The 144,179-nt window shown below is 37.7% G+C and overlaps 1 protein-coding gene across 1 annotated transcript; it reads right to left on the minus strand.

The window, feature by feature from the left end:
* Positions 1 to 54,055: 54,055 nt before the first annotated feature.
* Positions 54,056 to 113,951, minus strand: PRKX (protein kinase cAMP-dependent X-linked catalytic subunit). The gene is made up of 9 exons (XM_082333010.1): positions 113,485 to 113,951; positions 83,400 to 83,568; positions 78,985 to 79,248; positions 72,328 to 72,447; positions 66,320 to 66,415; positions 62,292 to 62,349; positions 60,138 to 60,215; positions 56,899 to 57,047; positions 54,056 to 56,379 (listed from the first exon to the last, which is right to left on the minus strand). Exons 1-8 carry the CDS (start codon positions 113,666 to 113,668, stop codon positions 56,922 to 56,924), a joined length of 1,095 nt encoding a protein of 364 aa, XP_082189136.1. The 5' UTR covers positions 113,669 to 113,951; the 3' UTR covers positions 54,056 to 56,379; positions 56,899 to 56,921.
* Between the last annotated feature and the right edge of the window lie 30,228 nt (positions 113,952 to 144,179).

Here is a 144,179-nt window from a genome sequence, read left to right on the forward strand (position 1 = left end):
ACTGATCTAATGAAAGACAAGTGTGCAAGCTTAGCCTGCAGAGCTCCACGAGGCCTTTCCCATACGGTTTCTGATGCTTCTGAATAGCTGCAGGCTGTGATGCTGGAATAAAGTTTGGGAGAACCCTATTCCACTTCTTTGTAAGGCTGATGTGCATATCCCATTTCCAATGTATTATGCCCAAAATGATCTGGTAGCCCTGTAACTCATATTAGCAGTCACTGTCAAGCTGCAGACGAGTTAGTTAATCTCTTCAGACTCCTATTTCATTGCATTTAAGACTGCCAAAAGGAAAAAAGACATTCCTATAAACACTTACAGGCTGATGATGAGCCACACTGAACAGGACTGATTTGCTAGTTTTATGACAGGCTTTGGACTAGATTTCCATTGGAGGAAAAGCAATATTATGCATAAAACAGCATCTGGAAGGGAGAGATGAGTGGAAATGACCTCCAAGTCATCTTTGAGAAAATGTGGATGGAGAAGTCATCTCTCATTTCTACAAAGGCAAGCGAGCAAAATGCGTGCGGTCCCTACATGATCTCATTCTGCCTCCATGTCAAAGCTTTTACCCTGGTATTGTAGACTGGAATATTATGAGATTGAACATTATTTCACAGACATTTGTCCACAAGGTAGCAACTGTTCCTCAGCAGATTGCAAGACACTGCTATGACCAGCCTGTGGCTGAATGGCCCAAGAGGTTTCAATAGCAAAGTGGTTCGGAAGGATGAATCCTGAATCCCCAAACAGCTCCTGTGTGGCATAGCTAGAGTATATATACCCATGCCAGGCTTGAGTCAACTATCCTGATGCATCACTGCCTTCTTTAATCATAAGGATGACAAACACTAAATATTGAAGATGAATATTACTGAAGAATATCAGTCTTACTTCATACATATAATTAGTATTGTTGCCACCAACTTAAACAATGATAATTTGATGAAGTACTTGAATTTGATTCAAGTACCACTAATCATGTTTAACAAGAAAGACCAGATGTTTTCAGAGATAAATTGCAGCAAACAGATTTCTACTTATTTTGCAATCTTTTCCATGCAAGTTCTATAAAGTTTCAGTTGGTTTATTCCAGTTTCTAAGGAAACAAGGTCACATCCTTTCAGTGGATTTTGTAGATTTTTTTTCTCTGATCAGCTTTTCCTGTATTCAACTGAAATAAAGGTGGTTATTTGAAAGTTAGTTATATTTTCTGACAAAAGAGCTATTGTGATTAAGTGTAATAACCTTTTGTAATGCCACAACTCTTCAACAAATACTTGCATGTGCCTTCAAGTCCTGTAGGTCCAACGCAGTATTTAATTTATTTTTTTTTAGTTCTAGGACACATTTAGTGACCAAGTTACAAACTCTTTCCTCAGGCATCCTCTGAAGAAGATTGTCTTTGCAGTCTGTGTATTACCCTGGAAAAGAAACACGGCAGTTACAGAATAGCTTAATTACTTAAGCATTTCAAGGCCTTTTCTATCATAGTACTATAATCGTAAAGCTGCTTAAGTGAGTAAAGTTGCCCAAGTGGATGAATATTTTCCGTTTCAGGCTCTAGTGTAATACCACAAATGCACAACACATTTTACGAGCCCTGCCCCCACAAGAAAAAAACACTTATTTTTCCATCGTAGCTGAGTGAAAGCTATAATAATCAAGATGAGTAAATTATATGATACTCATTAACATTTAACACATGGTTGCCACTTGAATTCACTGGTAGACAATGAATATCCAGTGAAACTGCGTGTTAATGCTCCCATAGAATAGATAATTAAACATTGGTTTTGTTGGCCAATGTTGTGGTCCTGATGTGAAACGGTAGTCAAGACTGATAAAATGGCAACATAGTGCCAAACTAAGGTCAGTAAACAGTACATTTTATTCCTTCATACAGTTTGCGGTTTAGCTTGAGATTGTTTTCCAAGGCATTAAGCTAATATGGATATGTAGTAACAGTAAAAAACAAGAGTGCTCCATATATTGGATAATATGACCCACCATGCAACAATAAAACAGATTTTGGCTGTGTGACCTGTGGCATTGTACAAAGCCTGATCATGCCAGTGATCCTCCCATATGCTTACGCAGGGATTTATATGAGAGAGTGTGAAACCTTTGAGCAAACTGTATTTCCTCATCATCACAGGACATTTTAGGGCAGAATTAATTTGCATCCTATTTTCACTCTTCATTCACAGCTCCTGCTAAATTTCATACAATTTAACTTTGTCTTTAACATCTTTTCCCTAAGCCTGTCCGGCAGAGTCCACAATACCTCTTACTAAAAAACATTTTTAAAATAAAAATAAAGCTAAACTGCCTTTCATTTTCCAATAGTAGAGTGTCTTGGATGTGTTTCTTTTGTTAAACATCCAAATAAATAATAGAAATATTTTTAGATGGAGCAGCATTAATAATTGCACTGTGTGGTGGCTCAGCACTTCATTATTAAAAGTCAAGTTCCAGACCATGTATACACATAAATGCTATTTATATGAACTACAACTGCTTCAAAGTCTTATATGTTTTCATGCATGATTCAGAAGTGACTGTTACCTTCATCTCCATGAAGACACTGTGTCAACTACACTTCATCCATTGAACAATGGAAAAGTCTGACTTTTCTCTGCTTCAGCCTGCCTACACCTCCTCCAGTAAGACATGGGAAGTAACAGCCTGCCAACTGTTTCCAAGTGAATTGCTTTTTATTAGCCTAGTAGAATATCCCACTGATTTTCTTGTATTTGTTTTGATTCATTTGGTATTTTAGAAAGGAAATCACCAGAACAGTACATTGGAACTGAACAAATATTTCCCACTTTTAAAAATAAGCAGTTATTTAAAAATAACTTCACATACACAGAGGCAAAACCCTTCACATATGATGAAAACTGAGGTATATTGGTATCAAGTGGAAAGGCAGCTCACAGAATGAAATGTGCTAATTTCCATAGCATCAACAGTCCTGGTGGACCCAGAACTTAACAGTCCTGCTAGCTTAGTTGATGTTTTAGACTGATTTTATGCTGTGTAATACTGAAATGATCCTTAATTCGGACAAACATAAGGTGCTGACTCAGTAGTTCTACTTTTTAGCTTAAGTTTCGGCTAGATTGAGGTGCTTGTCAGCTGAACATTGAAGAATGTGCCAGTTTATTTATGTTAACGGCCAATGTGTCATTTGAGATCCTAAAAGAAGGAAAGTTTAAGCAAGGCTTCAAGTAGGAACAGTATTTTACAATGGGACCAGTTTTCTTGATCTCACTTCTTGGGCTGATACATGCTTTCTATCCAACCACCTCAGTTTGTCCACCTCCTGCCTGTGGAAGTGTTAAGGGCTATGCATATCCTATAACTTCATAACTGAAAATCATGCAATTACAAATAGCAATTTGCGTAAGCTCCTGGGGGGATGCACACTCCTATTGATCTCCCAAAACACTTGTAAGTTTATTTCACTTACTATTGCTTTCTCGAGTCTCCAGACACCAGCACAACCACAGTGGATTTGATCAAAGCTCCATCTTGTACTGTATGACGTTTCCAACTAAATGCTTCAAGAAGAGCGAACAAGCATGTTGTGATACTTACTGTGTGATTCTTGTCCTCCCAGCTTGCAGTTACCTTTTTCTCTGGGCTGTAGGCACAACTAGACTTCTCTGACCATCATTTGCAGCTTCCTCTGGACACTGTAGCAGCACATTTATGAATTGTTTTCCACTTCAGCTGCTTCCAAATTTAAATGTTGACAAACAGTTGCATTTCTCATCCCTTTCTGCCCTGGTTACCAAATTCTGTTATTATTTGACAACTGCTAACAAGGATAATTATTCCTTATGCATCTTCTCCATTTTATATATGATTTTACTCAGCTCCGCAGCACCCTGTCCCCCAATTGCCTATGTCCCAGCCTGCACGGTTATTTAACTTCCTTTCTTATGGAGAAGTCTATTTCTTACCACTGATTACAGAGGGAGCCTAGGCATCTAGCTTAGAAGATATAATTCACTTTTTAGACTACTGAAGAAAGATGAGATGACTACCACTCAGGGTTTCTATGCAGTTTTTCTTCGCTGTGTTCTGCACTGTCATACTCCACTCACCTCTTTACTCTGTCTTGTGAATTTTTCTAAAGTGGTTACATTTCTCAGTGTTCTTACAGTGTTTTCCAAATTCTGGACATCATTTGAGCCTGTATATTCTCATCTCTCGTGCACTTTGTTTTTGCGACTTCTTACTGTTTGATCTGAGTATTTCTACTCTAAAGAATCTTTTTACCAGCTGCCTGTTCCACCACTCAATTGCCTCGTGTACCCACATCTTGCTTTCCTTCTCGTACTTGCAGCCTCTCTTAAGTGGTTTCTGCAGATTAATGCAGACTGACATAAACCTTGCCTGTGCTTAAGTCTACATCTTCCAGAAGTCCTATCTGTAGTTTTGGATCTTTAATTCCAATTACTATCTGATCTGTGATAATTAAATCTGGCAAAGTGCCACAGTTAACATGGTTCTCATTAATTTAGGGTCAGACAGGAATTCCTCAGAGAACTCTCCCTGCTTCTGCAATTTCAAATGAAGTCTGACTTTCCAGAGATTTCATTTTTTCCTGGGCACGCAATATACCTCAAGCCTCCTCACTTTTAGATTTCAAGCTATCATTTTAGTTTGTCATTTTACTATTAATAAATATCATTAACTTCAAGTCCAGTAAAATAGAAGGGTATATAATATATAATGGTTTGTTTCTGGTTCTAGTCCTCTTTAATATTTCTTTGGGAACCTAGGTGATATACAAAAGAAAGGCTTGTAAAATTTACAGACTATTCAAAGAGAGAGTGGGATGATAAAATAACCAGAAGCCAAGATTAGGAATTTATTTTGACAGACTGGAGAAATAGTCTGAAAAAATGGGGCACAATAAGAACAAATACAAGATTTTACACTCATGAAGGAATAATCAACAGCAGAAACACAGCTGTAAAACAAGCTGTTAGCAGTTTTTTGTGAAAGAATCTTGACATATATGTGGAGCTAACACAAGTCAACCATATCATGCTGTTGTAAGAGAGGCACACGGGATGTTGAGATATATAAACAAAAATAAGAAATGTTAATTCTTCAGTCAATTCAGCATTGCTACAGCCTTAGCTAGAATAATGTGTCCCGTTTTAGACACAACACTTGAGGAAGACAAAAGAGACTGATCTGAGAATTAGAAAATCTGATTTAGAGCAAGAAGATTGAAAATGGGCTTGTTTTGACTAGAGAACAGAAAACTGAGGGAGGACATCATAATAGTCCCTAAGAAAGTAAAAACTGTTTCACATTACTCTGTAAAGAAGCAAGGAAAAAAATCTGTTTTCTGGGCTCATGGACAAAAGCAAGATGACATGGATTTCAGCTACAAAGAGATTCAGGTTAGCCGCTAGGAAGAAATTCCTAGAAATAAGGAGAGATAAAAAGAATAAAATGTATGAGGGGTTGTATTGTTTCAATTACTCGATGCCTTTACAAGCAGATTAGACAAGCATATGTACAGATTCTTCTGAGGGATAAGAGGAAAAAATTAGACTTACCATACAATCTCTGCAAGTCTTGTCCAACCTTATTCTTCTATAATGCTGGGATAATAGTCAAGATCAAACAATCAGTTTTTGGGGCTCTTTTTCATGTCATTAAATCTAACTGTTAATGTGCATGTTTTAGTTCTTGCCAGGATCTTCTTCCAAGGCTCTGCAGCAATGCTGGAAAGCTTCAGTTCTCTATGCCCCTTCTTGCCTGAGAGTCACTCTCTCTCTGCCTAGCCAGATCAGGTTGCCCACCTTTTTCCTAGTTACATTAGTCTTAAGGGCTTACTCATTCCTACCAGCCTGACACTGGCTTTTAGGTGGCTTGACACCACTCTGAAGTGACAACTCAGAATTAAACCTTGAGGATTCATAAAGGATAAGACTTATAGTAGCAGCTCCACAAAACAAAAGTGGATAGGGGACTACGTACACCTCTTGACAAACACTGTGCAGAAGATAGGACTGAAATCATATCCTTCTCCAGTGTTTGAATGTGTGACTCGAGGACCAAGAGAGGCTATTCTGCCTAATCAGGATTTAGAAACTTTGAGCGCAGACACCTATAAAATATTAGTTGAAAGAGCTGGTGATCTCTTTTCTAAGATACTGATGCTAAAGCAATAGGAAGTGTTGCCCTCCACCTTTAATAACAGCCCCTTGGTGAGAGCACTTATTTATAAAGTGGTGAGCCAGGATTCAATCCCCTCCTCAGCTAAAGAAATGACAAATTCACATTTTGCTTCTTTTAGGAAAGAAGACCTAACCACTGGGATCTAAGTCTGGGGATCAGAAAATGGAAAAAAAAATTGTTTTATTCCAATGTCTATTCAATGTAAAAATGTGTGAATGGTTCTGGGAGTAGCGACAGAATCCAGGCATGAGTTGGAAACAGACAAGAAGCGAACAGAAATAGTACTGAGGTCAAGGACCGGGTCCCAAGGTTTCCCTTTCTTCTCTGTGTGCTTGAACTGCCAGGCGCTGCACAGAAGGTCAGGGGCAGCTCTGTCACCTTTCCTGATCCCCATATGGTGCAGAGGGGAAGTGGACATCTGGGTGCTCAGGCTGGGACAGTCCTGAGTAACTGCATCAGCAGAAATACAGCTACAAGGGAATTTTTAGGCCAAAGAGGAAGACGCTTAATGATTTCAGGTGACTTCTGTGCTAGGTGGATGTGGATCGTGTTTTTCTTGCATTACCATCTCAGTCTTTAGTGCCTAAAATTTAATTAGCTGGGACCTGAAACAAAGTCCTCTTAAGAATTTGAATCCCCAGATAAGGACACGATCATGTTACATCTTGATTTACAATTTTAATTTGTTCTCATCAAATCAGTGGGGTTGCACAACTGCAATGAAAACAGTATTTTGCTTGCTTGTGCTACTGACCTGGCATTTGGACTTCCTTCTCATTGTCCCTCCATATGTAAAACTGGAATAACGATCCTTTTCCTAAAGAAAAATTGAAGATATGAGGGCTTTGCATTATTGTTGTTATGAGAACAATTACAGAAGCCAAATAGTAAATTAGTAGAAAAGAAGTTGCATTGATTTGGAAGAGTTCACCCATAAAGATATTTCCACATCAAACGGAATAAGAGCGGTAGCTCATGCTTCCAAAGTGTAGCCTGAAAACAGGAGGTCATGCAGTATTCCTTTGCTTTCTATATCACCATATTTTCTCAATGCTCTTTTTGTGCAGTGACTTGCAGTATCCCAGAACTTTTGAAAGATGCAGTCAGTAAGGTTATATCAGCAACTGAAAACAGCAACAACCCTTGAAATTTTAAATGTGAAATAAGGCTTATGACATCTATTGAAGTGTTCCTCCTGTTATGATAAGTATGTTTATATCTGTTATGCATACAAAGGGATGTTGTCCCATATGTGCCACAAATCTGCTACGTGTAAAAAAAGAATAGCTGATTCTGGATATGCAATGTTCTATGAAATGTCTTTTGCCATCCCAGGCACATTTACTCCCAGTTTTCAATCCTATTAGTGGAAATTTTAACTGTTATAGCCTTTTTTCTTCTCTTCCTGTTTATCCCACACCCACAGTTAGATGTTTTCCAATTGTGGAAAGTCCTCAAATGTACTGGAAATAGCTCAGGTTCTGGCAAACAAAAAGTAATCCTTAGAGACTGAATTTTCATGCACAGCGTGCGTAGTCCAATAAATTTGTTCATTGTCTGTGCAAAGTAGTTTAACAATGGCAGAATTGTTTTATGAAGCACATACCACATGTGAAGCTCATAACCATGGAGGTGTCAGAACTAGGGCAACAAGTCTAGGATTACTGCAGCCCTTGCCAATCATACACATGCACCATGTTTTTTATACATGGATCAAATGGAGAATCTCAGGGTCTAATTCTTTCCCCTGTGCACTACCTGTGTTTTCCTGCTTCAATATAGTTTAAGGCAGAACATGGTCCCGTTTAAGGAGTTTGCATTCATGTATGGGTAGTCTTTAAGTAATATGGACACCCTCTGCATAATGCTAGTAACTGGTGCTGTTAAATACATAGAAATAGAAAATGTTACTCTAACCCAGGGAAAATAAACACTAATTAGGTACAACATGCAATGTGTGAAATTCGTTAGTGTAAAATCCTCTCCAGAGCAAAACTAACGTTGGGAACACCTTTTTATTTAATCTCTAACCACACACCAAACTTAATCGAGGAGGAAAGTTTCATGTCACTCTATCGTATTAAAATTAACCAGGTGTAAACAGTCTGGTATAAATGGGTGTAATCCTTCAGCACTGATGAATGTACATAGCTTGACATAATTCATCCTGTTTGCCGATAAAATGCATAGGAATCACACTTCTCTCCCCAAGTGATAACAAGATTATGCTATCTCAACAGTTTGTTATGTGAACATGGTGTTCAACGGCATAATTTCATTAGTTCAGCACTCTTCAAAGCAGCAACCTTCATTTTCAATTTGGGGTGTCAAGATCTAAGACATGGGTGAATGGAGTTATTTGTCAGTGTGCCATTTTTTCTGTCCTTTGTATTTTTATTTATTCAATGCTATTGAAATATACAATATCTTAGTGCTAATTTTAAATGGTTCTTTCTGACATAAGCTTTCATTCAATGTAAAGCAGATGCTGTAAGCAATCATCATAGCCACGATGACTATAACCTCTGCTGGTCAGATATACTTGCAGGTGGTTTTTCTAGAAAGGAGTCTAGAATCAAAACCCATGCAGATAGGCATAGTAGGGGGAAAAAAGAAAATAAAAGAGCATTACTGTGTTACTTTGTCTCACTGTCCTACCTTCATGCTTTTTGCATTAGGATATTTAATCTTTTCTTTGTCTATCTGATAACTTCTTTTTCAGAGAACTGCAGACATTTGAAAGAACCCCACGATTTATTTCTTTTGTAATGCAGAAACAGCCAAAGCAGTCTTGGCCTCCTGAATCAAATAACACTACAGTACCTATTTCTCCTGGGAGAGGTCATGTTACTGGCTGCTTGGACGTGACAGCAGTACCTGATGGGTCCCAGCTGCCCATCCTCTGTCAGCAGGCTCTCTGACAGGGGGTACACCATTTGCAGTGCAGTAGGTGTAAATAACAGCATGCCGCTCTGACAGCCATTGAATAAACCTGGCTCCAAGGCTGTCCATAGTGATACATAACTGATAAATTAAAGTTTTGATCTGTGCAGGGCTGAATGGAAAAAGAGAGAAAAATGCTGAACTTTTTACCTTACTAAATGGGAGGACACGGCTGATTTACATCTCAGATTCATCTGCCCTACAAAATATAAAGCAAAACAGTTACCTTTCAGGGCCTCATCCCTGTCTAAAATTGGGAAGTGATGTTCATACAGAGATGAAACTCCATGTCTAATTGTTACAGTAAGACATCCTGTTAGCACTTACCTGTAGCACACACGTCACTACTCAGCTTTCTTTTGCTTTGAGTACTATAAATGTCCACCCATATGGGCCTAGAAACAGCGTTACCAGCTCGTTAATGGTCCTCTGAGCTCATTAATGGCAAAATACAGAGGCCTCCCGAGGGGCTAAGGAGCGCTGGTCTCTGAAGAAGACCCTAGTGCCCTGTAGCCCTTCCGTGGCAGCCGGGAGTCCGGGGCAGCCCCAGGGCCAGCGGCCCCAGCCTGGCTGTCGGGGTCAGGGCTGGGGCCAGGGGGGAGCCGGCTGGGTGAGGCTCTCAGAGTCGCATGGTTCCCTGCTTCCGATGGGGAAAGGCGTCTGGGCAGACTGCAGGCAACCTGCGAGAGGGGAGAAGCGATGGCAGCATGCCCCCCGCACTGCAGAGACCCTGCGTATGTGTTTGAGATGCAGTTGCAAGCAAAACAGGTAACTGACCCGCAGAAAGATCAGTGTGCATTTTATTCTAGTCCAAAGCACAACCTTAACCCCCAAATGAAGGCAGATTTTGTTAATTGGTTTCTGAGCCCAGAGGACCAGTGAGACAGCTTGTCTCTCATATCTGTAAACACGGAAATAAAAAATTAAATTGTTTACCCTCCTCCTGTTTTGAGATCTCAGAATAGCACAGCATCCTTTCCCAATAATACAGTAACCCTGCTCCTTGCAACCAAAATATCCAGAGGTGGAAACAACCGGCAGCTTTTTCTCCCTTCCCTCCATTATTATAACTCATTCACTTCCTCTGGGAATGACGAAAGAGGAATGTTTTGCTAGGATTGTGAAAAAGGGAGTTCCAGCTTGCTGCACGTGGGTCAGGGGGTCATCTTGCCCATCAGGAGCAGCCCTGACAGTGGAGGGGGAAGGGAGGGGGCCGAGAGGGGAGGCGGGGAGGCGGTGCACGGTGAAACACTGTGCCGAAGAGTTAGTTACTGGGGGCACAGATGCAAAACGATGGATTGATCCTCACACCAAATCTGGGCGAGTTGTTGGGATAAGAAAGAGCAAAACTAACAGAAACATATAACGGTGGTTCAGAAGAACTGAAGGAGGTAAAAGCAGACAGGTAAATTAAAGGGTCAGTCTAGGAAAAGGGGGTATAACAAGGAAGTAAATGAGCTGAGCGGTTTCTGGAAAGTAGAGGGGAGAGAAAGAAAAAGGCCTGCTGACTTCAACAGAAGTTATATATTCATGTGAAGGAGAAATGAAAGATTCACTGAGAAATGATATCGTGAGGAGAGGTCTTCTCAAAAAGCAGTCTGCAAGTAGCTGAGTCAAAAAACCAAGAGAAGGAAGGTGCCATTGGAAAAGTTACAAATAAAACTATGGTAGTGAGAACATTTTCACTTACCTTCTTAACTGGGGAGTGGGAGGGACCCCTACTTTAACATCATACAAAATCTGTGTGTGTCTTTCCCTTTGAACAATGAAAAACAAACAAACATGTCAGCTTAATTTAGCTTAATTTCAGATTCAAGTTTGATTTTTTTAAAATGCTTCAAAAACTTTCTAAAATTATAGATTCATTATTTTTAAACACAAATACTATGAATAAATCATGGAAACACTGCAAGAGGTCTAAAAACTGTAGATATGCTATGAGGTCTGAAATGAAATCTTTTGATTTTCTGACTCACCTCCAGAAGAAAACTTGTTGCTGAAATTTCACTAAATTCTGTAATAATTTTAGGCCTCAGAAAATGGCATCTTTGTGTAAGTAAGCAGTTGTCTGAAACAAAAATTAAAAATACATTTTCCAAAGCTAAACCATGAGGAGACAAAACATTTTTCATCCCTACTGTTTATTATGTGAACTGTGACACACATTATCTAATCCATTTAAAAAAAAAAAAAAAGTTGGATATGGATTTATGATCAAAGCTATTTGCACTGAAAACAAAAACACCAGCAAAAAGCAAACAAAATGAGTTTTAGATGTGGCCACTGTGTCCTGGAGCCACTGACATTCCCTTCCCAATGGGCCCATAAATTAGCAGCATTTTTCTTCTGAAGAAGACATAAAACACGAGTCATAATTGTTGCTCAAGGCAGTATCCCCTTGACAGCGAGATACTGCTCAGCTTGAAATTTGGCACCACCATGGCGGTTATGTGTTGCTGATTATCATTTACGGTTTAGTAATTAGGGAAAACACTCAGCAGCAAAATTTCTAGTATGCGCTATGTTTGAGAGCAAAGGAATGAGAATGCAGCTCCACATGTGTGAATGGAATAACTGATACTGAACTCTTTCCCCACATCTTTTCCCTCATGCATATTCACTTTCCAATATGCAAGCAATATTTAGCTCTTAAGGGAGTACAATCATCAAATCCTGCTGAATGCTCTCAAGAAGTTGATGCCTAATATCCAGGCGATCCTTTGAAAATCCAGGACACCATTTGTGACAGATGGTACTATCCCACTGAAGAGCAGGGTTTACTCTGTAATAAATCAAAAATGCTTCTGCTACCCCCACTTATGATTTATGTCTTGATCAGTATCTTATGCCGGGATTCGCCAGTCTCTAATTGTCCTGGGGTATCACACTTGGCAACAGTTTAATACTTCTTATGCTGATGCTATCGTCTTACACTAAGCTTCTGACTTTTCAGAAAATAAAGAACATGCAGGAATAACATTTGATCACTATCCTTCTCATGAATCACCCCCTCTTCTTAGAGGCAGTCTGTTTTCATTATATTTGACCATTGAATTTTACCTGCAAGAGCACAGATCATGAACATGAGGATGCTGCATTACAGCGATCATCAGTGACTTAACAAAGCCTCAATGGCTAAGAACTTCAATACAAGATTAAATTTCTCAATAACTTCATGCTTTAAATTATTCTCAAATGAAGACAAAAGCAATAAATATTAAACAAAATTTAACACCTTCTTTGACTGTCTTGCATTGTCAAAGGAGTTGCCCACAGGTTTGAAACTGATATGCACTGCAAGGATGAATATAGCATAACAGCACGTTTTAGCCTCCTCAATAAACTCTTCTTTGTGTGAGGCTGCTCCAGAAAGGCAATGGCAGCTGAAGGCCGTTAGGTTCTGCAAAGCAGCAGAAGCTCTTCAGCTGGCTGAACACAGAGATCCAGGAATAACTAGAAGGAGGAAAGGCTGCTTTCAGCTAAAGAACTATTTTTGCGTATAAAAGGGAAGAAATGTAAAAGTGCAAGATTCACCCTCATTTTAATAGGAATCTCATTATGACTCCAGTGAATGCCATATGATCTTAATTGAGAAATATTAATGGGTATAAATTGGTACTTTTAATCCTTCCACTGTGGCTAAGAACTTGCCCTAAATGTAAGCATTTTGAGAAGGGAAAACCCAGTATTCTCTACAGAATATCCCAAATGGAAACAAGAAAAATAAAAAAAGATTGTTGTTGGAATCAGAATTCTAGTAGTTTATATTAGAAACTTGCTAATATAGCTTTAAATTTCTCACATGAATCATGTAAACAAATGTCAAGGTAACCATGATTACTGGCTAGGTTGTGGGAATCTATACAGACAGTTTTGCTGTGTCCAGCGGAATCATATCATCAACACACATATGGACTGAACATCTGCCCAAGTATCCAGATAGCTGTGTATATCTATCTATCTATCTATCTATCTATCTATCTATCTATCTAAAAATATATATATACATATAATATATCTAAATGGTCTACTGGTTAAAACAAACTCTTTCCACGCAGGATTTCAGGGTTCTCCTGTTTCTAACACTAACAAAGGACTCAGTCTTACAGGATGCTCTGTATTGTCAATTACTATTCAACTGGGATTAATGTGTGGATAAAGAGAAGGGGTGTAAGTGGAAAATTATGTATATGCAGTCTCTGCCAAAGAAACAAGATAACTTTTCTAAATGCTATTTTTACTGTGATTCCTGCAGAAGTTGTATGTATTATAAGTAGTTAGCTGAGTGACTGAACAGAACATTTTCCTTGAAAATCCTAAAGACCTCAAGTGAAGAACTAGCTCCAATGAAGGTAAATGCAATGCATTGTAACTTCAATTACAGTTTTGGCATAAATGATTCCTTGTTAAATTTTATGGTCTTGTCTCAAAAGCACCTATTTGAAAACACAAAGCAGACGACTTTTTGGTAGTTTCATAATTTTTAAATCTAATGTTGAACACAGTTCATTTTGTCCAGGAGTAATTCACAGAGAAAACACCTTTCCTGAAGTGAGATGGTCACTTAGTGCTTCCCAACCTACAGTCTGTTGTCATGAACATGTGCACAACTGTGCCACTGGGAATGAATGAGCCAGAAAGGAAAACTTAGTTATAGGAAAACCCTTTCTTTGCAAATTTCGCAAATAAATTTCATGGGAAAGGTGAAGTCAGTTATGTACAAGTGGAATGTGTTTTACGATTTTCCCCTGGGAAAGAAAGCTCATTTTTCTGAGGTGTATGGTGGCCTCTAGTGGCTCCTGTCCTCAGACAAAAATATGACAGCTGCCATATTTTAAAAAATACTTCTTGGGATGGTTTATTTCAAACATATTATGTTAGGCTAAATGACATATTTATTAGCTTTGTATATTTGTAACTGTACGTAAGTGCCAGACATAGTTAATCTTCTGGAAGGAAAGCTGCCAATAATAGAAATATAATCTTACCAAAGATAAACTCTTTGGTAACTGTGGGAAGTCAAAGAAGCAGGTGGGAGACTGAGCGTCACCTTCCCCCTCTGCCTGAAAGGATTCAGACTGACTTTTCTCAGCTCCCATGAGTGGGACCAAAAGCCCAGACTATCTTCTGTGGGAGTGTGGGAGTGTTCCCCGTCCTTTCTGATGAACCTGATAGTTACTGAAATTCACCCTGGATGCCAGAATTGGTGTCAGAAAGGCAGCCAAAGCAACGCTGACTCTCATAGCCCCTGCAGTCCACTGTGGAGTTAGGACACGACGTCAGTCATGGATTTCTAAAGCCATATCATCACTGTAACACAACTAGGTGAAAGTGCCTGAATCACAGCACCACTAACCTTTTTAGTGTTGTTGGAATATAAATGTTCCCCTAAAACTGGGATAAAACCTTACTGTGTGAAAGTGTAATTTACCTTGGCCCGTTTAAGACATCTACAGAAGAGTCTTTTATAGAGGAGCCAGTCACTTGGGGAAACCACGGATATCGACAGAGGGAAATGGGTGCTCCTAGGGAAGGGTTCATCTGACCAGTTAGAGAGATCTTCTTAGGGATAAGCTGAACAGTACATCAGTGAAAGTGTTCAAAAATTTGCCTATTATTCAGCAATTTTGAGCATTCACAAGCAAACAGGATTTGAACCCTACAGGAGTAGACTACAGAGGCAGTTAGTCTATGGACATATTAATAAATACCCACAAACCTGTTACTTGCATGAAGCTGACACCCTGGTAGGCTGAAAAGTAATTGATATTTTATTGATGCATCACTGTGTAATCTTAGTTTAGCTAATGAAAAACAAGTAATTAATTTGACATAAAGATTTTCAGTTTTCTCCTTCTGGGTGTAAATTATTCTTTCTTTTTAAATTTGATAATACTGAAGCATACAAGGCTCTCCTTTACCTCTTCTGCCAGGCTAAGTAGGATTTTTATGCTGTTCTGTGTGGATGAGCACTGCTGGACATGTTACAGCACATCTCCTCAAATGAAGGTTTTGGTCTCAAAAGCAGAGGCAACAAAAACTATCATTCTCATGATTGAGCACACTTGAGCATTCATCTTGTGTTTCACTCATGCTATCATATTGGCTATACCACTCTGTCTACAACACAGGTCTTTTGCATTTTATGCACCCTGAACTAAAAAAAATCATAGAATACCTCTTAGGGCTACAAGGCATCACACAGGGCTGAGTCTCAAGCCAAGTCATATGCTGGGTGGATGTGAACTCTCTGCTGCAGAAGCAGAGTGCCTAGCAGTGCCCTCTGCATCATTATGCTGGGCAGTGGTCTCTGGCTGGAGAGTAACTAACTATGAGGATTTAAGCTGTGCTTTGGTCTGGACTTAACTCTGCTCAGGGCTAATTATCAGCAACTGCAGAAAGCCACTTTCCTTTCCCCTAATGCTGAATACTTCATGTGTCAGGGATCTCCATAGAAAGAACACACACATGCAGATTACATTACAAGATCTCTCTTTTTTTTTTTTTTTTTTTTTTAAGGATGACTGACAATAATTTTTGTTTAGAAGTTCTTGAGAGATTCCCAAGAAGATAATAAACAACATAACTGAACTGTATGATCATTATAACACTGGACAGCAAAACAGTGAAACAAATACAACTGGCTGACCTATGGGAACATTTTTGTCCAAATTGAACACTTTTGTTGAACATTATTATTGCAAATAACAATTTGAAAATGTCCTGCTTCCTAGGCTTTGAAAGAGATTCCTTATTGCTTCCTGCAGCTTGATGAAAACCAATTAACTCTCTGAAAATAATGTGGTATGTCCTGAATTGACAGAGTTACAATGCTTTACAAGTAAGTAGGCATTTAATATATTCAGAAAATTCCATCATTTGTCTAAAATACTGGTGTTTTTGTAGTTGACTATATATAAAATGGGTTGGTATATGCTGTGGTATGTCAGAAATGCTTTCTTACTGAATATTTAGCAGGTAAAATCATCTTTGGTTATCTTGCTAGTTCCAGTAACCGTTACCACAACTTCAGAGTGCCAGCATGGAAATAACTAAATATTTAATTTCATGGTAGAATGATTTCAGTGACATTTAACATATTACAAATAATCGTGAAACAACAAACAAGGAAATGAGGTGCTTCCACTGGGAAAGTCTCATTTGCAGAGACACTGATGGACGGTCACTCTTAGTGCTTGCTACATGGCAAATCCTTTTACTGTCTTTTTACTGAACCCTGATCTACTGGGAATGGGCAATCTCACATATTTCTGAAAGCTGGTGTTATCAGCAGACAGTTGCTAATGGCAATAGCATATAAGTCAGAGGGATGGAGCACCTCTGCTATGAGGAAAGGCTGAGAGAGTTGGGGTTGTTCAGCCTGGAGAAGAGAAGGCTCCGGGGAGACTTTATTGCAGCCTTTCAATACTTAAAGGGGGCCTACAAGAAAGATGGGGACAAACTTTTTAGCAGGACCTGTTGCAGTAGGACAACAGGTAATGTTTTTAAACTAAAAGAGGGTAGATTTAGACTAGATATAAGGAAGAAATTTTTTACAATGAGGGTGGTGAAACACTGGAACAGGTTGCCCAGAGAGGTGGTAGATGCCCCATCCTTGGAAACATTCAAGGTCAGGCTGGATGGAGCTCTGAGCAACCTGATCTAGTTGAAGATGTCCCTGCTCATTGCAGGGGGGGTTGGACTGGATGATCTTTAAAGGTCCCTTCCAACCCAAACCATTCTATGATTCTATAATAAATCCTAGAACACAATCAGAATAATCCCAGAAAGTTGCATGCTGGCCCTCAGTAATTTCTCCTTCCAGGTTTCATACCATTGTGGTCTACAGACATCCCAGATCTGGATTCATACCCTAAACCTTGTGGATCCTTCATACCCGGACAGGCTGAGCTTCCTCTCTTCCTTCTTTTCTTTACTTTCAGTCTTAACAATTTGGTCTTCCATGCATGGAGCCCTCTCCTATTGATCTTGTGCCAAACACTCCTCCAAGTTCTTCCTTGAAAAAAGGGCCCTTCTGTTATCTGCTGCTAACTTCCTCTTCCACGTATATCTCTCCTACAGTATGTTTGACCTTGCTATATCAGTATATACAGAAAGACAGGAAATTTAAACGTTTTACAAACAAGGTTAACAATTCATATATTTTTCCCACTATAAATAAACCAGATGATCTGACTTTTTAATATAAAAAGCTGTTGTCTGTATGACCTCTAAGGCAAGGCTTTAATTCATCAAGGTCCCTACTTCTAGATTTGGATCTTCTTAAGGGGGTGGAGAGCTTGATTAACTGGGATTAGTCAACAGAAATCACAAACCAAGTTCTACTTCTGTCTTACCCGACTATGTTGTATTCTGCTTATCTAAGAGCTGATGAAAATTTATTATTACTACTTACTCTCTCCAGATTTGGAGACATGAATGCTACTACAGACCAGCAAGGCTCCATTGGTCACAGTCCTCCTAACAGGTCCACTAATCAAAGTTTAATGCTCTCCAAAGCTGTAAAATTGCATCATACAAATTTCTAGTAACTACACTTGGTAATTTTATGTGGAATAAGATTCTGAAGAATCATTTAATCATTTTAGCCTTAAACTACCAGAAGCTTTCTCTTGTTCAAATGAAATAAGCTGCCTGGTTCTTGGTTCCTGGTAAAACACATCATACTTCTGAGGCATGATTTGCCACTTTTTTGTGCTACGTACTTACAAATAATTATGTTTGTGTCACTAAAGATGTCCCATTCATTTCAGGCCCTGAAATATGTCATTTTTTCCCAGGGGCTTCTGGTTTGATTTGGTTTGGTTTTCCTTGGTAAACTCTGAGAAAAGGTGAAGAAGGAGTGGGTTTGTTTAGCCCAAAAAGAAAACAGAAAAGAGAATGAACAGGGATCTTCGGTAGAAAATATTTGGACCTTTACCTTTAGAAAACAAAAGATAAAACAAATGGCAACTCATGAATCTTAGAACTTCAACAGACCTTGCCAAGGTGACAAAAATTAGCCCCTAGTAAGTGTGTGAGGGCTGTGTCTTTCACAGTGACTGCACGGCTGTTGGAACTCTTTACTTCAAGACACAAGTGCCCTGATTTTGCCTCTGGAAGCCCACCAGTGGCCATGGTAGTGCCGTACCAGGCAGCTGCTTTGTTTGCTGCTGGTCCGAGAGCATAAGAGAGCTCCCAGTGCCATGATGTGGGCCTGGCTGCCCACAGAGTCCCATGTGGAGCACATCTGCTGCCACATCTCTCCTGCCATCCCCCACTCTCCTTCCCACCTCCCACTTGCACAAGTGGGCAAATGGGTCTTGAATTTTTGGAGAAAAGAAACTTGAGAAGTCTGTTTATATCTGCTCAGTTACATCACTTAAAAGATAAAATCTCTTCCCCTCTGAGATTTGCTTGGTATATATACAATCAATTATCTTTGTAGATGAATATTCTCCTAGAATCAGCCCTAATGTCTGTCCATAGTCTGTATCAATTTCTCCGTAAAAACATCTTCCCAAAGAAACTCATGGTCAAATTCCTAAGCCCTGGACACTCCGGTGATCATCAGTTGGCTGTTACAACAGAGAAATTCTCTAGTTATTCTGAAATATATGCCTTTTCTGGATATAAACATATTTCAGATTTTTACATACACTATGTCACCCTGTACCTCATCATGAGGAAAGTCAGTAAATTACATAACAATTTCAAAAAACTAGTGGTATCACCACAGTCCCTGGTGTAGCTACCTAGAATTATTTGCAGAAACAGTGCCAGGGATGGTATCCAAACTTTTTTAAGGAACACAAGAAGTCAGGTTTTGGACATACCTTGCATGAAATTAACACTGCTTATTGCACTACAACTTCATATCTTCCAAATAAAAGATTGAAATTGATTCAGAAAGTTACTGGCAAAATATATTTCTATTGCATACTGAGGCATATAACTCAAAACTGGTCTCTTACAGTATTTAGGAAAAGCAGAAAGTGTTTCTGGCATCCCTGAATGGAAATTCAATCATTTCTAGTGAGCTTGCTCAGAAAATAGCTTGCTCCAAAGTGTCTGGGTGTGCCTGCTCGTACATGAATTCTGTATTTGCAAGCGTCCACATATAAGTGTCCAATAACACAGACCTATAAATCCTGAAACACTGAACAATTCTATGCAAATCAAGTTTCCACTGTTCTTACATGTTTAAAAAGGTAAACGTTAGAAAGTACTTATCAAAAAAAACCTTTGTTGACCAATTTACCCAGTTTCTGTGAGCAAATCCATGACCAGGCTTTGTAACTTCCACAACCTGTCCTCTATTGTTTGCCCTACAACTGAAAATACAAAAACAATGGCTTAAAAACAGGAAAAAAAGGCAAATATCACTTAAACAAACATATATGTTGAGATTGTGATGGTTTATATCTATTCTAGTGGAGATGGTTTGGTTTGGATTTTTTTCCTTGAAAATACTGTTAAGTCTTCCATAACACTAGTCGTAAATGAAACACGAAGCCTGTTTCTTCCCTGCCTTCCACCTTATGGAACCGTGACATAAAATGACAAGCAGAAGGTGTCAGACACCACTTAATCACAATGGGAGCACAGTGAACTTCCTGCTGAGTAGTGTAATGACTATTCCAGGTGTGCATTAATGGAGAATCATATGAACATCAATCCAACATGCTTATTTGAAATATGTCTGGAGGGATTTTCTATTAGCTATTTCTTTGTCATTTTCTCCAAGTATCATTAACACCTATGCTGTATTAGACTACAGTTTATACATATAAATCTTTATCAGGCATTTTAAGAGAATTAGTGCCAGATAGATACATTTCTGAGACAATGTCATTTTTACTAATTTTAACAGAAGGACATTGCCTCAGGTAGCTGTGGGCCATAGCCCACCCAGATAGCACCAAATCACAGTCTGTGTTAAATAGTTTGTAATACGAATGATGTTGGGAAGAAAATTGTAATCGCTATCGTCCACCACAAGTTGGAGTGCAAGGAAAATGCTATGGACCCCACTCTTACCTATGCTGGATATATCACCTTCACAATTACTGAAGTAGTAAAATGGACTACTGTTGCATATAGTCAGCTTCACCAGTTCTGAAAACTACGTGCTGGCCAAGACCACAGTAGCTGCTGCTACAGGCAAGCAACATCTGTGGCAAACAGTTCTTGTGTATTACAATACTTCTCATCCAAAGATCTCACTTCATAAACAGTGAACCCCCAAAATACGATATGCTTTTGCAGAGTTGCCAGTGCAGGCTTGGGAGGATTGTGCTGATGAAAATTCAAATTCAGCATCTTCAGAATGAAACTGGAATTTCTGAATTTAACGTAAGGGGAAAGTCTGAATTGGCATTATTTAATTTAAGTTCAGTAGAATCCAATTTGGGAAGAAAGCACGTAGATTACGTTTTTAGACAGGTATATACATATGCGTGTGTATGTAGATATATGCCATTTACACGTACATATAAAATTACATTAATCCAACATCTGCCTCTGCTATAACAAATGCATACAGTTGGGGTTTCAAACATGCTGATAGATAAAACACACCTGTTTTACTATATGGCTTAACTGCTCAAAATATATCTTTGTTTTTACACTGTGTTCATCATTATGCAACCTAAGCAACTATATGTTTCATTTACATATGACATTTTTGAGTGTTAATATTCACAAGAACAGAATAAACACGTTATTTCTTCTCAAAAAAACCTTTTTATGACCTTTAGGGAGCATAGGTCCCTCTCTCATTCTTGCCCCTAGCTCTTAGCAGTGCAGGGTTTCTTAAAAATCAAAAATGAAGACAAAACCTCTCCTGAGATATTAGTCTGAAAGCTGCAAATGATTTTATGAGCCTTGTGTATTGATATGCCACAATTGGTGCTACACAGCACCTCCGCAGAGTAGTAATAACTTCTTTCTATCACTCTGTGGGACTGAACAATGAACAATGAAAATCACTTTCTTCTCAAAAAACACCACAAAATATTTCTGAAATATTTTCTATTAAAAATACGTATATTTAACATCTACTCTTTTCGAAGGTAATCTCATTATTTCTGATTAGTTGATTTTTTATTGCGCAGTCTGTAAGGTGTAATATGCCAAATATGTCAGGTGGTCCTATAACAACACAGAAGATGTTTGAAAACAGAAGCCAGTTCTGAAGAAGTGACACCATCTTTCTAAGCTTTCTTCTAGGTTAAATCTCATCCAAGTGCTGCCTAGGCCTAATCTAGCTTAACTCATGAGTTTGTACAACGTGCAACTCCGGCTTTTCCTGACAGATACTCTTATCTGTAGGGAACTGGAATTCCTAGGGTCTGCTTACAGGGATTTTTTTTGTTAAATTTAATCCAGGTTCATCAAGTTCACCGCTTGGTGAACTGACAGCCTACCCTAAAAACGCGCTTTGTCCTCCTTGCAGAAGCCAGGCTCCAATACATCTAGCATGCCGTCATACAGCCAGACGTATCATGAAAGAATAATAGGCAGTGCTGGAGAGAGCTTCAGGTGATACTGAGATCCATCTGCCTCCTCAAGCTGCTACTTCACTCTTATCATACCTAACTTGTTCTTAAAAGCTACAAATTCCTTAGCCTCCCTCAGTGATCTACTCCAAAAGCTCACTATATTATTCATGTGGCCTGTAGAGGCATGGGAGTGATCTGCAATAATCGTTGGCAGATACAAAAAGTAGCAGGGAAACTGAGATGCAGCTACGGCCAAGTGCTCAGCAATAGTATGCGCAAGGTTTGGAAATTGCACGCCTGTTCTCAGACCCTCTCCTTTGCCTTTCTGTATAGACACAGTTAAAAAAGCCAGCTGGAACAGCTTGCGATTTTATGTAAAAGATCGTCTTACAAAATACTGATCTGTCAGACCTCTGCCAGCAAGACAGACCTCTGCTGGGTCCCCTTGTTCCAAGCCATCATCGCATAACAGACTTCAGAGAAAACTGTGGTTTGTAAGAAGTAAATGCATTTTTCTTTGTTCCAGAAACATACAGATTAAAAATAATAAAATAATTAATTATAATTAACTGTCAGAGTCTGAGGCAAAACTAACTTGAGGCTTCTGAAGTAGAAAGTAAAAACAACAACTAGAAAGTTCATAAATAAAGCAAGACTTAGGAAAAAAAAAGGTTAATCAAGTCAAGTAATCTATTTGCCCATTTGAAACAATTAACTCTGCACTTAAAACTGCAGTAGGGAGAGGAAGGGACAAGGAATGATCACAAATAAAGAGGAACAAGAAAGAAAACATAAATGAACAACTGCTGCTGCTGCAATTTTCCTCAGTCCAGGCACTGAATCCAAACCTGAATCCAGATTGGAAAAGAAATCAGTAAGCCAACATGTCATTAAAAGACAAGGAAGATACTTTAAATTCATGCTGCTCATTAGAGGTTTACTTTAACTGTTTCACACTCACACTAGATACAGTCTGAGCTGGGAAAGTAACCCTGCTGTTCATGGATGGAGATCTGCACCAATCAACTCTGCAAAGGGTGTTTACTGAACAAGTTCTTTAACAGATTTGGACTTGGTCCTGAGACTGAAGGAGAAAAGTATTGGAAAAGACAGTGTGACTGCTGGCTTCTGGTGTTTTCTTTTTCTTTGCTTCTATTTCTTTCTTTTGCAAGGTATTGAAGAGTTTCTGAGTTTCCATATTTCTGCTGTTTATGTCCATGGAGTTTCTATTCAGAAGTTTAGTAAAGGGACAGCATGTGACTGAAAAATCCATTCTGTGGTCTGAGGTGGGCTTTTTTTTTTTCTCTTTTCTTTTTTTCCTTTTTTTTTTTTTTTTAATAAAGAAATAAAAGGTTGTCCCTGTAGTTTATCCCAGGAAAAAAAAAAAAAAAATCACTCATAATTCTGTAATCTCACCTCTTTTTTTTTTCAAAGTAAAACCTGAAACATTTACTATCCTAAAAACAAATTGACATTTTTTTCACAAGTCAAGTTCATGACATCGCCTTGTCATAGAAATGGGCCTGAGTTGCAAACATAAGCACAGACCCCAGATTTCTGGAAGTGTATTTTTTGCCTTTTTTTTTTTTTGTTTTATACTTTTTTTCATATAGAGGCAAAATTCATATGGAAATCTTTCCAGAGGTTCCCCCACTAAATGCAAAGCTGTCGAAGTCTTTCAATTCCTTGCTGTGTTTTGGGTGTTAGTGATGTCTTCATTTACTACAGGAGAACCCAAGAATCCTAAGCTCAAATCTTAGCCAAGTAAAAAGACAACAATATCATTTTAATATATCGTCTTGTAGATCATCCTTTTACATCTGTAGATACAGTCACGTGAATTTAGGTTTGAAAAAACCTGTCCCGTTTCTATCTTTTGCTTTTCAGTAAAAATAAAAAAAAAAAAAAAAAATCATCTCACTCCCGTTCTTTATTAGAAGGGGAAGAAGTAGGATTTAGTAGAAAACAAAGAGTGGAAAAATGCATTATAAAACTATAAAAGAAACATGAAAGCAAGCAACAGAGAATTAGTATCTTGATCATTTAGAATTTGTGGAGGAAAGTTGCTAGAAAGATGTGGTGCATCTAATAAGACTTTGGCCTCGGCACTGGTGGTGCAATAAGGAAATCAGTTTATATCTTAGTAGCTTTCTCTTACTTCCCAGACAAATTCCAGGTCCCTGGAAGTGTAGACTCACACAAAGAACTGTTGAAACAGGCCAACCTCACTAAGAAAAATGATCTGTGTGAGTTCTCTGTGTTTTTGTAAGAGGATTTGGTATGGGCACATGATTTTCATATATCAGCTGTGTATATGGATAGGGGTTCCCATAGTTTTAAGGCTCAACCCACTTGGCAAAACTTGTAGTCACTGGTTAAGTGGGTATTGCCATTTCTCCATATTTAACAGACCATTTCATGTGAAAATATTCAAAACTGTAAAAAGAAAGACTGCTTAATTTTTATAAGAATCAATGCTGATATCTTTTCCAGACAGATAATTCATCAGCGGGCCTAAGTCTTCCAGGAAAACTTATACTGTCCAGTTTAAGATCAAACCAGCTGCCTTCAGTTTTTCCAGAAGCTTCAGGGTGTTTTTAAACACCTTTTCAAGAGATAACACATCATCTACTTTCACTGCACTCACTGTATTTGTCAAGAAACAATTACAGTAGTCATGCATTTACAGGATACAGGAAAAGAGAAAAAAGACAGTCTACAAGTCAGTCAGGAGAAGACAATGCCATATTAAAAGAGGTTAAAACTATCATTTGGCAATGAAAGATTTATTTTTTCAAATACTAAAACAAACAGAACAACCACATTGTATGGAAACCAAGAAGGTTTAGACATATACATCTGTAGGAAGCTTGCTTCTGCATCCTTAATGAAATTATTGTGTCCAAAGATCTTTTTAATAAAATACCTCATACAAACTTCAATTGTGTTTTAAAGATTTTAGCTTATGTGTATGTAATACTTCACACAGCTCTACCCAGAACAGATGAAAACAGATAACTTTTAGATTGCTAAAATGTTCGAAAAAGGTTCTAGGATGGAAAAAGGCTTTTTGCTTTTATATCCTCAATTTTCAGGAAAGGAAGACTACTGAAATCCAGTTATGTATAGCTGTGTCCCTGGGATGAATGCCAACCAGTGTCTCTCTCTCTCTTGTCTTCTGCTTGACTTTTGGGGCTTTGGAATTATGTCTGTGAAGAATTAGTGAGAAACCTAGCAATATCGGTTGTATGCTTTAATCTAGTCTTCTATTTATTGTCCGTCCAAAATGCTACCTCTGAATCACACCTGTTTTCTCACACTGCTGTGGTGGTCCTGGGCTGGTAGAAAAAATGGTAAGCTCTGTTCTCATTTTATTTTGGCCTACTTCCCTAAACTTAGCAATAAGTTAAGCAAAAACTCCAACATCCATATCCTTTATCCTTTCTCCCATATACTTTCTGAGATATTGATCCTTTTAAAAACAAAGAAAGAGAAAAGAAAAACATCAGTTTAAAATTTTCAGAATCAAAAAAATATCTCTGTCTCCTGAAATAAATCATTTGAAAACAAAACACTACTTCAGGGTATCAAAGCATGTGATGCTGAAGAAAGTCATTATATAAACATCCTAAGAAACAGTCTATAAAACAAGATATTCTGTTCACTGATCATCACTGTCAGTAAAAATAATTTTAAAATAAGTCAGTACCAAATGACAAAACTGGCATAAAGTCTGTCTAGCCACACACTTTTTTAACCTGGAATACAAAACTTCAGTTTTCCCCAAAGAATAAAAACATCAGTACAATTCTATTTAATCTGTTATCAGTAGAGATGCTGTTGGCCCCTAACCACACGCATAGTAAGAGCAGCTGAAACTGCAATACAGCTTTTCAAAGAAAAGCACTAGTGTTTCTGTGTTTCTACAAACATCTGCCCTGAGTCCTACCAAATGCAGGCCTATAGAGCTGGCAGTGGCCTATATTTTTGGGAAAACAGTTGTTCTGCCTGTGCTATAGGAACATGGTGTGCTTTCAGGAGAAACTAAGGTAGACATGGGATTGCTAGAGACTATCTGCTCAAATATCCTAATATCCCATTGCCACAGGTAACCTGGATAATACAAACCCACAAGTAATACAAAGCAAATATAATCTGACCTAGAAGAACAGGGAAAGAGACAAGACATAGGTGGTTGCATCAGCTGTGGCGTGAAGAAGCTCTGAACTGGAGCTGGCCTGAGCTGGGGAATCCACACACCACAGCAGTGCTTTGGAAGCTGTGTTCTTTCGTGTAGGCATGTGAAGTGAAGGGTCTCTGCATGGATAATCCAAAACCCATATGATCCCACCCTAAGTAATGCAGACGTGACTATAATTTTCCCAATAATCACGGGCTTAATGATGGATTTCCTTCAGAGTATCTCAGGAAGGCCAAAGAAAGCTCTCAAGTCGAATCAGCCTTGACCAGTGCTCTTGATTTTATTTCCATCCTTAAAGATGTGAGTTTCAGGAAAGGTTAATTTTGAGTAATTTTAACTGGGAGCACTTCAGTGTCTTCAGTGAAGTTCAGCACATTTACAAGAGCAGAGAACTTGGTCATTGAACACAGATCAACAACTCTTGTGCAAATGGAAAATAGTCTTCACTAACATTTATTTTTAATATAGCAGCCTTCCCCACCCCTTATTTCTGTAGTTGTAACTGAATTCACAAGGAGTAATTTTTCTTAAAAAAAAACCAAGACAATTAGAAAATGAAGACTTCTTTTCCAGAAAGATGGTCATAAATAAAAGAGGAGAATTACTGCAGCATGACAGTTCAGAGATCCTGGGTGGAAGCTCTTAGAGCAACTCCCCAGGGAACTCTCTCAGAAAATCAACAAAACCCTTAATCCTCAGAGGCAACTGTATGAAAATCACTGGATTTTGAAGATTGTAAAGGTTCTCACTCCATTTGTTATTCTTTTGAAGGCCTTGTTTCCTCACTTTCCCATTTCCCAAGTTTCAAGGAAGGGACATCAGAAGGTAAAGCAGTACATTGCATTCTACTAAAATACTGTTTTCTGGAAGGCTTCATATAAAACAGGCAAGAACATATTGTTAGCAACAACATCCTAACAACGGACACTGTTATACGTTCATTCCCCTAGTTTTCCCCTTTACGTAGCCATGTTCATCTGCCAACCGGTTATTCAAAAGGGAAAATTCATTAGAATATGCTTTATAATGCATCCACTGAGATCACATTCATTACTATTCTTGGTAGCTATTTCAGCAATATAAAGCAGACATCATGCTGAGTTACCCTTCTCAATTATGCTTGGGGGTCTATTGTATTATTAAAGCAGTGGAAAGTAGTAAAACCACACCTATTTTAATGTTCATATAAAATATTGATCTCTGTTGGATAAAGGTTTTCATTTTTAATGCATTACATAACATTCCTGACTTTAGTGGCGGAGGTTACAATTTGGGTTATTTGAATTTATTTATATTTTTCATGTGAAAAGAGACTTTCTCTTTGGTTTCTGTAAAAACAAGTAAAACTGTTGAGACATCTACATCTTCTGGGCTCAATAAAGAACCAAAATGTTTTTTTAATAATAAATGCAGTTTTCATTTCTTAACTGGTATAATGGTAAGTACAGTTCTCCTCAATTCTCAGGTATGGGGAGGTACCTTAGCTCCATTCTGGAAAAAGATACAGTTGTGCACCATTTCCCAGGAGTCTGATTTCTGTAGGAAAGTACATCAACATCTCCAAGAGATCCCCAGGATCAGGGGACCAAGCCTATGAAGCATGCCAATGAGGTCACAGCCTCACTCAGGAATAATTCTCATAAAAAGTATATCCTGGGGCTGGGAGACTTCAGCCCTTCTTTCTGACTCTTTTTCCTTCTCTGATTTTTCTGACTTTTTTTCCCTTTCATGTTTGATCTTTTGATTTAGAGTGGGTATTTGATACATGTTAAGGACAGACCTCTCTAAAAAAAGGCAAAGGCAGGAAAAAACGGAAGGGAAGGGAAGGGAAGGGAAGGGAAGGGAAGGGAAGGGAAGGGAAGGGAAGGGAAGGGAAGGGAAGGGAAGGGAAGGGAAGGGAAGGGAAGGGAAGGGAAGGAAAAAGTGTTTGAGGAAGTGCTGTACCCTGCTGCAGTTCTCACATGCAATTTATGCACACAAGGTTTCAAAGGGTGACAGTGCATTTTTTTAAAGAACTGGACAGCAATTCAGAAGGGAATTGAAAAAAAAGTAAAGTTACTAGTGATTTTTGTTAATATTGTCAGCAGTCCTTGAGTCAAGGCACAATAAATCAGGTTATTTGCTAATCACAAATTTTACTAAAAGATTCTTTACTCCTCTTTGATTTTGTTTTTGTCTTTTGCTCGACCCTTTCTTCCTCACAATCCTAAACAACTGTTTTTTACCAGGCATTCTCCTTCTTTTCTATTCCTGTATTCCCAAAACTTCCTTTTTTTACCTCTTATGTTGCCTAAAGCAGGCACTAGTGGGAGAACTATTCAATAAATTAAGTGAAATATCTGTAGATGTGGACTACCTGAAACAGCATAAAACAAATTATCAGAGGCAGCAATGTACAGAAGAAATACAAACTAGATCAAGAGGGAACTCCGCACAACTTCTGTAGAAAAACAGTACACAATGCTGCAGTTAATGGCTTTTTTGGAGTGGGTGGGATTATGAGAGGCACATGACTTTATGTGCTCTAAAATTCAAATTGTTAGAAAGCCTATGCAAAGTTTTCTCCAATTCAGAAATGCTTTTAAAAGAGAGGAATTTGTGTAAGACAGTATTGCATCTTCGCACAAATGCTTGGTGGCTGTGTGTACAGAAACCTGGTGAAGTACTATGAGTGACAGGTAATCTGTGTAATAATGTCATATGTTTGACTAAACTAGAAATTCAGCCTTTGGTCAGGGCCAGAGCCTAGCTTTTCTGAACACCATGGAAGTCCCTAGGCAAGAAGCCCTTGCTTCTCTCAGACAGTTTAAGCTTGGAATGAGTTAAATAATCCCACTTGGCAACTGAACCACAGATGCAGAGAATCTAGTGAAGGCAATAATAAAAATCCTCATACTGTAATGTGCCCCTTGTAAGCTTTTGGAGACTTTTGGAGCCTTTATGCATTACAGGCTCCCATTCAGCCAACATCAGACAAACGTCAGGTATCAAATTATAAAGATGTCAAAACAAATTACTGGTCTGTAACCCATGATTGAATCTATCAATAATACATAATGACAAGAAAGGACTTAAAGCTAATGCTTGTGGAGAATTGGCCTCCTCTGTGTATGCTGTTTGTTTTCTCCATTAATTTTTCCATATTTACATGCTCCCTTTATGTGGCTTGCTCATCTGTGCATTATGAGTGTAGGCTGTGGGGTCTCTAGGGTGAGGCTACCTTTATATGAAACATAGCAGAGTAGGGTCTAACCAGGATTTGTAGCTGTACTGCAAGGAAAATAAACATGATTAATAAAAAGATTTAATTTTATTGAACTTTTCCAACTTAAGAACCAAGAAAATGATTTAATAGGCTATTCTGTTTACCAAATGTAGTATAACCACAGATACATTTTTTTCTCCTTTGACAAGTATATTCCTGCATATGCCAGGATTCTAGAAATACTACAATAAAGGACAGGTATTTTGGATTTCTTCATGTTATTTAATGTGTTCAACCCAATGGGATAAAAGGAATTTTTAAATCCTGCAATATATGTCTGGTTCTTTACATAAAACTAAACATCATATAACTGCATCTAAGGAATTTACAAGGTAAGTGGGAGTTTCAGAAACTTGTTCTGAGATAAAGCTGTCATGTTAGGAGAGAAAGATAGTTCAGTGCACACATATGTGGTGGAAATGGGACGGTACATCTGGAATATATCCTCAATATTACAATCTGAAATAACACTTCTGTATTCACTGTGCGAAAAGTCCTATAACATCAAAGTATGCTTTGGAAGAAGATCATCACTCGAAAAGAATAGCTTACTGAATATGGAGTTTAAGTCCCAGAAGAAAATGGCAAGATGAGAAAGGAAATTCACAATAACCTGTAATGTACACAGATCACCTAAACATCCCTTCTGTTCAGAAATAACCCCTTTTGAATAGGCTTGATTTGCCTATACTGACTACCTTTATTCCCTTTCACTGTATATTCATCATAGTGATCATTTCTATTTTTAAAAAAATGATATGGAAGAGTCTGGTAATGATATCTTTAATTTGCATTTCATATTTTTTACAGTGCCCTTCTTGCAGAACATGATTTTGGAAAAAAGGTTGGTGGAACAGGTCACAAGTGCTCTGGGACAGGCCTGAGCAACTCCAGCGCAATGGAGTGCTGGGGGCACTTGGGGGCAATGGTAATATAAATAATAATAAAATGCTAACAATTCTGCCTGCCAGGCTTCCTTCTTCAGGATATTACTGCAGTGCATCTGAATGTGCTTTGACCTGGCCAATGCTTTTTGCTTCCCTATTCTGGGAACTATTTGTTCCTTCCTACACATTTGTGACTTTCCATTAAAAGAGACATTAAATGATTGAACAGATTTAACCTTATTTTTGGTCAGCAAAAGTCAATGAATTGCTAAAGATTTCTTTTTAATTCTTCGTTTCACAGAAGCTTCAAATCTGCCAAAAGAAAATACTATACCAAACTTTCCTTCTGAAATCTTGGGAAAGCCATACCTTTAGTCATTTGCCTAAGTGTTAAGAAACCAGCCAGATGTGGTTGCCATAAAATTTATAACCAGAACCTACCTTTAATTAAAACCTTACTGCAACAACAGAGAAACAGTGGGCTTTTCCATCCAGCCAAGTGGAATCTGCACATTCTGGTTTATAATTCAATTCTTATAGTGCCCTTTTCAGAGGAGACTCTCTTCTCTTTCCTGTCTGTCTTCGATTATTGCTGGGCTGGTGCCACTATCATGGTCTGCGGGCTGCAAGACCAAATCTGCATTTACGCAACACAAAAGAGCTGGTCCAGCTCCTCAGTCACTCCAGACTTGCATCTGACAGCACTCTGGAAGCACAGACCTTGCACAAACTGCCAATAAAAGCCAACCTTCCCAACTGCATTCCTTTAAAAGCCACTATTGTTCTCATTCATGACTGAACAGCTCAGCCTTCGTTTCAAATGAAAAAAAGAAGTCCAGGCTGCATTGAACAACTTCCAGACGTTTCCTCCACCCTCAGAGCATTTCAATCCTATCACAAGGCTTTTGTGTGTAGTACCCTTGAAATGGGTATGGTTGTTATTATTCTCTCCAATAGGACAAAATCTCTCCAATTAATGCAAGCTCAACATTTCTTTAATCTTTTAAAAGAAAGTTTCTGTATGTATTAAGATGCAGAATTGGAAGGGCAGAGTGGTAAATAGATGCAAGGCATAATTTTACTGGCAGGCTGGTGGTGGATTAAGCCTGGTGATACTTCAGCTTCTTCAGTAATAAGCCATTTTCATTGTGATCCCACATTGTTTTTCTAAGTCACATTCTGGGCTTTAAAACAATGCAAGTGGTTATAATTTATTTTCATTTTACTCAGTGTTATGCTAGAAAAACAATCAGCTCCAGGAAGATGTCATGAATGGAAATGTTTTTAAAACAAAGACATCTAGATAGCCCTTTTCACCTATTTCTTGATTATGTTTCTTAATTTATCCCTTTACTATAATTACTATTTAAAAATATGCTACCAACTTCCAGTGTGCTAGAAACCAAAAAGAAGGCATGGTCCTTACCAAGGACACAGTGATCTAAAATAAGGGCAACTGGACAGGTAAATTGGTGAGCTATGAAACAAACATCTGCCAAAATATATATTAAAAAAATAAAGTTTTATTTAACTTCAGCTGCTTTCATTTTTTACACATTTATATCAGGAAAACAAAAATAGGGATATAGATTATTTATACTCCTTGACATAAATTTAGATTTGATACATATAAAATAAAACTGGGTTCTCTACGGTGAACCAGCAGAGATGGAAATGCCCAATATCCATGGGCAGGTCAGATAGTCTTTGGTACTTTGCTTCACATTGGAACAGGGAACAAAGCACTGAGGCCTCCCTCAGCTCAAGGGAAAAATTAGATAGATTCAAATACAATTATTTAAAAAATCCAATCCTATGAGTAGGAAAGCATTTACAGGAAAATGCTAAGTAGAAGGGCATCTTCAATCCTGCTTTCTGATACTTAAGCGCATTTTACTATGAGGAAAACCCCTCAATAATGAGAAGCCTCTGCTAAAGGTGAGTCCAGGCACAGTTTTTCATTAAGCATGGCCCATGGAGGATATAAAGAAAGAAAGCTTCTGTTGCGCAAGTTCCTGGACAGAATTAATCTCTCAGTATGGAAGCATTGAAAGTCTCCTTCTACCTGGAGGGACTCAGACCCAAAGTTCCCATGAAGCTAGGGTGGGAGCATGCCTCAGGCTCCCCAGTGAAGCTGTGCATAAAAATCACTTAAAACTTACTCTAAGAGGAAGCGTGGAGAGATACAGTAAAACTGTTAATCTATACCACACTGATTAGGATGTTCAACTGGGAGACAGGAGAGCAGTTATTGATTTATTTTTTGGATCAGGTTGCAAAGTCAAAATCCATATCCCCAGCAAAGAGCACTCCTATGAAATGCACAGACACCTAAGCAGGACATCTATACAGCCCTGGATGGTGAGCTACCTGAGCCACCTAATAGTAAATACCAACACTAAAGAGTTGGCCCATTGGGACATCATGTTCTCCCAAACAATCAATGTTTGTTCCAATGAATAGGGCACCTCTCCCAGCTATCTCTGGGATCTCTTTTTTTGGAATTAGCTTCCTGAAATAAACCCTTTTTACACAAAATGAAGGAACTAGCATCCCTGACATCTAATGGTCTAGTGGTTCAGCATTTACATGGGAAGTCATAAAGAAGGACAACCTTACGGACCAGCTTTCTCCCATAAAAGCAGATAAGCTGGGTTCCATTCCCCATATGCTTGAGTATTAAAGCATTTTATACATAGTGTAAGTAGCATTAATTAGTCAGCAGGAGAGGACTTTCCTCAGTGGTACATCCACTGGAGAGGAGGTGATGTTGGTTTAAATCTTGACAAGCAAATAAGAAACTGAACTGGATCCTGCACAAACTGGGTGAATTTTCTCTCCACTGAAATATTGGGAAAGTGAGGAGCCACTACTTCAGGCACAGCCTTATTTAGTCTAGATACTCAGAACACAGCTGTAAAACCAGTCCCTTGGACAACAATACCTGGGAGTGTTGATGGACAGCCAGCTGAACATGAGCCAGCAGTGTGCCCAGGTGGCCAAGAAGGCCAATGGCACCCTGGCTTGTATCAGAAATAGTGTGGCCAGCAGGACCAGGGAAGTGATAGTGCCCCTGTACTCGGCACTGGTGAGGCCGCACCTCGAGTACTGTGTTCAGTTTTGGGCCCCTCACTACATGAAGGACATTGAGGTGCTGGAGCGTGTCCAAAGAAGGGCAAGGAAGTTGGTGAAGGGTTTAGAGCACAAGTCTTATGAGGAGAGGCTGAGGCAACTGGGGTTGTTTAGCCTGGAGAAGAGGAGGCTGAGAGGAGACCTTATTGGTCTCTACAACTACCTGAAAGGAGGTTGTAGTGAGGTGGGGGTTGGTCTCTTTTGCCAAGTAACAAGCAATAGGACAAGAAGAAATGTCCTCAAGTTGTGCCAGGGGAGGTTTAGATTGGATATTAGGAAAAAATTTCTTCACTGAAAGGGTTATCAAGCACTGGAGCAGGCTGCCCAGGGAAGTGGTTGAGTCCCCATCCCTGGAGGTATTTAAAAGACATGTAGATGTGGTGCTTAGGGACATGGTTTAGTGGTGGACTTGGCAGTGTTAGGTTTACGGTTGGACTTGATCTTAAGGGTCTTTTCAAACCTAAATGATTCTGTGATTCAATGATTCTAAAACCATACTGATTACTGTGTCCTACTGGGACAGTCATGGACTAAATGTACCTACATTGGTTTGGCAGTGGAAGTTACATGCCTACAAGATAAGGTTGCAGCTGAAGGAGAGTTTTGCGCATGTCACAAGTACATGGTGCTGATGTAAATTCCTTCATGGTAAGGAGATGCAAGTTGGCTAGGAAAATGTGTACGTAATGGGATGAATAAGTTCTGCTATCCTAATCTCTCCAAAAGAATAATATAGTAAAGCATTGTCTATCTCCATCTAAATTTAGCATGAGGGATCCTTATTGTTTTTCTTTAGTGGATTAATAGTTACCTTATCCAAACATCCTCTTCCCTCTCACTGTTTCCGTACCTATTACCTGTTTCTCCTCCAGAGCTGGGAGGAAGAACCCCTTGGTCCCACAGGACTGTCCACCAGGTCACATTGCACTCGGCCAGTGCCCCTCACCCGAATTCAAGCTGAACACACATATCTTTGAGGTGCCGGAAGCCTAAAATGTATGGGCAATGGTAAACAAAGATTAGGCACCAGGAAGGGGGAAGAGAGGGAGGAAGTGTGTCATGAAATAGTGAGCTGAGAAGTTATTCCTTCTGTTCCTCTCCCTGCTGTCAGGAAGAAGGAGAGATGCTCAGACTGGTTTCTCATTCAATACAAGGTTCTCATCTCTTGTATTGCTAGAAATGTGTATCTGATAAACACAGAGCTGCCACCTGTGCCCAGGCTCTTCTCTAGGTGACAGAAGGGAATAAAGTCCCTCTTTCTCTTTCTCCCTGCTCCCCTTCCTTCCCAGACAGATGTCCCCTGGTCACTCTCCCGTTGGAGCGCCCTTCAGCAGCTCTGACTAAGGCTCCCAGGTCACCAGCACGTGCATGGGACTGGCTTCTTCCAGAAAAACCTGGTGACAGAGGGCCAGCCATTCTGCACACAAAACCTTGGAAGGTCCTAATGTGTTCAGCATGTGCAAGCTGATTAAGCTCTGACTACAGGGAAACGTATAATCGTTTGCATATAGTTGGAGGTAGTAAGAAGAGAAGTTATTAAACACGTTATGAGGGAGTTTATTAGGAGTAATAGGATGGAATTGAGAAAGCAAACACTTGAACATATGGAAAAACTGCCTGACAATGAGATCAACTCTAAGTACAAAAGGCTAGCATAAGGAAGTGGTAGAAACCACATTTAAAATTAGACTTAACACTAGAAAATGTGCTGCGGGGAACATGCCTGCCCTGGCAGAGAGATGTGCAGCCTGATCCAGTAAATCTTTTCTCTCTGCACCTAGCATTCCTGGATCTGAAAACAGGTCCAACCACAACAGACCCAGACTCCATGTTTTGAGGCTTCTCTGCTATGATCAGCAGAAAAATGTTATCTTTTAAGTATACGTTACCTGCTACTAGAAATTGTTGCTGAGCTGAAAGTCACGGGCAAGGTGGGGAAAACTCCCCTTGAGATGAGGCTGTCTTTGCAGTGATAAAGGCCAAAGAGCACTTTACTAGGACTGCAATAGTTATTTAATTCCAGACTTGCCATCACCTGTGGCTTTGTCTACAGATTTTACTATGCATCTAGCATTTTCTGGATGGAGAGGGAGGGTGAAAGGAAACTAAGATGTGTGAGATTAAAAAAGAAAGTCCTTAAAAGAAAGTCCTTAAAATTATGTTCAGGGTGTAGGAAGTGCAGGCAATATGTTTTGCCTTTCTTGCCTCCAGCATAAGGGGAAGAGAGCTGTCGGGAAAGTCTGGCTTGGTTATTTTTACAGCTACGAAAATTGCTAAACACCATGTGTAGACGCCGCCGACTGGAAATACCCACCCACCACCTACGTATTTATTGTGAAACCAAGGCAATAGCAGAAGGCACCAGTGCTGCTGTTATCAAGTCAGCTGGGAATACCAGCAATCCTCACGTCCTCTCAGCAGCCAGGAGATTCTGCAGCTCCAGCTAGGCAGCGAAATCTTGGTTCTCAGATGATACAGCAGTGCATATATGGGTCTAAGAATGCCTGAATTAACTGTCAGACGTTGCCTCAGGACGCAAAGATGCATAGATTTTTCCATTCTCCTTTGCTGAAATCTCTCTGCTTAGTCCCACACAGCAGTTTCAGTGAAACCTGATAGTTCATGAGTGGGTTGCTTCCTACAACTCCTGTTTTCTTCCTATGCAGACAGTCTCAAATGAAGCAGCTAAATCAGGTTTAAGTGTCTGGCATGCAAATACCAGAAAAGAGCAGAGGTTTGTGTGGATATATTAATTGGCATATTGATTTTAATGACTGAATAGTGCTTTTTAGGAGGTAAACAGGGAAATGGCTAAAGCTATTGTTGCAATTTGGTATTTTTGGAAGGTATTCTGGTTTTAGGACTAGGGATTTATATTTTTGGAAAAAATCTCTCTCTTGCTCTATTTTATGCTATGTTGCAGTTCTACACCCTCATATATGGACTCTGGGGGTGTCTTTGGCCTCTTGTACAATTTTTATGTAAAATTCAAGAGTAGTTCACTGTGTAAACACACACCCCAATGAGGCAAGTTGAAACATTTCTGTTCTCAGCCACCTGCTCTATCTCAGAGTCCCTACAAAGCAATTACACAGCTGAATATATTGTCTGTGGAAATTGATGCTTTTTCCTTCGAAAATCTTGGCTAAGAAATTCTGAGTTTATATTTATCATTGTTACTTTTACGGACTTTGGCAGCATTATACAAGGAAATCAAGTAAGGTCAGTTTCATTATTTCATCCAAATGATACGCTTTTTCATCATGTGGTTTGTAGAAAATACTGTAAGTAAAATGCCGTGGGGAGTTGATGGAGTACTCACTAATCAATATATCCAAAAAACAATGGCAGGTGGATGCTAAAAAACATTCAGAAAATGGTCTTAAGAATTCTGAAGCTGTGTAACTTCACTGCTGTTAAAAAAAACAATCATATTTGCATTAAACTCAAATGTTGTTCTTGATAAAACTTCTACTAAAATACATACATAGTCAAAAGAAAATTACGAAATACTACAGGTTTGTGTTTGCTCTTCTGTGAGTGAGAAAAGACCAGTGTGCGTTTACCTCATTCTTTTGAGTTATGTTTTCAGACAGCCTGTAAATGCAATGAATTTGTCTTCACTACCATGCAATCTGCAACACTTTTCTTCATCCACGTTCCAGATCTGGCCTTTGATGTAGGTCACAGGATGTGAAATGAGTTCCTCTTAACCACTGCAGAATGCATTCTTAGAAGGTTGTCAAGAGTTATCCCAGCTGTCCTGAAGTCTTTGGTGACTGAACTCCATCATATTTCTTGCTTTTCATTTTAACGTAGATGTATGTGAACAGAAGCTGCCTTTTTTTCTGCTGTGTTCCTGTGTCATGTGGTATTACCAAGGGATCAGTTAGAGAAGAAAAAGGCTTTGGAGGTCAGGAGTCTTGGATGGCAGGCTTAAATTAAACATTTAATTGAGTGACCCTCGGCAAGCAATTTCATTCTGCACATCAGTTTTCCCTCATGACTGTCATTTGTAATATCCAGGACACTGAGATTTCTGGGTGGGTGGCACTGTTATTAATTATTCGCATGACTCACATCCAAGAGCCCTGCTCACAGAGTCAACCCATCTGCATTGAACACAGCACAAAACTGACAAACACACATATACAGATTGTAAAACTGTGTGTTAGGGACAAAGTAACAATAACCCATAATGCAAACAACATTAACATTAGCTGTCTTTCATGACTCTTGCACTAGAAAATCCTGACGGAAGCAGAGCTTTGAAAATGAGACAAATAGATGAAACATCCACTAAAGATGACTTAGTCACAACAAGTTCCCTGTTCACCAGCAGATTGTTTTGAGAAGCTGCTATCTGGAATATTTGAGGCAAAGCAGCTGTTTCCAGCTGCCCCCCTCCACAGCAAGCTCTGCATAGAAAGCATACGGTGAGGATACGTGGAAGCAGCTAGCGCCTATATGATGTCACCCTGAAGTAATCAAACATCTGAGTTTTGTTTTATTTCATAAGGCTTTTTTCATTAACAAAGCCAAATGTCATATTCTGTTATCCTAGTCCTTTCCACAAAAGGATTATAGCTGTTTATAGTTTATGACCATTCATTTTTTTGCTAACAATGGCCACATTGCCTTCTCTTTACAGTATGATAAGACACTAATCTTGATTTTTTACTAATCAGTCTGAGAGTTTTAACACTTAATACTTTATGTGTGGAAAGCAAAAGAACTGTCAGCATGATATAGTTAAATTCCCTCTCATTGACCCTTAAAATCTTTAACAGCACCTCCTGCAGTCACATTATTACAGTAAATTGCAAGGAAGTGTCCAAATTCAGTCAGATCTCCTGAATAATAACTGCATTCTGCATTCCTGAACCCACAGCTGTTAGCATTGCTGTCGAGAAGTATTTAAAGAACCTTGAAAGAGTAACAACTGTATAACCATAGCAATACTAGGCAGGAAATCCTACTTACATCATTGGTGATTTGTTAGATATTGGAGACCTCACTGCAAAATGCTTTGATTTTCCGTTCAGAACACAGTATCTAGGATTTAATCAAAATAATTTACTAAATATTGTCTCTCTGATCTACTTTCTCAGTAACCAAATCTACATAAACAGATATCAGTTCCGAATGTTTCTGATTAGAGATATTCGAGGAAGTATCAAAGTCCTGGACCACAAGTTTCAGAAAAATGAATACCATTTCAGGCTATTTAGAGGTAAGATTCAGGAACAGAGGTATGAAAAATTAAATATCAAAGCCAGCTTTAAGACTGTCTGCCATTTTCACATGCATGCAAAGGATATCATGGTACTGATTGTCTCAGTCCTGAGACAGTCCACCGATGATGTCTGAGATAGTGCCACCTGATAGTACAGTCGCAGACATCCTAAATTAAGATTTTTCTTTTTTGGTATTTGTTTAAGATAACTAACTCCCAGTTTGAATCCCTATATATATATATATATATATATAGGATTGCACGGACAATTTTGTATGGAAAAAACAAGGGTTTTGTTTAGTCAAATGTTCTCTTTTACAATGCAGAACTCCCACGCAGTGACAGCCAGGATCACCATACACACCAGTCCCACCCCACCCCAAAACTGTTATTTAAAATAACTCTGAGAAGACATTGGTTTGCCAGCTGCATCCTCTGCTGGTCCATTTCCTGGCTATTGATTTACCAGAAATTCCTTCCCACTCCAAGTCCTCTGTGCAGGACTGACCATGCACAACTAATTCACTGAGCAAGTGAAGGGGAGGACCTGCATTTCAAGGGACCTCACTGCTGAGCGAGAGCAGCCACCCTTCTGATTCACACCAGCAAAGCTCTGTTCTCCATAAATCTGATTTCCCTAGACTTTTCCTGCTGATCAAAGCATCGCCCAGTGATAATACAGAGCAGAAATGGAGGTTTCTTGGCTGCTGGATGGAGACATGACAGCACTCAAGGTTAACAGATGTTTTTGCTTTATCAGAAAATGATCTCAGCTTCCACCCCCTAAATTTCTCATGCTAGAGGAAAATCAGACCAAATCAATGGAGCAGATATTTGAGGAGTGGGAGGAGAGCTACATTTCCTTTAACCTAGGCACCATCAGGAGCCCCAGCCAGCTCTGGCACGTCCATCTCCTTACTGCTGTGAGTGTTTAGGACGGGCAAAAGCCATTTTCCTCTCTGTCTTACTCCACAGCGTGTTCAGGGCAGTTTTCAAGGCGGTTATATGCTTCCCCAGCCAGACATAGCAGCTGGGCCTGGGGCCAGGAGTCCGCCTCATTGTCCAGAAATTTGATTCTGATTTGGACTTTGTGATGGGTGAGGGAGCTGCTCTGAGCTTCTTCGGGGAAGAAAGGAGTTTGGCCAAAGCCTTTGTAACACAATGCAAGTGTAAACCCCAGAGCTGGAGAACATATAGCGATAGGAGCTTTGGCCAGCCTCATTTATACCACTTGCAGCACTGCTATGACTTGCAGCTGTACCACGACTGTATTGCATGTAAATGCTAATAGATCATCACTGTGTTCACAACCATGAAAGGACATAGGAACCCTTCGACATATGACCTAGAGTAAATGGTTCGCACTGACCTCACAGCTGTTTGCCTCTGCTTTGGAACAGAATTAAAAATATATGGAGAGCAAGGAAAGGGGCTCCGTGCTGGTATCCTGCTTCTGTGGAGCCCTCCCCCTTGGAAGCTAACCATGGAAGAGCAGAGAGGCAGGGAAGCTCCCCTTCCCTGAGCACTGGCTCTTTGCAGACTCAGTGGGATCTTGGGTCGATGGGAACAGTGAAACTCAGTAAGCCAGGCTGCCAAGGCTTAGCAGCTTTAATTATTCGAGCTGTTAGCATGTTGTTTATTTTCTTATATAAATAATCTGTTTTTAATTATTTATTCCTTATCCTTTCAACTTCCTCAGGAAAGAAAGGAACAAAAGAAATTTAATAAGCAAAGAAAGGAACCTGAAGTGTTTTCAAGGTCTTCTGCCTACAGGCTCAGGACTAGAAAGAGATTAAGTTACAAAGAGCAGGAATTCACAAAGGTAGTTAGGATGCTGAGAAAGCAGGGATATGTGTTTCTGAGTTAGACGGGTTTACATTGCGTAGAAATAATCTCTGGTGCAGGCGTGGAGCCCAAGACTCCCTACCAGGCTCCAAAACCCTGAGCTTTTACTCTTTCTCATCTATTCGTACTAGATTCTTGCCCCTGTATCACATGACTTCAAGATGAACCGTGGTCAGGTGCTCTGTGAAATCAAAGCTGAGAAAGTAAACCGTGGTCTCTGAACTTCTGTTTTAATTTTTTGGGTAAGTAATCACTCTATTTTACAAAAGATAACAGTAGCACCATTTCACTGGGAGTCTGTGCTTTCATGGTTACCTGTACCAATCTGTAAAAGAGGATTTGAGGCTTTCACTCCCAATCAGACTGAGACATCTTGTGAACGTGTCTGTGTGTGCCTGTTTAAGCTCAAGAAAGGAGAGGAAATTCAGCCCAATGACGGCAATATGCCTACTATTTCTAGCAGGAGCACTTATTTGCTTTTTCAGATACACACCTAATTTTTGCCAGTTTGACAATCTTCCAGTAATTCTTACTATGTGAGTAACTGCGTGCCCCATTTTGGCACTTCTCCTAAGGCCAAGAAACAATAGTTTAACTGGGCTGGCCCTGCAAGCAGCCAGAACAGCATTTTGGAGAATCAGGGCTCCTTCCTCAGTCACAGAAATCTCTAGGAAATTCACAACTCCACGTCTGCAGGTTGAGTCTTTTATCAGAGATATCCTCTCAGGAATCATACTTATCTCTTCTCATGCTAGTGGGATCTTCTTTGACTTTGTAAGGTCCTAAAAAAATGGATCTTTCTTTTTAATTTGCCAAGATCATAGAGGATTTGGATACAGCTCTAGGTAGGATATGACATTTTATGCTAGAAAAAAAAAAGACCTTTATGTAGAGCAAGTACAAGGTCTGGGTTCATTTATACAGTAAGACTCTAGAATACTCTTTTTCTAAGCATATCCCATTGGATTTTTGAATCTCATTTTAAAATTTTTCAAATAATTGCCTTATAATTTATGCTGATCTTTGCTTCGCTCCTCCTGACCTGTACTGCTGCCACCAGACTGTCATTCTGCAAACAAGCAGGCACAGCAGTTCTTCTGTAGGCTGGGATCGGTCGGCGGGTGGTGAGCAATTGCATCATGCATCACTTGCTTTGTATATTCTATTATTATAATTATTATTACTACTATGACTTTATTTAAATTATTAAACTATTCTTCTCTCAACCTACAAATTTTCTCACTTTCACCCTTCTGATTCTCTTCCCCCAATCCTGCTGGGGGGGGGGAGCGAGCAAGCAGCTGCATGGTGTTTAGTTGCTGGCTGGGGTTAAACCATGACAGAAGGCCAGAAAAGGGATACAGAGAGACAGCAGGTAAGAAACAGAGCAGAAACTAAGGACTCTCAGAGGGTTTTTGTTCAGCTAACAGCAAAAGCTAGTTATTAGTAATTAGCCTGCAAAACCAGTTGGCTGCTTACCCCCTACTATAATTTTTCTCGTGTTTTCTCCATCTCTGGCTAGAAAAAAAGATTCGTCACCCCTAGCTCTAAATAATTTTCTCTTCCCTCCCACTACAGTATTTCTACATAATTTTATCCCAAGAGTACTGAAAAACATAAATTCTCACATGGCAATCAAGGCGCTTAAGTACAGGAATGTACTGCTACGCAAAGGTACCAGGCAGACACATTTACCCATAGGGGACACTGCACAGGTAGCAATAATATAGGGTATCAGTATAAAAAATTACTACAGCTAATGAGATTAAGCTATCTATTTATACTAGAAAACAAACTCAAACTTACAGTTCTGGTGCTGCACAATGGATAACTGATACCTAATAAGTAGGCTTGGTTTTCACAAGAAAATCTGTGAGAGTGAAGGAGAGAAGGCTATATTATTACATACGTAACTACAGTAATATATATGTTTATTTGTTATCCACAACATAATAAAATAGTATCCATTAAAAGTGACCAAAAGACAGAGGACTGCAAGGAGAGAACAAACAACAGCACACTGGCAGCCTCTAAAGTTAAAGAAGCCTGGGGTTCCCAGTGAGGCAATTAACTTTGCTAAACTTATATAAGCACCCACCAGAAACAGGAGCCCTACCTGCTGAAGTGAACAGGATTACACCACTGAGAAGCGTGGTGGGGTGAGATGGGTCTGTCCTCACTCCCCAGCTCCCCTCAGAAGCAGGGGATTTGTCTGAAGACTGACCTATGCCGTAAGAACAGGCCTACTCCTAGGGAGCAACATGCTAAAAACACTTAAAAATATTTTTCCTTTCTAAGGAGGTTGCTTCTTCATCCCTGAAGAGGCAAATGAAATCTCTCCATTTGAGTCCTTTCAGCCTCACTCCTTTTTAATTCATTTTGGCTTTGTGACAGCTTCCCTTTCCTACCCCGTTGCTCTTTCAGATCTTGCTCCTTCCCCAAGCTAGCTGTCAAAGCTCTGCTTTCTCTCTCTGGCTGCTATTTAACATCTTTGTGCAAACCCCAGACCACAGGTCTTTTTTTTTTTTCCCCTTTTTTTTCCCCTTGGATCATGCTTACAGACTCTCTTACTAAAATACAATGGAAAAAGACCTCTCCCTATTTTGGCTCCCATATTTATGCTACTGTTATAGGTCTGCTGAAAGACAGAAGAGACACGTGGGTGTTTGGGTTTGCGCCTTGCACAGCAGGATGCTTCTACACCTCCACCACAAACGTACCTACTAAAAATGCCCTCTTGGGCTGTGCGCTTGCAGTTAGCACAGGTTGATTCAGGTTTGGATTTTTTTTTTTCTTCACAGCACTCTGATGCTAGCCTAAATACCATACATTTTCTCTTCAAAATGCCCAATTTATACATTCAAAGCTATTAATCGTTGTTTCATTCAGTTAAAACAGAAACTTTATGACATTAACCCAGTATGACCGGCTTAAGGGAGATGGACTCGCAGACATGGGAAGAAATTTATTATCTTTTTTTTTGTGAAGGGCTTTGAAACTCCTGAACTATTACAGAATTAATAATCTTTTCAATCTCATTACCACATACAAGTATAAGCCAAGTTTACAGGTGCTGTTAATGTGATGACAAATCTATTTTTCAGTGAGTAACGGCCACCTAAATGGATAGCAGAGCATGTCAACATCACAGCCTTCTTAAATAAGATGTCAGAGCTACTTGTATGACCTTGACTTACCTGAATAGGGACTCTTTAATGATTACTCAGTTAACAAACAGCTGCATAGTTTTCATCTGAATAAACCTATGATTGCCACTCTAGGTTAGAAATTCTTAGAAAATACCAGAAAAAAAATGAAAAAGAAAATTACCTTTGTTTTGGAAAATGCTCCCATTAGATGCCTTCCACTTAAATGGACTATGTTTTGTGAGTGATGTCTACCATGCTCACTGACGCTAATGATGCTGCCACTTTCAGAATCACTAATATTTGCAGACATAAATACCACAAAATACGTACTTCAATTATAAAATATTAGGTTTGGTAGACTCACAAGGATACAATACAAAATCTCATGACCGAAGTCTCAAACCCCTTGAGCCTCCTTATACTCTAAGTCCACACCTAATGTCTCAAAGAAATCCTTGATGCCTCACACGAGTGGAGACACAGTCCCTCCAGAGGTCCATGCAATCTCCTTTCATCTAAGGACATTTTGAAGCTCCTTGGCTTAATTCTTAATTTCTTGGTGCAGAGTCTCCATCTCCCGATTCATTTATATCACTCCTTTTTGATTCAGGACCATCAGGAGGAATCGGAGCACTTGGTGCATGCCAGTTGATGTCCTTGTTATCTCACTGTGCCTTGCTGTGCTTTTATTGCTATGTATTATACTTCTAAGATTGCAATCAGCAGTATTAGAAGGCAATATATAATGTATTCAAAACACAGCAAGCTGAAAGTGGAATCACTTCTGTACACAGTAGTATAAAGCCATTAAAATGCTTTTAATAGCGCTGTGGCTCATTTTTAAAGAAAAAAACCCCTTTTTTACAACACACACTGGATTATAAATTCATGCTTTTCATATGAGAAGAGGACATTCTCCGATCCTTGACTAAAAAGACAGTTCATGGGGGAGTAATGCTTGCCAAGTTAACTAAAGAGGAGCCCGAATTCCCATCAATTCAAACAGGAAACGAGAGAGGAAGAGTGTTTTGTTTTCCTGTACATCTTCTCAAGATCAATTCTTTAACTCCAAATTTAGAACTGTTTGGAAATAAGCCTGGCTGAAACAATTGAATGATTTACTATTGTTTAAAAATAAATACTATGACTCTAGAGTATACTATAAAAGTACTTCTGTGGTTATTTTATTCCTTAACACATTTTATTTTTTTTTTTAGAGGGAGAACAATTCTTCCTCTATCCTCCTGTCACCAAAAGGACAAGAACAATTCACGTTCTATTAATTAACAGTGGTCAAACGCTTCTTGATTTTGTCTAGAATGTTTTTCTTTACGGTATTTCAATAGAGAGGAATTAAAAAAATAGATGGTATTACTACCGTATGTACATAAAATGATTGCTAAGTAAATGAGGAGTATATCATAAGAAAGGCATTACTTGGAAATGGCATCAGTCTTCCTCTGTTTTCAATTAAACATATTCCAGGCCAATTCCCATAGCACGATCCTCAGTGGAGGAGGAAGTAGATGTACTCTCTGTATTAGTAAAAGCCAAAATATTAGAGCAAATTATTTTGTTGACATGAGGAGCCCTGCATGAGCAATATGGTGGTTGTACATTTCGGGTGCCTGAACAAAGCTTGGTGGGTGCAGACAGTAGACCTACTTTAGTCTACTACCTAGACTTTAGACCTATTGTACAACTGTCACCCAGCCCAAGGAACAGACACGTAGCTGCTCCAGCCTTTGCCTTGAATGCCTTTCCTGCTTGAGGTAACATCTTCGTTTCCGAGAGGTCTTGCTATGCTCCATTCCTCCCTGCTTGTGATGAAAGAGCTGGCTGGCAAGTCAAACACCATCATGCTTGGGCTCATGGTTCCTGGAAGGGCTTTTTTGTGGTGACGTATTCTCTTTCCATGCTCCAGCTAGCCATACGGGAGCTCCTCAGTGTTTATGAATCATCCAGACAACCACGTCCGGTGGAAATGCAAGCACAATGTCACAGGACTTCATTATTTCCCAGCTTGTCGCATCACCATACCAAGAGCTAGGTGAAACTAAGTTTCTGGTGAAACTTCTTTATCTGACAGAGGCATATTTTGAGCAGCATCCAGTATTCTTTGGATGTAGTGCACATCCAGCAACATGTGAGCACACCAGTCTTCTGTCCCTCAGTTTGCAAAGAGCTGGGTCCTACACTGATTTCAACCCCCCTCCATGAGCCACAGAAAGGCCACACGAGCTTTCTAGACTTGAGAGAAATGAGGTTGAATGGCACGGCCATTTAAAACACTTCTGAGGTAAACAAGTTTATGAACTGCTGGAAACTTCTACACATGGAAGTCAATGAGGTAACATTTCTTCCTTCATGAGCTGGTAGACATACAAATCAGTTTTCTTCCAAATGAAAATCCAAAGCTGTTTATAGAGACAGCAAATCAGCACCACCTTCAAACAGAAGAACTTCCTTGTCATAAGCAACCAGCGTGCAGCAGTTGACATCAACACATAGTCCATTTCACAACTTCAGACCTCCATTAAGTCCGGAGAGGTTAAACAGTCCTTCCACAGCATTTGAGAAGACAAGGAACTGAACAAATTCCTTAGCTCGTTATTTCAATTCTACTGAAGTTAAAGTTCTGAGAATAATGAATTTATTAGTTTGGTGGATGTTTAGAAAACTTTAAAATGGAAAAAAACTTTATAAATAAATGCTTTATTTTTTAGTAAAATAAAAAAAAAAAAAAAACAAACCAAGCATTGTATATTGTATTTTCTTAACTTTGGGGGACAGTTCCTAAAATGTCACTTGGGATGAATGAAAAATACAGTTTTATTGTTTTGGCTCTAGGTGGCCATGCATGAGCAGGGGGATTGGACCAGGTGACCTTTGGAGGTCACTTCCAACCTCAACCATCCTGTGATTCTGTGAAATGGTCAAGTGAAAGTCAAAACTCTTCCTAAGTATTTCCTTCCCTCCCTCAAATTAATTTACCTAATTTGATCTTTGAAGTCGTGAGTCCCTCTGGTGTAACATAAGGCACCAAGTATGAGATTCAGATAGAAAACTTTTAAAACCAAGGAAGTAACACTTCCTCTCCCATTCCTGAGATGTTTCTATTCTTTAGTTTCAAGTACTCTCGCCACCCCTAGAAGCTGCAACTGCCTTAAATCAACTACTTCATGGGTGGTGGAATTTTTTTAGTTGGTTTTGATTTTATTCTTACAGAAGTAAGAGGATACAGTATCAAAGGAAATAGGCATTGAAGATTTTTATTTTGCATAGTCCCTTTTCCAATTTGAAAAAAATTAAGACCCCAATCAAAGAAAGGAACACTGCCTAAATGTGCTATGGCGATACCATGAAACAAATGCAACACAGTTGGGTTTTTTTCCCCTTCTTGCCACAGGTAAACATTTGTTATGCAGTGTTACATTTCTATTAGAGAAGTTTATGGAAAATATTGTTTTCACTTATTCCCTTACCCAGAGACCCTCTTTTTCCAGCCAATTACATACACCCCTGCTTACTGACTTCCCCCTATTCAAAACATGCAAAATGAAGATAGATTGGGTAGATAGAACAAGTGACATTAATAGGAGAAATTGTCTTTGATCCTCAAGCTTTGTATTTTAAGACCTTGTTTTAAAGCGTTTTAACTTAATCGTGTTACTGGAAATCCTTTTAAAGACTCTAGCATGATAGGGCTTTTTCTCTCCTTTGTTTGTCTGCTTCTCATTCACAGTCTTTTATGTGACTCACAATAATGCATTGTTTCAATCTGTAATTTATTGCTGCTATCTCCCATAACACCTTGAGAAGAAACAGAATCAGAGATTTTTTTTCGATAGAATAAACAGAAGTGAACTCCACTGAACGTCACCCTCAGGGCAACAGGGAAACAAGCTTGAACACGAAGCAAGCACTTCCAAAACAATACAGGAAAAACCAGCTATGGATGTCTTTAAAGGGAACTAGCTAAAAGAAGCCAGTAAATGCAACAACTTTTTGGCAATATATGAAACTATACTGTAACTCAAACCTGATTTTCAAGGTGGCTTGCATTTTTCCTTCCAATACATCATACGCTGTGGTCCTATGCAGAGAAAATAAAACCCAAACTTTTGGACAACATATGTTCTAGAAGTCATTGACTGTTTCTATAATCTTCTTGCAGCTTTTGTCTTTTTAGCTGCTTGAAGCTATGCCAGTCTAAGATTAAGCATGGAGATTTAGAGAGAAAAAAGTTATGGACTGAATTATTTCAACTAGGATGAAATCTCCACTCAGTGTACAGAATACATTAGAAGCTTAAAGATATTACGAGGTCAACGTCTCCTCATTTGCATTTTTATTGTATTAATTACTCTTATTGTTGACAGTTTGAAATCAGAAAACCCTAGAACACAGAGACTCATAACAAAGTTAAATAAGGAGGATACATTTCTGTACTGTTCTTGATTTTGGCCCTGGCATGATAAGAAAGTCTATTTGTTTTTATTTTTGAATTGCAATGACAAAAATCATCACTCCACTGTTTGATCATTGAATCTTCTTATTTTATACTTGCAAATTGGAAAAATCTTTCGCAACTGTTGTCTACCACCACAAGCCTAATGGGAGTTTTTTTCCTAGGCTGACAGGTTATCCTTAATGGAGGCTATTTTACTGCACGAATCCCATCCTCTGGTAAACTTATTACCTACTAAAAGGTATCTACTCTGCAGAAAACGCAGAAGCTGAAAACTTGCTTGTATTGGCATCTTCCCTCTTCCTTTGACATCTTCCTTGCTTAATACACAAACAGGAACAAAACCAGTGAAAAAGCCCCATATTTTAAAGCTTTAATGCCTCCTTTGCTTAAAAACTGTGACGTCACATGTTGAACTTCAAGCCATTTAATGTTTCATATAGATAATTACTAATTGTGAATGTAAACAAACAAAAAAAAAGACGACACAGTTAACACTATTAACTCAGCTGCTCCTTTTCCATCCAGGTAAACACTGCGTTGGGGGTAATAAACTAGATTTTACACTTCTATCAAAGACTTACACTTTAAAGTCATACAAAAGGCATTTAGAGTATCAATGAATGACAACAGCCAACAATTTGTTTTCAGGAGGTAAGTGACCCCCAACATACCTCATCTCGTCAATTTTTTAATGAAAGCACCCTAGTAAAATCTAGCACCCTAGTAAAAGCTTTGATATATTTAAATATCTCATTCTTAAATTGAATTAATGGATTTCTTTATTTGACTGCGAAGTCAGTGTTAAAATTTTAAACAAATGAACGTATTAATTTCAAACCTATCATATTCCGCATGTAAATAATCATGAGCTGTATAAACAAAATTTAAAATTGTTAATTACTGGCAGAATCTACAAAGCCTCCAAACAGACTTCACAGACATTTTCACAATCCAAAAAGTCATTATCTCAAAACCAAGGGTCAACAAGAAAACCTGACTGAAGAGTAATGGCCACTCATGTACTGGTGGCCTGCCTAGGAAAAAAAAAATTACAAATCTCCCTTTCCTCAATGGCCAGATAGTGAAATTAAAGAACAGAATCTGTCTCTAACAACGCTTACTTAAATGATCCACCACCACACTTCCATTCTTGCATCTTCAAATTTTTGCTGGGGATTACATGAGTCACAGGAGCTTTATGTAAAGATTTTAAAATGAGTTCAAAATGTGCTGTTTGAATTTTGTGTTACTTTATGGCATATTGCAATAGTCTTGCTCCCCAGTGGCAAATACCTGCAGAGAGAATAGAAGGACTTGAGCTACACTCAGTTATTGCAAATTCCTTTTCAGATCAACTAAGTAGAAATAGTGCTTTTGATTCAAAGTTCAGTCCGCAGCAGGGAAACACTGCTCATAGATCAGCTGAGTTCACGATGATGGCGGCTAACTGGTAGGAGGAAGCAAGTGTCATGGCACAGGACTGCAATGCTGCTTTAAGAGAGAGGCCAGTAAGAAGAATCCTAAATCTGAATACGCTCAAACCATGAATGCGTTAATCTGGAACAAAAACTTTGCTGTTCCTCAATAATGCATTTACATATGTACTCACAGCTCAGTTTTATTAACACAAAGACGAAATAATTTACCTACTTCTGTTTACTTACCTGTGCTTATTTTTTGCAAAATGTGTTACCAGAATGGGTAAAAGTTTGACCAAAAACTAAGCACAGAATGTTAAGTAATTTTGTCAGCGTGCTTCAAAGGAAACTGTTAATCAGTAGAAATGAAAAGACATGCCACATGTGAAGGTTTTAACATAGTAACACAGTCTAGCAGCCCTGGTTCAGTTAAATACTTTTGCAAGCACCTTGATTAGAAGAGGGTCCTAAATTAATTCAAAATTTCTTTTTAATTGAGAAACTAAAATCAGGTCAGAGAAAGTACTACATATTACGCACACAATTTGAAACACTCCATATTTATGACATTTGTTCACCAAACTTCAGAAGCACTGAACAGCTGATAATCTTTTCTTTTTGTATCCTAAATAAAAAACTGAGCTGTCTAATGCTTAACTTCTGAAGAAATGTGGACTTAAAGAAAGCTGCCATTGAAAAGCTCAGAGTTTTTCTAAGGCTCAGCCTTAATATTTGCTAAACTGTTCAGTTACACTCTCACAAAGCTGCTGAAAGAAAAAAAGACCTGGTCCTTCAGGGTAAGAAGACTTGAGTTTAGGCTCTGAAGGAAGCCTGACACACTGCATGCCTAAGCAAGCTGCTGTCTTCTTCATGTGATTTACCATAGGAGCAGCATTCAAAGCACAACCATCTCCTCTGCACAGCTTACACTTGTGCAGAACAGAAAATTAAGATGATGACTGTAAAGCACTTTTCTCCTTCCCTAACCAAGCGGTTTTAGTCTCAACAATTCTCTAAACTAGACTAATGACTGACTAAAGTTGAAATAAACTCTGGCTCCTACAACTATCTCTTTTTATACAATATTGGGAAGGAGAGCAGTTTATCGCTTAGCAGCCACCATAAAGCTAGAACAGGCACAATTTTCTTGACAGCCTTTAGTGAAGAGCAAGTACATGTACAAGTACATACTGTTCAGGCATACTAAGTAATTTCTTGGATTAAAGTCCCATTCAAGCTTATTTGGCTTCCCAAAATAGTTTTTTTCTCTTCTATTTGGCTTCTTTATTACCACAGTCCAGAATATGAACAATATGCTGGAGACAGGAAGGAACAAATATAATAAAAAATCAATCTCAAGTTGGTTAATTGTTTAAGCTGAAACAGACTACACTTTTCAAGGTATTTGTGATATACTCTTGTAAACTGAGTAAATCACTGCAGTAGAGACAGCACCTGTACAGCACCTTAGAGTTTCAAATACTAGAAGTAAGACAGGCCTACATTTTTGTGCTTCAGGTTACTTATCAGTTTTGGGATTTCCCTCAGAGACTTCAGTGACCAGTGTCCTAAGTTACAGATGCAGTAAGAGATGCTTGGCTCTCAACTGCCCCAACAACTCATTCTTATTAGCACTGAAACAAATGCAGCAAATCAGATAAAACCATACCATAAGTGAAAGCTGGTATAATAGCCCTACTTACCACTGAAATTTTCTGTTGTCACACTTTGGAATATTCTTCCATAAGACTCTCAAAAATATTTTGATACCTTGAAAGAAATTCTTACAATTCAGCTTGGTAAAATTTTACAATATTCCTGGTTTCAAGGATAAATATGAAGCTTGACATACATTAATGCGTGGCATTTTTTTGAAGGGTAGACGGAAAGGAGGAATGGAAGAGAGAAAGGAAAGCTAGACTCTTCCACTGGGACAGTAGAAGAGCCTGTGAAAAGCTGTCTAAATTCTGAAGCTGAGATTGTAGCAGCTAGCAGGAGTTCACACAAGGAAGAGCTCGATAGGTGAATTACATACCAATTCACAAAGCACTGGGCAAGATCCAGAGTTGCAACAGGGCCAGTTGCTTTCAACCATTTCGTATAATATCACACTGTTACTGGTTAAGAGTAGGTCACAGAAGGGTGGGTTCTTGTCAAATGCTGTTTTAACAATGTTTCGCAGTAAAAAGAGCTAATGAACCATGGAAGTGAGGCAGATTTGGGAGTAGCGAGTAATGCTATATGAGTATGGTCCAGGCAAAGTTACACACCAGCAAAACTTACCTGCCTTGCATGAGTGAAAAAGCACATTTAAAATGGCCTTTGTTGGATAAGATCCAGAGCTATATGTGCAGTCAGAAAATATGTAGTATTCAGGCTAGAACAAATGAACAAAAACTCTACCACATGGCAAAAGGCTGGGGTAAGAACAAGATGCCAAACCAAATTCTTTACAAACACCCTGGACCCTCGCTAACATTCAAAAATTTGTTATGTTTTAACTGAACAGTTCTTTTGATTCATGTCAAAGACATGACTAAAAGCTTGCCAGGGCTCACTGCAGTGTTCCTTCACTTCCATTAGCAGTTTCCTGAAGGACATGACATAATGGTTTACAAGAGAAAAACGTCAATGCACAAAATTTAGAATTCATCCAGGCAGAAAGCAAGCACAAAGTTCTGTGTTAAAAAAACAGCCCTTAACTAATCCAAACTGTATCCAGTTGGTTCTATGCCTACATAATTATCTCTGCAAGATTAAGCTATCCAGTGGGTATGAAATAAAATACGATTGACCCAGGAGAAGTAATTTAACACTAACAGCTAATCAAATTTTGTTAAAAACAGACTTTGAAGTTCTTGATAGAAGATGAAATGAAGATTTAGTTAGGTGTGCCTGACATCACAAGAATATTTTTTGATGCCTAAAGAAACATATTGAAATGAGCGTTCCAGACAGTGTTCAGGTCATTAAGTTGTGAAAATGTCGAAGCAATTAGTATCATAAAATCAAAGTTTAATGAGAAGTCTGAATTAACACTTTTCATTATCAGTACACTATCTGAAATGAATTTGAAAATATACTTTTTGGTGCTTCTTCCATGCCAATTGAAATATGTTCCACCACTTGTGTCTTGCTCTGGAAAGACTTAACTCCTGAAAAGAAGGAACAGTTGTTTTTCTACTCCTCTCCCCTTCATCATTTTTTTGGATGAAGAACGTCTACTTCCTCCCAACACAAATGGAAGCAAACTAGCTTTAAACATTTAAAAAGATATAAAGGTTTATTAAATGAATCTGGATTTGACAGCTATTACATAAATTAAACAGCAATAAAATTTTACTAGGGTTTATGTACAGATCACAGTGATTTTCATTGTGCAATGAGGGCTGACTTTGTAACTTTGAACAGTACTTATACATGTGAGCTACAACAAGCAATCAGCAACATACAACGTTAGTTGAAGCTAACCTCGCAAGTCTAGCAGTTCAAGCTGATTATGCAGTACACAAATGTCTGCTACCACTATCACTACTTACTACACAACAGAGTATTTATAAAGCAGTCAAGGTTTGCCATAGAAAAGTGCAAAACATGGGAAGTCTGTACACAGTACAGTACAAAAAGGAATCATGCTACAGTCATTGAAAGCTGAAAAATAATTCTACAGCATAGGAAGCACTGCATCACAACTCTTCTGAATGGCAAGCAGATGGGCTGAGGAACAGCCATATCTTAATTGCTTTCAAAACTGCAAAATCCCTGTTCATCCATTTAAACATAGTTTAGTACCTATATTTTGATCAATTAACAATGACTTTCTACAGTGGAAGATCACATTAGTTAAAGCTCAGTAGCACACATATTCATTGATCAAGCTAATTTACAGGAAAATCTACAGCATGTTCTCCATTGAAATCATGAAGCTTTTATATCATTTGGTTACAAGGCAATTGAGTTTACAATGCACGTTTATCACTTAAAACCTCAAATTGGGCAATTAAAAATATATATATATAAAAAAACTCAAAAATAAAGGTTGTTTTTTAATGTTTAACATTCTTGTTCACCGAAGCAGAATACCAAAGGCCTATGGGCTCTTGCAAGAAAACAGTCCTTAAGCAACAGTCTATATGCAAAAACACATGTTAACAGAAGCAACCATAATAAAATGAACTTCAGAGAATACCATACTTGAATAGAAAATAAAAAAGTGTTCTAGTCCGCTTAAAAAAAAAACCATAAATCCAGAGTCCTTAGTGCAGTGTGTACCCGGGGACTTCTCCGTAAGCACTCAGACAGAACTACATTAGTGGGCCATGAAGTCCCAGCAGACTTAAGATAAAACAGACTCACTTGTGCAAATAAATAAAATGGGCAGGTAATAACAGCTCATTAAGTCCAAGACTGTAGAGAAAATAACTGATCACTTAAAATAATGCTTCAAAAATGTTTGTGGTTTTTTGATTTTTTTTTTTTTTTAGTTAAGGACTTTAATTAAAAAAAATTTGACAGTAGTTTTGTACTAGAAAGTATGTTGACGAGGTCAGTAGTTAGGCATATGTACACATGGCTCTGGAAACAATGTAAAGTCAATGGATTAGCATTATTAATAAGACTGTATTTGTTTCTTTACTCTCTATCATGAATGTCAGTGCATCCACTGCCAGCAATGGATAAAATCCGTAAAAAGAAAATCCACTATCTCCTGTTGTTCAAGCATTCAAAACTTCTAACCACCAATGTGGCACAATAGTCAAATGCAACTTCATTTCCTCAGCTTTGAAGACTTCAACACAGTGCAGTTTTTAAATTTGAAAAAAAAAAAAAAAAAAAAAAAAAAAAAAAAAAATTTAGCACACTCAGCTTGTTGCAGTATGTACATTTTTAAATAAGAAACTGGTTTTGTAGTACTCAGATTCCATAAAATACTGTAAGCTTACACATTAAAAAAAACCCCTGAACTGTGCTTGCTCCCCTTAGACAAAGTAAGCTGTGTTTTATGTGCTTCAGTTAGTCCGATTCATTTGGAATAACTAATACCACAGATACAAATACAGTGGGCCAGATCAATTTTTTCAAGAGAATAAGGTATTTTATCAGGTTAATTATCATTTTCTAAGGATTTCCCTATATTTCATTATACATTCCTACACAGCATTTATTGAGTGGCAGCTGGGGCCATCAACTTGTGGCACTTGCATAACATCAAGATGACTTTGTGATATTCCAGAATTACCACTTTGAAGTACCCTGCTTTTGTTCCACATTGTGCATTTTTGCAAAAAGTTATGCAGTCTCTTAAAGTTAGACTTGCTTTATGAAGAAATAGATCTAATACCCTAGAAATTGCAAGTTCTCAACAGCACTTCTGTACTGTTAGAGCTAAACAAAAGAAAATGGAGGTCACTTTTCCATGGGGAGACTCCACCTGCAGGTCTGTCATAAAATTATAAACATGGTAATTTCATTAGCAATTACTAGAATGTCTACTTCATAAGCACTCAGGATTTAGTTCAGAAAAATGAATCTTTGGCCTACATTTCTCATGGCATTTCAGATCAAAAATGTGGAGAGCAGTTCATTGGAGAAACTGTCTCTATGATCTACTTCAACAGTTCTATGTAGAGCCATCAGTCATAGTAGTGGAAACTCCAGTGAGCTGATGTGCTTTCAAAAAAAAATATTTTTGGTCTAAATATCATAATTTCACTAAAAGTTATCTAAAACCACAACATCTGGAAGAATGTATTTACTTTTTGAAATCAAAGCACTTCAAAAATCATTTCTGCTACATTAACACAAGTATCATAATATGGAACATAAAAAAAAAACTAAAAAAAGATCCTGGCTTGTCTACAATCTACCTTCATGTTTACGTGTATTCATATATATAGATACATACATATGCACATACTGATATTCAGTGCTACTTAAAATGAAGCAGTATTGCAAATACTTCCTAAATACAGTGTACTCAAGCTGCTAGAAAGATGTTAGTACAGAAAACAAAAAAAAAAAAGAGACTCCTTACATCTAAGGTTTGAACTCTGTACATATGGAATTCCTGGCAGCAAAGACTTTAGGACATTTCCAAAAGCAGAAGCAGAAAAATTAGGCTCCAATATATATTCAGTCTTCCCTCTGATATTCTGAAGTGCCAGGCATTCAACAACAACTATTTCAATAATCAAAAAAGTCTGTTATGGCTCATGCTTTACATTTGGAGAAGACAGCAAGCTCGAGAGAGAACAACTCCTGGAAGAGCCAGTTAGTGCCCTTTTATCAGTATGCACTGAATTGCATGTTTACAGAGAGTCTTCATGTGAGGAATCTAATTTCAGACAGTGTATAATCACTCAATATCCTGGTTTGTGAAGAGACATCACTGTAGCAGAACTTCATAAATTAGACATTAAGATGCATCTTAATCAATAATAAAACATGCCCTTGTCTTTCTGCTTTCAAGTACTATGGTTGCAAGTGTGAGGCATTGGAAATTTTAGGTACAAATATTTTTTAAAACTCAATTATTTTTATTTTTTACAAAGAATTATAAAATGTATATAAGATGATGAAAAACTCATTTATCCTTTTAAGATTTTTATTCCTAGAGAACTTCTTGAAAAAACATTATTTGAAAAATAAAAATCATAGACTCTGCAAAATACAAAAATTTACATCTTTGCACAGTTCCTGTGCTTTAGTTGTATTGTTTTCATTATATACATATATACTAATTTGTGCTTTTAATTACACAAGTTTAGTATAAACTTATAAAATTAAGTCTATGAGTTAACTATGCAAAAAGGATCTGGGAATAGCAGGAAACTTAACTAAACCATAAGTTAAAAAAAAAAATCCCAAAATATACCATTTTAGTGAGTCTACTTCAGAGTAGACTATCAATATTACAATTTACTAAACTAATGTCAAATGTTTACAGCAAAAAATTATTCTTGCCTGCCTCCAACTCTTTAGATATTTACCATATACTAATACACGTATCTGAATGCAGTATCATTCTTATCCACAAAGAAAGTCTTCATTTACGTATGAACTCCATTTTTCTTCAGACTTGCTCTTAGCAATTCAATTTCCTTCCAGTTTCTAAGACAAAAAATAATGAAAAAAGAACACAAAATACAATGTGGAGCATGTGAATTGAGTAACAAGTATCAACCTATCACAGTTACAAGACAGAATCCAGGGTACAGAATTAATCTGACAATCTTATTCCTCTAACCCAAGTCTTCATTATGAATGTAAGTCTTGCATTCAAGAACAATCACATTTCCTTATCTGTCAAATCAATCTAGATATTTCCTTTAACACGCTATTTAAAAGTTTTAAGGACAGAAGGACTTAAATATCTGTATGCGAATAACTTCATCACTGTAAAACACCAAGGCCTCTGAGATAAATGATCTTTGTCACTCCGTAAGCCTGCTTTACAATATTTTATTTCAACAGTTTAATTATACTATCTATTACTGTGATTCATATTGTTTTTACAAGTTGTAAGGAAGTATTAATAACTGTTATGAAGCAGAAGATGTAATTTCTGCATACGGCTCTCGCTCACAGACATGCAATATTTTGAAGAGGACTCCTGACATTTGGACATACCTCATCTGGTGTAGATGTCGCATTCAGAAGTTCTTGAAAATTTCTAGATCTTTAGGAGGTACCGGAGGCGTCTTGTTCCAGTCATCTTCAGGATAAGCTTCAAAATTGGAAGTATCCCCATCGTTGGATACTTTTGGTACTATGGGAGGCTAGTCAGAACAAGCACAACAGAAATGTTAGTACCGTTTCCTCAATGAGCTCCTCTCCACTGTATTAACACAGAAATTCTGTAAAAGACTCATTAAACAGAAGCAGTACATATTTATAAAAGTTCACCTTTTTCACCAATAATGAATGGCTTGAGAGAGAAAAGCTTGCAGCACCATAGACATGTTCCAATGTTTTGTCTATATTGCAGTTAAATACTGTGGTTAAAAGACACTTACTATACAGGTACCTATTTTATTTTGCACTCAAGTTCTCGCTGCTTTGCACACTGAAGGTAACTACTGCAAAAGATTACTACAGCTAAGCTTCCAGGCACATGCCGTTCCAGCATAATCTGTCACTCTCCTTCCTTACTCCTCCCCTCTTCTGTGGCCTATGAGCAAAAAGGAGTGTAATCACATTAGGTTGCTTTCAACTAAGAAAGAGTCTTGATAGCAATGTGGGTAACTGCTTTCTAATTGAAGGAAAAAAGCCTCCTCTTCATTGCTTTCAAGTAGATTGATTGTTTTTAAGGAGGTTGAAATGACTAATGTGTATGCCTCACGCTACCTACAATGCTTTTTCCTAGCCTAGCAATAAATTCAAGCAGGTAAAGAAATTGCTGCACTGTAAAAACTCATTTCACAAGGATGTCTGTAAAAGCATCTTAATACAAATGGATCTTTTTAAGGAAACTTTGAGGTGCCAAGAGAAATATCTGTTTTCTATTTCTTTCCTCAAAGGATCCTTTGGATTTCTAGGACTGCCCACCAGCTTCACAGTACCTATAGCTTTTCCTTGTCTTATATCTAGCATCGAGATTACTCTGCCCTTCTGGCTACAGGCTATAAGATAAAGCTCCTTTCTGGAACATTTAACTAATTGCAGGGGTTAACATAGGGCAAAACCCTTGTCTTCTCTCAAGGGACATTCACCTCTCTATCCCCTTCTCAGTAACAGAGAACTTAACTATCGTCATGAGTCCAACAAAACACTTTAGGATGAGAAAGCCTTACGGACAATCACCAAACTGGCTAGTAAAAGTCATACCACAGACAGAACTATAAGGTACAGCAAAATGTTATTCTACATCTCCTCAAAAAGATAAAAATCTGGCTTCTGCTAGCTCTGAGATCTTATCTGATCTTTTGGGCTTCTCAGTTTGAAACAACGCTGTCAGTAGGTTTTCAATGGGAAAGAAAGGGTCCTGAGGGATGGTACTTCTAAGCTTCAGCCAAAAGCAAAGTCCTGCTTTTGCAATGTGGCAGTCACAGCATACTGCCCAGATGCTTAAGAAAACGTGCAGAATCTGCTCTGCTCTGGAGAACTATCTGCTCCGCTGTGCGCAGTACCTGGTACCCCCACCCCCCTGTAAACATTTTGGCAGGAAAACCAGTTTTGTGAAGTGACACATAAAGAGAGAAAAATTAAGAAAGAGAGAAAGGAAAATCCTCTATTTTAGATTAACAAAATTATTTTCTCTCAGCCATTATTATTATTTGCATAATACTGATATTTAAGAACTTTTCAGGGCTGTGAGCCAATGCTTCATTTGTACAATAGGCCAATTCACACTTTTTACAGGAAAAATGCAGCACTGTATCCATTATTCCATATTTTCAATCTCTTCATCAGTATGAAATAGAGTGAGACTGTAAAAACTAATTCTGAAGAGTATGGCTGCCTCTAGAAATAACAAAGTAAATTTCTGATCCAATTCACATCCTTGCTCTGAAGTATAATTAAGCAGCATCTCATCTTCTAAGAGCTTAATGTAACCAGAACACAGATTAAGAAACAAGTTTTGGATTCATAATAATCTGAATGCCACAGTGACTTTTTTTTTTTTTTTATAAAAATGCAACATAAAGGATGTTTGGACCTAGGACTTTTGATTTGTACCTTTAACATTCAGTTTTTAATACTATTTGTTTGTTATTTATTTGGTAATACAGTAGGTTGTCATAAACTTCAGGAGTTGAAATAGTTATAAAACATATTATCAACCAGTTTGTGTTCTTTGCAGATTTGTGTGACCAGAATTTACTGTAAATAATTTGAAAAATGTGACTTCATTACAACAGATCTACATAAAACATCAACTGTGTGTAGTAATCCTTAAAAAAAAAAAAAAAAAAAAGCAGAAAAATCCCAAACCCCACATATTTAAAACAATGTAAACTTTTTTTTTAAAGAAAGAAGTCACCTACAGCTTTGTACTAGGATGTTGTCTACAAGAAAACATCAAGAACATTTTCATCTCTTATCTATTCTGCAAGAACTCAATTTAGGATGTCTAGCCAGAAATTCATTGTAAGAAACTAATGCAAAGAAAACAAAATCCAAACATTTAATCGGTACTTGATTGACTGCGTATAGCAACCTATGTTACTGAAAATCACTGCTGTAAGAAACCGTACTAGTTAGAACTTTGAAAAAGGAAAGAAGGGAGTTTTACTTCCAAAAGGACTTTAAAAAGCATTTTGCAGTGTTGATAGCTTTTGCAAACATCTGCCCTCATATAATACTAGAATTCAGTGCTCTTAAAAAGTATGTTAGAATTACATTCATAAATCCTTCTCTCTCACCTTTCCTATTCCTCCTGCCCCCATATGCTTTACATTTTATGAAAGCATTTACCTGAATTGAACTTGGCACAAAAATTTAAAGCCCAGAGTAAAATACTTCCACGGATATAAGGGCAAGGGCGGGGGGCACGGAATCAAACCAACAAACCACCAATCCTCCACATCCCTCCAAGGAAAAAAAAAACACCTACAACAAGTAGTTACTTATAAAACTCTAAAACTGAAAATAAAATGTTGTATTAACTAATCAAATTCAGCAAAACAAAGCAGGGATTTTTTTTAGATATTTTGTATATAGACAAAAATGCTAGTAGACATTCATATAATTAATTCTGCAGTGTAAAAGAGCAAAAATACATGCGGTTATTGATGTGTTCATATATACACATGCTCTTACACACATATGAATACACAGACGCAACAGGCAACAAACCTCAACAGATCAGCTTAAATGAACAATGATCTCTTGTTGTGATGTCCTATATAGTATTTTGCAGAATATACCTTTAATCTCCTTTGAGGTACAGCGTCCCAATCTATAGACCTGAACCATCGATGTCTCTTCACATCATCCGCTCCATTCTTTAAAGAAAAAAATTAAAAAAAATATTTAGTAAGCTATATGTATGCCAAACCACGTATTTCATAATAAGAACTGTGCTATCAAGGCAGACTAACGGTCTGTCAAACCTTTTTCCTTTTCTCAGGTGATAATCATTAAAAGATTCTACAGGATAAAGTCGTAGTGTTATTTCCCTAGCAGATCCTGAGTTCCAGCAATAAGATCCAATTTTTTTTTGCAGCAGCATTCTTCTCACTTAAGCAAGATCAAGAATAGGCTTTAAAATACCCACAAAACCATTCACTGCAGTTCTATTCACTTGTTTTCTCCAACATTTTAGAGAATGCCTCTTATTCAGATGTACTTTCTAATTCTTAACCTAATAAAAAAAATAACTGAGGGTTGATGGTGTCTTAAATAAAAATGTCTAGGAAGCACGTAATTCTATCAAATATTACAAATGTTTAGTGCCAACAACAAGAGGTTCTCAGCACTGTTACAAAAGTGTGTGTGTGTATATATATATACAGACACACACTATATTACTATATATATATAAATAAATATAAAGCCACTTGTTTTCATTTTAGATATATGGTTAAAGGTATATTTGTCTTATAATGATTATTCTCTCTGGGCTGACTTGTTTGATTATGTACATAAAGAATGAAAATGTCTTTTTCTTTTTTTTTTTTTTTTTTTTTTTTCTTCTTTCTTTCCCCCCTCCCCCAGGATGAAGTTTGGTTCAAGCACAGGCTCATGCTCAAGGCATTAAGCACTGGGGAAAAGCAGCTGGTTCTCTGTCTCAGGCCTGATCACAACACAGTTTTAATGCACAGCACTCAAGCTCATACCACATGCACCTCCATGGAATGAAGCATACCACACATTTGTTTTTTTCAGATCTATATGGAGTGGGACTATCCATGCTCATATCCAAAGAGGCAACAAGGAGAGAGCAGTTTATTACCTAGTTCCCTCAAAAACAGATCTGATTGAATGCTTCATCAGAAAATGCCCAAAGGGATTTAAATCTTTTTAAACCAACTATGATTATGGAAAAGGATCAGACTTAAGACTGACCTACCGCCAACCACCCCAAATCCCGCTTCTGATTAGAACTATTTTTGATTTTGACATTTTAGCCAACTGTAGGGAAAAACTCCAAAACAAACCTAAACAACCACAGACTAAAAAAAATGAAAGCCAGCCGAACACATTTTCCAAAACCCAGGTTTGAATAAACCAAGGTTTGCTTCTGGTTTTGTTTTCCTTCAAAAGACATAAAAGTTTTCACTGGTCAATAACCTTCTAAATTTTAAGCTTACGAAAGTTTGGTTTTAATCCTCCTGCTGCCCCCCCCCCCCCCCAAACAAAAACAAAAACAAAAACAATCCAAAAACCAACTGCTGCAAAGAATTCTGAAGTATTAGGAAAACTTTTATTTCCTAGCTTTTCTTACCATCCTAAGTTTGTGCCATAAAAGGTTCTGAAAATGAACTTTGGACAGCAGGTTCTAGCATCTATACTTACATCAATATGTTCTGTTCAAGGAACCTGGATTACTGTACATCTTTTACCTTCTTCATCTATGTGCAACATAAATTGTGCTTTGTACACAAAAGCAAACCTCTAACCTCCCCTGCCCAGGGAAATGGAAATTTTAGCTGTTTCTAAAAAACTAAAAGATTGCACAGCTAATTTAGGTATCTGCAACACTGTAGCAACAATAACAAGTCAATGAATATAGGATTAATTTACTCTGCCAGAACGGTAAATTAACCTATACCAAATTTTGTGTGGTGCTTTGGCTAGCTTGTTAAAGTACCTGAGTTAGTTCACATGCAGCTAACTTCTCACTGCACTACCGACCATAGCTACATTGCACAGTTGCAGAATCAAATAAGGAGTATGATTTCCAGAAATACACAGTTAAACTTTGCATTTAGGACTGCACAACCAAAGTAATGTATGGGAAAATATATCTCAATTTCATGCTTATAAAAACAAAAGCCACAGAAGAGCTGTTCTTCATCTTTCCTACAGATTTCAACCTTGTGCTATGTTCTGCATTACACCTAACATTGTACACTGACCTTCATATTTCCTAATCGTCTTGTCCTGTCAACCACAAGCAGCTTCTTAATAAGGTCTCTGCAGTAAAGAAAACATGTTCTCTGTTAAACAAAAGAAATTTATATTTGACTGTCATACAAATGTTACAGAATATGAGCATACTTCCCTTTGACGAGCTAATACTGTGTATAATTTACCTATTCATTTCCTTCATATTTTAGGACACTTAAGAGTGAATGATGAAAAAGAACAACCTGTTCTAAAAGGAACTTGCAGATTTCCTGCAAGTTCCTTTTAGACTCTTTCAAGAAACAAAGGAGAAAAAACTTTCTCTCTCTGTCCTCCCCTGCCCCACAAGTACTACCATATCTTTCTTTGTATTTTTGTATTTTGCTGGGCATTCCAAATCTCAAAATGGATCTCAAACCTATTTGGAAGAACACAACTCTAATATATAAAAAATACTGATAAAGCTGCACCCTCAACTTTATACATTGACATTTAAATTCTGTGGCAGCTAAACATTCAGAGAAAACATGGAAGAGCTAGTCATCTGCCTAAAACTAGTAGGATCTATAAGCTTTAATTTCATTGAAAATGAAAAGCCTCCCCTGAGATTCTAGTTCATTGAACAGTTCTACATAAAGCTTAATCAACATTTTAAGAGATGAATATAAGTTTAGAGACATAAAGTACTTTAAGTATTAAGCACCAAAAAACTCCAACATAAGTCAAAGTGAGTGTCACAATTTATTGAGTTAGCTTGATTACTTATGAGTTGAGAGAAAAATCCGGCTTCACATTTCTATAAGCAGCTACTTTCAACCTCAAAGATTATTTTACTATTTATTTTCAGAATAATAGCATTCTGGTCTCATTCCATAAAGTACCAATGACAGGAAAGAACAAAAGCTTAGCCACCTTTCTTGTTTCTACAGCCTCAAATAGACCTGAGAGATGCAATGCTGCATGAAATGCTGGGTATTTACAGAGTATGGCTAATTCCAATTTTTAAATTTGCAGAAGGTTTAAAACAACAACAACAACAACCACCAACTTTATTTACAGAAAAGAATGCAAACATATTAATTACACACCTGCCCCTCTCCACCCCTAAAACTCTAACACCTACTACCCCAAAACAAAAAAAACAGTATTCTGTCACCTATCTTTGAAATCACAAAAGCATATGCACAAAGAATATATGAGCAGAGAGTGAATGTGCTAGACTGTTTGAAAAGCTGTTGTATTTGGCAGGAATCTAGTTCTAAATTTCAATTGGAAAAATATTCAATTGCCAGATAAAAGGAGAATAAAAAAGTCAAGGTAGAAAGCAATTTTAAATCTCTCATGATCATTCCAGCCAATCAATGTTTGTATTAGACTAAATCATGTGACTGACTCCTCTTACAGTCCCCTTCTGGTCTATAATTAGACTTTAAAACAGAAGTGGGACTGAAAAGAAATCCAGAAACCCAGAACTAGATTCACAGGCTATATGGCCAAACCAGAAAACATTCAATGGATCATTCTTCGCTTGCTTCAAAAATTCATCTTAGAAAAGCACAGTTAAGGGATGAGCTTGCTCAGTGATACTGTGTTGTCACTAAAGATGAAGACATTTGCTGCATTCAATAGAACAAATATCCATTAAATTGAATCCAGTAGTAGATAGTTTAGTGCTTCTTTACTACATAGTTTCTAAAGAATGATTTAGAAATAATCATGTTAAATTCAATCCAATAGATATGTTGCTGCATTTGGGGAATGAAATTCTAGACCAAGGTCTTCCAGATCAATAATCATTAAACTGCTGTAGCACTGATGTTTTGCTTGGTATTTTCCAAAACTGTCTTTGCAAAGGAAAGTTTACAAAAGAAAAAAAAAAAAAAAAAAAGAAAAATATAAAGAAATAACTTATAAACTCATTAGTGGCCAAAGAAATAGGTGGAGTGTAATTAATACTTATGTTTTATCAGAAATGAAGTAACACAAAACTGTGCTGACAGTCTTATTTTGGAATTTCTAGTTGGTTAATTTATCACCATCATGGCAGAAGCTGCTCTTCAGAAGAGATCTGAACTAATGGTCAAATGTGTCAAGGACTTCATGTACACAGGACAAAGGACTTGGAGAAAACATCTGATCAAATTGCAAGGCGGCTAACAAAAGGGATACAGTAGAGAGCAATGTGAAGAGATGCTAGTTCAGGCCAGAAGGAACAGCACAAGACACACAGTAGTTATACAGCACAGTAAGAGACAGTGAACATCATGCAGCAGGAGGAAAAGCAAACATGGTATAAATTCAAAAGGTAAAAAGTGCAGGAGAGTGATCGGGGGTAGGCAGGTAGAGAAATGTCAACCAGTAAGGTTATGTAGTATATCTAGGTAGAAAAGTTTTCTCAGAGTTCAAAAAGGAAAACAGTTTTCTGCCTAAGAGCAGAGAGTTGAAGTTCAATTGTTATAAACACTGTACGCACTAATACTTCAGACATAACCTGGATGTGACAGGATCGAAGATAGTGTTCATGCTTGCTGAGATATCAACTGATAAGGAAGAAGAGAGAGAAAGCAAATGGGATACAAATAAGGTTAAGAAGTAGACTGTCTTCTTAGGACAAAACAATCTTGGCACTTGCTTTAAGCTAATGGTGCAGAGATGTCAAAGACTATCCAGTTCTGCATATTGTGGTTTAAAAAAAGGAAGAGGGGTTGATGGAACAAGAGAGAGACATTATGCTAACAACTCACTGCAGAAAGCAGGTGAAGCCACGCAAATGAATGAGATCACCCAAAATGAAGGTGTGAAAGGAGGAAAGCCCAAGCTAGAATTCCATAATACCCCTTAAAGGCAGGAGTGTAATGGTAATGAGCTGCCAAGCACACACTGAAAGAACATCTGGATAAGAAAAAGTGAGAAAGAGACGTATCAACAACTATGTTGATTAATGTATCCTATAATTCATTGACAGTCACGTCTAGACTGAAGAGCAAAACCTGCATACGCATGCTTACTACCATAACTAGGAAACTTCACAGCATCAGGTGTCTTCTGGATAGTAGAAATCAGTGTTGGTCTGTGAATTTCGTGCACAAACAGAAGCTAACAGCATCTCTACTTTTAAATGCTTTCACCATGTTAGACAGGTTGCTAGTGATAATAACCTAATTTGAGCTGTTCATCTTCTGGTCACACTCTTATACTTTAGTGCACACAATACTATGTGAGAAACTAATTTTATCTATTTACCTAGTGGTGACAGTAAGCAAGTGCCATCTCTAAGGTGGCACCTTCAAAAACACTTCTTCAAAACACCTTGAATGATTAACCTGGGCATGTAAGAACAGCTTCCTGTCCTCACTCACTGATTCACTCATCTCTGCTTCTGAGGAGAAACTTCATGTTTAAAAATGCACTTCCTCTGTTCTAATATTTACTTACAATTATTTCAATTATGGAATTTCTGAATAGGGAAAAAAGCATTTCATCTGCAACATACCTGTAACAATATGAACTATGACTAAAACCCACACATGCATATATAAGACTGCATATTGAACTGGGGTGCAGCTATCAGGGAAGTCGATTTTACACTGAAACTTATCAGAAAGTTCATTCAAGTAGTTATGTTGAGAGTGACTTAACTGGTACATATGCATACAAAGGAACAGTTTAGTGTTCACTTCCTGCTCTCCTAATTTTTATTCATCTTAAATTATTTTCTCATATTTCTCCTCTTTTCTTTCCTCCACACACCAACCTGGTACTAATGAGCTTTGTACAAGGTGGAAAAGCATTTAATATTCCAAAATATGTAGGAAAGTAAGAGAGGCAGATACTGTCTTACAACTGTATCTCCAGCTTGAAGTCTACCAAAACCATAATTTTACTTGGACTGCAAGAATAAACTTAATTTAAAATATTTTCCAACATAGTGTTTTAGAAAATCAGAAGCTGGTATCTGGTGTTCCGTGAAGATCCTTTAGAATCCGTGCTCAGGAGATGTTTAGCATATAAAAGACAATGTTTGGAGTCATGGACTTACTTTACGTATAAATCCAAATGCCTCGGGAAATCTATTTTGCCAGCAAGAATCTTCTGATATATACCAAATGGATTGTCATCAAAAAATGGAGGAAACCTATTGTAATACAGCAAATTTTTAGAAGTTAGAAAAAGGATTTCTAAAAATCTTATAAACAATATTATGCTATAGTAATTCCCCTCAGAAATCATTGATTATATAGTTATTTTTGGTAGGGCATCATCAATCAAATACTAACTTAAGGCTGAAGTATAACTTAAGGCTGCTATTGCAAAACAGAAAACATTTTTATACGCAACACACTGAACATAGAATTAAAACTGAAGTATCACAATAGAGATTTCTGTTACATTAATATAGTAAAAATATCAATTATGAGACAAATTTGCAGTGTTAAAGTAAAAAACGCTTTGCCTTTATCTATAAAACCCAAGGGTGTGCTTTCTGAAACAGCATTACCATTATTGATCTTGTCCTGTAACTGCAGGCATACCCTTACTCACTAGTTTCTATCTAAAGTGTAAAAGGACCCTCATATGAATAGATTGTCCAGTTCAGTTATTTATTATATTTCTTGAATTCAAGTGTATGTTTTGTTAGAGAAGGTTTGAAAGAGACAGACTGTTCAGAACCTGAAATTCTCTCAAAGTGGAACTGTCTTTCTGTGTTGGACAGATGAAGTACTTATTTCATCATCTTCCCAAGATGATCAGTAAATCAAGATGCAATTAAAATTCTACATTTACTATTTTCTAAAAAAATTTTCATGAAGTTATGAGCTAACAAAGAGACTACTTCTTGTTTTACAGCTACAGTAAGAACTGAGAGAGTTTTCTGTTGTGCTTCCTTTACTAGTATAATACATACCCTGATTACTGCAAGAAGCTCAGAGTATGGGTGCATCAGTACAGGTGATACAAGCAGCTTGGCCCAAGTGCCAACAGGTTTTCAGAGTGACAGTCACCTTTTTAGAAGTTACCACAGGAAACCTTTTAGGGGAATGGAATAACTACCTACTCATTCACTAATCTCAGTCCCACTTTGACTTCCGTAACATGACCAAAGCATCCCTCTTACTATGCTTCTGTCTCAAAACCCCTACAGAATAGAAAAGAGGGATTTTGAGTATCAACCATATTAGTAACGTCCAACCACTATTACAGTCCAATGTTTAAAATATTTTCACATCTCCATAACGTTTTATAATTACTTCCTATGAGAATTTAACTGTGCACATACACACACAAATACAGTGCTGGTGGCTTTAAAAATCACTGGTAGCACAAACAAGTGTGAAAACAATGTTTCTTCATTTCACATTCTTTCCTTAATTTTACATTACTCAAACTAGCTTATTCCTCAAAAAGTACTATACATTATTGCCATTATGTAGGTGTTTTCAGAAGTAGCAATTTCTTCATTATTCAGCTGATGGTCAAGGGGATTAGCATTTCCTTTGAAATATTCTAAGTTTCAGCCATGGATAAAACCAAGTTCCATCAGAATAGTTAAACGAAACTGTTTGTACGCATAAGGTAAAAAAAGTAATACTTCAAAGCACAGAAAAGCATGACAAAACTATCTGGTTAAGGAAAGACTGAAGAACATTTGTTGGTGTTCAGACAGCTAGAGTAGTTTCATTGTGAAAAACTGAATAGTCTCAGCTGTAAAGAAACTGAAAAATATAAGAATCTCAAGGAAAAAAAAATTGTGTTTTTATAAATTCCTGCTTTGACACTAAAGAACAAGGAAAACATGATAGATACTTAATGTGCATAAAATTTTCCCACACCAGAAATACTATCTTATAAAGTTTCTTTTTTAGTCAGGCCACAGTATGTCCTTCACATTCTCCAAAGCAAATTGACAAACAGTACACTCAATTTCCAACTTCGTATTTGTTATTACATATTAGCATCTATAAATGCACAAAGCAATTAGAATCAGACTTTGTAACAATGTATTACAAAGGTACCAGCTGCAGTAAGCAGACTGATATGAAATGCAGGTTTTTTTCCTCTGTCTCCAAACATTCTGTACACTACTGAGGTATGAAATCAAGGAGAATAAGTATGTATATGTTTTTACACAGTTACATATGTTTAAATTGCTCTTTGCTTTCCTACTTTGAAAATCCAAAATTACTATGTCTAGAATTCTTGAGAGAAATTTAAATCACTCTTGGCTATAGAATAATTTAATGGCAATACTGCTTAAATACTGCTTGAACTGTATGCAAAATGAGATAGCTTTGAAAGATTACGTAGTTTTCTTACAGACAAACCTAATAACTTGACTTTAATACTACTTGCAAACGTCAATCTGCACAGGCTTTAGACCAAACAATGCAAGTATTGTGCTGGACGCTACCTAATAAATCAACAGAAGCCCCCTTGAGTTTCAGACTGCCTTCACACCATAACCCAAATACAAACAGCTGCCTTTTTTCCACCGACTGAAAAGAAGCTAAAAAAGAAAAAATCTCTGTACGTGGGACAACAGCTGCAAACCATTCCTTTTGCTAACTGATGCATAACAATGGCACTGACATTGGTCTCAAAGATAACAGATAGTTTTAGCACTGAAGAAGAGAAGTTGTAAAACCTAAAGGGAAAACACACAGGTCTGGGAATATGAAACCACGGACAGGAACCATTAGCTACCTAAAACAATAGACCAGCACATCACATATGACCACCAAAGCAGAAACGGAAAACACAAAGCCCTCATTAGATGAGAAAATTCAGTTAGCTACACATCTGATGACAGTACAGTTATGACCTAACATATCTAACATTAAATAGCGAGTATATTTTCCTCTGTGGTAGATTGTAACAGAAGACATGTAGTCAAAACAAACAGATCTTTGAACTCTTTCTAGTGACAGCTTGTTTAGCTTGCTTAGATTAACTCAATGAACTCGATATTATTAATCTGTTCTGTAAAGATTTCTTCTCATCCCTGGTTCTCCCTGTTCTTTCCCCTTCCTATGTTTTACTATCTTAAACCTAAATGGGACCTTGCCTTAAATCTAGTATGTGCAGAACTAGAATTCCATGGGCCTCTAGAGATTAAGTTAGAGAAATAAGACACTGCAGAACAGGAAACTGTGGTTTTGTTTGTTTGTTTTTAGAGAGACCGTTTCCTTACACACATATCTACCAATTCTTTTCAATTGCTTTTGGGGTTCAGAGAGAGTAACTTCAGGAAATAACTACCAAATGTCTTAAGTAATTTACTTGCAGACAATAACTTAGTCTTGAAGTCAGGTTTTGTTCACCTTCAAATATTTTCGTATTTCTTAAATCTTCTTTGAATTTCAAGGGATAAAGTTATGTAGGACTGTTTTCGCATTTATAGCTTTGATAGTAAATATCGAGCCACATCTTGAGTTGGTGAAGAAAAGCGTTTTAAAACACTACTGCCAACAACAGCGAAAAGCTGATAAAATGCTAAAAGCACATGCCCTATGTGACAACCTGCCCTTTTAAGCACACACAAGCCCCAAGCCCTGCCCCCCTCAACCCCCCAAATCCCAGAATCTTAAAAATCCTAATCACGTAGTATCAATCTACCCTCCCCACGCGCCCCCCCCCCCCCCAATAACCAAACTTGGGTGGAGTCCCTATCCCAGCTTTAGATAGGGACTCCACCGAACACTAAAAAAAAATAAAAAGCAGCATCTAATCATTATGAAGAGTGTATCTACACAAATACTGTAGTAAAAACCATTACAACATCACTTGCAGCAGACAGCTGGTCTGTCAAGCAGCCTATATAACATCTCAGTTGCCTTTTAGAAATGTGTAATTTATCTCTATTGGTTAAGAGTCTCTATAGCCAAAGTGTTTATATTGAGCTTGGGGAAATCCAGATCTCATCACTTGAGCCAGATAATTTCAGGACACAGAAGATCCTGCATAGAAATGACTGCAGCTGCTCCCTTCTTTTATGAAGAATATATATCAGTCATAGTTCAGTGCCCTGCAGTCTTGAGGTCTCACTGACTCCAGAGATAAGATCTTGCTTGACTATCACCTGTAGTCAGTATGGTAACTTTGGAAACCATGTTTCTATTACTGCTCTAGTAGAAAGAATCCTGTCAACACCTCTGTAAGGCACAGAAAGGAAAAACACCCAACATCCACTTACACTGAGACCACACAGACCAAACAGAGAGTGGTCCCACTGAAACTCACGGCAGGAAGGTAAATCACTCAGACTACAGCTGGGAGATGGCAGCACCTGCGCTAATGTTGCAGCACCAGACACATTTATCTACGCTCTTCGTGCTGTCTAGGACTACGATTAGTGGCAACAAGGCTGCTGGGAATCTCTTGCTCCTTTCACCCCCCCGAGAAGGATTCCCTTGACCAACTTGGGCTGCTCACCCTTACAGCGAGAGGTGGAAGAAAGATGAAGCCTGCCCTCTGCATAGATCAGCCTATATAACAACTTTTTATTAGACCAGTCAGCCAAGCCTACCTGGGTCAGTAGGGAACTATTAGTACATTTTTATGCTTTTTCTGTCCAGAAATTGCCTTGAGATTCAAAGTAAACGCATATGCAAGCCTTCAGGACACTAAGAAAGCAAGCACTCGGAAGCAATGATGTCCTGGGATAAAGTTTTGATGCTATTAGGTGGACTTCTTCACAGCAAACACACATGATGGATTGGAGCTCTGAAGTGATCATCCATCAGAGGAACTGTCTGCTCAGGCAACCTGACGAGCTTGTCCAAACACCAGAAGAATCACCAAAGTTACCCTGAGCTGACAATACCGTATAGAGAAAAGGAAGAATAAATCCATGCAAGGATGTTTTTGTTCTGACTTCACTCTATGAGGCTGCAGATCCACAATGAAAGGCCATAGAGGCAACCTGACACACACTCAGGGAGCGAGAAGGCACAGAGCACACTGGGCCTGGTACTGAAAAGAAGTTCTAATGACTATGAACCCAAAACAGACAAAATTTATACCATGTTTCTTCTGAAACTATGGAAGCCTTGCTTTCACCTGCATTTGTTCTACTGCACCAACCATGGCAAAATGAGTTTCTTTCAAAATTCCCTTTTTTTTTTTTGTTTTGTTTTTGTTTTTTGCAAGTATCCTCAAAAGATACAGCCAAAACAAAAAAACAAGGAAAAACATACGGATGCCTTGTTCAGTACACAAGCAGAATTTCACATTGTCCCTAAATCAGTCATTTATTTTACTGAAAACAGTATTTTTTTTTTTAAATCAGAGCAAATTAAGACAGTTATATTAATGGCAGAAAGTCTCTCTCCAGTTTTAATTTGTATCTTTTGGAAACACTGCTTATCAAGCAAATACTAAAACATCAGAAGTAGTGTTTGAGCAAACTGATTTCCAAATAGACCTTTTAAGCTTTTCCCTGTTCTTTTTTCTTTGGTTTAAAGAAAATCAGTGCTCAGTAGTAATACAAGCTGTACTAATAAAAGTCTTCCTACTTGACACTATGCATTTTTACAGACTATAGCTCCCACTGCAAATATTATTTCACTATGCTAGAAATTACAGAAGTTTCAAAGAAAACTGGTAGTCCTCTTCTTCACTCTTTAAATATAAACGATTTTATGTATAAAAATCTAAAATTCAACAAAATCTGAATTTCCAAAATGGAGACGGAAAAGAGCAACTGTTAAAAAAGCCTTAAATGAAAAAAAAAACAAAAAACAAACAAACCAACCACCAAACAAACAAACAAAACCACAACAACAAAACCCCAAACAAAACCAACAAACTCAAAAAACTAAAAAAATTCCAGTAACAACAGTGAAGTATCTTCTTTTGTACAGCTTCCCAATTCCTTTCTTCAGAGGCAGAAATGAAACTGGTATATCAATAATAAATTTAGCCCAAATTTGCTCTTCCAAATATCGTAAACAGAACTAGTAAAGAATCCTGTATATATATATATATATATATATATATATATATATATATATAAAATATTGCTGTGATAGAGTAATCATTATCACTTACCCTGACAACATCTCAAATATAAGAATTCCCAGGGCCCACCAATCCACAGCTCTTCCATGGCCTTTGCTTTGTATAACTTCTGGTGCAAGGTACTCCGGGGTGCCACAGAGCGTCCATGTCCTGGGAGGAAAAGAATGGGGGTGGGGAACAAACACACACAAACAATAAAACTAGACTGAAGTGAAACTGGAATAACTGTAACACAAAAAAACCAAACACACAAATAGGAAGTACCCAATATATGCCTATGTATTTATTGTATATAGGAACAAGAGAAAAAAGAAAGACTTCTACAAGATCTAAAAAGACGCTTTGATGATGCTCTCCAATCCTCCCATAACAGAGATACATGGAAATTAAGAAACTTCTTGGCTGCAGGAAACATCTGTGCCCTGAGTTTCCCGACTGCTGGTGTGGTACCCTGTCCATTAGGTTATACGATGCTTTGAAATTAACAGTGGTTTTCATCCTGTAAGCTGCAGACCCTGGGAGTTCATGGACTACTGACAGGCCCAGCAAAAGGCAAGCTTACTGCCACTTTCCAGCAAAAGTAAAAATTTTTTTTTTTTTTTGAAAAAACAAAGGGAAGAGGGGGAGATAAAAAAGTTGTAGTTTAAATCAGTAAATAGCTGCAGATATAAGTAAGATTCCTTTTACAATCTAAGTAATGTTTTTCAAATAGTATTGAAATGTAACCGGTCATCACTCCCACAATACCCATTAAAAGGAAAATTTTTTGTGGTTTTTATTATTTAAAATATTTACAAGGTGTAGTTAAGCAAGTGTGAGATATGTAAGTAATACTGTTTTTGATATATTTTAATGTCATTTTAGTCATATCTTTCTTAATATAAGCTCAGGATATAAAAGTGTTATATTGCTACCTAACTGAAATGTCTATTTCAAGTTCTATAAATTCATGAAATAAACTGAAGCTAAGGTTTACAAAGACCAAATTACAATTTGAAACACAGAATATTCTGAAACGATTTCTTTCAGAAATGTGAAATCTGCTTTGTAAAAATACCCATGCAGAATTTGCTTAGCTTCACTACCTTGACTTATGTTTTAAATACATGCTAGAGAAAAAAAGCGTGCTTTCATTCTGAAGAAATTACACTTCCCTGATAGCAAGTCAGCAGAGGAAACTTTGAAAAAGTGCTCATCAATTTAAGAGATGATGAAATAACAGCAGACAATAAGAAAAAAAAAAAGGCATATTGCATTTTAAGAAGAGTTCTAGTACGGAATGACACAGAAAATAGTCACAAAATTAATGGTCACTGCACACAATTTCTAACTTGCAGCAGAAGAAACTCTAATTCTTTTATTTGTGAGTGCAGGAAGAATCTTCTCCAAGGCGTGAATCAAACTGGTAACATGGTCCTGAACAAATGCATTAAGATGAATAGCAATCACTTTTAGAAGTAATACATACCTCTTTCAACTTCTACAGTTTGTCCTACCACTGTTCCGCTAAACTTAACAAAGCTTCTTTTTCCAAACCATAAATGGATATTCAAGATGCATGTATGGTACGTAAAATTTACTTTTTTTAAAGATTAAATAATACAATCTTCTGAGATTGCAGAATTATTTTAAACAGAGCTTTTGGGTGTTCCCCCCCCTTATTTTTTTTTTGTTTTGTTTTTTTTTTTTTTTTTTGTTTTGGTTTTGTTTTGGTTTTTTTTTTGTTTTTTTTAGGCCTTATCCTTGATTCATAAAAATACTTAAGATCAAGGAAGAGGAGCTGTACGGTCAGTCAAGACTTTAAATGAAGATTTATGATACCCAGAAGTGAATTTCTTTAGGCCTGATTTTAATATGACAAAAGCTAATTTACTCCAGCTAAACTGTCAGATTGTTAGACACACTATGCATCCAAGTGCTCTACAGTTCTTGAAACTACGTTCATTAGTGTAAAGAATACATCTTTAATTTTTATCATAAAAGGATGGCATAATTTTTATTGCTAGAAAATATAAACTCTCATTTTTCAAATCAAGCACACACAGGAAAATTCTTATGTACACCACTGCTTTACACACTACTGCCATCTAGCAGTTGCCTAGATCAGGACTAGGTAAATAAAAAAGAACAACAAAGCTTTGCTGTCTTTTAAAACAAAATAATCCCCCCTCCCCCAAATTTAAAAAGCCATATTACAATCCATAGTATGAATTCTTACTCATACTGATTTAATCAGCTCTGCAAATGAAGCAGCTACCAGTTTTACTGTATTTGGGAAGAAAGGCTGTACAAATAAAGCAGACATGGCAAGCGCATTCTTTTTAATAGACAAGCCAGATAGTTTGCAGGACAACGTCCCACAGTGGTCATCCTTTCCTCCCCCAAAATTGCCAACACCAGGAATGCACAAATTCAGCAAAGATGCAGACTTTGGTGGTTTTCATCCCTTATCAAGGTCATTTAGGATACAAAAAAATCAGCTTAACACTTGACCATGACTTCCAGGACCCACATAATTTGCTGTTGACAATGTAATGAAAATGACCCTTGATTACCTTTCAGATTAGTAACAAGATCTTTTTTATTCAAGTAAAAGGAAAACCACAAATTAAGGAGAGGCCAACATAACTTGAAGTCCCTTAGTTGCACTAGGAAATAAAATTTGTTACCACCAGCAGGTCATCTACTTCTCTTAATTTCAATCAAGAAATTTATGTTTACTAACCACAGAAAAACTCGGAGGAAGCTCAAATTCTTTGTCAAGCTGTATATTTGTGCCATATGATCATGCCTTGTATTTCCGCTTTTATTGGTCATGAAACTATTTAATATTTGGAAAACACATCAAGTAAATTCTATAAAATGTTCAAATGGTCTTAAGTATTTTTCTTTATCATCACTATTTCATGACTGTTGCATATTCATCTGAAACTCCAGATTATCCTTTTGAAGATAAATTATAAAGCAGAAAAACAAGAATAGACTGTTTCCTTCAAACTGCTACAAAAATTCCACTGCTCTGGGTTTTCAAGATGAACGCTGAAATACAGGTAAGCAATAGTCGATAAGGTTGAACGTGTAATTTTAAAACATAAAAACGAAACAAAGAATCTGCTCTGGTCACAGAGATACGCTATAAAATAATATCTACAGGACTTGTTAACAGTATTATTTGAAGAAGTTAAGTCTCGATGGTTAACATATTTTAGCGTTCTATGCTATTCAGCATCCACCTCTGTAGTCCCTCACAAGCTTCTAGCATACGAGCCACAGATTAACAACAATGCCCTTTTTGGTGTTCTCTTCTGGAAGTTTCTCCATAATTATACTCAATGGAGATTGCTTTGTTTACAGCCCACAAAAGTTTGTTCTGCAAGACATTCTTGCTTCTACAGTGACACACAATACACTTTACAAACAAGATTTGCTACATCTTGTTATGTTTTCTTCCTTCTCTTCAAGTCCACTCTGCAGAATAGTCATTAGGTACATCCATTTTAAGCAACAGTGCAGCAGTATCCCCAAAATCTTTAAGATCAATTTTTTTTTTTAATAGGAATTTAAACTGAGCAAACTAAAATTAACAGTGAATAACGTTCCTCAAAAAAAAGTTTACTTAAAACTTTCATAAAACTGAGTGAAATCTGTGCATAAAAAATATAAAATTCTAATGAACTTTTGTTTTCAGTTTCTCTGAAAGAACACAAGAGGGGGAAAAACAAAACAAAACAAAACAAAAAACAACAACAAAAACCCAATAGGAAAGATCAGAAACATATTTAATGGATATATTACACCTGAAAAGTGGTATATACTTTCTAGAAAAAGAAGGGTCTAAAAATGTAATGGCTATAAAGTTCAAAGCAAATCTTTTCTACATCCTTCAGGTAACAATAATTTATCCCAGTCCCCCTGCCCCTCCTTTTTTCTTGACACTGCCCCTTTTTTAAAGTAGTGGCACATCTATTTTATGTGAGTGTACTTACAAGAAACTGAAAACGTTATTGAGTCTTCAGTTAAGGAACACCAAGGTGGAAAAGAGAAGAAATAAACAGCAGCTGAGGCAAAGACACACTGTTTCGGAGAAAAATTTAGAATTTTTAAAAGTACACTATGACCAAAAATGGAAGAACAAGGATAAACAGAAGGACATATCAATAAGGAACAGAAGGAGACAAGAAAACCTCCTCCTTTTCCTCTTTCTCTACAAAAAACATTAAGAGTCTAGCCCTTCAGAAAAATTTACTAATAAGAAGGTAAATGTGCAGGCTGCTTCCCACAGTGGGAACGCGAGCTACAAGCCAGCCACTCCCTCTAAAGAGCAGCTTAATTGTAGACAGACATGGTGAACACTTCACCCTTTCACACACGATAGTGGGAAGAAAGGAAAATGCTTACAGAAAAATGTCAGTTAAGCAACTACAGAATCATTCATAGGAAATAATATGTATCAAGAAATGTGTACTCGTATTGAAGGTCTTCTGCAGACCATGTTTTATTTTACATCATGTTTCTCTAGGAAAAGGTTTGTTGGTCCTAAGAGGCATGCTTCCTCACAGCTGTTTGAAAAACATATATACTTGGTATTTTATTTTCACAATTCATATGCACTATATATATGTATACATAGATACACATACGTACATGTAAGGTTCACATGTATAGATGTTTGCCATGCATAAAAATGACAAAACATCTCCTATACTATGCTATACTTTAGGTCAAATAGTCTATGAAACAAAATAACCTACTGGAGTGCATTAGTGGATAAATTGCTGGCAACTGTGTATTTTTAGTGACAAAAACAGCATTGTGGAAATAGTAGGGTGAACACTATATAGTGGGGTGGGGGCAGGGGGAATCAGACTTGCATAGCTAACTACCATGCTCTAACTGATAAAGTCCTCGCTCCTTCCAACTTTGTGTTCTGCATTTTATATTACCTGTTGTACATTTATAGGTAAGGCAGGTACTAATATAGAACTACTATAGTGTTCTATGGTTCAGTTCAACACAAACTGATCAACTTGACACCCCCCCCCCCATACCTCTCCCCATCCCCAGCAAGACAGGACACAGAAAACGCAACTAAAAAAGTAGTGATAACTTGTTTGATGTCCCGCAACATATTTGAACAAATTTACTCTTATAGATTCTTCTTCAGATTGAAAAATATACTTTGATGTGAATTATCACCTTATTTAATCAAGGGTTACTTCTGTTGTGCCTGAAACCCACAAAAATCCAAATTAAGAATAACCACTAAGTGGCAGTATCTACATGTAAAAAAGATGTTGTAAAAATTTGTATGAAAACGTCTTTATAAGAGATCATCCTACTTTTTTACATGGAAATAGCATTACCTCTTCCTGCAAAAAGGTATTTTGATTTAAAAACAAAATATTTAAAAAAAAAAAAAAGCCAACATCTGTAGACTTATCTGCTTGCCCAGTGGAAACTGAATTCAATCAAACATACTGATATTAATACACTGTTTTTAAAACAGACTTTTAGACCTTAAGGGTGAATAGAACCAGTGTACTTATTCGTTGCCTACCATTCTTTTGTACCAAGATGGCCCAGCACTGGGAGCATGTAACCCACATGGAAGCAACCTTTATGACCTCTGTAACACGACTTGATCTGTCCCATCTGACTTGTACTTCGTAAGAGATCCTTTAGAAGTAGATCCCTCAGATCCACCATCATTTCAAATTGATCTTGTAGAATTCTGCCCCCACTGCCCCCCTCCTTCTCCCTCCCCCCCCAACCTGTTGCAAAAGCAACATTAAACAGGTAAAACAGATGAGTGAAGAGGATGAGCGCCTATGTAAGCCTAACTTGCTTACTAGGCTGCCTCAACTAGAACAATCAGATATGGTTTCCCTCAAGGGGTGGCCCTAGGGCATAATACCAAACCTTTTAACACTGCTTTTCTGATATGACAGGCTAGTTTTTTCCTCCCTTATTTTCAATCCTGATGACAGCTCTTCCTTCCTTTTAAGAACATATATTATAATCTTGGAAGGGTAGTTCAAACAGAGAGAACAGAGGAATCACTGGGGAAAAAAATTCTGCGTTATCAAAAAGCTTACATACGCTAGTAAAACAGACACAAGGCTGACAGTATTGTAGAAGTTACAGTTAAATAAATACTTCTGCTGAAGCTGGCCTTACTGTTTCTGTCTAGATTTTTTCAGTTTCATTTTAGCAACAGGCTAGTGAAAACCCAGTATCCAGTTTTAAAATGTTATTCCCACATTTCAAAAAATCTCTCTAAAGGAAAGCAGAAGGAAACAGCGGGTACAAAACATTTAGCAATTCAACTTGTATGGAAGATTAATGTCCCATTTAATGTATTGACGTGCACATCTTAATATTTGCTCATTTTACTTCATTGAACTCCCTTTTTACGAGATGACTGCTGACAACTTAAATCTACAAACCTGCTCATATAGAATATTTTTCTATGGTAGCTTATCTGTGATATTGCTCCTAGTTATACCTAAGGTGTAATATTGGCTTCCATACAGCCATTTTAAGATGATAATTTCCTTCATATTAAGGGATTTGACATGTGTGAACAACATGGAATATTAGGTGAAACACTGAGCTCTGAAATCAAACTTTTTTTCTTCCAACTCTCATTACATTTTGCATGTTAAACCATAACAAAAACCCACTTACCTATCCACCAGCTTTTTAGCAAATCCAAAATCAGTAAGCTTGATATGTCCTTCTTTGTCTAGTAATATATTTTCAGGTTTTAAGTCTCTGTAAACTATTTCTTTGGAGTGCAGGTATTCTATTGCACAAATAATTTCTGTTGAGTAAAACAGTCCTGTGCTGTTGTTGAAACGCCCCATGTTGCGCAGGTAACTAAAAAGTTCTCCTCCTGGCACATATTCCATTAACATGTATAAAAAACGTTCATCATGGTTGGTCCAAAATCTGTAATAAAAATATTATTTATTGAATAAACAAATTATCTCTCTGATTTGCTTGAGAAGTAAACTTCTGTAAAATAATCTCTGTTGCCCCAACTATGTACATAATTAATTCACGGTTCCTATTCTGCAAATATTAAAAACCTGAGAATCTAGCAGGATTACGTAACAGACGTTCAAGTAGCTGACTTACTTAACCTGGAAAGTAAAACCAGATAGTTCAGGATGCGCACAGCACAGACTAAGGAACAAACTCTAATTGATAGACTCCACTGCATTGTACAAAACTGGTCTCTGCTAAGCACTCAATAATTGACTTAGTTTACTGCCAGTCTGCCAAGACCAGACAATTGTTACACACCTTGCATTTTATTTAATTGGATATTGCCAAAGTGATGGGAGGTGAGCAGAATCTGCTTTTGTAAAGAGGTTTAGGACAATATGTTCAAAAACAGGACACCAGAGAGTTCTCCTTCCCCTCTCCTATCCCATCCTCCCCGGAAATACACAACCCCAACTGAAGTGACTTGTTACTTGATAGCATCAGATCACAATGCTTGCTCTTCTACGGTATCTTTAACAAAAGCAATAGAAAAGCAAAAATGCCAGCAAAACAAGATTAATTTCTGTACCTCAGAATTAACCTAATGATAAGTACCTTCCATTCCTCAGACTGTTGCCTTTAATTTAAGAACTATTATTGTGGTACATTCATTACTAGAGTGCAGTAAAGAACACCTAAGGAAGAAAAAAAATCATTCCACATGGCTTTCAAATGCTTCATTACAAAATACAGGAATCTTCTCTTCCACATTCCCCAAAACTAAGCTGTTTTCCTTTCTACCCACATTAAGGAACTCATATACCACACACCCAGGTGTAACTCAACAGTTAAGAAGAAAATAAGTATCTGGTCATGTCTTGAAGAATATTCTACTGTTTTAAAACAAACAGCTGTCCCTATTACTATGATAACAGATAAAGAACCCTGTACCCCTACCTAACTTTAATGATACAAGAATGGAAGTTACTTTAGCTTCTAGTAACTACTTCTTCAGTATCACAAGAATGAAAGATCAAGTATCTTTTTCTCCCCCCCCCCCCTCGCTCCCCCTTCATTAGCTGGTTCCTAATCAAGGCAGAGAGTCTCAAGAAAGATAAGCAGAGCAAAGTGAACTCCCAAACTGATGAGTGACTTTTGCTCAGTAAGATTTTATTTCTTGATACTGGCACTGAGGGCAACCAAGAAAATAAGACACACTATCAGACATCAGCAACAGCTCCTCCGTTCCTTCAAAGTGATGAAGAAAGCAGAGCCCAGGGCTTGCCTTTTGCTTTTATGACACTACTTCCCTATCACAAAGTCATTGACATCATTAATTGGCTATTGATGATGTTCGTAGTATCTTTACTGACTATGTAAAAACACTCTTGAGATGTATTTTAAGGAGTTAGGCAAAGTTGCACCTACAGTAAACAAAGAAAGAGGAACAGGAATGGGCAAAAATGAAGCAAACCACATATTTAAAGAAACACATACAGGGGAGAGGAAGAACAAAACCTGACAATGAATACAGAGAAAAAAATGGAATACCTAGACCATTAAAACACAGTATTTTTTACTGGAATTAATTTCTTCAAGAACTGACTCTTGAAGGATTGTCTATCCACAGAAAAATGGATACGTTATTTGGTATACATGAAAAGTAATGAAAAAAAAAGAACTTTAATATTTGCAATACAGATTGCTTAAAATGGTATTTTAATACACAAAAGGGAAATATTGCAGAAGCTGTGATTAAAATAATATGCATGGTGTCCGGTAATTTTAAAATTCAGCTTCACTACGTAAATTTTGGATGCCATTGTGAACTCTTACAGACAAATAACCTATTTAGCTTATAAGACTATAAGACATGGTTGATTTTTATTAATCCTTGTTCTCTTGAAAAAAATCGAAGATACATGTCAAAATTACAGCACAATATGAACTGCTGCACCCACAGAGTTATGACATGTCACTCAAAAATGTCAGTAAAGATTGCCTAGGAGTCTCCAGTGACCAGTTGTTGCAAGAGCACCAAACAAGTATTTCCAAAAAACAGTTTAAAAAATAAGTAGATAAATAACTTCAGCATCTACAGAAAAACTGATTCAGGACATCCCTACACACAGGCAGAGCATTTCTTAAAAGTAACAAGAAAAAAAATATATAAAAGTCTTTACATATAGGATTACATAGGAAGGATGAACACCAGAAATAAATTACGTACAGCATTACTTTAAAATTTTCCAACATAAAGTGCTAAAAAATACCATATTATGCTGCACTGGCACACATTCTTTGTTTTGCAACCAGAGGAAGATACTATCCACATTTAAGGCAGTGATGCTAATTGAAAATATAAAAAACAGACCATGTAGTTAACACAGTACAAAGGCACTGGAGCAGAACTATATAGAAAAATTTTTCCCCTTTGATAACCGTACATAAATGCTTGTGCAACCTAAAGCACACAAATATTAACATGACTTAAAATTTAACTACCTCATTTCAGCTAGGTTGCTTTGAGCCTCCTTTGCCAAGGGACAAAGGCAGCACATGGACAACTGCATGAGCATAGCTAATGCAGCATCTCATTCAACACGTCAACAGAAAAGGCAGAGAGCTAGAAGACATGAAGAATGTTTGCCTTGCACACAAGTGAACTTCCATTTGAATTGTGTCCTTCCTTTGGCAAGTTTCAAATCTGACATTTTGGAAATAAGGTATGAATGAAATCCAAGAAAACTTCGCAGTTTGGATTTTTGATCACTTCTGTATGGACACAAACCCTCACATCCCTTCCTCTGACTTCTCACCCGAGTTTCTCTATTCCCACATTTGCTGCACTGTTCTAGATGCACAGATGTACTAAGGTTTTTTTTTTTTTTTTGTTTGGTCAGTTGGTTTTGGTAGGGGTTTTTTTGGTTTTGGTTTTTTAAAGAATGTATGTATGTTCCCTCTGTTCCGTTCATATTTTAACCAGTCTAACCAGATGTACTCAGCCTCTCCATCTTGCTTTCCCACATGCATCTCAAACTCCACATACTCTAGAACTCATCTTACTGATACCACACCACACGCAGGATATCTAAACGCTGGCTGGAAACTAATAGCATCATGATGCTGCAAAAAGCAACAGCACACCAGGGAAAAAGCCTCCTTCTGCGGCACTATTTCCGTCTTTCGGATGACTACCATGCTTTTGCCTCTTTTCCCTCTGATACTTTCTTAGCCACAGGGGCAGGCAGCACTCCTGCAGCTAGAGATTAACTAAGGCTAATTTTGTCTAATTTTATGTAAAACTGATTAAGGCAGGTAAATGCAAAACAAATCTTGGTCAATGGCCCTGTATCCATTGCATGAGAAAATATAAATGGAAATTAACCATGCAATTACCCAGAGGTTTAGTTATCTCATTAATAAATATGGACTCAGAAACACAAAAGGCACTGTGGTACTGTGAACAGAAAAGCACGACACCTTCTCTCCTCAATAAATGGATTGGTAGAATCATCACAATTCCACTAAAAAGAGTATTCTTCATGAACTCTGTTTAAATCATATTTCTCAATAGGTTCCATCACTTAACCTCAAATATGGGAATAACAAAGCCCAAGAAGTGCTGCAGTCATTTAAACTCTTTAAAAATAAAGTTTGCAAAAGTAAAGTTCACAAAAGTTTTAAAAAGCAGACACTTAAATCTATATCTTTATCTAGATATCTACAGGAAATATATACGTAGAAATACTTCTTTTCTCGCCATTCTAACATCAAGAATCATTCTAGAAGTCATTTTGATGAGCCAATCCTAACATTTCTTCATTAGTATTTTCCCCTCACTTAAGAAAATTTCTCTACTGCAGTGTAAGAGACACAGTAAAGCTTATAATAAATTATTGCTTAAATGTTTAAATTATGCCTCTTGATTTTAAATTCTTGATTCTTCTATAATAAATATTTTAGTCTGAAGTCTATTTTAGTCTAGATTATATAATAGAAATTAAATGCTTGGTGTCGATTAAGTACATAAGAACTTGCAATGAGACTCCAGAACACTTTAACTGCTCTTTATATGTGAGTTAAATGAATTAAAAAATACAACAACTTACAATCTGATCAAAAACGGGTGGTTGACCTCTTTCAAGACTGACTTCTCATTATGCACATGTTGCTCTTGCTTCAGTCGAATGACATCGGGAATGCTCATTACTTTCAGTGCAAAGTAACGTTTGGCCATTTTTTCCTTCACCAGATGAACACGCCCAAAGGTACCGGTGCCTGAAAAGTCAAAGGAGAAACATCAACTTATTGTAAAAAAGACAAAAAGCAAAGATAATTTACTAAATTAAAACCTACAGGAACTAAATTCCTTTTTTTTTTTTTTTTTTCCTTCATCAATATATCAGTATTACATTTTTTACCTGTTTTCACACAATTTTTTTCTTGGCATTTCTCAACTTCTAGTGATACTGATTTAATAAAAATAATGGTATTGTGATACTGCCACTCTTTGGATAGATACTGGAAGCATTTCTTGCAAAGAAGAGAAATGGTAAGGGAGAAGTATAAAAAAAAAAAAAATAAAAAGTACACAATATATAAGATTCAAATGTAACCAATATGAATGGAACAAGCAAAACTGTTTTCAAGTGCAGAAGAAAGGCTGGGAAACACTCTCTTAAATTTCAGAGACTGTTTTTAATTTAGACTGGGCGGGGAGGGGAGGGATAAACTCAAAAGTAGCATTCAGCTTATTATACCCACAGTGTATGGCATAAGAGGAAAAAAAAAAAATCATCACTGTCCAAGAATGTAATGTTCAATTGTAATAGATTTAATAAATCCTCAACACAAAAAACTCCTTAACTTTCCATACATTATTTATTAAAACAAGGTAGCTAAAAATCAATCAGGGTTTAAAATGTAGGAACTCGTAACACAAAGAGTACAGAATATACAAAAATAATGACGACAACAAAAAAATATTCAAAATATTCATCTACCAAGGTTCAGTGACTGAGAACAGCTGTCTGCAATTATTCAGGTGAGGAGATTATTCCCTTAAATGTGCGCAGAGAGGTGAAGTGATTCAGCAGGATAAGAGCGTGACGGGAAAAATACTTAGAAGTTGCTGACCTTTCTAAAAACAAATAATAATAATAAAAAAATCTCCTTATAGTGCTGCATCAGTATATTACATGGAAACAGTAGATTTCAGGCACTCTTTTTTGTAGTTAATGTATTCCTTTTTCAATTCACTCTTAAAAATATAAAAGGAAAATAAAAACATATTGTCTTTTAAATCATGTATTATGCATTTCTCTATTCAATACAGTAGTCATTAAAGTTCCTTTTAAGTGCACTGCACTCAAGACAATTATACATAACTGAACTGACTATTTCTTTTAGTTTGAAATGAAAGTTAAAACTAGCATGTTTAGCCACACTTGCTATTTGTATTGCAGCACAGTGTTACACAGTTGAAGACGAACACACAGTTCAGCTCGTTGGGTGGTTGCTCATTGTTTTTTCGCTCATTACACAATGCCATGTAGGTTCCATTAGAACAGTACACCAGATATTTTTAATCCTATTCTCTGACAGAAATATGTGCCACTATAAAGGATTCTTGGCATTCAAACAAATTGCCTAACTTGTAAAAGGTCACTCTCTTGTTGAAAAACACCTTCCAAAAGAATAAAAATCTTATACTTAAGCTCACAATCATCCCGTTCTTTGCACATACTCTAGGAAGGCAGCCCATAGAGCTGTTTCAGTATTATTAACTGTTACATCCCTTGATTTCAGATTGTGCTGACCAGTTATGATCAACCTATACTACAAGACAATTTTCTAAGACATGTAGTCAGGGAGGTAAGTATGTACGTGAAAAGAAATAGATTTTTGAGAGAGGTGGGGTGGGAGGAGAGACCAAAAGATGAACTTCCAAAACAGCATTACTTGAGGAGGGGAGAAAAAACAAGGGAGTTGTTGCTTCTAGTAGGTTCAAGAACTTGAGAATTTATAAAAAAGTGTTTGTGTTCTGTATGTGTATTCTCACTTAAAACATTTACATTTTATTTAACAGTTATTCCTTCCAGTCACTTGTAATATTGTTTAAGAGCACCATGTTTACTAAAAACAAAACAAAATACTCATATTTCAAACTAGAAACCAACAACTTCAGCAATCCAGTTTTATGAAACTTGCAGCTCCATTACCAAATACAGCTTTCAAAACCAGCTTTTGAGATAAAACTTCTCACTATGCAAACCCACCAAGGATTACAGTTGTCCAAGCACAAAAGATTCTATCAAAGCAGTTTTACATTCCCACCTGTCCTGAGTTAGAGCTCTTTAACCATGAAAACTGTAAATAGGTCTCAGATAAAGCCTGCTGTTACAGTGAAGTGAGCCACCAGGTTACCCTAGAAAATTTATCATGCAATTAAATCCTTTAACAATGCAGTCACATTACGTGACTATACCTGTAAACAACCTCAATTTCATGGGGATGTGGTTCTGCAGTAAAAAAACCCATACAAAAAAAGGCCCAAAAGCTTCCAAGTAGAGCCATCTGTTCAAGCTACTTAAAATACTGATTATTTACGTCTTAATTTTTTGTCTATACATTCAATAAACTTAGGTTATTTCAAAATTAGGAGCTGAAATTTAAGTTCTGAGTATCTGGAAAACCACTGTCAAGAATAACTATACTCATATTGCACACCGAAACTAAAAATCACTTTGCATTTTTAAGACTTCTAAATGTGGACTTGGGGAAATTAACATTACCAACCCCATAAGTAAATGCTGGTTTTATATGCATTTAAATACTTGAATGAACAAAGGGCTTCCATAGACATATTCAACACGAAAGTCATAAGTGAACACATACCTAATTGTTCCTAGGGCTTTAGTGATCTTATGTTTCATGACTTGTTCTACTTGTCCTAGAAATTTTTATTTTAGAATGCTTTAATTTTTCATTATGCTGTTGGTCTAACTTTACAAATGGTGCTGCTCAAAAATATCAATAGTATTAATAGTAATAATAGCAATCACAAGTTCCATCTATTTTCAAAGAAGGACCTGTCGGGGACTTATTTAGCAATAGTTCTAACTTTAGAAACACGGCCTCTTTAAAAATGTCTCTGCCAGCAGCAGCAAAGCCTGGCAGGCTATTCCAGAATAGTGGCAAGCACCTAATCTAGAGAGCCTCTGGGAAAATCAGAAGACCACACAGACAGGCTAGAACATACAACCTCCCTAACCAGTTTTGTTGAACTGATTGCAGGCAGTCTTTTTTCAAAGATCTTTAGCCCAGTTTCAAGCAATTATGGAAATCAAGATGACAATACAGACCAAGACATTTTCAGACATCTCTTCTCATAATATGAATTTTCTCCCATTCAAGTCTTCTCAGAAAATCCATTAGGCCTACATCAGTTGGCAGTGACAGTACCCAGACACACAACCACCACGCTTCCAGCACTTTTGACAAACAATATGCTCTCTTAAAGCCCTAAAAAAAAAAGGGGGGGTGCGGATGTTCTGGAAATTACTTACACCATTTAAGCTGTTCAGTTAAACTCCTCTCACTGCAAAGAGAGGCAAAGAGCAAACGTGGTGAGTACTATGAATTTTTTCAACCACGGAAAAAAACCATGTGGGGCCCTTAACAAGGAGGAGAAGGGGAACTTGCTGAAACTTAAGAACAGTTGTATAAGAGTATGCAAATGGGGTTTAATTTATGCTTTTCACAGCAACGTACAGGATTAATTGTTCAGCCTTTTTTTTTTTTTCTTTTTAATGCTTAGCCAGTCTTCAGACAACCAGATAAAGTTTGCATACAAAGATGACTACAATTCAAATATCTCACTTCAAACATTTGGTCTGGATCTCCTGCTCATGCTTTTAGCCATTTCTGCAAAGATTTTTAAAATTGTCTCCCTTGCAAATCGGAGAGGAGGAGGGAGGAATGGGATGGGACACGATCGTCAATGTGGGAGGTTGCAACAAGGTATTATGGTTGTTTAGCACAGTCAAGAAAAATCTAGCTGTTTTATAAAAACAGGTCTTATTGTTGTGACTAGGTGGAAATTCTGCCCCTCACATTCATGGAAAGAAAACTAAAAAAATCAAAGCAGCGAAGTGGCAGTGCGTAAGATGGAGGCCCAGCTCCATACATTTGAGGAAAGGTTTTTGGAAGCAGCAAAAGGCAAAGTTATCAGTCTTCTATCAAAGCACCACTGCCTCCTGCCCTCCAGGAAAGAGACACTAAGCTCATGGAACAGTTTTTGTTAATCCCCCTGAAAGAATTGTTCAGTTTTTTTCTCCCTGCTCACCTCAGAGCTCAGCTGCATGAACCAGCTAAATGTGACCCCCTGTGACAGATAAGTAAACATTCCCTAGGATTACCTTAAAATAGAAATATTCTGTACTTGTCCATCTTGCACATAATAATTAAAGGAAGTACAGTGTTTACAGATTTGCACAATATTCTACTGACATTTATTTAATGTTTAGTTCAAAACAAGAGAACTTCAGGGACTGTGCACTGTTCTGGATAGGTCCTGGGACCCACCAAGTACTATCCTGCTGAAGGAAGAGCAATGGCTACACACACACACATGCACACACATGCACGCGCATCCCCACCTGTCTCCATTATAGCATGCAATGCTAGGGTTTTAGAGCAAAAATGCACTTACATCAGAAAATTACACCTCATGAAAACAGTTGTTATTAGAAGGTAATAGTAGTTTATTGGCACAGTCCCCTTCTCCCTGCTAAGACACATAGCAAATGAAGGTTTCCAGCCACCAGTAACAAAAGCAAGTGAAGAGTGCCTGTGCTATCTGCAACATGCAACAACGCAATTCAAGATTTTCAGGACTAAATGGGCAAACAGAACAAGCATGAAAAATGCTAACCACTAATCCAGTATAATCTGTTTACAACAGAAACAAAATTTTTGGATTCCTTTGCAAATTCAGTGTGGTTGCAGAACTTGAAGGAATGCCAGCAATCTTCTCAATTAGGTAACCTTCTCATGTTAAACACGCACAAAGGGAGGAGGCCAAAAACTGCGGAGGACCAGCTCGGCCTAGGTATCAAATGCAAGAAGGGCATTCTCAGCCTTACAAGACAAGCTGGATTCCCTAACACCATGCCAAAACACCACGCACAGCTTCCAGGATTTTACTCGCTTTGAAGCCTAGTAAAAAGAATAAAGAACGTGGGAATACTTCTGATGCAATTTTAGATACTTTTGATGCTAGGAAAACCAATCCTGCAACTTTTGATCAGCTAAACCAACTGAGTGAGTAGTCATGTAGTGACTATTTTGCTATTGATGTAGGTGACTAATGCTCAGTTTGCCTCTTATTTGCTCTCATTAATTAGGCCCAGCTGTTCCAGCTTCCCATCCTTCTAATCCCCAGCTCTTTCTTAAAACCAAGTCTGCCTTGCTCAGATAGATACCATCTGTTTTAATGAAGAATAAAGTAGGTCATGTGAGATCCATAACCCTGAGGGCTGCTTTCTGAGTCCCAACGGGGTTGGTCCTGACTTCCACAGATGCCTACAAAAAGCATCAAATGTATTTGCTTTTACTTACAGTTAGAAGAAATGTTTCCTACTGTGCCACATATTAGTCTTTGTTGGTAGCCAAGCACGACAGGCTGAATTCTGTTGAATATTAGAAATAAACTAGGTGAACTGTATCAGATTACAAACTCACTATTAAACGTTGAGTTTGACTGCCATTTAATCTCTGTCTCATCTCAGGATGGAACTTGAACAGCCTAGAAGTACGTCTTAAAAGGAGGAGTGGGGGTTGTCAGTAATTCTTGACAAAGAAGGGGAAGAAGTGGCACAGCAAAGGAAACCAGCCTGCCCAAACAGACTGGCAATGAGAAGATTAACACTTGAGAGAAAGATATGGGGAAACCACATGACAGGAGCGACTGTGGCTTCTACAACAGAAGATGTGGTTGGCACATGAACAGAGCAACATAGAAAAGGATAATGATTTTGGACATCACAGAAGCCAAGTTCACTTTTTTTTTTATTTTTAAACCCATAGACCAGTGCCAACTGAAAATGCCTTGCAGACTACCACTCAACCTTCCCAAATTCAGTGTCTTCACACTACTCCATGAACGAGCTGTGGATTGATCACCATAACTCTTAGACCGCTGCATCTGTACTTCTATACTACTCCAGAGGGTTCTGATCTAAACCTGAAAAACACACCAGAGAAATAAAGAAATTTAGAGGAGGTTTTTATAGGCTGCCTATTGTTCTGCCTAGAACTGCGTATCTCATATTACTGAATGTAAGAAGTAAACGTCAGACAATACTTTTTGCAAAGCTTTTGTATATCCTTCAATGATCATATATCTGAGGAGGCAGCCTGATCAAAAGAGCTCAAAAGCATATAAAATAGAGATGCCTCGTGTAGTGTTCACCACGTGCAGCTCTGCCAGAGCAGCTTGCTTCTATGACTTTGTTCATTCACCCATTGTGCTATGATTCAGTTTACACCGGGAACTCCTTGGATAGAGAATATGTCTTTCTACTTAGCAATAATGTGAGATACTACACAGCAAGAAATATGCCCACTACATTCCAGGCAAGATCATCACTTTTCAGACTACCTGTCCCAGAAACTTATTGCCAGTGGCATACCAGTGGTTCTCTCTTACTTCTGTTTCGGATTCTAGGCTCATCCCTTGTCAACCCATTTTTCAACTGAAAGCTCAGGATCATTAATTCTTTATCCCAGCTCAGCTGAAAAGAAAGTAGCAATGCATGTTCAAAGTATAGACTAGCTTTTGACTCAAACATGCCGCTGCAAAAATTTTCCACCTCTTTGCTGCTTCCAGATTCCAAAGATCTGACATACTTTCAGGTTCTTCATAATAACACACCACAAAAACTACATTTAACAACCTGGAATTTCGTATAGTCTCTTTTCAACTTCGCACAAGATTTGATATGCCAGAGAATACCAAGGAATTGTGTCAACAACTCTTGTTGTTGACCCACTCATTTAAATCTTACTGAATTGCAATCCTGAAGAATTAAGAACACGGGAATCAGCAGGCTAATCAATACCCATCAGTCAAGCTTCCTGTTTTTCACATAGTTCAGAAACAGATTCCTGATTTCCAAAAAGTGCCATTCAACAGAACACCCATGATGGGAGTTCCTTTCTAATTCCAGATAATTTTTTTTTTTTTTTGGCTCACAACTTATTGGGTGTCTATAAAAATACTGTAACTATTGGGGTGTCTTTAAACAAAATAAGCAGAATCCTTCAAAGTTTCTCCTCGCTCTCTCGTCTTTATTTATTTATTTTGAAATACCAGGGACCAATAAATAAATGATACCAGAAAGTCACCAGCCTGCTGCTGGTAAGATAACCCTTCATAATTTCCATTTCTAAACAGCTCTTGGAACACTGAATTTAAATGCATGTCCATGCCCCTTCACAAAACTTCAACATCCACAATTTTCAGAACAATTCTCATAAATCTGGTATTTCCCCACTTGATTCTTCAATGGTATTTTTGTAACTCTTCCCATGAGACCTCAACTGCAAAATTGTAAAGATGTAAGCATCTTATAAAAACAGCTCAAATAGAAACCTTTAAGGATGTACTCCTTTTTCACCTAGAAACTAAGCTCTACACTACTTTTGCTGAACTAAATTTAGGAGGCCTGTTGAAACAGTGTATTTTAAATTATACCAAATCCCTCCTAAAAGTGAAGCATATCAATCTGTATCGACCCGATTTTAAAAAAACTTGGTCTGTCACATTTTAAAAGACAAGTACAGTTTAAGCTAAGAATTGGGTACCTGTCTGGCTAGCAACACATTCCAAGTTAAAACACTAGAAAGCATTAAATTATATATTTCATCTGATAAGAATTTCAGGCAATTAAAGCATTATCAAAAAGCATCACCTTTTAATAGTTGGAAAAGAATCTGTGTATTAGAAAGTATACTAGCAAGATAGGCCACCATTGGACTTTTTAAAGTTATAAACCATCATTCAAATCCTATTCACAGAATTGCTTCTTTCAAGTAGGGAGAGATTAAAATAAGCATGTTAACCGAGAGCTTCTTGGAATGCAAATATTAAAGAGAAGGATTTTTTTGTGGTGTTTCCCCTCCTCTCCCCAAAAGTCTCTCAAACAACAAAAGCCAAACATACAAAACTCAACATCTAGCCACCTCCTGTTCATTAACTAGTGCTCAACATTCCCATTAAGTTTAGAGTAATTCAGGATTGTTTCTAAAGGAATTTGTGCTCAAAGTTAATCTTTTATAATTGTTTTAATTATTTTTTTCTTTACGTGTTTAAAACCACTATGAAATAGCTTCCTTAAAATGAAACCTAAACCAAATTGATGGACATTTAGGCTAAAAGTTACTATTTTTAATTAAATTACACTTCCACTTACAACAAACAAAATAATACATGAATGCCTCACAAAGTAACCAGACTAAGGCAAAGAGAAAGAAAACCAAAAATATGAGTCTAGTATTGCTCTAGGTATCATCAAATCCCAGATTGTAGGCTGCAAGATTCCTTTTGATTGGTTTAAAAAAAATAAATTAAAAAAAAAGCTGTGACAGAAACATTTTATATTATAATGCAAAACAATGCAGTCTCTCTTCAGATACTGTTTAATTTTGAGTCTGCTGTTGTGAATACATAGCTCCTACTTCTTGAGTTGGGATTAGTACCACATTCAAAATTTTGAACTCGATGTCCCATAAGCAGTCTAAGCCAAAAGGGATTGACCTCTAATTTTCTATGAAGAATAATAAATTGCAGTTTATCTCTGGTAGTGCATGAAGAATCAATTCTGGTAAATCATTAATACACCATTTTTCACTTATTCTATTCTAGTGAAGAGCTAGAAGTACTTCCCCATTGACTTTTTTCCTCTCCCAATGAAGGTAAGAAGAAAGATGGTGAGTAAAGCCTATGCAGGGACATACTAAATTGGAAAAAAACAGCTCTGTTGCTAAGTTTAATTCCCACAATCAAATCTTTATACAAGAGGACAGTAAAGCTTTCTCTCTCATTATTTATCAGCACTTCTATCTTCACCTTCAGTTTCCCTGTTTACAGGAAGCATTTACAAAACTGATTTGGCTAGTTGCTTTACTCAAACTCAGCATGGAGATATTTAGAATCATAGAATGTCCTGAGTTGGAAGGGATCCACAAGGATCATCGAGTCCAACTCCTGTCCCTGCACAGGACAACCCCAAAATTCACACCATATGTCTGAGGGCATTGTCCAATTGCTTCTTGAATGCTGTCAGGCTTGGCGCCATGACTGCCTCCAGGGGGAGCTTGTTCCAGTGCTCCACTACCCTCTGGGTGAAGAACCTTTTCCTAATGTCCAACCTAAAACCTCCCCTGGCATATCTTCCTGCCGTTCCCTCGGGTCCTATCATTGCTCACCAGGGAGAAGAGATCAGTGTCTGCCCCACCTCTTCCCCTTGTGAGGAAGCTGTAGACTGCGATGAGGTCTCCCCTCAGTCTCCTCTTCTCCAGGCTGAACAGACCAAGTGACTTCAGCCGCTCCTCATATGGCTTCCCCTCTAAACCCTTCACCATCTTCATGGCTCTCCTCTGGACCCTCTCTAGTAGCTTTGTATCCTTTTCGTACTGTGGGGCCCAAAACTGCACACAGTGCTCAAGATGAGGCCGCACCGCGGCCACACCGCGGAGTAGAGCAGGACAATCACCTCCCTCGACCAGCCAGCCATACAGTGCTTGATGCACCCCAGGACACAGTTGGTTGTCCTGCCTGCCAGGACACACCGTTGGCTTATGTTCAACTTGCCATCGACCAGAACCCCCAGATCCCTCTCCACAGGGCTGCTCTCCAGCCTCTCGTTCCCCAGTCTGTATGTACATCCAGGGTTGCCATGTCCCAGGTGCAAAATCCAGCACTCGCCCTCGTTAAACTTCATATGGTTGGTGATTGCCCAGCTCTCTAATTTGTCCAGTCTCTCTGCAGGGCCTCTCTGCCCTCGAGAGTGTCAACGGCTCCTCCCAGTTCTGTGTCATTTAGTTCCGTTTTTCACAAAACAAAATAACAAAAAAAACTTGCTGTGTCACAAAGTCAAGGACAGACTTAAAACCTTTTCAAGTAACTTCAACTAAAGGAAACAGTCATTAAGGTCCTAAAAGTTTAAAACAGCACCTCTGTAGAAGATAACACCATAGTTCAGGTACTTAATAGATTGTTCCAGCAGCTTTTGCTCTGTCAATTGCCACAGTTTAACATACTAGGTCCTATATGTTGCTGCGAAACTACTGTATGGACAAAACTTATAATTATACCCAAAGGAAACAGAAAACCTTAAAATAAAGTTGAACCAGCCAAACAACTACAAAACATGGCTGTGCCCAAAACTCATGTTCTCATCTAAGAAAAATAAATAAAAATAACATTTTTATGACTAAGAAACAAACACACACAAATGCAATAATCCGTAAAGGATTTAAAGAGCCGCTTTGTTCCATAAAAGTTAAAGTTGCACGGAGTCTAACAAAGACCAGAGATACATGCAGCAGCATGGGTCGAAACTTGAACAGCAGTCTCCTCTGAACTATGTGAGGCTAAATAGGGGTACTTAGTAGGTATTTAACACCTGATTAGCCACTTTCTTTTTCAACCCATAAATATGTGCTTCTACACACTTCTAGGATTCTGACATAATCAGCATATTTTTGTCTGTCCTGAAACTCAGCTCTTGCAGATTTTTTTCTTTGTTTTCTCCGAAAGAACTACTTGATGCAAGTTCAGTCCCATATTAATGCAAAGAAAATATCAGGCCTCATAATCTTGACTGTGTCCTTTTAAAAAGCAAACAAAAAAATCTTGTTAAAGTACAAAGGTTTATTATTGCTGAATGAATGTAATAAAAGCCACATTGTTTGTACTTGAACGATTTCCTCCTTCACCAGTGCTGGACAGAAGCCTTTGAGGGACTGGTACCTCTTATAATACATTCCTTTTAATTACATTTCACTTCCATCTTCATCTAAAGTAGTGCTAAAGGAGAAACAAATCAAGGGGGACATTTCACATAGTGCACAAAGACTGCATTTTAAAATACTTTTAAAACAGATTACCTATTCACTACTTAATATGGTATTTCTACAATGCTTTTAAAGTATAAGATTGAAGAGTAAATTATGTTGAAGAGCTCCTGGATGGAGACAGATCAAAGACTTTGACTTAATTTAAATGCACTCAGCACATTTTAGTTCTCTTGTATGTTTCAGGAAATAGCTAAATAGGCAACTAATTGAAAACTGTTCAAGATCACCTATTCCCTGCTATTTTGCATGTTACCACAGAATTAGGCACAGAAGGCCCTAGTCTGGAAACACACTTGCATTATTTATTTATGCACATGTATACCAGCAAAATTGCGATTTAGCTAGAAAGGCCAGGTTGAAATCCAGATACACTAATATTCAGAAAGCAAATTCTATCAAATTAGCAGTGAAATTAAAGTTCAGTGGTGGCCAATATCTACTTTTCCAGGTTTTTTTAAGTTTAACCTTTTTTCATTCAGAATTTTGACTTTCATTTTTAAAATTTCACTGACCTAAAGCTAACTCAGGATAACAAAAAAAAAAAAAAAAAAAGCCAAACCTCTGGACATTCACATTGAAGACAAAGCCTATCCACTGAGTAGTAGTTAAAGGCCTTGAAGCATCAGGAAGTTTGTTCTTCACATGATACCCTCAAACCTTAAGACTGATATTTTCGAAAAATGACAAACTAGAGTTCTTTCTTCTTTCAAATATAGAAGATTACCACAGAGGACCATGTAGCCCCATATCATCTCTTTATGGTTGGACATTGAAAGATACAATGGATATATGTCCTGAAAGGCTGCCATTGGTCTTGGCCTGTTGCAATTTATGGTGGGAACGTATAAAAAGTCTTTTCACAATACAAAAAACCAGAAGTAGTAAAGTTGCAGGCTAACCATGTACAAGCAGTAACTGACCAGCTTGTTTGTACCCCTAACACAAGCTGAGAGAGAATTTCTCCATCTTTTAGGCAAACAACCAACAGCCTCCCCAGACACCTTGAGTTGGAACTTCCTCACTTATTACAGAGCTTACCTTTGGACCAGCCAGGTGGAAACCTTTCCAAGTCAACAGAGGGGAAAAAAAGGGCACTTCTATATTCAATTGAGCAGTTTCACACATCCTTTATGAACCCAGAAGGACTTATTTCCTTCTGCTGATTATATATGGCACTTACATAAAGTGATTCTACACGTGTAGGTTTGACAGTCATTTACACTGCATAGGTCTACATTCAGATAGATGAAACCAACCTTGAAGTTATATGGTCTAAGTGCAAGTGGGACTTCATGACATGGAAATTATTGATACAGAATATGCTAATTTGTATAAGGAACTATACATTTGTGAGGTTTAAAAAAAGAATTGTTAGCAACTCACTAAATTCTTCATACGTCTCACAAACTATGCCACATGATACCTATGCAACTTTATAATCTTCAGCACTCACCCAAATAAAACTTACTGGCACAATACCATGAATGTGCTACTAAAAAAGTCAGCTCATTCATCTAGCAATTTTTTAAAAATACTGATATAGTTAACAAACAGAGATTGCACACAGGAAAGAAGAGATGCAGTTTTTACAAATAATCACAGCTCAAACCACATCCAATTTGCAAGCTTGCATTTACCCACGTAATCTGTAAATTCACGTATGCTATTCAAGTTTATACAGCACAAAATAGTCTTAGGAGGTACTTGAAACTATCGTTATGTTTACCTTACACTTGAGCTGTTATGCAGTCAAAAACAGAAAAAAAGATTTCTGATGCAACTAAGCACTTTTCTGAAAACTTTATTTAGTTTGATCTTTGTTTTGAACGGGTTGTACTGAGTACTAAAGATTTTATTATAATATGCACAAAGGACTTAGTGTTGTAACTATAGCAAAATGAATACCTTCTTGAAAGACTCAAATAATTTCTTTGCATCTATAAGCTATGAACAGTGTGCTGGGACACTGAGACCCTGTATTCTGTCTTCCGTAAATCAAGTTTTACAGAACAAAATCAAGCTACAAGCCAATAAGAATCTTCTCCTAAAACACTATTTCAATCTGGAACAAGCACTGCAAATGGATTTATTTTTGGTTAAAGGTTAATACAGGGAGAATTCATGAGTGGAACAAAGTATTCCTCAAAGGGAAGGCTTTGTTTATATTCATAAGGCTGTATCAACTGATATTCCTGAGACACAACAGACTAAAGATGCATTATGTGTCTAGAATTTACTTCACGTGTTCATTACCTTTCCAAATTCTCTCATACTACACCATACAAAAAAATAGTGTAACACTGTCCCAGGAAAGGTGATGAAATCACTGTTATTTGGCATTAGAATGGACATCATAATATTCTCCACATAAAGAGCTATTATGTGAGAAAGAGGAAGTAAGTCTAGAATATCCAAATAAGGTTATATCTGATATGGAACTGGAACAAGTGCACTAACACAAATATTAAGTTTCAAAATCCCAGTCTCCAAATTCCATTCTCAAATATCAAGCAAACATTTCAGAAGAAAATCTCTGTAGTGCCCAGGAATTACATTACTGATAGAAGACTGAAAATATTCTTTGTATTAATACCTAATGTTACTGAAGACATGCCAGTGTTATTTTAACAGTTATGTCTAGTGTAAACACTTAAATACTCTAGCAGAAAAGGACTGTGGTCTGTAATTTTTCACGCTATTCAGGATTGTATGGACCACTACACAGTTTTTTCTTCTACAATGCAGAAACATAGGTCTAAACTCAATTAAAATTCTGCTCTGTTTTCTAACTTCAGTTCAGCCTACTATGTGACTGAAAAACACAATGGATAGATTCGTTTTTTCTATTTTTACTATACAGCTTCTTAATAGGAAAGAAAAGCCACTCTACAAAGTTTCCACAGTTAAAAGCCAACTGCCCTTTTTAGTTTTATATACACACTTTTCTTTCCCTCCCGTCTCCAAACTGCGATCCAGTCTCTCTCCAATAGTATACCTCTGAATATCATACCCAAGAAACACATTCAAGCCAACGAATAAGACTTTAAATAGAAGGTTGTACATAATTGACAATTATTTAAATGGACAAAGATGAACCAGGATGAGAACATTTGAGAATTTATGAAAGAGTACACCCAAACAACCTACAAATATATTCCTTTCATGAAACAACCTTGATTTTCAAAGTGACTCTCAAGAAACAAACTGTACAAGAAAATGGAAATCAAGGGGTGAGTGGGTCGCTACAGTCAACACTGAAGTAAGTTTCAGAGGCTTTGGCATATATTATAACAATACAATTAATTTTGCAACAGTAAGGATAGACTTTTTGATACGAGATGGCATTTTTGTGCTGGACATTGTTTCTGTACAGTTCTTCCCTATTTTTTTTTATTTTTTTTTTTTAAAAGCATAAAATCATCTAAGGTACAATATTTATTTTAACACCATTTTCATTAAATATAGTGTGCTAATTTCATACATCTGAAAACACAGGTGGGAAGATGCAGTATGTCACGAACAGGCAATGATATAGGTGAACTCCCTAAACAATAAATTTTTCCCCATCCAAAAGCAAGCTTGACATACAAGGTTACGGAAATAAATCCCATTGGCAATGACTATTAGCTGCCCCTTAACAAAAATATTTTAAAAGTAAATATATAATAAAGAATTTATCAGGTTCAAAATTATTCATGAGTCACAATATGAAACTAAGAATTCTTCATACAGTCACATGAAGAGCAAAGAGAAGGATAAGGTTCAAAATTAAACACCAATGACACATGGAAATAAAATATCCTACAGTACATATGCTTCAATCACACATAGGCCAAGGCTGTTAAGATTGCCGAAAGAATGCTTTGTTTGGACAGATGAGCACAATTTTGCTTACCTTGATTTACACTTACCAAGCTGCAATATTCACTCCTAAATTTCCAAGCTAATATGAACACTGGAGAAGAGCTAAGCTCATTACTTCTTGGAATATTTATATCAAAATGCAGGTAAGTGATTTCAGACCGATTTTATACTATTTGATAGCCAGTTTTATAGAATGACCTACTTACCCAATATAAAACAGTATGTGTAGTGTGAGAAGGCTTAAATCTAAGAAAATCAAAACCTGTATTGCAGAACACTACTAAATCCCATTATGGCACAGTATATGCCTCTTTAAATTGCATATAATCTTTCAAAGTAACAGATCTCGAGTAATTTCTGATGGCAATTGTTTTAAACTTTTTCTAACTTATTTACGAGTAGGCCTTTCTTAAATATTATCCGTCAATTCAAGGACTGGCTCCATTAAAATAAAAAAAAGTCACCTCATCCTCATGTTGTAGGATTTGAACACCACCACAGACAAAAATCCATATAAATGCAGAAGAAGGAAAACAGTAGGCACGTATGTGAGCACAGACCCTACACAAATCTTTCAGTAAGACCTGAGAACTTGCCATAAAATCTGAAAGCACTTCAAACACTGACAAACAAATTTAGTTCAGTTTTTAAATGCATTGAGAAGAAAAGACCACATTACTGTTCACAGGTATTGAGTTTGGGCTGATAAAATCTCATCCTTACTAATGACCCAGTGTTCAAGACTCACCTCAAATTGCAGAATCTCAGCCTAACAATTCATTGGATTCACCCACTAACCTGATGGTGACTAAGCTCAAAGTAGAACAGTGGCAAATCACTTAAGTTGTGTACACAAGAAAAGTCAATTGAGATGTTAACAACTGCATTTCAGGACAACTGTTTGGACAATACACTGACTCAATACACATGAACAGCTCTCCATCCTAAGTGGACTGGCTAATCTAAACAATGCCTCAAATGGAAAACAAAGCTTTAGAAAGAAAACCAAACAAAAATCCCAAAAGCCCCTCTCCATTATCTGTGATGGTCAAAAGCATCAGGAGATCAGAACCTTGAGATCTAAAACTGATCAGTCCATGATTAGTGTCACCTGTTTACACCCCTTCTCACAAACCTCTCTACTCTAGACACGAGTTTAACTTTTACATATAGTGCATTTAGAATACTGCATGGAAACGGATTTTCAGCATTAAAGATTTATCAATTGCTCTATTCCACAGGCCCTGAGGAGTTATTTCCCAGATCTTAACTCATAATGCTCTGTATGGTCATAAAGAGTACCAAGTGTATTATATAGTAGTAATAACAGTGAAGACTACTAGATAGACCTTACTAATAGAGACACAATTTCCAATCCGTCATATCACAGTTACAGTTATGAGCTTGTCAGCTGTACAGAGCCCTTTTTATGTCCCCAGTGTTCTCACCTTCCAGTCACTGAAAGCAGTTAGTCATTAATACCCAAATCTTGACAATAAAATCAAGTTCTCTTTTTTTCGTAAGAATAAATACTTTCTTTTAGATTTTCTGTTATTTCACTGTGCTATCCTATGTATGTCTTCATCGTACATCAAATTTCTTAGCAACACAAACCCATAGATGTAGATATATGAATATATATAATATATATACACATACACCACCCCCCCCCCATTTACCCAGCCACAGGTTAATTTATTTTGTTGTTTACTGCCATAGTTGTTTCTCACTTCTACTCTCTCCCATTCTCTTGCCCCATAAAATCTCAGAATTAATTATATGAACCTAGTCTGACATATTTAAAAATAGGATCACAGTCTGCAGTAAAGAGAGCAATGAATAGAAAATCCAACACCACCTTGATAGAAGAGATTATATTACAGCTAATTGAATTCATGAGCTGTAGTTCACACACCAAGAGTAGTCGACATGCCCTTGTAGACTCTGTTTCTCCAAAATTGTAGCATCATTGCTTACTAAGAGGTTCATTCGCTATTATAGTTGACATAGCACACCTTTCAACAGAAATGCATTTTAAATTATTCATTAAAAAGAATAAGCATTTAAATATAATTTATAATTCAGGACTTACTCTTAAAGAAATAGTGCACAAGCAATGTGCTAAACTTAGAAGGCAGGGCCAGATATAAGGATCAGAAGTGAACACAAAAACAGTCTATCTGGGCCGGGTCATCGGTTCATTTATGACCCAAACCAGTTGTAACTGAAAGTTACTGGTACCTGACGGTTATTAGTTTATCATCCAGCAACACTTTTTACAGAAGCTGAAGCATGTTAAGTTTTAAGCAGCAAAGATAAAAGGCATACTTCTGCCCTGAAGAGAGATGAAATATGCCAAACAAGAAAAATTATTAGGCATATTAGGTATGTTCTATGAAGTGAACTGCAGTTTGTTTCAGATGCTTGCACATTTCCTAGGAACAAGTAACAGTCTCAGAAGTCAGAACAGAGACTGATGAAATTATTATTTCATATATAAGAGGTCCTCCTACATCACTGATTGAAGAGGAAACTAGCATTGCACTATCCAAAATATACCTCCTCAGGAGGTACCAGAAGAAAACTGTGCCAATGACTAATACAAATATCTTCCTTCTTGACATAAAAATTAAATGTTATCCTTAATAGGATTTGCCAGTACACAAGTGCCATCAATGTTTAAAGAGTCCCTAAGCACCTATTTTCACTGTGCTGCCCTTTTTAGTCAAGTCGAGTTTACTGAGTTTCTGTGTCTTTAAAATGAGGTCTGTGTATGACATGCAAAACTCTTTAGAGATGACTGTACTTTATGGTAAATTATTCAATAATTTGCACCCAAAAAAAGGATTTTTCTTGCTTACAAAACTAAACCAACTATGCTATGGAAGGATCTCCAAAGCAAAGTGATCAAACAGTATGGCTTTTTTCCTCTTCTCTGCTCTCCCCCTCCCACAAGTGTCCTAGCATTTCTAGGTTGGGTTTGGTTTTTTTTTTTTTCCTATTACTACAATCATTGTTTAATTTTATTTCAAGAATCATACTTCATAGAACCAAAGGAGGCCAAGCAACAAAGTTGTGTTTGCTCTCAAACAATGCAGCTCCTAACATCTCTATCAAAAATTAAAGCCAATTAGGCTAGAAATCACAACTGGTCTGGGAGTATCTGGAGTTCTGAATCTCTCCTTAGCTGTTACATCCAATTGACATTAAGAGACTTTTTTCCTCCTACAAATATTTTAAATGCCAAAACACGGGAAGATTAGAGAGAGGTTTATCAACGTATTTTATTACAGGAGATAAACTGGCAATATTTCATGCCAGAGTGCCCAACTTTCAGATACCAGTGAATCCATAGCTGGCTTATTTCCACATAAAGTTGCTGACATTGCACACTCAGTATTAACAAGCAACAACTACAACTTCAGTTACACCTACCAAATCAAGCACTAGTAACATTTGTTTCTTCACATATAATCCTTTAAAATACCCAATCATGCTCCTAGCCCGACTTTCACTCTGTTCTACTTGTTTTGCTCCGGAAAGAAACAATATCGAGGAAACACAAACCTACCTAAACAAAATGGAAGAGTGTCTCAAAAACTGCATTAAGTCCCCTTACCCTACTCTCTTTTTCCAACATAATTTTTAAATAGGGATTCCAACATTCTCAACCAAAGGTATAGACTCACCTATGCATTCATCTCCGTTAACTGCCCACCAGCCTTCTCTGACTATTCATCCACTTTGGTAGTCCCCATTTCACTAAGAACCATCTTTATTAAAATACTAATAGCAACCATGCAAAAAAAAAGTCAGTAAAATTAAAAAATAATGTTTAAAATTAAGACATAGGTGTGAACCCTTGCCTCCAAATACATAGCATCAAAGCATTTCACTTGCAATTAAACATTTAAGATCAAGATTCAAAGACAAAATTATTTATATTGCAAGCTTTTATCACTGAGGTACACTCCTAGGAAACTTTTAAAAGCAATGTGAAACAGGCATAATCTAAGCTATGAAATCAATAACTATGCAATCAACTCCTGTTTTAGTTTTAAGTTATATGGGTTTACCTGCAGACCTGTCAGAAAAAAATACAGATTGCTGAGGGACTGGCTAATCAGACACAAAGCCAGCTGTCTTCCGTGTTTCCCATTTCACAATGTTGCTTCTCTGTTTACTATTAGCATGTATCGCAAGCTTTTCTCAACAAATAAAGAATTCACTGATAAGTAACATAACCTGCAGTATAGTACAATTCATACATATTTCATGTTAAAAGAATATTAAAAGTCCTTGCTAAACAGGATTTTGAGATTCTATGTCTTAATCTGCCTCTGATGTCAGTCAGATTGAATATTTATGGAATTACACCCTAGCCACATCTTATGCTCAACTTCTGCTCACAAAATTAAATCATGTTATACTTTTTTTTTTTTTTTCGGGGGGGGGGGGGGGGGATTCCAAAATATCTTTTAGATTTCAAATGTCAAATACTATTATTTCACAAAATGCACATGACCCACTCAAATTGTCCTATCATAGATTTCCAGAGCATTGTTTTCCCAGAATTAGCCCAAATCAAGCCAACAAGGCTGTACTCTGCCTAACTCACAACAATGCAGTAGGAGCATTGAAAAAATTTAGGCCTACCTAACAACAAAGGCAGCAAAAAATCACCACCACCAAAATAAATCTTTAGCATACAATAAGTGTTGCAGACAAAAAGAGTTGAGATAATTCTAGAACCTCTCTCCACTGAGACATTTAGAACAAAGGATACAGTTTATTTTATTAAACACTTAAAAGGGATAGCTTTCACAGGCTTTACAGCACCAGAAATGGATGTGCCCCAATTTTTTTCTACTTTTCAACTGATGAAGGATGAAGTGTATACAACTGAAATCCAAAAAATTAAAACAACACCTTTTTCTCCCCCAAGAGGAAATATGTTTCCATGTCTTTTAAAATATTTTGCATTAACTTTGGCGTTAGTTCTTTTTTTCAGATTCTTTCCAAATCTCTTCTGTTACTTTGTTTTCCTTCTAATGGGTCTGTCTTGTAGGACATACTGTCTTTCTCACAGCTTCTTCCCAGATGCCTTTTCTAGCAGAAAAAAAAAGTAACAAAACCAACATTAATCAAGGAAAATTTTCCATGAACAGATCCAAGGAATTACTGCTACTCACTGGGAAATTACTAGAAGACATGCAGAAAGCTTTAAAACAAAACAATTTGAATGAAGTTGCAATATTGCGAAACTTTTAGAAATATTTTTAAATTTATTATACCGCAAATGACATCCAAAGATATTAATCAATGAGCAATTTCTACATATATGGATGCTAGCATGAATTTATTTTAAGTGGATTAAACTATGTCAGTCACTAAAAAAGGAGGAAGAACAATGCTGTTGATTCAGTATAACTTCTATGTCCATCACTTCTGAGTGTGACAACTGGGTGGGTTAAATAAAGACATACTGCAGAAGTCTTCATAGGCCTTTGAAAGTCACAGAAGTCAGGGAGAGTTTAGTGCCTCAGAACACAAGTTCAGCATACTGACATGCAACCTGAAACATTTTGATGAAAGAGGGGACAAGAATCCCAGTTTAGAAACTGACCAGCAGCTGTCCTCATTGTTCCTTCTCCAGGGACAGACAAGGAGTTACCTTCTAATCTTCCTGAAAACAAACTAAAATTTTACAATGCATACTCTGAAGTTATTTTTGGCAGGCCATGCAAATTAAAACTGTACAGGCTATCATCTCCTGCACCCATGGAGCTGTAAGAAGCCAATACCAAGCTGGGAGGAAGAGGTCTGAGGCTAGAAGTCTGTCATCAGTTTTGGGGCAGGTGGCTAGAGAAGTCTGCTATTATAGCACCCAGAAGTTTCACATAAACGCAGTCAGCTCCCAGCTTCTTATTTTTTATATTCACCATCCATATAGCTATTACAGTGCATCTTAATTAGTAGATCAGCAAAGTAAAAATCTTACACCCAGTTTAGCCTGTTTTTGAAGAGTCTATGGAGGGAAAGCTCTTTTAACATCTTCCTAAACAATTTTGGAGCATTTAATTTACTGACTGAAACAATACCTAAGAGGCATAAAAAGCGATACTAACTAGACATTTTGCTTTAATCCAGAGAGCTCCCTGCACCTTCAACAATAATGGCAGTGTCATTACCGTAAATATTTCAGATTGCTCAGAGTCCCCACATTCCCCAATACAAACAGAACAACACTTAAGCAAATGCCAAGAACACTGTGTAAGAAGCTACATTTTAACTAAGAACCATACCAAAACTCAAAAAATACAGCATAGTGGGCACCTTAAATCATCACTTTACATCATTTTGGTAACAAACCATTACCTCCTTTGTAAGTATCACGTGGAAAACAAAAATCCCAAACCTTGGCAGCTTCACATGCTTTCCTCTTGCATTAGACAATGTCAGAGATTATATAGTCACATTTTCCAGGCAAAATAATGTACTGCATTGGTAGCTTTAGTGCTTTTTAGAAGTATGCATAAGACAATGCCAAGTGTACACAAGAAAAACGGATGCATGTCTAAATCACACGTTACAACTGCTAATAATAGTTTAGATTATATAGTTCTTCTGCCTTGAGTTGCCTTTCCCAGGTACTCCAATAAATACAAAATAGAAATCATTACACCTGAATTCTTGCAAATTGTGTGGTAGAATCAAATTAACAAATACCAGATATGTGACCTTTCCTGAAAAATTAGCTCAGAATCAATCCTTTAGGGAAGTAAAAAATATCCTAGTAAAAAAAAAAAAAAAAAAAAAAAAGCTACATGCTGTAGATATACTGTATGAATAGTTTGTAGAAACAAAGATCTGCTAAGTACAATTAAGAAGTCCTGTATCTGCTGACAGAAAATGAGCAGAAGACTTCCATATTCTCACTCTTCCTACATCAAGCTGTAGAATTGTAGAACTTACGGTTTATGAGTTTATATAATTTTAAATATATATGCATATGTGTGTATATCTATATAAAATTTATAATCCAATAGAGAAAGCTGTAGGTGATATTCAAACTGAATATCCAGAAAAGAAACAAGAGCAAAGAAGATTTTACATAAAAATTAGTCTGTTTTAGACACCATAACTTGTTGGCATAAGGGATATGAAATACATTGCAAGCCAAATAAAACCATATAACCAATCTACTTTTACTTTGGTATTAAATAAACACTCCCCAACAAATAAAGAGTCACAAGACTAGAAATCCAGATATTTCACAAAGTACTCAAATTGCCTGAGAGGTGCAGTTCAGATCTACTTAAGCATCATGTAGGTCAAATTGAGCTGGACTTCCTTGCTCCCTCAATAGACTAAGAAAGTTGAGGTCAAAGCAGGACTTCGGGAATGGTTCTACTGACCAGATCAACCCAACCGGACAAGTCTAACATCCCATGGCCATTGGTATTATACAGATATGTTATACCGTGCAGTTTAGTCACGTGGAAATGATGCTTCCTTCATTAATTCTAATGTGTTTCAGTTATAAATAAATAAATAAAACACACACACTAGCAATTTGTCTGAGGTGAAGCGCATCGAAGCAGACCAATTGATTCCCTGGAGAAAAATGACAACACATTTACACAGAAGTTACTCTCAATCAATTAACAGACCAGCTATCAGCTGCTCTAAACTGGGATGGGAGCAAAGACAGAGGGCAGCCGAGTGGAAAGTCTTCATGAACAAATGTCACAGATCACCACAATTTAAGACTGGACAGGGCAGCTGTCACAGTTCACCAAAAGAACATTTGAGCATCCACACATTTGAAGAGCAACTCTGCAATGCAAACGTCCTCAAACTACCTCAAAATAGGTATAGATATTAATACAAATCCTTCAGTATGAGCATTACACAGCAGCTCAGGCAAGCTTATTTTACTAACAATACAACTAGCAGTTGTATTGAAATGAAGTGAAAACAGTTTAAATCTAGTTTAGGTATGTCTAAAAAGGAGAACTGTAATTGTATATTCTACAACGTAGATATGTCCAGAACAGCACATTCTGAATACTTCTAGTATGCTAGGACTTACAGTTTCAACACTATTTTCCCTGCTCCAGTCATCTTTTGGCCTTTCGGTGAAAGACCTTAGGTATTTATATAAAACAGTTAAGTTGCTTAAATTGAACTGTAAAACCACAAAATTCAGAGTTCATTAAGACTGTGGCCCTTAAAGTGTGTAAAAACAAAAGTTTAAGTTAACCCTCATAATGAGATTGCTATTTTGATATTTTCAGAATGTTCTTCAGAGTAGAACAAGATGTTTTCTTCAAGTTCAAAGAAGCTTTCCAAAACAATAAATCTGTATTCTCAGAATATTTTTTTTTTTAGATTATCAATGGGTTCAGGGCAAAACTGCTCACAGAAACACTGTATCTATTTTACACCCTATCCCTCTAAACCTTTAGAAGAAAACAAACATCACTTACTGTTTCAGAGGTAACATCTTTTCAAACACCATTCCCTGAAACGCCTCAAGAAAGAAGTCTTTAATTTGCCAACTTACAGTCTTACCATCACAACTGAAATTATTTCAATACCCTTGAAATATATTATTTACCCAAATGGTAAACATAATACAAAGGGCAAAAAATCTTTTAACAAAATTAACAAAGCAAGACTACAGTTATCCCCAAATCCAGAATACATATCCATCCATATTGTATCCAGAAATACAATAATGAGACTGACATAAGTGTTTTTTGAATATTTCCTCATTCTGTAACATTCCACTCACTTTCCAAATATAATGTGTTTTGGTAACTACTTTCACAATTTACTCACCTGTCTCTCAGGTGACTTTCCTTAGCACTCTAAATTTACAATCTCTCTATAGTAAAGAAGAGGCTGTACTAAGGGCAAATCTCTGATCCACCTTCAGTATTAAAAAAAATAATAATAATAATAAAGCATCAATACATATTTCAAATAAAAACTGAACCACTGCTCTAACATGAAGTGCAAACAGTAGTGAAAAGAATGTTTTATCATATACTTCCCCTCCCCCCTTTTTTTAATGATCATTTTTTCATTTATTTGAAAGATAGTCTTCCTGTGGGAAAACAGAAATACAGTCTAATTTTGAGAATTGCTCTTTCCTATTACCTGAATATCCCAGATGCACACTAACACACAGCACTCAGCAAAATTTTACTTACCAGCATCTTTGAAACTGCTAAAAAACCTCTAAAACTGTGTTGAAATGGGAGGACGCTTTCCCAAGTAAAGACATTGTGTTAAACTACTCCCGAGTAGTACAAGCTAATGCTGAAGATCTGTTACACTTATAAGTATCAACTATAAGAGAATTGTATTGTTTAACCTAAACTAATTTGGTTAATAACGGCCTCTGCCCAGACAAGCCCTTGCAAGGTAAACACAAAGTTCCCATCTTTTACTTCACAAAAATTCACTCTTGTTGCTGTATACATGTCTATGCCTCACAGCAAACGAAAGTGGTACGTAAACTCCACCCCCCTTTCCTTTCTTCTAATATTTGTACATTGGGCATCTCTGGGCTATTTATAGGACTTAACAAATTATTTATCCTCAAGAAATATATTTGAGTGTCAAAGCTCATTCTATAATATCACATCAAGTTCACAACATCAGACAAAGAATACTGAATTTCTTTCTGCAATCAGTTAGATATCTAAATCAGATTAAGGCAAAAGGAACAGGTGACAGGCAAACCCTAGCCATTTACCTCAACACTGATTTTAAAACACTGAAGACAGAAAAGCAGAAATGTGAACTTTCAGTTTTCACACGTTCAGGCTTCTTCCACATATTCTCACTCTTCTGACCTTTCTGAAAGGAAAAGAGCATATTTGTTTCAATCCATTTTTTCCAGCCTAATGAGAACAAGAACCTCATGGGAAAAGAGCTGTTGCTGCCTACTCCACAATGAACACTATGCTCCTGAAATTCACCTCGGCAGTGGATAACAGGAAAAGCAAGAGAAGAAAGCTGAGTCACACCTGGTCATTTTCTCTCTAGAACATCAGCTACAACAATACTAAGGATTTATTTTGGGACAAGTATGATCTTGTGGGAAGGAAAAATGAAGCAAGAAAGACATTCCACAGACAGAGAGTGAAAACAAAATCTAAGTCACTTAGCTTTATGACTAAAGTCTCAAAGATGTACAAATGTAATGGTGAATTCAGGTCACCATTACAGTCACAACATTCAGACCATGTTTTCTTTCAAAACTTGTGGTATTTAAGGACACTGCCAAGTAAAATCATGGATTATTATGTACCATTTCAGTATCAAGAAAAGGTAACAAAACAGGAAAAAATGCTCACACATCCCTTAGAATACAGTATTTTAAATAGGTGAGGACCTCAGTAGTGAAACCAAAAATAAGATTTGGTAAGAAACAGAACTGATCTGAGCCCCTTTAAAAAAACAACAAAAAAAACGCACCAAGCCACCAGTGCTCTTTGCTAGTGAAGAAGAACTTGGCTATTCTGGTGCAGAATTTTTTACATAAGACTATACGCAGGGGAAAATACTATTGTAATGTCCTATACAGGAGCAGCTTCCTTCTTACAGCATTAGACTACTGTTCTGTACCCACTGTCCTGCTGATATAATGCCATTTGAAATATATTTGGCTACCATATTTTGTGTGTGAACACAGTGGAATTAAGTATTTAAAAATATGTTGCGCCTCACTTTTCCCATGTACTTTTTAAAATTTTCCCATGCTCATAAAAATTAAAATACCGGTTTGCCCAATTTTTTATTCTGCATTTGTTTAGTGTAAAGCACTTCATGGGAACAGTTGTTTAAAAGCATCTTTTCACATGAAAACACTATTATTAAAATATTTCAATCAATTGAATAGATTTACAAAACCCAATTTACATTTACAAAGCCTGCTATGGAATTCATTACACTTTGAAAAATAGGCAAGAAACAGACCTCACAGGAGAGAGGGGAAGAATAAGTTTGTCATATTTCTTCTCCTAGAGTTCTCCTCCTTCCCCCTTCCCTATTACCATACATTTCATTTAGGAACACAACATTTGTTCTCCCAACTTCACCTACCCAAAACTGAAGAACTATCTTCTGGTTTTCTTGTATTTATTATTCTGGTTTACCTGAATTACTTCAAATTTAATATCTCCATTTCAGGATATATGTCAGGTGTCTGACTGCAGCTGCTCTGGCTACTGGAATAGGAAGGTTGCTCTTGTTACACGCTCATCAAAAACAAGGATGATTCAGAAACTGTGCCACTAATGTTCATAGTCTCTCTCTTCCACCAACCAGACCTACAAAAAGTTTGAAATGGGTTCAGATAAGCATGGATGGGCCATGAACTTTCAGCAGTCAAGCTTCAATGAACATGGTGGTCATGGCATATAAATTTTTGCTTCTGTGCAGCACAGAACTACCTCAGTCTTGGCACAGCTGAGTACGTAACTTCAACTGAGATTCACAGAATATTTCAGCCTAGTCTGAGCAGCAGTTTCTGAGCATACTGAGAAAACATTCGTATTTCGACCTCCTTTGAAAGGAAAATTAATTCAAAACAGAAGTGGACAACCAAGCACCTTCAACAGCTTCAGAGCAAGAATGCTCACCTTTCATATAAGAGGACTAGTTAAAAAAACCCCACACCTCAAAGTTTCAAAGCCACAACTTCAACCTCTCGGGAAGTACCCTCAAAGAAATATTCTTCTTGCTCAACCTCTCTTAGTTTCAGTATGCACCCCACTCCTATGCCCTCCCCAAACCCATAGCTTTGCTTTATCGACTAAATATTAGGGCACTTCCCCTAAAACCATACCTGTACTCTAGTCTCTGCTCCCAATGCCTTTTACCAAAGGGGCCACAAACACGAAAACAAAGGCTGAGTCCCCAGATGTTTGGGGGAGATAAGTGTCCTCCCAATCATTATGCTAAACTGCTCTTCCCTTTTGCTCTTTCTTCTGTCACAGTGAGTTCTTTGCTAAACCAGGCACAGTGTCCAACAGAAATCACAGAGAACACATCAGTTACGGTGGCTGGGTTAACAGAGACATTTTAATCCTCTTAGACTGTGAAGGATATTTAAAGCAGTAGTTATTATATTCAAAGCAGGTACTGCTTCCGATTATTTTTTTTTATTTATTTTTACATGAACTTTATTCCATTCTCTAAGAGAAGGTGCCTAAAGTCAGGGATGGCCACAATGTCACAGACACCAATGTCATTTTGTTACCTTCAATATTACCCATAAATGTCTCTAAGAGCATGGAGCTCACCTCCCTATTTGGCCACTTTCTTAAGTTGATAGTTTCCAAGACCATACTTTTTCTAAGCCTGATTATGTGTATAAGCGACAATGATTCTAGTAGCGAAGATATCGGAACTTCCTGTCTTGCCATTTCTGGGTATCCCCCTCCCCTCCACAAACATCTCCATGTATCTCAGATAGAGCACATAGCTTTTGAGAACATCAGCAGAAAGAAAATGGCTATTCTTATCACAGCAATCAATCTGCAGACGACTTTAAATTGCTGTAGTGAAACTGATGACAATACATTAATCTCATCTATTTGTGCAGGGAGATCAAAACAGAGGATAGGGTAATATTGACTTAAACCACTGCTAAAAAAAAAAAATGTAGATACACTCTTTCAGTACATGTGATATAAACCTAAACTGTACTCAACTAACTTAATTAAAAAAGGTTTAAGCCAAGCAAAAATGAGCTTTTTAAGCTAAACTACACATCTACATAGTATTCTGCAGTGTTCTGCACTGATTTTAACTTGCAGCCCATCTAAATCAGGAATGCAATGCAGCATGTTAGTAGATGTGTACAGAGAAGCCCAACCTCATGCAGTTACTGGCTCAGATCTGAGAAGTACTACTGACATCAGGGGCAGGGCACTGCATCTTTTACAAACTGCCACTCAGAGGCAGGTATAAATGTGTTTAGTTTCAGTATCACTTTGAGGCTGCTGTATCACTTCCTCGTCAGGAGCTAGATCCCTTCCCTCCTCACAGCCTTCTATTGAGGCACATAGGCATGTCATAAATTCATTTTAAAACAAACTTACAATAAGCCAGCTCAGCTTCTTTGATAAGGTAAGGCCTTATGTATTTATCTGTGCACATTTTTATACCCTTCAACTTCTGTGTTTTGCCTTCCTTCTCCCTACTAAACAACCAATGCCATGGTTCATAAGATATGCAAAGAACTTCATCTTCCCAGAGAGAGCTATAAAAAAAGAAAGAGAAGGAAAAGGAGACGGAGAAGGAGACGGAGAATCAAGCTGGGGAAGACAGAGAAGGAAGGGAGACTGTTTAAGTATTCTGTCAGTGCCCTGATAGGCAGCTATCTGCTCCTTCCACATTTTATTCCCTTCTGTGTCTTCATATCAAGCAAGCTCTCTTTTTTTAAGTCTCTCTTTATTCCTTGTGGAATCATGACTTTCCTCTTCCTTAACCTCTAAGGAGCATGTTAAAGAACACTCTAAAAAGATATGCTGTTTAGAATTGACAGGAGGATTACTTCTACATTTCTTCATTGGCCTCAGGAACATTTCCATGACTATTATGCCTTCTTTAAAAATTACTATTTTTCTGCACTCTATGCTTCACTTGAAGTCATAATCCTCTGTGATGACAATTGTATACACAGCAACTAGTCATGATGTAACAAACCAGATCAACTACTTCTGGTGGAAAAAAAGCATCACAAACATTTCAGGCAGTCTCTTAATAATGTCAATTAATTTCTCAATAAAATGCCTGTTCACATTTCAAATTGGAAAAATTATCTTAAAAAACTACGCACTTCAAGAGATGATAACATAGTCTTCACTGATCACAACATTCTTAGGCCTCTCCAACTCCATTTTTAAAGACCTATTAAAAACATCAACTTCACTAAGAAAGGGTTTAAATCACACCTTTTTTGCTGAAGACAGCTTAGGGGAAATTGAGATTTACTCCACTTACTGGAATAAATCTATCCAAAATAATTTCACAGAATAAACAACAAAAAGAAAAAAGAATAAAACTTCCATATAGTTGAAAATAAAATCCTTCAAAAGAGGTGCAAAAATGCAAGTAACTACACGTACGTATGTTCAAACACAATGCACAGACAGATACAGTGGATATGAACACAACGAACATCATCACTGATATCTGAAATGCCAATTTACTAAACATAGGAATTTACTCTGCAACGCCGTTGACTACTGGCAGTTTTTAGTAAGCGTAGTAGATGTGAGACGTAACCTTGTCCTCCACCAAAATTCTACACACGCAAGGCATCTTTGCATCAATATTCATGGCAACAGCGCGTTGGGGTTCTGAAATATACTTAGCTGTATTCAGTTAACCTGTTTGATCTCTTCACTGGCCCGACAACTACATTTAAATGATGAATTTTTTATCACGATGCAGGTAAATGAAGTTAAACCGGATAAATCAGGTTTTTACACTAAAAGGTCTTTAGGCTTTAGCAGTGACTGTCCCCCGTCTCACAGACAGGCCAAACCCGGTTACGGGCTCGTTCAGCTGCTGATCAAAAGCACTGGCAGCCAGAGACGATGACACCGGCAGCGGCGGGGCTCGTCAGCGCTCCCGCACAACCACGCCGGGGACAGACAATGCCAACAGCCTCCCGCAGGCTCCGAGCGCCGCTCCCAAACTACACGAAGGCTGCAGCGCGTCCTCCTGAGCGCCGCACAGCCACCACGGGCAGCCCTGAGCCGCCCAGCAGCCTCAACACCAGCCGCCGGCCCCCTCCCCAGCGCCGCGCTTGTCTGCCTGTGTCGATTCCTCGCCGGTTGCCCCCAACGGCACCTGCCGGCCGTTAAACGGCCGACGCTCCAACCCCGCTGCCTCAGAACGGGCCCACAGCGCCCAGCGGCCGTGGCTCCGGGCCGCGACGGGGGAAAGGGGCGGGGGGGGTGCCCAAAAAAAAGAGGGCGCCCGGGAGAGGAAGGGGGCTGACGGCCGTTAGGGTATCTCCGGGGGCCGCGCCCGACGGGAGGAGGCCGGCTAGCGCTGCCCGCCCTCCTCCCGCCGGGCACGGCCGCAGGCAGGCACCTGGGCAGCTCCTTTGTTCCTCCCCGGTCCCGCCGCCTCACCCCTTCCCGCACTCACCCACGGTGGCCAGGGTCTCCAGGTCCTCCAGCTTGTAGGCGGCGGGCTCGGGCGCGGCGGGAGAGCCGGGGCCGGCGGGGCTGGGGGCCGGCGCGGCGGGCTGAGGCGCGACCAACCCCGCCGCCGCCGCCTCGCCGCCGCTCTTCGCCCCCATTTTGGCCTTGGCGGCGCTAAAGGCGTCCATGGGGCCGAGCGGGCGCCCCGCGGCCGCTCAGCGCATGGAGAAGGGCGAGCCGGGCCGGCGAGGGCAAGGGGGAGGAGAGAGAGCGGCGGGGACGCAAAGTTTCAGTCTTCAGCAGGCGGGGTGGCTGCTCCCCGGGGCTGGAGCCCGTTGCCGCCGCTGCCGCCTCTGAGGGGGCGCGGAGCCCTTCAGCATCGCGGCCAGCCGCCGCGCCGCCCGCCACTCGCAGCAGGGACCGCCGCGCAGACAGACAATGGCGAGGGTGAGCCCGGCCGAGCCGTGCTGAGCCGAGCCGAGCCGCGCCACACGCGGGGCGGAGGGGCGGGGTTTGCCTTCCTGCCGCTGCGGCACGGTCCCGCAGAGGGCTGGCGCGGCGGGGAGGGGGTGGAGAGGAGGGAGGTGCGGCCCCGCCACACGGCGGGAGCGGGGAGCTCGCCCCCCGCCGCGGGCGCAGCCCGGGGGGGTCTGGTAACGCCAGTGCCCTTTGCTCGTCCTTCGCCATCCCCGCGTCCCGCCTGAGAGGCAGCGCGGCGGGGGATGGAGGGGGCACCGGCGGCTGCCGCCCCTGCCCCCGCGCTCCCTTAGTGCTGCGGCTGCCGGGGGACGGGAGAAGGGCCCGTCCGCTCCCCAGGCAAAGTTAAAAATGACTGATGGGGCCCCTGCAAAGCGGCTTCCTGGCCCACCTGGTTTCGCACTGACAGCTCTTGGAAGACTCAGTCGTTGCCCACGCGTGGGGGCACGTGTGGAGTAACTCGGCTGTTTCAGGGTTAGCGTGTGTCCCTGACCCGCACGTTTCAAAGGGTTTCTCATGCATTATTTTACTCCCTGTTTTCACGTAGGTGTAGATATTGCGCCGGCCACAGCCCCTCCGTGTTCCCTGCTCGAGCCTGCAAAATATTTAGGTGACTGGGAATGGCTGGCTGGTGGGTGAGCTGAGCTGCACCGAGCTAAACTGAGAAGGCACCTCATGTAGCAGCAGTCGAGTACTGAATATAGCTCCTTCCACGGCGGCCAAGAAACTGTTGATGATTATGCTGAAAGACAGGGAAAATTAGTGTGTGAGCCAAGTCGCTGAGAAGCGTTCGTGTCAAAATTGGGAAGGAAACCCTAATTTTTTCCATGCCTTGTCCTGGCCCAGTTTTACACTGTTCACAGCTCCTACCCTATGCTCCAATCAGCAGGGTATCTGTAAAGTTGATGTGGAAATCAAGTCACACAGGTGCTATTTTGCATCTCCTTTTTATTAAATGTGAAAACATGGGAATATATAAGGCCTACTAGTTTCTGTGTGGAGTAAGTTCAATAATAATGAGAAATAATTGTGTGTGTATACAAAAAATGAGTATAAACATATAAATTATATATAAGAATTATAAATTTATGTACATCTTTCCTGAACTTTCAGAGATTCTTGCAGTCTTGTTTATAGTCACGATACTCAGAGGATATAACATGTATTTTTATCTTTTAGCTTGTTGACGTGAAGGGTTATGACTAATTCGGAAAAATGCTAGGTCATCTCTGCTTCCTGTCAGCCTATGAAAAGAATCACCAGTCAAGGAGGATGACATCACTTTAGCTACAAAATTTCAAATTTTATGTGTGTACTCTTCGGAATGCAAGCTTGGCACTTCTATTTTGCTTTCTACTTTACTTCATTTCCTTTTGTATTATGTTTTGTACATTGTATACAAAAAGTTATCGTGATTCATGCCTTGAATGGAATATTTTAAAGATTCCTTAAACTGCATATTGTAAATGTTCTGTCAGGCTGTAAATTTAGTTCCTGCTTGGTCAAAAGATGAGCAAGCCAACAAATCTCTCTTAACAATAACAGAAAATTTTTTTAAGATAACAGTTTGAAAAATAAACTGTCATACATTGAAGAAATCTCAGTGTATACAAAAATGTAACTTTGTTTTTTAGCCTTTTTTCACTGCTCAGATGTTAAAAAGCACATAAAATACTTTACAGAAGGTATTGATTACTTTCAACTGATATTTCTATTTATGCTACAAACTTTACTTAGTGATTAAATGACTTCTGTTCAGGAACTTAAAACTTTCTTTAAAGAGCCTCCTACTGCCGTGCTTCAGCGGGTGGTGGCCTGTATGACAGCGTACATTCAAAAAGGCTGTGATTCAGGAAGGTTCGTAAGCAGGGGATTAGCTCCGTTCAATGCAGTGTCTCTTTTCTTATGATTAAAGTTAGCTTCCTACCTTGCCAGACTGGCATCCAAAGCATTCGCTAGCTGTAGTTGTAGCAATATAATTGCAATGTTTATATTTAGAATGTCAACATATTATTAGTGTGCTTTACCACCTCTGTATAACCTACTTAGAATTTATCTTGCAGATTCTGATTATAATTCACAATATTTCAGGGGAAGAAAATGCCGTTCTTTCTAAATACAATGAGGCTGAGAATCAAAACTCATAACTACATAAACTGCATGTGGAAGTAGAGCTGGCCACTGGGTTGCAATAGTGGATATGAAACTTAGTTTCTTGCCCAATTTGGCCACACTTCATAGGAAAGTCTGCAGCCCTGTTCTCCTTTTGTCTTTCATTTTTGCCATTATTTTAACTTAATATGTGAACATTTAGTCACAGGTACTTTTTGAATAATCTTAGCCTTTCGCTTGCCCTCGATAATTCATAGTTCTCATCTTTTTCACTTTCCCCACACATGCAGTATATACCTACAGCCAGGTTCCTTTAGCTTAAAGCAGGATTTAATGCCTTACATTTCTATTCCTTTACTTTGCAGGTCCTTACACCAGAGGTTAGCTCTGTTTTCATTTTCCCTTAAAAGTACCAGATGTTACAGGTGATTCTTTCCAAGGACAGTCAATGCCTTACTAAAAGAGATTTTTTTTTTTTTTTTAAATATAGAGTACAGTAGTTTAAACAGTTTTCTCAATACTCATGATTTTAGGTGAGGGTTTTTTTCTTCCAATTCAGTTGCAAAAAGTGTTCAGTGTACTCATATTCATTTTTAAGCTCAGAATTTCGAGGGGTCAAAAGGGTCCCAGGTGTCAATTTGGTTACTCCATGCTGCCTTTCATGTCGGTACGTTTGCCAGACTTCAGTTTGCTGCATGTACAGCCACACCGGTATTTCAATGATTCTTTAGGTGCTAAATTACTAACCTACCTCCCATTCCTTCCTTTTTGTTTGTTTGTAAGTTTTTTATTTCCCCACAGGAAACCTTTGGTTAACAATTTTAAACTAATGGAAAGGATTACAAACTTTCTACCTGACTATGTATGAATTGATATAACAGATTATTTCTCTGTCATTTTGAGGGGACATTGTGATACACATATCATGCAAATGGAATATGATTTAAGCACCTAACTCTTGGTCTTTTGGTTCTCTGAGAAAGGAATCAGTCATTTTAATGTCTCCGTAACTGCAGACAAAAAAGGCTCTCCTGTGGCCTGAGAGCAGGTTTGCGTTTGTCTACCTGAAAGCGTGCTTTTTTCTTCCCTGCAAATAAATAATTTTCCTTAGAAATCTTGTTAAAGCATACCTTTATCATCACCGTCGTAGTAAAACTACTACAACAAGTTTGCTAAAGAACCTGTTCAAACCTGTAGGGAGGAAATGGGGAAGTCCTTCAATGGTGGTTATTACTAATAAATATCTCCACATCTTCTCCTTTTGTCACATTAGGTACGGTGCCTAAAAATGTGGGACTGCTCTGAGGAGGAAGAATAACTAGTAAAGATAATTAGTACTGGTATGTGTTTTTCGTTTGCTTTGTTTTGCTAAAGAAGCTCATGATCAGGCAAGTTCTATGAAGTAAACCAGCACACTTTTGTGCAAGAAATCCCTGCCTGTGACAAAGGAAGGGGGAAATTGTTCCACCCCTCTGAAGTAGTTCCTTCATAGTATGGAAATAAGACCATTTGTATAATGAACAATCGCACATCATGTGACTGTATCTACACATTCATAAAGCAACTATCACACTTGTATTTGAATATGATTATGTTTAATGTTTTTTTAAAAGCATTGAAATTATTATGAGTATAGTAGCTGAATCCAAATCAGAATTGAAGCACCAAGAATATAACATAGATGCCTACATCCAAAACTGTGATTCTGTCGAGTCTGGCCGAGTTGATGCCTCGCTTCGGAAGTGCATTGACTTAGCCAGTTCAAACATGGAAATGCTGTTTCTAGGGTGTCTAGACTTCTGCCCAGTCTGAGCAAGTTTGTGCCTAGCTTCTGCCAAAACTAGATTGAGATCTGGAAACAAGACAATGCTTTGCCTACGTTTGCTGAGGAACTTGTTCTGTTAAGCATTCTGAAAGCGTATCTCACACATATGCAAAACTGCTCCCCTCACGAAGTTAAGTCCGCAGCCACCTTTTTAGAAAAAAATATTGGAGGAATGATGTCTTATCTAATAGGAGACACTGAAATACCAGTGTGCTGGTCAAGCTCTTCAAAGATAGATGGTGATATTTTCTTCAGATGGAAGACAGAATAGAGTAGCAATGCACTAGGACATCTTTTTGTTCATTCTTTTCCCCAGCTAGTTATATATATTCATACTAGCGTATCTCATTTTGAATACTCAGGATAGCATGCTGGTTATAGCAGTCACTCAGCAAATGGAACATCCAGCATTTTTGATCTTAATTGTGTCAAAGGAGTTCTCATTCCAGCCTCCTTCCTTTAAATTACCGGAGGCAACTGCAGGACATATTCTCCCATATTGTGTATTCCTACTTCACAAACACTCCTTTTTTACTGTGCCCATGAGATGAGGTGTTTGATTCACTGCTCTGTGGAATGCTGCAAAAGTCATAGAAATTAAATATAGTACAAGTTACATTCATTTATGCAATTTATGGTATATAACTGTGGTGTGTTTTTACAAGCTTTATCAAAGTTCTGCAAAGATTACTGTAAAATAATAAATTCCACAAATGATTAAATTGGTATGAGCTTTATAATATTTTTTTTTTTTTGTAGCAAGACATGCATTACGTGAACTTTATAACATTCAGGGTAATCAAACAGAATAATAAAACCCATCTGTAGCTACCAACCTCAGGGAACTAAGCCTCAGTTAGATAAATATAAAATTTCTGTGCCAAACCATTTTCCCCCTATATTTAGAATAGTTAAAGGACTTCTAAAGTGAAATTGCATATAATGTCTTTTCTAAGGCACACACATCTAATGCATGAACAGAATAAATCTTTTAGTTCAACATTGTTTGAAATCCTGTTCGGTTTCATGTTGGTATCTTCATATCCAAGACTAAGGGCTTGTGTGAGGAAAAAAGAAACAGCTAAAATCTTCCTTTAGTCACAGGCATCAAAGTGAGAAAGATGCCAGGCTTAAGAGTCCATTGTATCGTCATTGACTTAGTGTCAGGTTTTCCCCATCTCACAATTTATGTGGGCTTCAGGCTTCGAAAGGTGTGGTTCGTTCTAAGCTCATCCAAATCCAGGCTGCCACAATTCTGTCATCCTCCTCCCTCTCTCACATCAGCAGTCCCACCCACGCCTTTGCTTTTGCATTTGACATTTAGGTAGCTCCCTGGTGAGCCAGTTCAGGGATTAGTTCAGGGATTTATTTATTAAATAAAGTTATTAGGGGTTTTTAGCCAGATCAGTTCCCAAACCATTGCCATGCCCAAGGTTTTAGGGCATTCAGTGCCCTAATCACTCAGCTGTGGGGAATTCTGAGGCAGGCTGTGTTTCCATCAAGCTGGTTCAGCTTTATCCTCCACTTTCTTCTGCTTATGCCTTTTCTGTCCCTCTCATTGCCCCTTGAAAGAAAAAATCAGCACTTTGAACGCTCCGTGGATGTACGTGGCTGCAGCTGAGGTTAGTGTTTCCCGTGAATGGTTTTTAAAGAGATCTCCATTCAGTGTTCTGGACGAATCAATCACTTCACGGTGGCATTGAGGCTGGCCATAAAACCAGAGGAAAGAGATGGACACCTCATTTAGATTAGCAGGATTTCTTGTATTCTGGAGGTATCTGCCTGGCTCTATCAAGAAATATGTAGTTAGCTCCAGGCAAGACGCTGGCATTCTCTCTGTTACTTCTGTAACGCTTAAAAGCAACTAAACAAAGTCTGACCCTTACTTACTCCAAGTTTAGGCAAATCTCTACAAAACTTTGCAGTTTATCTCTAAAATGAAGATGACACCACAGTCCCCAAAGTTTTACAGATACTATGCAAAGATGTTTTATAAATACTTATATTTACGGCTAAATGTAAGAAAGTTTTGTTACTTATTTTTTGAAAGCAAAATGCTTGCATGTGTGATAGGTACATCTTTAAAAATGGAATAGAATTGTGAAAAGAAAGGACATTATCTGTTGAATCCAGCAACATTAATTACGCCTTTATTATCCATAACTAATATCTTCTGCTGTGAAGCAATATATTCTTTTCTTAATCTGTTCTCTGGTGTTCTGTAATTCATTAATTTAATTTAATTTAAATACTATAAATTCTGTAAATTCATTCTGTAATGGCACACTTACCACTTTAACACTCCAAGCTGGCCTGATTTATACTTTTATCTTTCACTATCAGTTAATATCCTTGTAGAAACATGAGCTAAAGCAGATAGAAAAGCCTTAAAAATATTTCTGCTGAGACTCCTATAATCTGACAACTACTGAAGGTGAAGAAATAGATTTTAGGTTTCTTAGAATTAATTTTTGTACTCTTACATATGAAATAAAATTTATGTATGATTTTTTAACTCTTTTTCTGCTAATCAAAGATGTTTTACCAAACAAATATAAAGTGATATAGCTGTGATTCATTCTTCTGTTTACAGTTCAGTTTATGAACTGTTCAGTACATGAGAGTAATTGTAGACTCATTAAGCAAAGTATTTAGGTACCTACTTAATTTCTATTAGTTTTAAGCAAGTGCCTAGATTCTGTTAAAGCCAATGGAATTAGTCACAAGGTGCAATGTTTCAATGACTACAGCTGAGTTTACATACATACTTAAAGTCATGCATGCACTTGTGTGCTTTTATGAACAGGAGCATAAACCAAAAAACCCTAAACTTTTCAAGCAACGAAACTGAAGAGGAATCTATTTTCAAATATAAAATATTCAAATATAAAAGGAAAATACATTTTACTCAGGCATCTTACCCATTTAACGATGAACTTCAGCAAAAAAAAGCATTGTGGCTTTTTGGAAAAGTCAAGCTAATATATGATCATTATAGATCTGTGCAAACCCTAGGTTATGTCCAAGCATATATACTGCATAGCTGGTCACATTCATTCCAAAGAAGGACAATTTACCATCAAGGGCTTTACAAGTGAATTCATTTAGTGCTCTCACATTTTTTGCTAATTTATGGTGGATTTTGTTTTTCCTTGTATACTGCTTTTGTGTAGTATAAAATCTGCAAAATAGTCAATATAACAAATATATAGCGCAGTGAACGTTGGGCAATACAGAATATTAATGTAGATGAGTTCAGCAACATGTAAGCAGACCATTGTTCATTGATCTTGCAAAATACCTAATTATATAACTCCTCTACTGTACTTAGCAGCTGATCTCTGTCTTTTGATCTTGTTTCCAGTCTTTGTGTTTGTTAGAAGCCAATGGATCATTTCTCTGGAGAGCTGGAGTGGATCACTCGTTCATGGTTCTGTTAAGGATGAGAACTTTTAGAAAGCCAAGGTTTGGTGCACAGCCATTCTGTTATCCAGGTTTCAGACTGACGTAATTTTACAAACTTTATACAGATGAAATTAGGATTATTTAATTAAATGTAAAATGTGACAGCTGGAATTGAAGCTAATAGCATTTCAGGAGATAGGTAACTGCATTCAGCTGACACACTGTCAATGCAATTTCCTGCAAGTCCGAGGAGAATGAGGAAGACAGTGGAATCAAAGTAAAAATTCATTTAGGAAGAAGAGATGCTTTAAGTCAGCTAAAAATAGATGGAAGCATTCTTTGCCAGCTTTGAGATTAGTATATCTAGGAATCAGATCATGTCCATCATGACGCAGAGAAGTTATTCTCATCATTAACAAATTCACTTTGTCAAGGCTTATACCCAGTATTTTGGAAAGTTTCTCAATATTTTTATCTCTTTTTTGCCATCATTATTTTTCTTCATCCACCCATCTACTCCTCATAGGCACAGGGATATTTTTTGTGATGACAGAGGCTTTGTATGAGGTATAATCTACATACACTTGGGGTAGGTTGGTTGGTTTGTTTGCTGTGATTAGTTAATAATGACACACCTCAAGTATTAAAAGATGGTTGTTTAGACACTGGTTCAAACCTAGTGGAAATTAACATGAATCTTGCACTTATGGATCTCCAAGATTAGTAGATAACATGATTTTGTAAAAAAAAGAAATTATTTTTGGGAGCCTCACCTTACAGAAAAAGGGTCTGTAGTTTTGATGTTTCCCTATCTCCTTTTTAGTAAATTTCTCAAAAGGTATTATGTGCTTGTTCACGTTTCCTGTGATGTGTATTTATCTGTCTATCTATCTATCTATCTATCTAAAAAAATGACAACTTCAAGTTGTATCAAAATTAGATTATTGTAACTTGTAATCCAATTTTAAACATTACCATTTAAACATACCAAGTGTTTTCCTTGCCATTAATGTAGACAATTCTTGTAATACTTTAAGCTTGTCTGAAATGCTGTGGATACCTTTTTACATGCACGTGGATGTTCCTCTTGTGCAGAAGGCTCTCACTGGCTCTGGCTGTAGCTTTTTTCCTGTTTTGGTATGTTTGCAGGTAAAGGAAACTGCAGGTAGAAGAGATGTTTAGGAGATTGTACTGAGACTGCAGATAACCCTTTGTTGCTGCTGCTGTGCTTTATAAATGTGATGGGTAATCCTGCTCATGCTGAAAACAATAGGAATTTTGCCACTGATTTCACTGGGCTCACCACCTGAGGCATGGAGCTGACTGCTGATCAGCACACCACAGAGGAAGAGAGACCCCTCATTAGTTTTCTATTGGAATGAATTGTGAGGGTTTGTTTCCAGCCATGGCTTGTCTCTTCACAGTCCCCAGCTGCTCCAGACAGGCGTCACAAAGCAAACACTGGGGTCCACAGCCTCTGATGAACATCCTGCTTCTCCATTTCTAGCCATGCTTGAGAAGAGGACACAGCAGTCCCCCAGAACCCCTATTCCTTTTGGTCTGATACTGTGATGCATAAATGGATACAGAAGAATAAGGCAATGACTTTTCTTTTAGGTATGGTATAAGGTATGGCATGTTTTTTTTATTTGTGCACCATTAATATTATGTATTAATTTTTTAAATCTATTTTACATAATGTATCTGTAATCTGTTTTATCTAATATATCTGTGCTCACTTTTTTTCCACATATAAGTTTAGCTCTTGTTGCTATTCTGTTCTTGGATGTTCCTGAGTGTCTCTGCAACCTATTAAACTAGAAATGGAAGGGGAAAAAGTAGGATTTGAGGCGGGAGAGAGAACAAAAAACATAATAATGTTCTTTCTGCACTTATTTTAGAAATAAATGTTTTTACATTTAATCAAATTGTTTTCATTTTGAACAGTTCTATTTTCCTTCTTTCTCTTCCCTGGATGTTACACGTGTCATGGAAGCCACACAGATTTACATAACCTATTTTACTAAAAAAACCCAACTATAAGTATTTTATTAAAAATATATTTTTTGTTAACTCTGTTTTTAACTTGGGCTGCATTTAACTACTTGGTAGGCCCTGTAGCATGGGGATAAGGATTTGATCTTTGGTTACTCCTTTTTTGTGACTGTTATTCTTCAGACACTTTACTGCCTTAACTGCTTTATCAGTGGTGCTGCTTTCATGTTATAAGAAGCTATTCTCCTCGTGTTTATATACTGTGGGTTTCTTATCTACTTCTGTTTTTACACACCCTTTCATCAGACAGCCAGGCAGTCTCCTTGCTTGGAACAAGGTTCATATCTCCCAATGACACACAGCTGAGAAGGTTACTACTCGAGAATGAATAGAAAACTGTGCCAGATGGCTTCATCTTTTTCACAGTCTCCATTAAAAAGGATACCCAAATTCACTGTAGACAACCATAGTATGTGAAAAATGACAACTGTAAATAATAAATCATAGCAGACATATAGGCCAAGGAGAAAGAGTGTTCCTGTTTGAAAACTAAGTGAAATGCAGGGTGGGTAGGGGTAGTGGGAATCAGGGCAGCACTTCCAGGTGAAGCTGCCAAATAGGAGGGCTGCAGAGGATTTCTGAGGCCCGGAGACAGCCTCTCAAAGGAGAACGTTGGCAGGGTTTCCTTTTTCAGCTTACTTCTGAACTTCTAGCAGGGAATGGCAGATTTACATTTCACTAGGGACTAAGAAGCCCAGTCTATATAAAATGCTGAAGAGATAAATTGGATCAGAACATACCATGGCTCATGACATGACTTTCCTGGCCAGCTCTGTCGTTTTCAGATCCCATAGGTGGAACGGGCAATAAATGCACATATGGTAGCACATGACTTTTTTTTTTTAACAAGGCATCTGTTCTGCCTGTAGTTTATGTAAGCTTTGGTTGATTTAGACTCCAGATATGAATCTAACTCTAAAATTAATGGGAGAAGGATGATGTTCTTTGGGGATGAACTAGCTGGGTTCATCAGTTGTTTTTAGTATCTGAATTTGAACAGCTGGAACTTGGGGAATATTGAAAAGAAGAAAATTACTGTAATTCAGAAAGAAATGTAGGTAAGGGGGTACAGGGATTTCACAAAGAAACAGTGGTGAAGAGACAGAAGTGCTTCCCTGAAAATGCAGAGGTACAAGTTTTCGGGTACAGGGGACTAGGGGAACACCTGGCGAGGTGTTTCTGAATGAGCATATGCTCTTTAGTCTGGACAGCTGACCACCTCATTTTTTGGTCAGTGGTAATACCTGACTGTGCCAGCATATGTCCTCAGTGGATGTCATGTAGGATGAGCGAGGATTTTAACAGAGGGACATGCAGGCAGGTTTTTCAGAACTTAGGAAATCAAGAGCTGAATATGTGAGTATCATATTATGATGATGTTACAGATAGCAGAGTAACAAGGCTAAATTGGAAGATGGAGACATCAAATGTTTCTTCAGGTTTATTCAGTACTCTTCTACTCTGTTAGGTGGGGTGGAGTAACTCTTACCTGACCATTAAGAGCTATTCTGTTCACTATAAATATTCAAGATCTTCAACAGTGTAGTCTGCTGTTCTACCAAAATTATTTCATTGATAATATTTGACGGGGAAAAAAAAGACAGCGCAAAGATGACTTGCACGTTTGGGAAGAGATGCAAGAATAATTGGTGATATTATTTCTGAGATTCAGTGAGAGGTGATTATCACTAGATAATTTGAAACGCACTACTAGCATTTATTTGGCAATATTATACATATTGCGTATCTTAATCTCATTATGTCATAGATTATTTTTATTTCTTAAAAATCAGTAATTATTTGCTGAACATAATATGACAACTTTGATACTTATTTAAAGCTTTTTGACAGAAAGGTTTTAACTTTAGATAAGGCTTCAAAGGTTGACAATTTAATCTCCCCAGCTATACTCAGGGATTTTGAGAAGGATAAAATCTTTAATGAATTTTAATGGAATCAGATGGCATCTTTAAGCTTTTCTTGGATAAGTACATTTAAAATTTATTTCTCAGTTTGGCCCTGTTTTATGAAAGCAAATATATGTGTTTCTGTTTAAGCTTATATATGATTTGAAGTCAGTAGGAATGAGAGAAATGTTTAAAAGTGCTTTGTTGACTAACAAAAACCTAAGCACATACTTAACAGTAAGTGCTTTACTATATTGAAACTCTTATAATTTAAATGTTTTCTCCAGTTTCTCCAAATTACCTTTGATCTCACTGAACCATTTAAATTATAGGCATGGGTCTCTAGGAACCATTTGTACCAAATCAGGCTAATTCAGCAGAATGAAGCTTCAAACTACACATTCTTATTACATGTAACACTAATTTCAGTGAGTGTGAAATTGTTTTCTGCTAATCCAAAAGCATGAAATAAGCAGAGAGCAAAGAATACCTCATAAAGTACCACACTGATGGTTTCTGACAGTGGGTAATGATTTGACAGAGGGAAAAGGTGCGCTCATGACATAGGTTTGCTGAAAACTCAAAAATTCGCTTTCCAGTATTTCTTTAGCACCCCAATTTATTCTTTTCCGAAGACGTACTAAAGTTTAGTTTCACAAAGCAGTAAAAGTGTCAAAAGTGGAACTATTGATGCAAAGGAAATATGATATTAGAAATGTACATTTTTGTGGTTTTATACATTTGCTGAAAATATGAAATAATTTCTTGCCAAATGCTCACTACAGTGAGCACTACACTACAGTGCAGTGTGGAAATAAAAGGCTAGCAAATGATAAGGCACCTGCATTTCCATCCTGATTTTGTATACTACTAATCTGCATATCAAAGTCATATGTTAGTCATTGACACAAGTAAGCCTGTGTGCTAAGACCTTCCAAAGAATTAAAATATTTTCTGTTAGTCCACACGCGTTAGTACAATCTGAAGAACTGCGTTCCCCCATATTACAGAAATACCATAAGTTGTCATTAGAAGTGATTATGCATTATACATCTCAAAATAAAACTGCAATGATATAAATAACCTGAAAAGATTATTCTTTACATGAGAGGAATGTCTGTCTCTCTTCTGAAAAGTGGTCCTGCTCAAGCTGTGACAATCTTTCAAGGCCATGAGAATACCTCTGTTGCAGTGAACCCTGGTAAGGTCTAAGTAGGGAACTTTTTTAAGATGGGGAAAACCATATGACCTCTGGAGCTCTTCAAGGCCTCTTGCTATATACCAGAGAAAGATTTCTGATGGTATCTATTTGTCCTTATTTAGCAAAGTTTCATATCATTACAATAAGGAAGTGTTCATATCAAAACTTTTACGAGAATTTTATACGCTGCCTCCAAAAAACAACTCAAATTATTAACTCACTATTTTATTCTTTAGTTTTTTATTTTGTAACATGTAAACATGAACATAAAGTAGTCTACCACTTATTTCAGTCTATTTCAGTATTCCTGGTTTTGTCTAGGTTTATGCTAATAAAAATCAGGCATTTTCTGAGTAGTTCATTTACCTGATGCAGGGAACTTTAAAACTAGGTTAGAATCAGAATTTATATTGCCATATTTTAGTTTGAAACAAAATGTTTTAAATTTAAACCAAACCTTGCTTAAAGGTCTAACATTTTTCTTCTAGAGACACATCTGATAATTACTTGAGTGCCTCTATGACAGTTATGCTTTGCACTTTCTCAAAAGCATATAATTACAACATAAAATGCCATGCTGTCTCTTTCATTCTCTTTTAGAAATCTCATCTAAAATTGAGTTTTTTCACTGTTTAAATTTGGAAAACAGGCACATTTATTCAAGATAGCACACAGCTTTCTGGACAAAATTCCATTTCTGTGAGTGCAGAGGAATGACCTGTTTTTTATTTTCACTCTGCAAAATTCTCTTTGTTTCTCCCTGAAGGATTAGATTATTTCTGTGGCATAAAAAGAAGAAAGAATGAGCACTGCTAACTACACTAACATAATACTGAAAGGAGAGTTGCAGAGCCCAGTGCGCTGAGTGAGGAACTATTAGTCATCCATGAATTAGTGGAGGCAAGAGGAGGCAAGGGCAAGTGCGGTGTGGGCAAAGCTAAGACTTTACCTTTGATATGAAGATTAGTAGTATACAAAATCAGGATGGAAATGCAGGTGCCTTATCACCTCAGCCATTGGGGCAAAATGGGATTCAGGCCAAGTTAAGCAGCCCTCAGCTGATTGTTTCATTTTCCCCCAGCCCCTTCCGCTTGTCCCCTCAGTTGCACAACCACACAGTGAACTGTCCTGGCAAAGTCATCAGGCTGAAAACTGATGTAATAAAAAGAGAGGGCTTTTTTCAGCCTCACCAGTTCCTTGGTTTGGGTCACCACACAGCTGCAAAAATAGATCTCCCAGAAAAATGGAAAAGGTAGCTAGGAACAGAGGATGTATGTGAGCCATGTGCGATGGTGCTGCAGCTGAAGAAACCCACGTAAGATGATGACCTCACAGACATATTTTTGTCAAACTATTTCTTGCCATTTACTCACTACAGAATATAGTGGAGTCACAACACCTGTGTTTCGTCCTGAATCTAGATATCATCTAAAGTCATTAGATATCACCTAATCGGTTACAACAACCCCATGCAATGCTACAGGCTTGGGGAGGAGTGGCTGGAGAGCTGCCTGGCAGAAAAGGACCTGGGGGTGTTGGTTGACAGCTGCCTGAACATGAGCCAGCAGTGTGCTCAGGTGGCCAAGAGGGCCAATGGCATCCTGGCCTGTATCAAGAGTAGTGTGGCCAGCAGGACCAGGGAGGTGATAGTGCCCCTGTACTTGGCATTGGTGAGGCCGCGCCTTGAGTACTGTGTTCAGTTTTGGGCCCCTCACTACAAGAAGGACATCGAGGTGCTGGAGTGTGTCCAGAGGAGGGCAATGAAGTTGGTGAAGGGTCTAGAGCATAAGTCTTATGAGGAGCGGCTGACGGAACTGGATTTGTTTAGCCTGGAGAAGAGGAGGCTGAGGGGAGACCTTATTGCTCTCTACAACTACCTGCAAGGAGGCTGTGGTGAGCTGGGTGTTGGTCTCCCAAGTAACAAGTGACAGGATGAGAGGAAACGGCCTCAAGCTGCACCAGGGGAGGTTTAGGTTAGATATTAGGAAAACCTTCTTCACCGAAAGGGTGGTCAAGCATTGGAACAGGCTGCCCAGGGAAGTGGTTGAGTCTCCATCCCTGGAGGTATTTAAAGAACGGATAGATGTGGTGCTCGAGGACATGGTATAGTGATGGACTTGGCAGTGCTGGGTTAACGGTTGGACTCGATGACCTTAAGGGTCTTTTCCAAATTTAACGATTCTATGATTCTATGGTTAAAGTTGTTTTATAAGACTGCTGTTCTTAAAAAAAAAACCCAACAGCTTACATTTGCTTATCTACATTTAATTACAAAATTGGTTATTTTACCTAAGAAATAACTTGGTTCATCAAAATTGAGAATAGTCAGAAAAGACACAAAGTCTTTAGTGATTTCTAGCATTCTTTGCACTGCATTCACAGTTGAATCTTAAACTGTAGTCCTTGACGCAGTGTATGCTCCATGAGTTGATTCCAAGTGATTTCTTTTGTATTCCTTTTGCTTTTGCATTCCTATAGTGCATTATCTACTTTTTATAACATAGACATGTCTTTTGTTGTCTTTTCTTTTCTGTTGGCCTTGTCCTCACAAGTATTTGGGAAGAACACATCTTCATGCAGTTGAAAAAGAAATCTGACATTCTAATGTGTATTTGTTTTGTTGTAATTTTATATACTGCAGTCTCTCATCAGAGCCAAATTCAACCCAAGATTTTGCCAGTCTTGACTTCATTTTATCATTCATAGTTCTTTACTATCTTCCTTTGAAACACATTGCCATAAATATTGGACAGGTCCCCACATGAATTTCTCAACAGTTATTATCAAGGTGCTGTTATCTTTTCTGATTTTTGACATTTTGTCATTCCTTTTTCCATTATTTCACATCTCTGTTTTTCCTGTCTTTAACAATCTCTTTTCTTTCTTCTATAATTGTGTCTCACCACTTATAATATAAAATATGTGAAATCTGTCATGGCTGTTAGTTTGAAGACTAGACCTTGCATTACTTTAAAATACATCTTAACTTATCTGTGTTAGGTTTTGTTCTTCCTCATGACGTATTTAACATTTCTATTTCTCCGTATTTCTCCCTATCTTTCATCTATTTCATCATTCTGGAATACAAACAATCTGTTTTGGAGCTCTTGCTACTTTTTGTTGTTTAGTAGCCTACAAACTTACTTACCCTCCATTCTATCTAATTTTCATTTCTGTAAAACATGTAACAATTTCTGGCATATTTCAGTCATTCTCACTCACAACTGTCTTCCCCACTGCGGTTTTAGATTTATTTCACTTTTCATAGCTGCACTTCTATCTGTTGATGTCTTGCATACGTGTTTTTAAAAATGTATTGATCTCTAATGATTCAATTTTTTACTTATTTTGCAGGAATATAAATATTTAGCAGATTTCCTATGCCGTTGTCCTTCTCTGCCCGCCTCATCCATTTCACATATATTTATTTTATCATCAGCTGAACCCTTAATTTTTTTCAAAATCTGTTTGGCAAAAATTCCCTTTGAGTGATTAATGGGTTGATTAATTGTTGCTATGATTGGTGATTAATGAGCATAAGGTAAATATAGCAGCTGGATTTCCCTAAAAAGGATAGCAAATCAGGAAAAAGTTAGAATATAATTTTACTGTGGAGTGAAGGGTAGACCAGAGTCTGTAGTTATCCTTACTTTGTAAGCAGTGAAGTCATGCAAGTACCCAGCTGGCAGGGCTTTCTAACTCAGGTGCAATGATAGCTAATGCAGCAATGCTGCTTCTATGTTGTACCAGGTGAATATATTAATGCTATTGGGCCCTATAGTTGTGACCTTAGCATGGGAACATTTTTAAGAAAACATCAATGAGTACCATATGGAAATAAAAATTCAGCTGAAGAGGAGAAACATGCTGACAGAGTATGATATAAGCTATATGAGTCATTATAATGTTTGCTGCTTTAACTGCATCTTGCAGGCCAAGGTATCCATTTCCACCTCTGGCCTCACTGTGCTCTTCACAGCAATACTGCAGTCACTTCACTGCAAAAGGCCCTGGAGAAAAGCCCTACAGATCTGATCTGAATTCTCTGAGTGCCAGGAGGCACACAAGGCACGAACATCGTTCTTCCACTTCGATCGGTCTGCGGCTGCGTGCTCTGGAGTCCCAAGGGCCACAGCACAGTCTTCTGTTGGTTTTTTCCTCAAGACATGACCGATCCAGTTCCATCTCCTCCTCCTCACTTCATTACTGATTTTCTCCATCTTCGCCATTTCGGGTTTTTTTGAAAGTTGATGCTCGTCGTTTCTGCAACTTTTTATTTTTTTTCCGGGAGGAGGTAGTTGAAAGCCCTACAGAGAAGGTGTAAAATATTAGCACAAAATGAAAAGAGATAGCCTCAGGCTTCCTGATCTTTTTTTTTGAGGTTGAGAACAGCCCTCTGTTTTTGATCCCTGCATCACTAGCTCCAGAAAATGGGCTATTCAATAACCACTTCTTCTCTGTGTGATTTCTAGGCCCATGACATTTCTGTACCAGGTTAAGGAGGCTGGATGGTGCCAAAGGGGCAATGAGGCCAGTCTTCTGTGCTGTAGGGGGAAGAACTGTATGCGCCAGGTCTCCTCCCAAGCCGACTCTCAAAAGAAACCAGAGAGTTCTAGCGTTTCAGAAATAATTCCTACCTTGAGTAATGGAAGATTCACAGATCAAATGATACATGTCCTGGTTCTATAAGTGCTCTTCACAGTTTATGAGAACTGCTAATTGATAAGCAGAATTCAGCCTTTGTGTAAGAAAGACTTTCTGAAGCATCTTCCATAGGGCTAAGCAGCACTGGACAGTTTAATGATGTTCCCTACCACGTTCCCAAGTCCTTATTCATATAAGAATGAAGCATGCTGTGCTAAATTGCTCACTTCACAACAAGTCTTTTGATCTTGTTTAGCATTTATAACTAGAAGTTAAAAGTCAAGCTGGTTTAGGCAGCTACAGCAGTATGGTCCACACTCTTTCCATGTTATTTCTCATTAGATGTTTTTTCTCCCACACTTTATTCTTTTTAATAGTATTTAACTTTTCCATTCTTCTAATTGCATTCTGCTGAGTGTATACTCTGTTCCATTACCTCTCTTGCTCTCTTTTCATGCTTATTTCAGAGTCTCTATCGATTTTAAAGATAATTGTTATTGTTTTGCATGGCAGTAGAAAGCAGACATCGATAAATGAAGGAGTGGATATGGCAGTGGCTGTACAAATGTTCTCCTCTATTGCCCAGAAATTACCCACTCTTCTGGTTTTCCCAGGAAATAAATTATCATTGTTTTAAAATAATCATGCAAAAATAGTGCTTGATGGTAATTTCTTCTGAGGATTGGTTGTAAGGCTGTCTAAACTTAAGACCAAAAGTCCACTTTTGGCTCCTAAATTAAAGTCCAGGTTTCATTAATGCTTAGTCTCTGGTAGTTTGACCCCAGACTGTTGCTGCATACCCTGCCACATCAGAAAATCATACTATTGGTGTCCCTGTGTGGACATAGGAAGCCAATTTTTTATTTGGTTGAATCAGAAAATCTCGTAAATTTTATTTTTATATTTTCAGGAAGAATTCACTTTGTTTTTAAGGACATTCTCTCATTTGAAAGAACAGAGATTGTCCTATACATTGCTCACTGGAATTAATTAGGAGTGACAGTTGCAAAGATACCATGTGTCCATCATACTTTTTAGGCTTTCAAATTTTCTCTGAATTGTCCTTTTTCAAAATTAGTGAAAATGATACAGATGTTTTTATGGTTGTGGTCATTCAATAAATCATGAATAATATTTTTTACTAAATCCTGTGCTGATAACCTACCTTGTGGTTTTTCAAAAATATTACTTGCATAACTTATTTTTCACTATTTTGGAGAAATAATGAAAAATATTTTGTTATGTTTATTTCAATGTTTGATCATGTATACAATTCTAGGACATGCTACGCCTTTAATTTATGTACTTTTTGCCAGATGATTCCATGGTCATTAGCGTGCCTTCAGATTGCTACTATAATTAGTCACCATGTAATCTACAGCCTAATAATCATATATAAATTCCCTACTAATTACCCTGTAATCTACTATTTGTTGATTAGAAGAGCACGGGATGAGTATTCCTGCTATTATTAATCTCAGTTTACATGATAATTATAGGGCTGTTACAGATTTTTCTTGTTTACTCTCTTGGCTATGTTGTGCGGCATTTTGTTGTGTTAATAAAATACTGCCTTTTTATGTTCATACATTTTAATCCCTACTCAGCCAGCTTCTCCTTATATGCACTTCTAGTCTACATTGTTCTTGAGCTGGTACACATGCAGGTCACTACAATAGGTCATCCTTTGTTTTCTCTGAAAAGTACCCAAACAAGTTTTGAGGCTTCAGGTTATAAATCAACGTTTATGTGAAATAGTTACAATGCTCATGTCTAGTTTAAATACAGGGTGAAACCTGCCCATGCTGAAGGAGAAACAGAGGGAACTGTTGCTCTGTGGATCAAGAATGTACACATACCTGCTCTGAAGTTCAGGAGGAGGCAGTGTGGTTGGACACTTGGGTGAAGATGAAAGGGGAAAAGAATAAGGTTAATTTAATGGTAGAGATTTACTATAAACTGCCAAACAGAAGGAGTAGGTGGATGAGGCTATTTTTGTGTAGCTATGTAATGCATTGAAATAACAGGGTTGTAATAGCTGGTTTTAATTAAGTTTGTATCTTTGGAAGACTAATTTTGCTTTTCAGACAAGGAATACTAACTTGTCAGGTGGACACAATATTTTTATTTGAATAAATGGTTAGTACTAGCAGTTTTAGATATGATTCTAACTAGCCAAACAATACCACTTGAAAATCCCTACAGAAGACATGTTGACGTAAGTGGTTATGATGTATCTATCTGGGATTCTAGGAAGAGGATGCATGGATGGAAGAGGAGGATAAAGACTGACAGAAGTATATTTCTACAAAGGAGACAGCAAATTCAAAGTGCTGTTAGGTAGGGTGTTTTGGGAAGATAGAATGAAAGAAGGGTAACTATCAGGGTAGAAAGTTGTAACTCCGCTAAAGAGCTGATTAAATTTTGCAACAGCAAAATATCTCAATACTAAAAAGAGTGAGAATTTAATGATATGATAAGTTAGAGAAGTGATCTGAAGTCTATAAGATGAAATCCAATGAAGAAAAAAATGCATATTAAGGCACTTGAGGATCAAAAAAAAAAAAAATTACACAAATACAAAATGGGGAATCACTCCTTAGGCAGAAGAATTACAGAAAAGAATTTTGGAGCTATAGCATATGGCAACATAATAAATGTAAATCAACAGTGTGATGTGGTTAAAAAAATGTAAATTTCATTCTGGGGGGTATTAGCAGCTGTGTTATACATAACACAGGTAGTAATTATCCTGCTTTTGCCAGGTCTAGTGAGGCCTCAGCTAAAGTGATGTGTCTAATTTTAGGAATTACTCTGTATGCAAGATGTAGGCAAGTTAGAATGAGTTCAGAGTGGAGCTAAAAACGCTAAAAGATTTAGACAATGTGATCTCTGAGGAGAATTTGAAAGCACCGAGTTAACTTAGCCTAGAAAAATAAGACTCTTAAAGGATACATCCTCCAGTGTATACAGTCTGTTACATAGTGGTATTCAGTTATCTTCCATCTCTACTGGAGGACAAGGACAACACTGGCTGAATTTGCAACAAGAGAGGTTTAAGTTAAAAGGAAAAAGATAATATTCAAAACACATTGATAATTAGTAACAGAAACAAGCTTCCTAGTGTAAAAATAGTATTTCTATTATTGGAGGCTTTGAAAGAGAGGCTAGGTGAACATCTATTAAGAATGGTCTAGCCTGACTCAGTAGAGGGAGATTGACTCAGTAACTTTTTTGTTCTTATGCCATTCTGACATTTCCAGGGTTCTTTTAAATTAATGGCAGTAGCACCTTGGACTTTGGAGAGGATTTTGTGCCCTAAATGAGTTGGTTGCGGCTAAGAGTGGAGCTACAAAGTGGTATAAAACTGGTATGCTACATCTGGACCCTGTGTTGACTAGGAAGTTAAGGATGTGGTTCAATACAAGGAATATGTAATGGCAGAATACATGAGTGAGATTTATGCCCCCTTACCTCTTGCCAGTTTTTGTACTGGATCACTGGATCACAGGATTTAGTGTATGATCCCCCGAAATAAATAATTAGATGGAAAATACACTGAGTGTGTAGTATGAAATTGCATAGCTCAGCTACATCATGGTATTTGAAATTTTTGTAATTATAGGAGTTCAGATTGATGCTAACAATTTAAAATAAAATAATTTCCACTTGAGTGCCTTTTTTCAGATTCAAATTATTATTCTCATTATAATTGACTCATTCTGATAAGCTTTTATTCTTGTGAGTGATATGTTACCAATCTTATTTGAATCATTGGGAGCAAATGCAGAAATTAACATAAATAAATGAATAAATCCAAATGAAACTATACCTTTGGTAATCAGATAATGTTCTAAATAAAAAAACCTACCTTAAATATTGAAGAGAGACTGACTTTCGACAAAATGCTTGGAAAATGTGAATGCTAGAGCCTTCCTCATCTTAAATTTTTTCAGTGTAAAAAGAAACTTTTACTCACATCTTCCTATCAAGTCAATGTCAGTCATGAATTACAGAGATGTCATCACTCAAGAGCTAGCCTTGTACAATGGAAGCCACCAGCACATAACCAGTGTTATAATTAATACAATGATTTAATAGTCCATTCAGACCGTCGTCTGCTTTTAGAGAGGGTCGGAGCTGCTACCCAGGAATTTCCTATTAGCAATTTTTATGGTTCTGACACTGAGTGTCCAGTGATGCTGCCTGACTACAAGATATTTTAGAACTTTGCTCCTGAAAAATAGGTGTCACCCAAACACATTTCCACTTACAACACTTATTATGAAAAGAAAAAAAAAGCCAACATAAACCAACAGTAAACGTTGCATTACTAATGGAAAACAAAACCGTAAAGTGTAATGCCAAACAAATTGTTGATTTGCTCTGAATAAATACAAAAATGCCACACCGTGGCAGGTTTTTATGCAAGTAGTGATATATTAATGTACTCTTACTGTATAAGATGTTGTGAATGATCACACTAAGATACCTATCTAGAATAGGTTTCCTATTAACTTCTGTTATGTAGAAGAAAATACTAGGGATATTTATTTTTATGATAACATAATTGAGTCTCTTTAAAAGCAACGCACTCATTAGTACCAGGGTGTGAAAGGAGGAAGAAAAGATGTGTCCTTAAATTGCTGTGAAATTTATTTCTTAGAGGCAACTCAATCTGTGTGTATGGTTGATTGTTCAGATATGATAGCAATATTCAGAATGTTCCTTCTTTTTGAACATTTGCTTATGAAAACAGAGGTAGCCCGCTGTGCTAATTTTCCATCATATTTTGCTGTCCCTTTTGAAATTCAGCCATTCTAGGTTTTGAAGAACTGTTGTATACAATGAGTGGGTAGATTTCTTAGATTTCATCAATAAAAAACTTAAGATTATATCCCGGGATAAATAAGGGAACTCCCAACACTGCTGTCACTGCCCAGACACTATAGTTGATGTATGTACCACCTAAAATTAGGCTTGCAATTTGCAAAGTCATTTTGTTTTAAAATCCTGTAGAGTTCATGAAGAGAGAGGGACTTCTAAATGAGGCCTCTTGCCTGAACTGGAGAATCATTTTTATGAAAATCTCTCTGAGTGCCTGCCTCAAATATAGAGGTGGAAAATCGTGCACTCTCAGCTGGAAGTGAAGGAGGAGGCCGCTATATACAGCTCAGCAGAACTGGGACAGGGAGGGAGGAATCCAAGCTTGGCAGTTGGGATCATCAGGGACAAATCTGGTTATTAGTCAAGTATTGAGACAAGATGGACAAACTGTGGGAGTGAGGTGCTGAAAGGGGAAAATCATCGTTGTGCAGTCAAGAAGAATGGAAAAGGGAAAAAACTGGGGGGAAAAACCTGATGTGCTACAAATTGGAGAAGATGGAAAAGAGTGGGTAAAAACTGCAAAAGGCTCTGCGACCAAAGTCACATTCAGAACCAAATTCAGAAATTAAGGTTGAAGTAGATACTCCTTGAGTGTCATCTACCCTCTGTTGAAGTTCCTGATTTTACTGACAACCTATACAGACCATCACCATGATACAATATTTTCTATTTTATTTTGTTTTACTTCAGTTTACATTTTAGAAAATTTATACAGAGAAAGACACATTAAGGAAATACAAAGTTTCAGATTACTCAAAATTAAGAAATGCCAGACAGAAGCTTGCCTCTTATGCTATAGCATTACCTTTATTTGCATGATCACAAGACCTGCTCCCATGGGCCTGCTCTTACAATGAAGGTGATTGTAATGACAGTACCTGCGGTTTAAATTTCACTGCAGCTGGAGCCTTTGAAAAATTAGTGTCTCGCTTTCTATTAAATAAACACCATCTACTCCGTGTACTCCAGTTACTCACTGAATGTAGCAAAAGAATAAGGAACATGTAATAACATCCATGCTAATGCAGAGGATATAGTGGAAGCCTAAATCAAGGTGGCATAGGTAACCTTAATTTAGTTGCTTGATTTTTTTCTGAAAGCTTGATTTTGTCCATTGAGTTCTTCTAGTCTGGGCTGTTCCTTGCCTTGACCTTAGATTCAGCACTCTAAAATTGCCTGTGAAAAGTATGAATTATCATGGGTAAATATCTCTCTGCAATCTAACTGGTTTTTGTTTACCCTGAAGATGAAAGTTGGCTTTCAAAAGCTGCTTTCTCATCCAAGTTTCACTGGAGCTTGTTATACTCATCCTCATTTCTAGGCAATTTTATACCAAGGTTTTTCATCTATTTGTGATTATTTCTTTTTCTGTTTATGTTCATCCCTGCTTGATAGTATGATGGTTCTAGACAGTTCCATTTTTATGATATATGTATTTTTTCAGTCAGGATTTCAGATTTCTTTTGCAGTGCGTTGTCTCCTTGGTATTGTGACATGAGAATATTTTTCTCTGAATACAAAAATTTTTATTATTTCTCTTTTGATATTTTCCACTATTTTCCTTCTCTCTATTCCAAACCAACCTACTTTTCAAGAAAGCTATAAACACTTTATCTGGCAGAGTCGTTGTGCCTTGCTGCCTGATTTGTATTGTTCTTGCAGCTTTATTGCTGCAGTCATAGAGTTTTTACTAGTCACACTTGGGATGTGCATCTTGCTTGTAATTAGACAACCAATGGCAAGATTTTATTCTTATAAACAGTTCATGAATGCAAAGCTGAATTTTTGATTCGATTGTGTTCTTTATCCGTTATATTTTCCTTGACCTGCCCTCCTAACATCATGGGAGTAAGAAGCAATCTATTTTCACATTTAGGGAAAAAAGTCCCTCAAGATTCCACTCCCCCCCCCTCCCCCCCCAATTTGAAAAAAATAGAGTTGATTGAAGGAAGAAGTAGCAGCAACTGAATGAAAATTTCCTTAAAATGTTAGTAAGAACAAGTAGAAAGTGAGAGTGTAGATGAAGAAGGGAAGATGGAAGAAACCTGGTGAAAAGATGAAGGTGTCTCATGGGGAAAGGAGAAAAAGAGGAAAAGAAGAGTTTGAAGGACTCTGACTGAATGTCTGGAGGCCTCAAAATTTGCAGCATGCAACTTTACCTTTTCCTGAACATTTCTTCTGTACACAAGTGGACGAAAAGCTGTCATGACACATATCTTTGGAACTGTTGTGACAGCACAGGTAAATCAGAGACAGTTTAGCAAAAAAGAACTTGTCTCTGGAAGACGTATAAAGTCATCCTTTCCAAGGCTCATTTCCCTCCTTTTTAAGCTGAACGTCCCTCTGCCCTCTGGGAATACTGCTGCCCCAGGACTGTAACTGTAATCCCAAAAGTTTGCTCCCATTGTGAGCGAGTCCTTCATTTAGTGGTGCCTATATCTAGCTCATAAACTACTTTGTTCAACTCATCCTCCACAAGCATAAGAGCTGCCAAGGATGTGACAGGGCAAATGTTCAAAAATGCTCTGTGTAATGCAATTTCACTCATGTTACAAAAATAGTGACATGTAAACCCTGTGGACAATAAAAAAATGAATTATTAAATAGTGCCAGAATAATTCATCTACTGGTAGATTTGCTGTGTGGGAAGAAAGAAGATGACTGGAGCTACTGTGATAGCAAAACACAACTGAACAGCAGACAGACAAACAGACAGAAGCTGACTTGCTAATTATCACTACTAAGAAACTGTTAGTGAGTTGTCTGTCTGCCAAATGCTGCTTTCAGAGGATAGGGCACAGTTTATTCTACATTGCTTGCTCCTTCCTTTTCCTCCTCTTTCCCTTATGCTAACCAAATGAAACCAAATGATCTTCAAGAAAAAGGCAGCATATGTTTTTAGTAAATAAGACTATTTCTGGCTTTTTTCTCCCACAGGCACAGTAACACATTATAGAGTAACCCATTCAGCTGTTCTTGAGGAAAGTGTGGTCATAAATTTGGCAGAAAACAGAAAGGTGGCTGTGACACATTAATGGCATGCTGCAGTAATTGCTGCTTATTAGAAAGCTGAAAAGTTTTCTGGGGAGATGAGGAAGGTTTAGATGTGTCTGTGGACCGAGCAATAACCTCTCCTTGGAGCAGTATCTATCCGTGGATATCACTGACAATTTAGATACAACAGATAAACAATGACTTCTGACACACATTGGATTTGAAATGTATGGTAGGCACCATGAAATTAAGTAGCTGCGTCACTCAGTGTGCTTTCTTTCTTGTTTTCCACTTTCTTGCACAGTCCTGTTGAATAGGTATCTGTTCCTCTAGTATTACATTTATATTAGATATAATTTAATTAAATTCAACAACACAAGACATTTGAGAAGCTAAAAGAAAACTGAAGGTTGGTAGTTAGAGAAAGGGTAATTGGGTCCTCAGGCACCTAAAACAGCATAAGACAATGTTTGGTTTTCAGTATCAAGTGAACGTTTTGATTCGGAAGAGTTCCCTGACTTTGCTGGCCAGGTAGGGAATTGCTTTAAACATGCAGCAAAAAGATGTGAATGTCTTTAACCTTGCACAGCAACCATTTACCGAAAGCTGTAGGTACATCCAGTGTGGGTGATGACCTAGTAGTGATCTAGTAGAATCAGTATTGAAATAATTGGTGTTAAGAGAATTGTCACCAAACTTCAGCAATAATATCCTGCCAGGAAGTATGAGGCAATTTATGCCATTTCAAGCCATTGTTCCAGACTGCAAACTCAGAGAGACATCGCTGCATTGATTACACACTAATTTTATGTTTTAAAGCACTGGGACTAGAGGTGTTTTAAATATAAATCATGAATCTGGAAGATGGCAGTTTAAAAAAGTATCTGACATAGTACAGCAATGTGCACAGGTCCATAATTATATTATACACCTTCCCTTGCAGTAAGACCTAGGCAAAGTGGATGGGGTCTATCTGGCAGTGATTACCCTTGGCTTTATGTGGGCAAGAGAAAAATGAATGTCATTCTGACCGGTCTCTCTGGTCCTAATGATGTTGTGGATCTTGTAGCTAATTATTGTCAGGCCACTGATGACTTTTTTAATAAACTATATAATGTTTTGAAAAGCTTCTTTCCATTTGGACAGTGCTCTGGTAACCAGAAACCAAATCTGCAAAATCAGACACTTGGCTCGGTGGAGGTCCTGTGACCTCAGTAGCTGGTGATCAGGTTTGTTACCTGTCTGAGCATGGATTTAAATCACTAGTGTTAGATGTACAAGCTTGACATTTTAGAGCTGCTTTTTTTTTTTTTTCCCCTGACTTTGCATTTCACTATGGTATAATTTTGCTCGGGTGGATCAGAACTATAGCAGTGGCCAAATACCAGATGACTTTTTCATTCCATTTGTTTTCCTCAACCAGGAGAAGGCAGGCCAGTATACCAAAGCTTATTATCACCTCTGACTACTCCTAAAGTTATCTGGTTTGTAGAAAGATTTAACGGGCAGACTTACACTATTAAGCAACATTTAATAGTTAGATATAAATCATGCTAAATCTTGTATTGAGATCTGTTGCTTGCAAGTAGAGTAGGGACAGCATGTACCAAGCTGGAAGGTAGTTTGGACTAGGAGCTCCTGAAGCATTTTGTGCACCTGCAGGCCTGGAGCAAAGTAAAATCAAGTCTGATAGCTAATATCAAAGAACAGGAGGCACCGTGTTTTGATGCGTACCACATGTCAGTGTCACCCTTGCTAGCCCTTTGAAGGAGCAAAAAGTGAGCTGCTTCCACGTCTTTGCTGGGGTGATTCTTCTGGCCAAAGCAGAGGCAGGCAGAGCCAGGATCCTGACCTTTATTTTTGCATCTGTTTCTTTGTGAGAAGGCTCTGTCTGTTTTCAGTATTAGATTTAAACAAGCTTCATGAGGGGGAAAACCACCTTGTATTCTGACCTCTGCATCTTTTATAGGATTGCTGTAACTTGAGGTATGGCGTTAGGTTTATGATTCAAAAGAGGAAAGACTGGCAATCTCAGAAGCACATGTCAGAATTTACAATGAAGATATGTTATTATTACATGTTTTTGTATTCTCTTAACTACAAGTATGTTGTCTTTCAAGGCCGATGTTTACATTAAAACTCTTATCAGTGCCAACAAAAGCAAGGCTTGCCTCTCTAACAGGAACCCTGTTATTACATCTTGATGAGTGCTAGGAAAAAAATGCCTCCCTGCTGCCATTGCTCAATTGGGCAGGAACAAGCAGCACGAAAGGAAAACATGTGACTCGTCACAGCTTATCTCTGAATGTGACTGTATCAAGAAAGGGGGGATTTTTTTTCAGCCTGTCACACAGAAATACTCCAGCGTCTCTGCCTGTTGTTAAGGAGCTGTCAGTGCTGTGGTAGCCTGGCTCCACTAGACTGCTGCCCGGAGAATGTTAGCAGTAAGGGGTTAATGCAAAATAAAAGAGATGGAAAATGGAAAACAAGATGAAAGAAATGAAATTAATTAGTCAGCACAAATGATGCTGAGCCCCTTTCCAAAAATACCAGATTTAACATTTCTTACGAGCAAGAGCAGAAGTATCTCAGGGACATTGGTTTTGCGGTAGGAGAAATATAAATAGAAGCAGGCAGTTATGAAAGCTGTTGAAAGGAGAACTAGAAAACACATGAAAGACCTTGGAATCACTTAATCTGATTACAAAGAAGTAGGAACCTTAACATTAAAGCTAATGTTAATATTCTCAAAATTAATTAACAAAATAAAAATAATTAAGATGAAATAGGAAACAGGTGGCCTCACTAGTCTGTTGACCTAATTTGGTTAGAAGAGGTTTGTGGTTTTTATTTCTTTTTTAAATGAATGAGTTATAAAAACCAGAAGGATAGATGGACTTGACTTCTTATTTCTTCCTTTGTCTGATGTGGACTGTAAACTAGTTATCTACTTACCATTTCTCATTTGGATCACCTCTTTGTTCAGTAGGAAATGGGTTAAAAAACTGCTCCCTCGTTTTCTTTCTGTTTCCTAAAAGATTGTATCACTGCAATTTTCTTTTATTTAGGAAAAAAAATAGAACAAGGAGGAAGATGGTAAACACAATGCAGAGTCTTATTTTTAGGTCTCTGGTTTGTTTTGGCACAGTTCAAAAATGACAGTCAAGTCTTTGGATGTGAACCAGCTCTTTGAAACTTTTGCTGAGGTTGAAATCTGATGAATCCCACCCTTAAATGCTACCCACCCTGTTCAGTTTGTGCCCATATTTCTCACATTATATCTTGCGGCAAGATCCAGCGACTTTCTGGGAAGAAAAGAGGCTTACACAGAGCTGCTAGCTTCCCCACCATATGAAAAGGTAATGCATTTTTATCAGTCTTTTTTGAGCTTAGTCTGAGGTTTGAAAAGTCATTTAACTTCAGATGCAAAGCAACAAAAACAGAGTTGGCATGCTTTTGGCTGAATCTTTGGCCATAGATTACTTTGGCACAGAAGCAAATGGCTCAGATGATACCCTAATTAGGTTGTAGGGAGAGTGTTCAGCTGATCAGCATTTGTGGATGTGGGTGTGGTATGTTCACAGGAGGTATGGTTTTGGGATTTTTCTAAGGTACTCTTGGGGTTTGGACTAATAAATTATTCAAAATAAAGGATGATGAGCATGTCAGTTTTTAATGCAAGAAATCCATCCTCTTTTGCCAACAATAAACTCACTTGTAATATTTAAAAGGCTTACGTTAAAAAAAAGGAGAACCTAATAAATAGTATGAAAAAACCTACATAAAAATGGGGAAAAAAATACACACCCCAAAACCCATGGTAGAAAGAAGTATTAATACAAGTAGCCGACAGAAGAATGCAGAGATGTCCGATGGATGGAAAGTCACCATAGAAAAACAGCTCTAGTTTTCTCCAGTGATGAAGGACCGGCAGGCAAGTGCAACATTAGACAGGAATGGAATCTAATATGAGGGGTGTGCTCTATGTATGGTGTTGCAGAGAAGCCACAATGTTTTACCGTAGCCTAGATTTACTGAGAGTCAAGCAAGGGTCAGCCTAAGGTCATGTAAGGACTCCTGCAGTCACAGTGCTTACACTTGTCTAAAGCTCCTCAGACCACAGGCAGCCAGCTAACTTCTAAAGATAGCTTCTCCTGGCTAGAAATGTGGGGAAAATTCAAGTGCTTACAATTACAGGGAAATTTAAAAAATTAAATATTGATTAATTAAAATTATCAAGTAATTGCTAACTACTAAATTTTAGTAAGGTGACCCAGGAAAAGTTCCAAGATTTTCCATTACAAGTGCTGTTTGTGATAGACAAAAGGAAGCAGGCAAATGTAGGCTCTATATGCTTCTGCTCAGGTCATCCTCATACTGCATCTTATTCTGGATTTGCAGTGTCTTCTGATTGCTCCGACTAGAGCTGAGTTTACACCTTGTGCTGGGTGACTGAGGCAGTTAAAACTTGTTGCTGGGATAGGCCCATGTGTTCAGAAGGCAAAACTTTTAGGTTTTGTGCTCTGCTTCCTGTCTTTCCATAGTAAACTCAGGAAAAATATAGGTGACAGGGAAATCAGTGCAATAAGTTGATGTTTAATAAGTTGCTGTTCACTTGAATGAAATGGAACAATTAGCATCACTGGGGTGATTTGCATTTTGTCTCATTCATCCTGTAGTCTAAAGTAATGCATTTTGGCTATTTAGATAAAAGTAGTTCTGCTAAACTAAAATAGAATTTAGTTCTGCTAAAATGACATAGAACAGTGCTGCTAGGGTATAATACTTCAAATATTCATATATAGTTAATAAGCAATTTTCAGCTGCAAATAATACAAACTTCACTATACCATAATTGCACTTTCAAAAGGAAGTAAATGATGCTCATGGACATCTTTGAATGTTGCTGCCTTCTAATAGAGCTGCAATACCCTGCAATGTAGATATTGCAAAGAACACAGCCCGCTTACAGTAAATATTTTGCTGATCAGAACATGCCCACTGTACCCAAATGGATCTTTCTTTCTTTCTTCTCAGATAAATGTTTGAGGTATGACCTCCAAACTAAGTGAGGAACACTTTAAAACGCTGAAGCCTTAAAAAAAAGAGAGAAAATCAAATTTGTTTTGGACTTTTGTCTCCTGTTTCCATTGCTAGAAATAGTCATTCAGCATCAGTACATGAAAAGCCAT

This window comes from Platalea leucorodia (genome assembly GCF_965183815.1).
Source record: "Platalea leucorodia genome assembly, chromosome: 2".
In the NCBI taxonomy this organism is placed as follows: Eukaryota; Metazoa; Chordata; class Aves; order Pelecaniformes; family Threskiornithidae; genus Platalea; species Platalea leucorodia.

Bases quoted from the DNA above. Each gene is read 5' to 3' on its own strand.
- PRKX (XM_082333010.1), bottom strand. From the start codon at position 113,668: ATGGACGCCTTTAGCGCCGCCAAGGCCAAAATGGGGGCGAAGAGCGGC. The intron at 83,569-113,484 runs GTGAGTGCGGGA...TTGACTTTTCAG, and splicing joins GGAGACCCTGGCCACCGTGG to GCACCGGTACCTTTGGGCGT. The intron at 62,350-66,319 runs GTAAGTCCATGA...TCTTTACTGCAG, and splicing joins CATTTGGATTTATACGTAAA to AGACCTTATTAAGAAGCTGC.